Below are 141,747 nucleotides of genomic sequence, written 5' to 3' on the forward strand. Positions count from 1 at the left end.
CAAATCATAAGAAATACTTAAAGAAATTGACAAGCTGAAAACTCACTATTTCAATTAGCTGAATTCGAAATGTTGCTGTAGCTAATTATTATTCAAATAGTTTGTTTTCAGTGTATCAGTTCAGTTTCTTCTTCATTAAGTATATTTTCATTTTTAAAATTATTAATCTTCTGACAAAAGAGCACAGAGCAGACAAGAAGCCGGCTGCATTCGCAGGCAAAACTTACTTCCAAATGGTGTAGGTGACAGCCACAGCCACCCCTAGGAATGATGGGAAGCACAGGAGGGTGATAAAGATGGTGGTCATCTGACTGGCTCTCCAAGGCTTGCTGGGAGCCTGGCAGTTCATCATCAGGCTGGTCTGGGATGGAAAAGGTTAAAGCTGCAGTTTAATAGTCTTCCTTAGGTTTGAATTCTGTAGGCTTTATTTGAACAGAAAGCAAGCCTTGTCCAGTTTCTTTGACTGTACCCTAGCTTGTAAAAATCTGACTGTTGCCAGCTAGTGGTTCACTCAGGGATTTAAATAAGACTGCCATTGCATAGCAGTTTGATCCATTCCTGGTTTTACTATGTTTAATAAGACTTGCCTGAGCTTCTTACCTATACATTTGAGCTAATCAAGCTTACATTAAAACCTGGATTGGGTGAAACCGATATGCAATAGGAGTCTTATTTGTATCCCTGTTCCTGCTTTGAGAAACTAGCAACAACAACAAAATGCATGGCAGTTCACTACATAAGAATGAATGAAAATGCAAAAATCAATCTAATTTACTCACTCTTTTAATGTAAAATAAAAGAACCAGTTTAATAATCTGGAAAGCAGGAAGCAATGGTGAGAAGAGCACTCCTAGCCTGAAGACAAAAGCAAAAGTAAAACATTAAAAGAAAGGGAGAGAGTCTGTATTAAAGGTTTTGTATTATTATTTCATTTTGCTGTAGTCCTCTGGTGAGGTTAAGGTAGTGTCAGCTCCCCGAGCACTGACTAGACCGTGTTGGTGAACAGGCAGTTCAGAAGTCTGATTGACCGTTCTTTACCAGGTGAGAGTCTGTCCGTATATGAGCTCCAGCACGTTCCTGGCGATATCAAACACAGGCTTTCTTTTCCTCTTGAGCACTTTCTGAGAAAACAACCTGGGGGAACAAACAGAGGCATCGACAGTCTCAACCACTGGACTGGCAGTTACAGTTTAGTGCCAGTATGCAACCTGACAGTCTTTTCAAAAGTAAATAAAAACGAACAAACAAATAAACAGAAAACATATACCATATATGCATATGCAAACTTAAAAACCAACCTCAGTCTACTTAGCTATCGGAAGGCAGACTGATATATACACAACGCAAAGCCTGCAGATAATGACTGCTCTATGGTTTAGTACATTTGGAGACTGGATTTCTTTTTATGCACTGGATTTCTTTAGCCTGTTTTGCAAGTGACTGCAGTAATCAAAAAACAACAACACGTCACTCTTTCACCACTTAGCCATTTACTGTTAGCATGGTTTACCCTTCTAGAAAGCTTACAGTGGCACAGCATACCTCCAGACAAACTCCCCGAAGATGGTGTCCAAGACTGTAAAGATGAAATCCATTAGCAAGAAACGGTACAGCTCCTGACCCACGAGGGTCTCCCAGCACTCCAGTCCCCCCTAAGAGAGAACCAAGACATGAAACTGGAAAATAGGCGTCCTCTCCATTACTGGCTTGAGTATAGCATTTCCACTGCTCCCCTCAACACTGTGCAGTTTTTATATCAAATAAAAGAGGGTTTGCACCTATTACAGTTTGCACCTTTAATTCTTAAAACTCTTGTGACACCCTGCTTATTGAAACTGGGGGCAGGAGTAAGAGACACACTGTGTTACACGTTTCCTCTGCAAAGGACGCTCTGCCGAGCGCAGAGAGCTTAATTCCTTAATCAAGTTTTTCAAATGTTAGAAAGAAACTTACAGTAGAGCCATACTGCTGAACCTGTTTTGACAGAGTCACATGACCGCTGATGGTCGTTCCTAGCCAGTGGTGACACAGGACTCCCAGCACAGACATCTTCAGCAGCAAGTTCCTGCAGGCACCAAAAGTGACGCTCATTTCTCTTTTCGGCCAAGCCAAATTCACAAGTAGTTTTGGGAGCTACATGTACATAAAATATAATATCATCATCATCAAAGCCCTGCTAGTTCCCACCTGCAGATGGCGACGTAGGCCTGTGTGCTGGGTGCATCGTACTGTTCCATCCACGCGGCCGCATTGAAGAGGCCCGGCATAAGCAGGTTCACTGTGGACACCACCACGGGCAGGGCCAGCAGGCTCACCTCCACCTGGATCAGGGTCTCGTTACGAGACACCCTCTTGGTCAGGTCCTGCAAAAAGCATGACAACTACTGAAAGGCATGCTTTGTGTGCACATTTCTGGTGACTGTGACCGTCACTGGTGTGCTGCCTGTCTGAAGTTCTTTGCTAATTATAATTTGTATTAATAAATAGCACTGAATAATTAGACCGCTTGACATGCTACAGCATGCTGTGTGGTTAACCAAAGCATACAGTTGCTTTGCAGACACAGATCTTAACAGTGTTAGAAGAAAACAAGTGTAAAAAGAAGGTTTGAAAATGTGCATATAAAGTGTAAAACTATACTTGCATGACATCTCAGTGGCAGGAGATAGCAACTGTAAATCACACTGTAGGTTGGTTCAGTTCAGTACAGAACGAAGCAGAGAGAGAGAGAGAGAGAGAAAGAGACTCATACAGACTCACTTCCAAAAAAAGCCCTCATCTCCAATCCCCCCATAAACAGCCCCTCCTACAAAGTGGGTATTTAAACTAGGACTGTTATGCAAATCTTTCTTTCAAGCATGTGGTAAGTGGAGAATTAAATGAACCTAAAAATGCAGATCGGAGCTCACAGTGCCTCCTCCATGCCCCCTGTACCTTGTGCATGTATGTGGAGAAGTAGTAGATGCCCATGGCACATGCCACGGTGCTCCCCAGAGACATGACCCAAGCCAGCAAGTGCACCGTCATCCTTGCCAGCCTCTGTTGCAGAGTCTGCTGTCCCGATGCCCGAGCCAGCTCAGACAGCAGCTCCTGTGGGAACAGAGGGGTTAAAGAGGGCGGGTCAGTAAAACAGTGTATCTCCCACACACACACACAACCTGGAATCTGGATCTCTCAGGCCCTGAAATGCGAAGCAGCAAAAGCAGTCTTGAGAATTTGAGTAACAGTTAACATTAAAAGCTTGCTCAACAACAAAGTAGTTGCCTGAAAGATGCTTCATGCTTCATGGTCTTGAAGTAAAACACACAGCCATCAACTTGTTGTACAACTAGGCTGGTCTCAGGACTTAATGACAGGAGTTATGAGAAAAGGTTAAAAGTATTACATCTCTTCAGCCTAGAAAAACAGAAGGGAAAGAGGGGAACTGACTGAAGTCTATAAAATCATAAATGACAAATTTAGTACAGAGAGTAGAAAAGGGCAAACATGGAAGCCGAGTTTAGTTTAGAACAGAAGGTAGGAAGCACTTTTTTACACACAGTTACAAATGCATGGAATAGCCTGCCAGGTGAAATAGTAGGATCTAAAACACTGGGAACATTTATAGATTTTTTTTTTTTTTTTTTTTAAAGACCAGATTCTGTATTTTTAAATGACGGGCGAGCCTTGATGGGCTGAATGGCCTTTTCTCATTCCCAAACTTCTTGCACCTGTTCCATTGATCTTTGTTTAGATTAAGCTTCTGAAATCTCCACGTTGAATCCTAAGACTAAGTTCTTAATGCTACTCTCTCCAACATCGAAATACATTTAAACTAAATTACACAAGTACATTACCCCCCCACTATTACAAACCTGTCAGGGTCCAAGCCTTCTGTTTGTTATATTGAGGCGTTCATTATAGCGAAAGGACAATCAAAGTGAACGATAAACCTATGCAGCTGTTAATGAGAGGAGATTGTGAATAAAATAATTACATTGACCTGTTCGTCTCATGCATACAGTATTCTGCCTTTGCTTTATCCTGATCGTTAAAGAATTATAACGCAGTAAAAATCAATCTGACATGAATCGTGCACCAAATCTTAATCCACCGTGCAAGAATCCCAAAATGAGCTTTTATCCCAAATCAACCTGACATGAAAATTTGACATAAAAAGTTAATCAGATCCTCAAGTTTTTTTTTTTTTTTTTTTTTCTTTAATCAATTTTGCTTTGCCGGATGGTTACGACACAGATATGCCTGGTTACTTCTTTTTTCAAACGATCGACATAGTTTCCAGCTTTGTTGCAAGATAAAATCATTTTCGATTCGGAAGCATAGTTACACAGTGCACACTTTTTATTGAGACAAGGTGCGTTATAATAAAGAGCGTTATAGCAAGGGTGTACTGTATTGGAGAAGCACACATGGAATTATAACATGAAACAGTATAAAACTTAAATTGTAGCTTTATAATCCAAGAATCAATCCCATTCACACACAGGCATGTTTCAGTGTTGGGGGGAACCTTTAGAATCAATCCCATTCACACTCAGGCATGTTTCAGTGCTGGGGGGGACCTTTAGAATCAATCCCATTCACACTCAGGCATGTTTCAGTGCTGCGGCGGTACCTTCATCTGTGTGCAGATATTCTCACACTGGCGCTTCACGGAGCTCTTCTTAATTACTTTGAAGTCCCAGGAACAGAACACCTTCATGGCGAGATCCCCGTGAGGGTTGTCAATGCGGTAGCTCTGCCCGAAGGACTTGGACATGCTAGAAAGAAAACACTGGTCAAGTCAGAAATGCAATGCAACACAGCAAGACACTTTCCAAAAAACAATAAGAAGACAGATACCGGTGGGGGTTTTGTTAGAAGAGGTGGTCAAAAAGTCTTGTACTGGACAGAAGGCTAGCAGTACAATGTTATTTATTTGAGAAGTTCTTAGGAACAAAGGGGTCTTCTTTCCTGGCATTTTCACACAGGACCAGAAGTTGTTTTTTTGTTCCAAATATACTCTGAGATTTTTGATTCTATGATGGGGAATTCAGGGATGGAAACAGGACTATGGCAAAGCAGTTTCGCCCATTCCAAGTTTTTAGATTAGCCACATTATAGAGGTAACAAGCTTGCGTGTGTCTTATTCGACTCCTAGTAAAACCAGGAATGGATCAAGCTGTTATGCAATGGGATTCTTATTGCCATCCCTGTTATTGTATGGCTTATGATACTATTATAATGTATACGTCATCTCTCATTGCAAGCAGTTTCTCTTTGTCATGCCACACTCAAGATGACTGGACATTCCTATAGGCCCCCAGTGTTAGGCACAGTGTTAGAATGGTTCAGCCCAGCCCCTGTGCACCTGCAGTAAGTCCCTTACCTGTAGACCAGAAGGATGCAGGTGATGAAGAAGGAGATCACGATGGTAAAGAAGTACGCGAGGGGAATGTTGTAGGGCATGCGGGTGTCCAAGCTGTTCAGACCCACGGCGCACCCAGAGCCATTGCGAGCTGGACCACAGCCGTTCACAGTGGAGTTGATATAGTAACCATAGTACAGAACCGTGTCTGTGAAATAGCCCTGTGAGGAATCCCAGAGTCAGGGAGGTTTTTCACTGGGCAATGTGCCTCGGATCTTTTTAAACATATTTATGGGTATGGCTGTGTCATTGTGGGATATTGCCACTTCTCAGGCTGGTTGAAGAGGAGTGCTGATATCCCACAGAAACACACACAGAGGAGAGAGGGGAGAGGTGTGACTTACAGCCCCGGTGACAGAGGAGAGAGGGAAGAGGCGTGACTTACAGCCCCGGTGACAGAAGAGAGAGGGGAGAGGCGTGACTTACAGCCCCGGTGACAGAGGAGAGAGGGGAGAGGCGTGACTTACAGCCCCGGTGACAGAAGAGAGAGGGGAGAGGCGTGACTTACAGCCCCGGTGAGCAGCTCCAGCCCCTGGAAGGGGAGGCGGTGGGTCTGGCCGCTGGGCGGGTGGGCTACCTGAGGGACTGCGAGGAAGACGACATTGACGAGGAGGAGGAAGACGTTGAAGAGCAGCAGCGTCTTGAGGAAGACGAAGTAGGAGAGGACGCCAGTGCCGAAGCGCCCGCTCACCTTCTTCAGGGCCACGTGCCACAGCTGCAGAGAGTGCAGGAAGGAGAGCAAGCTGTACCTGCCGTTGCGAAAACCCTGTAGCGAGATAGAGAGATATACACTCTGAACCCCAAAACACCACCACAATTCAAAGAGATACACCCTGAACTTCAACACACCACCACAATTCAGACAGATACACCCTGAACTTCAACACACCACCACAATTCAGAGAGATACACCCTGAACTTCAACACACCACCACAATTCAGAGAGATACACCCTGAACCCCAACACACCACCACAATTCAGACAGATACACCCTGAACTTCAACACACCACCACAATTCAGACAATACATCCTGAACTTCAGAGTATACTAACGATGATGAGGTAGTATTTGAGCCAACTGCAGCAGGGTATCTGGTTCCTGGAGTGGGGAACCCCCTTCGAATTGCAGGCATGTCTGTGGGAGAAAATACACAAAGACCTCTTCACAGCAACATACAAGCACTATTCAAGATACACAGATACAAACATGCTGCACAGCAGGAGTACCAAGAATGTAAACATATTCAATCATCACAGATGCTGAATAATCTTGGATTACCTAATGGTACCCTCTGTTGGACAGTCCTAGACTATTGCTAATGAGATTACCTCCACAAGCATGAACTCTGCCCTGCACTGTGAAACAAGGCACTGAAAAGATGCTCTTACCTCAGATTCTTCTTTTCCAGCAGGCTGAGGGGCATGGTTTTCAGCATGCGCCCCCTATCACTCACAGAGAGGTTCTGCAGGTTGTCAAACAGGTGTTGTCTATTTTCTGATAATGCATAAAAGGACATAGATAATATTGGGAAGGAGAACAGGTCATCTGCAGAAATTTACTTATAAAAAGAGTGTGCCTTAGTAAAAGCAGCGAAGTGTAATAAGTGGCAAACCTTGGTAAAACTATGGTAAAATAGTACAAACCATGAAAAAAATCAAGGGGAAACTGCGGTAGCTTTACCTGCTACTTCACCTGGTATACTTCTAACATTGATAGTCCAGTGGTTAATGAAAAGTGCTTAATACCAAGAGATTCGCGGTTCTAATCCTAGCTGAGACACTGTGTGTGACCCTGAGCAAGTCACCTCCTTATGCTTCATCCTTATTGTAAGTGACTCTGCAGCAGTTGCTGATGCATATTTCACAACCTAGTCTCTGTAAGTTGCTTTGGATAAAAGCATCTGCTAAATGACTAATCAATAATAACATACATAAATACTAAAAGAAACTCAGTGAATTAAAGTAAAAGAATGGCTTAGAATTGCAGGCTTGGAGATTCCCTAAAACTAAATTTTTTTTTTTTTTTTTTTTTTTGACAAATATTAATCAATATGTAGTAGAGGCAGTAGGCAATAACAGCATGTCAAAAAAATGATATATTACATAGAGGAAGGGTGAGATTCTGTACTCTCTCTGTCTCCAGGTGTTTCCTGAAGTTATCTTTTCAGATAAAACAATGACATTCAGTTTTGACACTTCCCTTTTCTACTAGATTGTGTAGCAACACACTACTGCAATACTATCTAGCTTCCTATTTAAACAACAAACATGAAAAAGCAAAAGCTACAGTAAAGGCTTCACAAACCAAACTAAACCAAACCAAACCAGATCATAGTCCTGGTGATATTCATTTTTCAGGCGCCAATGTTAAAAAACCAAGTAGTGAGCACTGATTTATTTATTTTTTTTAGAAACACTTGTAAATTCAATGACAAATGTTTGGACTAAGAGTATTTCTCAATGTCTTCAAGAAAGAAAGAAAAAAACACTGTTAACTTTGCACTGGAACAAACGCTCCAAATATCTGTCCCTTAATATTCCTGGTGCACTGACCTTCCTCCCCTGCTGCCTCTGGGTCCGTCTCCACTTGGTGTCCACAGATGCTGGGCCGGGAAGAGTGAGACTGGTCCTGGATGGAGGGCCGGCTTCGTCGCCTTCGCAGTTTCATCGTGCGGTTGTAGTACTGCGAGATGATTGCTCCGCGATTGCGGCCTGGAGACAAGAAAATAAAAACAAACGCCAATCAGCACTGCGGGTGGCATTTCACAGAGCAACATATGTTCACACGGCAACCAAAGGTTTCATATTTTTATTTATTTAACTGGGAGATTTACCCGTAAATATATACATTTGCTAAAAGAAATAAAGGAAAGAAAGCAGCTGAACACATGGCAGATCTGTATGAACGCGGACTCGCTCACCGATGGTGCGGCTCGGCATGGCAGACAACACTCTCAGGGTGACCGGGGAGAAGTTTTCACTCAACAGCGGCTCCTCCTTCTGTCTCTCCTCCCTGTTGCCGCGGCCGTGTAGCGGAGATGCCAGGAAGGCTGGGTTTTCTGAGCGACACAAAGCAGAGCCGGTTAAATACCCAGAACCCTCGGGGGCGTACTGGGAACAAAATAAAAAAGATGTTCTCCAAAAACGTCCTTCAAAAGAAGGTCGCTAAGTTGACATTTATTACACAGGAATTAAATATAAAACTAAACCAGCCCCCTCAATCCTCCCTTCTACCTGTCCCCCTGCCAGCCATGTCTTCCATCTCGAAGACGGCAGACCCACCCTGGCTGTGGCTCTGCTCCTCTATCAGCTCATTGAAGGAGTCGTGGACGATGTTCTCGTCGTATGGAGAGAAGCCCAGGAATCTGTACAGACAGGCAGAGAGGGAGATTCTGACATCTATTTGTCGATTTAATAATGCCAGCAGGGCAATACTTCCATTACAGGCCTTTTTAATATCACTTAGACGGACACACGTGCTGACAGCTGACAGAGGGGGCTTTAACAGGAGCTACCCAATAATCTGGCAAACAAGCATTAAAACAGTGTTGATGGAACAAAATGTGCCACTTTTACAGTGAAACGGTACTAAAATACTGTTCAAGGAATTTATATGCATCCTCTACTGCACTGTAGAAGCATTCTGCTGTATTTGTGAGGGGCCTGTGGAGGTCTAGAATACACTGCAATACATACTGCACGCTACTTTAAATGGCTGCTTTAAAAAACAGAACCTTTATATTTTCAGCAACGCTGCACTTATAATAAGAGACACTGCGACGTTTGGGGAAATAGGCGACACAATTACTACACTTCTCGGATATCGAACAAGGACAGCGTTGAGATCTGCTGGGTCATATGAATAGACAGATTTAGGAAATGGTCTACAAAAGGTGGTCAATATACAAAGCACTGTTATAAATGGCAGGGGAGTGAACTCAGGTCATGCTTACATCCCAGTGAAGGCTGACAGGAAATGAGTCAAGGTATATGTCTCTGTACTGAAGAAAACAATCAAGTGTGCAGGCATGAATAACACTCAGGAGACAAGCTGTCACACTGCTAACTGATGACTGGGAATGTATTACATTGATATAGTTCCATGAAGGGGAATGTTATATAGAGAATAAAGGATCCATGAAGGGGAATGTTATATAGAGAATAAAGGAAAAACTAACAACAGCATATGTGCTAGATCCTGTGCCGAACCCTGATATTGAACTACAATGTTAAACCCTTATTTTTCCTTTTTTTTAAATAATTTTTACAAAAATAATTATTTTACCACACTATGGTGTTTTTGCACTTTGTTTTGTTTGTTTATATGCTTTACCATACCTATCTGTGCTTTACCATGCTTTTACTGTGCTTTATTACAATTTGCTACACTTTTACTATGGAAGACTTCTACAGGGGGTATTAGAAAGACCCTTTACGTTATGTGAAATATAATGAAGCAATAACTGTTACAAAAATGTTTTATATAAAGACATGCATCTACTAGAGATATATTCATACCACAACACACAAAAAAATATGTTATATTTCAGCACTGTAGCTCCTGGCATAGACGATAGAATGATAGAAAGCTGTAAATGCATTTAGCACTGTTAGTTTTGCTACTGCTTTAACTTGTTTGTGCCCTATTTATTTTTCCTCATTAGTTTTGATTAGGCAAGTAAGCTGTGATCTGAACCTTGACCTGAGCACAGAAACGGCAGTTTAAGAAGACATACCTGTGCTTGTTACCTATACATTGGGGCGAATTAAGCTCATATTAAAACCATGAATGGAGTACACTGCTGTGCAATAGTAGTCTTATTTCCGTCTCTGAACTGTGAACTCACTGCTGCACCTCCTCGGCTTCAGGGAGGTCGAGGTGGAAGTTGACGCTCCGGGCCATCTCCGTCATTCTGTTCACCTGTCTGTCTGCCCGCCTTGTTCTGTGCCCTTCGAGTGACCTCGCTGTCTTGCTGGATGGCAGGGGTATCAGAGAGGCAGTTTTACCCAGTCAGCACCCTGCCTCGCTCCTGTCATGTTTCCCGTTACCTGAAAGAAAAATGGTCAGACACTCGCTGGCATTAAAAAAGTGCTGAGTAAGCAGGGGACAATGGGCCCTGAAGAGGTAATTGAGTCAACACTGTTTTCAAGGAGGCACACATACAAATGTTATTATTATTAACAAACGTTAAGAAGAAGAAGAAGAAGAAGAAGAAGAAGAAGTGATTATTTTTTTAAGAAACACGGCAATCCACACGTTTCATTTATTTTGATGTTTGTAAAGTGTTTTTTTGTTGTTAATAAACCACAGGAAACAGGACAATGTTTTCAACAACAGTACAACCTTATCGGACAGATATACGCACCCTGGTATTGTATAGAATACGAATTTTTTGTTTGTTTGTTTTAGCGTTTCCTTTCTCTTCACACTTTCCGTTTGTTTCAGTAAACACTGTACCGTTGAATGGTTGAAGTTATTAATGTAATATCTAAAACTAGCTTGGATCTTTTTGTGATTCCTCCGAGCAGCAAGGGTATAAATATTGGGAGGCATTCAGAAAAAAAAGCAACGAAATGTATGCATTGAAAACGCACTATACATTATTTTTTAAGAAACCACACTTGGAAAAGATGATATGCATGTAATAGTTACTACAAAGAATAAATTGCATTAGTTAAGTTTTTTCTTTTCTTTGAGGAAAAACGTAGGAAGATTGCTTAAGTTATTGCTCTCCTGCCACAGCAGGTAACTTGCACGGTGTACTTTGGAAAATGTAGCTGACCTTTGGCGTTCTGAAGCGCAAAGTTTAATTAGTGACCACAACAATATAGTTATGTACACGATTGATTTTAATATTACTTTGATAACTACAGTATATAAAATCTATTTATTTACTGCTGAAAATGTAAATAATAACACAGGTGTACATCGTCAGAATGTGGTACGCTGTCAATGCTGTGACTACTAGAACAGGACAAAGTGTAGTTCAACCATAAAATCGCATATGTTTTTCAGTTTTAGACAACCCAGTATATTGCATATCAGTTAAAGTCACATAAATTTGCTGATTTGTGAATATATATATATATATATATATATATATATATATATATATATATATATATATATATATATATATATATATATATAAACAATCACTTTCTTTAAGGTCCAAATTCAGTACATGGTTCCCAGTTTAGATGGGCGTTTCCTTGTTTTCCGAGCTCAGATCATTTGCGCTTGCCCAGTGTACCACTTTTTAAATAGCAGGACTACCGCAAAATGACATCACACCGGTTCTTTAAAATTACATTTACACCAAAAAATAAATAAAAGAAAATAATGGAGGCATTGAAATCTGGTTGTGTTCTCTAGTTAATCTAATAAACAGTATCCATTCCCTAGATTAACACATGGAAATAGCCTATGTCTTTCAGCTCCGTCGAATACAGTGAAAGGGGAATATTTGATAAATGAAAACTAATTTTCATTTTAATACCAGTCTAACCTTCACCGTTTCTCCCAAATCTTGTGCGAGCCACGGCATTTTCAATTCTCGAGAATGTATGCAACGTCGTTTCTGACGCTAGCATTTTCTTAAAAAATTATTTTAAAAAAGTTTTACTTCATAACTAAAATAAGTAAAGAAACACACAAAGTGTATGATTTATCCACAAAGAATAAGTACTTTAATAAAAAAAAAAAATTTAGGTGAGTAGGACTAACCACAAATAAAATATCTTTAAAAAAAAAAAAAAATATATATATATATATATATATATATATATATATATATATATATATATATATATATATATATATATATATATAGATAGATAGATAGATAGATAGATAGATAGATAGATATTTTGATCTTTAATATTTGAGCCAGACCTTTTCAAAGAGCAAGCTAATTAAAAACTTAACAGCTCTCAGTCTGTCATAAACAAAAACAGGCTTTCAGTATGACTGTACAAATCTGATAACTGATTAATTTGTTCCATGAAGTCCTTTAGCTTCAGGAAGTATGCAGTCTTATCTTCTACGGTGTTATAATTTAAAAAGAGCACCCTGAATGCATGTGCTGATGTGTCTGGGGGAGAGTCAAACAACTCACAGGAAAGAGAGGCCCACGTTTTGCAGCTGTGCAGTGTACGTCCAAGTCTCTGCTTGCACAGTACAGAGGTCGATACCGTTCCCTTTAATATTCAGCTTGTAGCACCACTGCTACAAAGCAACCTTTAATCCTCTCTGGCACCACAAACAGCTGAAGCCACCTTTAGTAGCATCTGATCTGCTATAATAACCCAAGGATTTAGCACCAGTACCGGGCTGTGTGAGGAAGCTTTGCCTGACCAGCCACTGGTGATATCACAAGTTCTGATGCCCATTCAGATCATGTGAACACTTGCAGTGGACCTCAAATTAGTGGTAGGCAACGCTTCAGCAAGAGACAACCTGTCTTCTATGCACGCAGGACAACTCTTCAGCCAGCAAGCAAATACAATTGTGTAACTGCTGTTACCCATTCCAGTAATAAAGTGAAGCTAGTGTGACAGCTTCAGTGCCCATCGGGCATAAGGCTGACTGGCAGACTCGTCTCATGTGTGTCCAAGCTTGTGTCACCCCACACAGTATCCGATTAACAACCTGAGCAGAGGAACCATGCAGAGAAACACTTACCGTCTGTCGTCTAGAGGCATCCAAACGTACTCCCTTCGCCCTGAGAAGTCACACTCATCAATATATAGAAATGTCAGTAGGATGCTATGTTCATAAATACTGCAGCTTCTGCTTCAGTGAGGAAGCGATGGTGTACTCTTGGTTTCCTGTCATGTGATATGCAGTAACCGGTTTGAATGGTTTAATGCTGCTTTGTTATGAGCCATCACAAGGAGTCGTAAGCTTTCTTTCTTTTTTTTATTTTTGCAAAGTGCTGTGATAGAGAGCTGAGCCATGGAGGAAGAGGGCCAGGACTGTTTAGATTACTCACGTACGGTCTCGAGTAAGTTTGGGTTGAGAATCGTGGGGATTAGGGTGCAGTTTTAAATGTAGATGCTTCCTTCGAGCTCTTCCTTCCTGTAACTCAGCAAGACAAACTAAAAGCCATTATGCTGCATGCTGGTCTGGTTCGATTACCTTAGCATCTCTGATCAGAAGACAACAGACCGTATTCACAAAGCATTAACTCATTAGCTATGTAGAGAATAGTTTTTTTTCAAAGCTTTGTGGCCCAATATATTACGAAGAAATGATCTGACCCACCAAATATTTTATATAAAGCTTTGTGGCCCAATATAAGTTATAAGAAATGATCTGATATATATATATATATTATATATATTATATATATATTATATAATGTTTCAAACTAGATCCCAGGGTGGTTATATATATATATCATATATATTTTCAAAGAAACTCCCACCAAATATATAGGGTGGTATATATATATTATATATCATATTTTTATATAATAATATATAATATATATATATATATAATATATATATATATATATATATAATATATATATATAATATTACCATAAAAAAATGTATCTCCTAGTTTCACTTAAAATTTACGAAAGATTGGTAACCAAAGTAGTAGTAATTCAAACCAGTTGGTGTATTATAACTAGAATTTGCACTATATTCTAGTTGGTCAGGTGCATTTCCAGCTCATTTCATTCTGCTGTTTCCAGATGAGGGTTCAGAGTCCTGTTTCCTGGATCCCTCCTACTGCTACCACCAAACAGAGATCTTCTCTGAGCTGCCCAGCCAAAAAACCCTGAGGAAGAGGCCAGTGCAAGACAGCAGCCCCCGAGTGTCTGGAGAGGGGTCGGAGAGCCACAGGGCAGAGACAGTCAGCGCCAATTCCAGCCGGGATAGGGGCTGGGACCTCCTGAAAGACGACAGGCGCCCACTCCGAAACTACCCGCTCAGCATCGCTGAGAAGAGGCACATGAGGTGAGCGCCCTGCATTCAGAAAGGACTTTTTAAAAGTGGCATTATGAACATTTTGGTATTGTTTGATATCAGCATGGTGCTCACTCAAGATATTTCTCATAAGGGTGAGAACATGATCATTTGTCTCTTTTAATCTTTTACAATTAAATTGCACGTAGAGATCTATTAAATGTCACAGAAAGCAGTGATTGAGAGCACTGACACAGAAAAAACACAAAACTCGCGATGTCATACAGGTGTCTCCGTCTGTCAGGGAGACGCGTCGATCCTGGAGCGGCCAGATCAGCTGGTGGCTGTCATGGAAACAGAGCCAGCTCACCTCCTGGCGCCGTTTCCGCGAAAACCTGGCGAACGCGTTTCAGGACCTGAAGCCATGGAAGGGGCCACTCCGGGAGATTGAGGGTGAGAGACGTTTTTAGCGGGTTTTCCTTTCTAAGAGGTAAACGGTATAAAAGTATAGCATGCATTAGCAACGCTATATCACGATTTATCGTACTATTGTCCTCTAACACACCTTTCACTGCACACAGTAAACTGTATTTATTTTTTTAAAGTTTTACATACACTATGCACAGTAAACTTATGCAACCCATTGTAAGCCGCAATGTTTGTTTGTTTGAATTCTTCTTAGGAAAATTTGGCACTGGAGTGAAGTCGTTCTTCACCTTGCTTCACTGCCTCATCTATCTCAACCTGGTTTCCTGCGTTTTCATTGCTGGTCTTGTTGTGGTGCCTACTGCCCTGCTGAGATCAGAGTTGCTAGATGTGAACGAGACCAGCACCCACAGAACAGGCAAGCGAAACCTGACCTCACAGAAGTGGGCAAAACATATCTGTTAAAATACCCCACTGCAAACTTGTGTAAGGTTGCTGGCCATGCCTAGAGATCTTTATATCAATTAACAGAGAACAAGCTAACCTGTGGTCATTGTTTGCAGGGGAATGCAACAGCAGTGGTATAAGTGATAAGAAACCCTTCTACTCACACATTAAGGATTTCTTTTTGGGATCTGTAAGTATTGCTTTCTTTTTAAATAGAAACAGCATCTTCAAAAGCAGTCGTATAAAACGTGCAGATGTCTTGGTGTATTTCCCACTGTCTCGTTTGTCCCAGGGTTTTATGAAAGACTCCTACCTATTCTATGGGTTTTACCCAGGGGCTGGGTTGTCCCAGCACTCCTATAACATCCCCTTGATGTACCTGCTCTGCTCGGTTGGGATCTTGTTCCTCAGTCTGCTCTGGGTGGTGACAAGGTGAGCACAGACAGGAAAGAACCCTTCTGGTGTCTTTGTGCAAGAAGAGTTGTTTCCAGAATAACCAAATCCTCACAAAACTATGAACCAGAAATAAACAACCCAACATTTAGCTTAGTGGCTTGTAATTAGTCTTTCCAGTGACAATTAGGTGTGAATAGTTTTCAGACCACCTCATTATAGATTATCCCCATGCCATTGTCATGTAAAGTGAGGTACTTCTTTTATGGATAATGGCGGCCTCTGCAGGTGAGTCAAGGTAATAGGAAATAAATGCAATAACTGTAATGCATGTCAGACAACAAATGGTCAAAGACAGCTCACTTTGAGGGTACATTTGAAGTGAATGAGTATGAAGCTTTATCCAGAACCATACTGTGCACTTCCCCTTACCCAAGGTTGGGGAGAGATTACAAGGTGCGGTGGATGCAGGGCCGACAGTACAAGACCCTGCTGAGCTTCAAGATCTTTGCCGGCTGGGATTTCTGCATCCGGGAGACAGAATCGGCCACACTGAAACAGAGCAGAATCAGGAACGACCTCAAGGTGAGGTAGAGTCCTGGGCACAGCAGGTTCCTTGCTTTTACCACTGAAGCATGATGACAGCTGGAGTGCCAGACAGCACCAGAGATGTTATTGTAAAAAAGAACTGCAACGCAACTAGTAAAACAAAGAGCTAGGGCTTCGCGGTCCCTAAACTCCTGGGTTGTTTCGCACTAGTTTTGTTATATTTCCATTTGGATTTTATGTTCACAAAAATTCTGCAGATTGCACCAAAAAGCTTTGGTCAAGAGGAGCCAATGTAGTCCTTGGGGACGATCAAATTCCTTGGACAATTTTAGACCTCCCTCCACCTCATTATATGTTATCATCATGTCGCCTTTACCAGAGACTTGTATCGTTTTATGTTTTCCAATAGACAGAGCCTGCTTCGTATAGAGGTAGACAGCAGCCCGGTTGTTGCTCACTGTGTTCTCTCGTTGGTGTCAGATGGACCTGGATGAGGAGCAGTATCATCAGCGCGTCTCCGAGCGGACGGTGAAGCAGCGGGCTCTGCTCTGCCTTATCAGAGTCGTCCTCAACCTGATTGTGCTCACGCTGCTCGCTGGAGCCTTCTTTGTCATCTACCAAGCCACGCAGGTGTCCCAGAAATACCAGCAGGTAAGTGGGCTCCAGGGGGACTTGGAGGGATCGTTGTAATAATCCACAGTTTGGAGGGATTATTATTAGCTATGCTGATGCTGTCTGCGGATGCTGCAGTCCTTTGTGTCACTCTGTTATTTCTCAGTTCTCGGAGTCCTACAGCTTTCTGATTGAATACCTGCCATCCCTGTCCATCACCCTGATCAACTTCCTGCTGCCCCAGGTGTTCCGCAGGCTGGTCAAGTTTGAGGATTACTTGCTTACCACCCAGATCAACCTGACCCTCTTCAGGTGAGGAGCAACGTTCTCAGCACACTGTTTATTCAGGCATAATATAATACTCTGGATTTATCACAATATAAAGCACACCCATGCATTTAAAAAAAAAAAACTACAGCTGTGTGTATTTGGGGGATCTGTTTCAATGATCTTTTGCAGTCTCTGAGAGCCCTGCTAATGGAAGTTGATAAGGAGGGTTCTTTGATTGTGTTCCACTCATGTAGGTGCGTCTTTCTCAAGCTGTCCAGCCTGGGGATGTTCCTTTTCTCCCTCTATCAGCAGATCTTCTGCTCTGGGAACTTGGAGAATCCCAAATGCAAAACCTGCAGATACAATTGCGATTACCAGGTAAGCCTGCAATTCAGGTAATTTTGGAGCTGTTGCGGGGGGGTGGGCAATTAATGGAGCAAACATGGGGTAGAATTGATTAGGAATCAATGATTTGAATGATTCGGTGCATCCTCCTACTGTCATGAGGACAGTTCTTGTTTGTCTGTTGCAGTGCTGGGAGACGAAGGTGGGGCAGGAGATATACAAACTGTTGCTGTTTGATTTTCTGGCCTGCATCGGGACCACGTTCCTCCTTGACTACCCAAGAAAGTACGGACTCTTATTTTTTTTTGCATCTGTCTGTTTTGTATTGAATACTGGTAACAGTGGCATTGCTAGACCGTCCCGTCACAACAGAGTCCCCAGTGCCTCACCTCATCTTGGGAGAGTGAGTGATGGTTTGAACCCCATTCACATTGCATTGCAAACAGGTAGCATTGCATTGGCTCCCTGGGGTTACCTGGCTCATTTGGCAAAGCAGACAGGTGATCTCTCCACTCCAAACAGTGTTATATCTTCAATCCCTGCCTCCTTTATTCTGTCTCATACCAGGGATTCATTTGACCCGGACCGCACCGGATCTTGTGCAGGTGAAAACTATATAGTTTTAAAATGATGAACCGTATGGTGGGGGGGGGGGAACAATTTTTTTTTTGTTACATAAGTACAATAAAAATAAAAAAACGCTTTCTTGTTCCATTAATTGAATGACAAAAGTATGTGTCTGTCTGTGTGTGTTTCTGGGTTTCTGTGCCTGCGTGTGTCTGTGTATCTGTTTGTGTGTCTGTTTGCATGTGTCTGTGTGTGCGTGTGTTTCTGTGTGTTTGCTGATGTTCTCTGGTGAAGTCTACATGTCTGTGTGCATGTGTTTCTTTGTGTGTGTGTTCATGTTCCCTGGTGATGTCGCTCGCTCTGCAGGGTTCTGGTGGAGAAGTGCTCATGGCGGCTGGTCCAGTTCATTGGAAAGGATCGCTTCATCGTCCCCTTGAACGTGCTGAACATCGTCTATAGCCAGACCCTCACCTGGACAGGCCTGTTCTACTGCCCCCTGCTGCCCCTGCTCAACTGTGTCATGCTGTTCCTCATGTTCTACATCAAGAAGGTAGGGCAGCTCACTGCAGCCTCCCCACCTCCACAGCATGGTGGGTCTGTATGAAACACGCAGATGAAGGCAGGAGCCCAAACTTTCGTCTGCTTGGCGTCTATCGATCTATCGATTAATAGATAAGGGCAGAATCCTTGGATTCTTAAGTGTCCAATGTGCTGCAGTGTAATTTCCTAACCCTGCTGTTCTGATGATCAGGTAACCCCCCTCTTCCCAACCTGTTCCTGCAGTTCAGCCTGTACAACTGCCAGCCAGCCAAGAGAATGTTCCGCTCGTCCAGCTCCTCTGTGTTCTTCCAGTGTGTGCTGCTTTTGGGGCTCCTCCTGGCACTGGTCTCTGTCGGAGTCAGCATCTTCATGTAAGCTCACACAGCAGCTGTCACCCAGTTTACTCAATTATTGCCTGTGCCTTACCACGGCTTCACTATACCTTCCTTTCCTTTCCTACACTTTTACTGGATCTTTTTTTTTTTTTTTTTTTTTTTTGCACCATGTTGTAATTGTCCTTCTAGGAGGGACCGAATGTTGCATTGAGTTGCATTGTTGCATTTTTTTTTATATTTCTGCGTATAATAAGATGCAATTCAATTGTTTTAATTTCCCTCTGTGGCAGAGCAGAGCTCTGCCCTATATAGATTGGCAGGGATGGGGTTAAATTTCCCTCCCTGCCTGGGTTTATTGTGTTCAGGTGGCTGGGGTTGATTGGAGTAATTAACGATCAATCAGCACCCAGCCACCTGACATAAAAGGAGGACTCAGCTTCCCATTAGGGGAGAAGGGAGCTGAGGAAGCAAGCATGTGGTTGTGCTTGCTTTTGTGGTTTTGTGGTTTTTTTTTAATTTTCTAATCCAGTGAAGGCATCACCCAGCCTGGAAACCTTTATTTTTGTAGTTTTTGCTTTTGTGTTTTGTTATTTGTGTTTAAATATCTTTGTTTTCGCCCTTGTGCTCTTTTATTTTGTGTTTATTTTTAATAAAAGTATTATTTTTTTGAACTGCAGTCTGTCACTGGGCCTCTGTCCACTCGCCAGCCTGTCACACCCTCATACTTCTATGTTTCTTTTTCAGTACCTGAACAATTGTCGTTTTGGTGTGTACTTCAACATCCCTCAAGCAAATAAAAATTGGGATTGTTTTTGCTGTTCTATATATTCTAAGGGTTTACTATAGAATATATAGAGTGTGTACTATATGAACAGTGATTGTATCAGACCCTGTGGATCAAGGGCATTTTGTTGTTATATAGCAAATAATATATGGAGTAAGGATTTGTTATATATATATATATATATATATAGAGAGAGAGAGAGAGAGAGAGAGAGAGAGAGAGAGAGAGAGAGAGAGAGAATTTCTATATTTCTAGTAAGCTTTTGCATTCTTCCATTGAGGAAAATACCTAGTGTGTGGTGTGTAGAGATATTAATGCAGCATGTAGACCCTCAATGGAAATACAGCCTCGTACTGTTCTCCTCTCTTTAATTGCGCCTCCAGAAGCTGCTGTTCCCAAGTCTGTGGTCCATTTCAGCGGTATAACCTGAGCTTTGAGGTGGTGGCAGCCTGCATCAACACTCTCCCAGGAGTCGCTCAGAGAGCTCTCTATTATATCCTGTCAGAGGCCTTTGCCATCCCCTTGATCATCTCCGAATGGTACGTTAAACCAGCCAAGTTTAACAGCAAGTGGGGGAGCTGGATAAGCTAGCCCAGGTGGGACACACAACTGTGATAAAGTTTACTCAAACTTCTCATTCCACTCATCAAACGTTTCTAAGCCAGCAGCAGTCTAGAAAGAGTTTCGAGAAAAGGCAAATATGCTGCACACAAATATGGCTTGGATGCGTTTTACAGGCATGCAACAGATATTGTTTTGAATAACAATTTTAAAAAAGCCAATTACAATGCCAATACCAGACACCCATTGACATGTCAATAACACAGTGTTATATTGTACTGTTCTGTACTCTTGCAATTATCTAATCAGTGTTTTCAAAAACACTTGACACCACCATTATTATTATTATTATTATTATTATTATTATTATTATTATATGGAGAAGACACATGTGGCTATTTTTCCAAAGCCTTCACTCCAGTTTTAATTAAATCAAATCTTTTGAAAATAAGAACATTTTAAGTTAAATGAGAAACAGTCAACCTGGGAGTGCATGAGTTATGTTTCTTAGACGTGTGGTTCTACTTTTTAAAATTGAAAGGTGTTTTTCTCCATTTGAAAAAGTAGGAGTAAATTAAAGACTGGAAAATATATGGAACAGTGTTCTGTGCGTTGTTGGTAACTGTCAGTGTTTCTATCCACAGCATTCTGCTGACCTTCTACGTTTCCCTGGTCAGAGCGCACCAAGGCACTATTGAAGAACTGAAAGAGAAGCTGGTCATGGTGAGCATAGTGATGATAGTCATAGTAGCAAGATAGCAGGGGTTTGTGAGCTAAGGGTCTTTAAGTGGCTCATCTGGTAAAGGCATGTAGCGTGCAGACTGAGTCAGATTTGCATGTGGGCAAATTCCACAGTGAGCATCACATTGGCTGTGGAGCTCCTGTGGGTTAGACAGGGAGTCACCTCACCCCACTACAGTGGCTGGCCAAGCCTGGTGATTTTTGGGAACAAGAGGACAGTGATGGGGATATACAGTCAGGAGTACATACCTATTCAAAAATTCAGTCTTGCTGAGAGTCTGAGATCTAAAAAGATTCCAAGGTGCTTTGCTAGAAACAGTTTAATGTTACATGATACAATCTTCATCAATATAGCGCCTTTCGTGACATAGTTAATGGCCAAGTCGCCCCAAGCCACGAGGAACAGAAATTAGAAAAGATAATTGTCAGACCAAGCCCTTGTCTACCTATACCCAAATGCATAACATTTGTGATTCCACCCCCCCACCGCCTCAGGATGTTACTGATAAACGATTCTTGGTGAAGAAGCTCTCAGCTTTGGCCAAAAAGTACAAAGGTGAGCTGGACAGAAACATCTCGACAGACAGCAGTGGAGACGGCCCTTCAAGGGAGGGCCCGGTGGACCCCTGTGGCTTCCGACCTGCAATGAGCCGCCCGGGACACAGCAAGGAGTCTGGGGGGGGGCCCAGAAGTACACCAGCAAGAAGAATAAATGAGAAGATGAACCTTGTGTAGATAATTATAATGGTCAGATTGATGGCCGTAATTATAATATAATACATAGCTGTTTGGCTGTAGCTTTGTCAGGCTGTATAGCCCAGTATTTCAGGAGTAATGTGATGTGTTTATGCTACTTGATGTAATTTAAGCATCATTTACTACTGTGTGTTTCTGTCCTGTTTTTTGGCACTGGTAATAGCATCGCTTAATACCGGTTCCCATTTGTGCCTCTGCTCAGCTGTGCATTTCCTCCTTACTTGTCTTCAAAACCAGCTTCTTTTGTTTCATAGCCTTCAGGGTAAGGCAATGAGGAACAAGTCGAATAACAGAGCAGTGCTGAATGGTTTGGTTTTGCGTGGGGTGTGTCACAATCCCATGTAGAAGCCCAGCAAAGTGGCTTAGATAAGCATGAGAAAGAACAGGGACTATAGATCAAGCATGTGGGTTAACAGTGATGGTAATTAGTATAGGCTGCTGAACACTTCATATAGTAAAACTGGCATGACAACTGCTGTGTTTCAATAAACAATATCATTTACCATGGCTACTTTGTTTTTCTCCTGCTTATTTAGTATGCAGTAAGATTTTTTTTTTTTTTTTAACCACACCTCTTTGTACATTACCATCCTCCCCAGTTTATTTGAACTCACACTGTCATGCTTTTATCATGCTGGACCACAGTAAACTACCCTTAGAGCTACAGGCAAACAGTATGCTCTCTGCGTGTCTCCTTCCAGGTCATCCTGAAGCAGAACTTCTTCTCAAGCTTAGGACCCTGAGCAACTGGATTACCTCATCTCACTTTAGCACTAATTGGGGTCTGCAGAACCAGCCATTGCAGTTTGTATTCCTTCAACATTTGAGTCTATTGATCTAAAAACAGTGGCAAATATAAATACAGTGAAAAGCTGGTTCAGTCTGCGATGCCTTCGACGAGACACACTGCATCAAGAGCGCCGCCCTTCAGGCTGAAGTGAAAGGTACTGCAATGTGCTCTCTCAGCTGATCCCCACTGGAACCTATTAGCAGCAACTGCACTTACGATATGTGTAGATCTCGCTCTCAGAATGTCAACCACAAAGAATTCTAAACGTTTAAGCTGCAATGTAAACACATAAAGCATGTCAATATCGGGGATTCATCTGTTTTTTACTTAGATTTAATGACATGTTTAAAAGTGTCTGGTGGCTTCCTCTGATCATGTGGAGAGTGCACTATCTCTTGCACTCTTTGCATGACAGTTCCAACACAGCAAAGAGTGAGCGAGAAATGCACTCCCAACTTGACTAGAGAGAGCCACCGAACACTTAGAAACATACATGAAGATGTTTCTGTCTGATTTGGAAATGCAGCCCACATATTTTTCACAATGTGATAGTGTGTTGGTCTGAACCTGTTTCACTTCCCTGTCAATATCTTCTGTGTCGTGCATCAACTTCTTGATACCTGATGCCATACAGCAGTTCCTTATCGTAGCGATATAGAATATGGTGTCACAGCTGCCAATGTGGTGTCAATTTAGTGTCTGGATTCAATTTGCTTAGCTGGAAACCTGCATAACTATCAGTTCTAAGCGTCTTTAAACCACTGCTGGAATACGGTAAAGCAATGGTAAGTATTGTAAAGAATAGCGAGGCATGGTACAGGTAAACTATGGTAAATGCATAGTGTATGCGTGGGAGAACTGCACATGTAGGGAACCCCTGACCATACTTAGTCTAAATGTACTGACTGTACATCTGGGCCATAAAAGATTCAAAGCTTGAGTTTCTTATAGTTGTGACAAAAAAGCTACACCTATTCACACAGCAAGACACGTTATACCAATAGAAAGCAGTGGTGCACATGCACCTTCCTAATGAAAGCAGTGGTGCACATGCATCTTCCTAATGAAAGCAGTGGTGCACATGCATCTTCCTAATGAAAGCAGTGGTGCACATGCATCTTCCTAATGAAAGCAGTGGTGCACATGCATCTTCCTAATGAAAGCAGTGGTGCACATGCATCTTCCTAATGAAAGCAGTGGGGCACATGCATCTTCCTAATGAAAGCAGTGGGGCACATGCATCTTCCTAATGAAAGTGCAGTTAGACTACCTTGGTACTGCATTGCAACCTCAGCAACAAAGTTGGCTAGGGGTGCATTCTTGTAAGGCATATTTAAATCTGCTCAGAATATGCGCGTCGAAAAATTGCAACTTTTAGTTTCTGTGGAAGCAATCTGCTCATTTCGCAAAAGAGTTTGCTTTTGCGTTCCTTTGCAAATGGTCGAGAAAGACGTGGTTCATCGTCTGGCGCTGCTCTTTTACGTGAACTGTTTAGCTTATATAAATTACCTCGACAAGAGGTGCCGCTGTGGTTTGTTTGAAGTGGTGTACACTTGGTTGTCAGCTGCTACACCGAGGGCATCTTTATGGTGCGTTTGCACGTCACCGCCAGCTCGTGCCTTGGTCGTGGTCAGCAGTCTGTCGCGTGGTTGGTAGCCTAAGCAAGGATGGTCAAAAACAACTGTAATCAATGTCATTCATTTTTTATTTATTTTTTCAAGGTTGTAATTACGTCTTATTGCACCATATACATGACGGTAATTCCGATTTAGAAGGGGAGCTACTGTAAAAAGTATCTGCTTTATTCTGCTTAGCTTTGTAACATAGCATGTGTACCCTTTCCTTGAGGAATGAGGTTCCAATCTCGATCCAGTTTCCACATCCAGTCATATGATGGTCCTTAGGGAGCGTCTACAATTGCCCGTATTCAATGCAGTGAAAAATGAAAAGACAATATTAAGTTTGGTTTCTTTATTACTGTATTAAACACAGAACAGTATTTTCCTGTCTATCATTTAGTATTTTTAGCATATGAAAAACTAGCGCATAATCATTAAAGATATACATATTATGGTATGCTAATTCCTCGTATATCAATGTATTACTAAAAATCTATTGAATATGTCGTCTTTTTTGTTCGGAGACGGACTTCTCGAAGTCTGAAGTATATATTTCTAGCTGTCACTTTGTTGACGTTGCCTGAAAGTTGTTGTTAAGTCCTGACTTGCCCTTTATAGACGTGATTGGAGTTTTTTTTTTTACTTTAAGGAAACAGGAGGAAAATAAAGTTGTATATTTTGTGAAGCGAGGAGGGACAAGGTTACTGTAGTTAGGTTTCAGTTTGTTAATTTTGGACACTTAAAAATTAAAAATAAAACATGGAGACATACGGCGCTTCAAATGCCGGGGGTGCCTTCGACTTCATACATTTTGCGCAACAGTCGCAAACTATTTCACGGGTTTTGAGTTGGGTGAGTTGACAAAATAGTATGAACTGATACAAAATAACAAAACTACTCTTGAGAAGTACAGTGCACAAATATTAATAGCAACACTTATGAAAGAGCGACTATTTTCTATGACTCATATAAATAACGTCACTGGTATGTTGTCTTTGTATACATAGATAACGTGTAAAATGCTTCTCACACCTATTTCGCAGTTAAGACGTTTTGTTAAAAAAAAAAAAAAAAAAAAAAGGTTAATACTATCTGGTCGTATTTTATTTCAAAGTAGTGAGCATCTGTTATTATTATGGTCCTAAGCAATCATGTTGTTGCTAGAACATGTACTGTATTTTAATTGTCAACATGTAAATACGTCAAACATAACGAGCGTGGAATTGCCATTGGTAACCTGCTTAGGTCACAGGCAAAGAGAACACGTACCGTACAATGACTTGGCGTCTAGTCGTAGATTTTAGTTGTGTGATGCACACAAGTAATTACAAAATTGCCTGTCAGTGGTTTATCAATGTGAAAATTGTTACGCGTATTGTCAGTGACTGGTGCATTTGATATTATTCTCATTAATAATAGCTGGGTGCTGTGTTCTGAAAAGAAAAGCTATCGTGTGATTCCTGTAACAAGGGCGATGGCAGAAACACGTCCTCTCATGCGAATCTCCGCTATCATGGTTTTAATGGCATCTTAAAACATTGTCATGATACACGTTTTAAGTGTGACATCTTTCAAATGTATTGCTTAAAAAAATCCTAGGTACAGTATACAGGTACAGAACGTGCTGTCCCTTCTGTCTCCAGCATGAGGACTGGAGTAATATAAACAGGAGCAGGTGGTATGAAATGGAATACCTGGGCTGCAGCTCAGTCAGTCTTGTGCTTCTGGTGACTGTCTTGCACATGGTGTTATCGGAACCCGAGTTCATGGCTATTCCAAGCAGTGATCCACAACTGGGGGCCAGGCCAACGCTGAACTGGTGTTGCGGCTGGGAAAACGCATACATATTCACATGAATTAAGGGAGTGGGTCAAAATAATGAAGGTTGCATTTATTAGGGTTCCTTATTTATCCTAATTTACAGTGCTTTCTGTAGCTTGCGAATATTGCTTGACAAATCGCATCAAAAACGTTCTCCTCAAGCCCTTGATCCACTACATCAGCTGTCAATTCTGTACTTGGCAATTGATGCTGGTAATGTTTCCTGTCAATAAACAAAAGTAAGTACATGTTTGAACTGAAAGGAAACATTTGGGGATTTTTCAATTATAATTGCAGTACAGTCTCTTCATAGGAAGTGGCTTATTTACCCCTGCAGCCTTCTGACCTATCTTTGTCATCTAAGCAATCAATGGCCATCTTTTAAAGTGCTATTTAAAAAAAAATGCATTTGAAACAGTAAGAGTGAGCCCTTGCTAGAACAAACTACTACATTTTCATCCTTGCAGAACATTTTATATAGGCATACATTCTGTTACCTTAGTTACCCTTGGGTAAACACCAAAGAATAAATATCCATAGCGTCTCCTCCTGCTTGTAACATAACATTCTGTGTGTGTCTTGCATGTGTGTGTGTGTCTGTATAATACACTTTGTCTATTTCATTATCGCACTAACATAATGGAGGGGGGACAAGCAGTAAAACAAATAGTTACTATTCGCTTTGACAGTTGTGTAAAATCAATGCAGTCAAACCCCTAGCAATGGGAGAACCTGATTCCCACATGCTGTAAATTAGACACATTTTAGAATTGTATGCGGAATTGCCACATCCCTGATGAAAGTCAGGGCAATGAATAATAAGACTGGTCGGTCTCAATTTCTAAAACGCAGACCTTCCTTTAGAACAGGTGCTACTTTTTCTCTCATGAGCTGCGGACATTTTTCAGTCTAAGGTGTTCCCTCTTGTGGACTTAAACTCCAAGTACAGCAATAGCAGTGCACATTTACTATTTCACAGATCCCTTTTTAACACTTAACTACATAGATCACAAATTAATGCTTAGTTCTAGTTGTGCAGTTCCACGCTAATGCTCCTTCATTAGCAACAAGTCCTACTTCCTAGTTTTGTTTTTAGTTTTTTGCTTGCATGCTAAAATCTATGTGAAACGCCTATAACAAATGTAACCCAGAACTATACTGCTGAGAATGAAACAGCAGACATGGTGTGACAATCGGGTATGTATTTCTTCTTCAGGTCTTTGCCATCATAGTGTTTGCGTGCATCACGGAGGAGGGCTACATCAACCAACCGAGCAGCTCGGAGCAGCAATGTATCTTCGGCGGGAGTCTGGATGCCTGTCGCTACGGGGTGGGCATTGGCTTGCTGGCCTTCCTCACCGCCACCGCCTTCTTCATCCTCGACATCTACTTCCCACAGATCAGCAACGCCAACAAGAGGAAATACATTGTCATTGCCGACCACGTCTCGTCAGGTACAAGCTCAGAATCCGTCTCCCCTCTAGAGTTTGTGATGACCCCCAGCTTGACTTCGTCATGCCGTGTGACATTTAAGTTCTCAACTTGCAGCGATTGTAAAACCACCCTGGCGTTGGGTCCAGTCTGACCCTCAATTCCATTGTCGGAGAGAACAAGGTATTGCAGTGTGAGGGGTCCTATCAATGTCATGCAGCAGAATGTTCTATTAGAAGTATTGGAGCAGAGCTGAGTGCTGCTAGATAACGTTGTTCTGACTATCTTATCCTGCCTGTGGTTTCAGGTGCATTGTCATTCCTGTGGTTTGTGGGATTCTGCTTTCTGACCAATAAGTGGGTGACGATGGCAAAACCCCCCCTCATTGGATCAGATAGTGCAAGGGCCGTTATTACCTTTAGCTTCTTCTCCATCTTCACCTGGGTAAGAACCAGCCCTCAAACACCCCCTGATTCACCTCCTTACCTGTCATTCTCTTGTACAGTAACGCAAAATGTAAATTTTTCTTTTGACTGCTGCAACTGGATTTTAATCCTGATTCCAAAAGAAAAAAAAGGTAACCTATTTTAGTGTACTCATTAATCTAATGCATAGGAATTGTAAAATTGGTAAAATCCAGGTAAACCACAGTGAGGATTTACAATGTGATATACAGGTTCTAGAGAATTGTATATATATATGTATATATATATATATATATATTCTTAAGTGTGGTTTTTGACCACCAAAAAAAACTGAGGGAAGGGGGGGGGCCTTGACCCCCCCCCCCCCCAACCCCCCGTTTTATCAGGGACTGCTGGCATACTTTGCCCTGAGAAGGTACCGTAAGGGAATGGAGGAGTTTCCCCAGAACTTTACTGACCCAGCCCCCAACACCACAGCCAGCTATGCTGGATACCCTCCAGTTGGCGTCGAGAGCTACCAGCAGCCTCCCTTCGTCGCAAACCCAGAGCCGAGCAGCGAGGGGGGGTACCAGCCTCCAGTCTACTGAGAGGTTTAACACAGAGCCTGGACCAATGACAAAGACTGGGCCTGGCGCCAACAATCTGTCGCTAGGAGGAGTTCATAAAGGCCTGTTTCTGAATTCTTACTGTTTATGGTAGACAGAAGCATTTTTATTTGGAATATGTTAATTTCTCAAACTCAAAAAAGTGTTTGCATAAACAAATCAAGTTTTTTTTATCATTAGGGATTTGAATAATTTTTGCAGTCTTCATTCATATCAAGTCTTATTTCCCTAAAAGCACTACAACACTACAACTATAGTATTAAAACATAACAACCACATTGTGTGATTATATATATTTTTTCTACAGTAGTAAGTGCAGTCTCCAAGAAAATACCGCAGGTGTTTTAAATTAGTTTTAAATTAGTTGAATTGGTTTCACCTATACAGTAATCAGCTTGTTTCTAAACACACTCCAGATCTACAGGTAGTATAAAGCCATCCTATTTGAAATAAAAAATAATTTCAATCCCAAGTTTAAGTAAAATATAATAGAATGGGATGAGCAATAGCTAAATCTATTAAATCGCATCTTTTCAAAATAAAATATGATCATTACATTTTTTATTCCCTGAAGCATCACAAGAGCAGAGAGCATGCAAGATATTGAGAGACCCTTCTCCTTTATGTACTCCTGTCCTATATTATTATTATTATTATTATTATTATTATTATTATTTTACTTGCATGTCAGTACAAAGGTTTGAGAGCAAAGGTCCAGCCCTTTCTTACTGTCTGCGTTGCAACGGCCAGGCCTAGTGAGCTGCAGCGGGTATGTCCGTGCGAGGAGTGGAGAACAGAACTAGCTGTCACATCGAAACCTCTTCTGAGGTCATGGGTGTTCTACCCTGTGGAGTTCTCCCTGGACTCTGTGTCTGGAAGCAGTGTGTGTTCCGTGCAGCAGAAGCAGGGCTGATGGGAGTTTGACCAGCTCTTTAGCCAAGTCGAGTGCTCTGCTTACCTGGGCACAGCATCCAGGGAGAGCCCTGGTCTCTTAACTGTTTTTAAAATCAGGATTGTAAATAAACTCTGTAAATTGTGCTCTTCTCCAAACCCATCTGCCGCTAGTAGCCTTCAAGCATTGATATCACTATAAATACAAAGTTCACGGTGTGGATACAATGTACAATGTACCTTAATACTGCCTTAATACTGCAACGGACGCTTATGCCTGTTCTTGTTTTGATACGCTGTGCATGCGTTTGTGTGTGTATATAAAGGACAAACTTTGATTGCCTCACTATATTTTTTTTAGTTCATATTTTACAGATCTGTGTGGTCTATACAATTAAGAACTTAACTTTTTTTTTAAGAGGACATGATTTAGATAAATTGATTTAAAATATATGAAGAAACTATATATATATATCTATATATATATATTATATATATATATATATATATATAGATATATATAAACAAAGTTATAAAATGTGCCAAAGCATGTTTGATACCCGCTATGTAATTATTTTGTAATGATTACTTCCGGGACTGTGTTAGGGTGTGGTGTTTATCTGTGGTAAAATACCAGATTGGGACTCTGGAAATTCTTCATGTGTCACAAAGGAAATAGCATGCACATCAACCAAATGTAATCTAGATTTAAAACCAAAGATTTTGAACTTCGCTGTATAACACATTAACCCAAAAAGGCAGTGCTGCTTTTTTACTTGACATTGTACTGATTAGACTCTTCTGAATCAGTTTGATTGTAAGCCAGTGTTTCAGGGCTCCACATTGAAAGAAGTTTGGTGTAATAGTTCACTAGTACTGGAAAGCAGTTCATTATGAGTACTGGTGCTTGTAGCTGGTGGAAACGAGATAACATTCACACCTCAATTAGCATAGGTTTTGACTATCTAACCCAAGGTAACATTAGGGGTAGGTTTCACAGATTAATACTAACGGATTACTTTGCCTAAATTAACATCAGGTAGTTCAAGATTAATCAGGTAGTGGTGGGGGTTTGTGAAGCCAGCTGTCATCCAGGATAGGTGCTGAGCAGTATGAAACCTGCAGATTAGAGTACCAGTATTTTCATGATACAGCTTCCTGGAAGAATTGCAACACCACTGTTCCACCTTGGGTCAGGTTTTATTCATTGGCATTATTCACCACTGTCTAATCAAATAAAATGGCATTTTCAAATCAAGTCTTTTGTTTCCATTTTTTTATAATTTATACACACACACATTGTTTAAACAAATAACATTTTTATTTTCAGTATTCTGAAACTCTTGGCAGATCAAGGTTGATGGTAAACACTTATGGCATTTTTGTGAATATGTGCAAAATGACAGTAGTGAGCAGCTCCATCAAGTGAGACCACAGGGTAGTGACTTTATTAGTAGCTGGCATTGCAGAGGTCCAGTCTCTGTCACAGAGATCAATTATATGAATATGCACGCACAACACTCGCTCCATACCGAGTACCTAGTAAGACCTTCACTCAACTGCAGCCCCTACATGACAGCTATGATGAACAATATAAATACTGTGCATCTTCCCTTGGGTATAGAGCTACAACCATGCGCAATGTTAAACTTTACACGGGAACAGCAGGCGGTACGTTCTAGGCTTATAAACGGAACTCTTTCTCCTACCCCACTAGGTACAGGAGCAGCTGTTAGTGTACCAGCTTATTTACCATGTATTGCAGAAATGAACAAAAAAATAAATGCCTTCAGGATGTTTAAATCAAGCTCAGGTAAACACTTGTAAAAGCAGTCCTGTTTTGTGACCAGTAGAATAAATTAGTGATAGTATTATTGCTACATATACAGTACAGACCTTGTGTATTAAGAATATAAACCAACAGCAAGTGCTGTTCCACTCTCACCTAAACCATTAAAAAAAAAAAAAATACAACAGAAAAAAAAAAAAATTTGGACCGACACCAACAAAGCACAGAACAAAAAAAGCACTTGTCAGTGCTCGTGCGTCCTAGCTGTTTTTGTGGGCTGTGGGACCAAGTCCTGGTCACTCGGTGTTGGGGAAATGCGGAGGGTTTCAAAGAGTTTCCTGGGTGCTTTAATGTCCACCTGCTTCCCCGCCATGGTTTGAGGCGGGGTCTCTTCTATTCTTTTGTTGTTTAAGTTCTCTTTGCTGGATGGGAGTGATGCACTGTAGCAGGCTCTGCATACTGCATGGTATTTATCAGTGCCTCCAATCACCTCTACCTGCTCACGGCATTAAAAAGAAAAAAAATATGTAAGATACAGTACAGTATTGCAGCAAAAGATTGTATTATACCAGCAAGTCACACCTCTACCCCCTCCCCTGTGTTTCACTGAGCAGTCTTCATTGTGCTCAATGACAGCAGAGGGTAACTTTTCCAGCAATGTAGATGTAGGGGACATTCTCCAGCAACAGAACAAGCTGCCTAGTGTTTCAAGAGAGACAGAGGGCATATACTGCACACACCTGTGGTGGACAGTCACACCGGCTGGATATTACAAGAGCAGCAGCAATCCTATTCCTTAAAGCTGGCTCACCTCTTTCTCAGCACCGAGCCTCTTTGTGTAGGCAGCCTCTCTGAAACACTCCATGCACACCGCGTTCAGCTTCACCACACTCTCCGCCAGAGGAACCAGGTTCAAAATATTACCAAACGCCTGGAACAGAGATTCACCCAACAGAAAGTAAATCAACATGATAAATCTGATGCCACGGATTTTCCATGTCCCTCTCCCCGGCTTGCTGGTAACTAAACCTTTCAAAACTAGTGCTCTAAAGTCATGCAGGGGAGGCATTGCAGGCCAGCGCAGTCCATTTAAACACAGGGGCAAGCAACATGAAGCGCTTCAAATTAAAATGTACTAATAAAACAAAGAGGGCTATGGGTCTGACTGTGTGCTGTCAGGGGAGCAGCACCTTTCTCTGGAACGTCCCATCCAGGGCAGCTACAATAATGGTTTTGCCTCGGTCGGCCATTTCTTCACAAAACTCCACAGTGTCTGGAAACTAGAAACAAGAGAGCAGAGTACATAATCAGTTGGAATAGTGCTTAGTATACCCACATCCCCAACCCACTGTAGCAACACAAAACAAACACTATTGGAGATTAAGCTAATGCATCATTTCACATAAAAGGTAAGCAATAGGGTTTTCAAAACTATAGCCTAGGTCCGGATATATCTCAATAAAGTAGGTCCAATGAAATAGTTTCAGTTAGGCAGCCTTGCACCTTTTAGAATTGTAATTGCAGAGCTCAGGAGTAAAATGGCAGGCATGAGGAGCCACTTACAAACTGTCCCTCGTCAATCCCGATGACACAGCACAGAAGGGCTTGCTGGTAGACTTCCTTGAGCTGACTGGCAGGCACCGCTTCCATTGTATTTCTGAATGGAAGATATTATAAAAGACATTTTACAGTGAGACACGTCACAAACAGATCTCTACCTAGCACCACCGAGAACAAATATTGAGTACGGATAGGCATATTTTAACGTAATAGTCACTAGTTGGAGAGAGACTAATATACCACACTGAATTCTCACCTGTCGTGCGTGGCAACTCCCTTCTCAGAGTAACGCGTGTCTTTGGCATATTTCACCACCAAACACTGGTACTGTGCCACCTGAAACCTGCGCACACGGCGCATCAACTCAGTGCTGCAAAAAGAGAACAGAACAGCATGCCAGAGGATAAGCAACCAGGCAAGTCTTACAACGGTTCAAGTTATTATTTTAAATTAACTACATCTGATAAGCAGTAAATAAATACAAATCTGCACGATGTGAATTTGCATTGAATGGACAACGTATTGGTATATGAGTGAAAGAATCAGTATAATAACTATACAAACTCGTTATCAGTACGTTTTATTCATAATATAAGCCGTTCCCCGCTGCGTGGTGACTCACTATACAGTTCTGTATTAAGATTAGTTTGTCTTTGGCGCCCACACGTAAGAAAACAATACATCCGTTTTTTTTTTCTTTAAAACAAAAAAAAAAGGACTTACCTTTTTCCTGAGAACATCGGCCCGAATATTACCTGAAATTAAAACGTAAACACGGTTGTCAATACTTTGTTTTATTTGCTATGAAGGTATGATATTTATTTCCCCTTTCGTGCATATTAACAAAAGCCCCGCGTTTTTGCGTCGCATTGCCTGTGACTAAAAACTTAAATCATACAAGTTTTAAAAACCTATTGTGCTTTACTTATTTATTATTTAATAAAAGTGAGTTTAGTACCGATTTGGTTAAACATGTATCTTAATACAGTAAAACTGACAAGATGAAATACAATGCATGCTGTTTTTAAACACATTTCAAAATATTTACGCGTCTAAAAACAACATCAAAGCCTTGAGCAATTAAAGATGTTTAATATATTTGTTTTCCAAAACATTACTTTGTTTTACCTGAATTTGTCCCCGCGTTTTGATTGGAGAGTTGGGCGCAATGTTTGCAATATTCAAGCAGTTCATTTTTGCTCTGTATACGCACCGTACAAACTTAAAACAACAAATATATACTGTCAAATAAATATATTTTTAAAATATTAAAATACACGTATCAAACTAACAAAAAACAGAGAGAAACACACCCAGTCCGGCTGGTATTCCTTTGCAGAAGTGAATCAAATCTCCCGCCGCCGAGCGCTGCAAAGCGCCTGGGAGGGGTTTGGACAGGATACAGCGCTTTGGAATACCGTAGATTCACGCAAATAGGAGTATATTCTTAGCTAGTTTTTGTTTACTTAGTTATTTATATTTTGAGAAAGTGCAAGTCAATATTTTGGCCCATGCGTTAACATTTGATAAATCATAAAGTTATATTATGATAGTAACATAAACTCCGTATGATTATTTTTTTTTAAATATATTTTCTGTTACTGTGTTTCCAAAATTGTGATGCCAATTTGTACGGTTATATGGTATACCAAGGTACTGAATATTCATATTTATTCTGACCAATGGCTTTCACAGTAGGAAGAGATGGTCTATAAAGTCATTTTCCCGCACAATTTTGAAGCAGGAATTGATTATTGTGTAGTCTTTTTTTACGTACACAAATTTAGTTTAGTTTTTTTTTTTCACTGAAGTTTGTAACGGGATATTTTATGGCTTGTTTTTGATACAGTTAAGTTATGCTGCATTTTTAAGCAGTGTGTGCTTAAAATAAGAATTTAACTGGCGTTGACGTTGTGTAGGCTACATTTTATAGGTCGAAGTTTTAAGGTGACCATATGGTTCAGCGAGACAGTTCAGTAGTAAACGCAGTCCTGCTTCTACTACGCCTAGTAATTAGAAAATGCAATTTTTTCTGTTTTCATAGGTTTACTATGACCCTTTCTGGTGTGGGGGTACGCGATAGACTAGATCTTTTGGAGAGAGAGAGGTTTTCTAAAATCTGTTATAAAAGGTCAATTGTTTTTACATTTTTTCACAATAAAATGAAGTGTCATTTGCATGCCTCTAGCAATATTATTGTAGAGGCCTGAAATACATTTTTTCTCAAGTCAAATCTGCAATTTGTACTTTTTTTTTTTTAATGTTTGCAATATTTTACTCTGTTTTCAATATTTTCTTCCAATGTATAACCCTCTCATGTGGTGCATGGCTTGGTTCCCCATAGAGAACAGTATAGTGTTATGTATCAGTGCAGGATAAACAAACACGATTATTATATTCTCACTCTCTTCCTCTTTTGTAAATGGGTGGTTTCTGTAGTTTCACATTCTCATGAGACTCGTTATTTTATTTGTGCACTGCTGTTTGTTTTTCCGATAACGCATAGCTGATAACAGACCCCTCTCCTCAATCCAGCCAGTGGGAAGACAGGACCTGCTGCTAAAAGTTAATTGGCTGAGCTGAATGTCTACAAAGACCTCAGAGTGGAGCTGATCACGTGGTACTCAGCTTTCTGGAAAGCACGGGCTTTGTAGAGGCATGGCAAACTGGAAGGAAATGAAGAAAGAGGTAGAGATTTGTTTGTGTTTTAATGTGTCTGCAGTACAGCTTGCCTGCACAGATCACTTCAAGATATAGGAAATTACTGTATTCCTGTGTGGTGAGATTATAAAGCAGCCAGTGTATGGAGTCACGGCATTGTGCTGTGGGTAAAGACAGGAGGGTGTTTCAGTGGCACTGCAGACAGTTCAAAGCTCAGAGCTGTGGCTCCCCTGTTTGACTTCATGTTGCAAATGAAACATTGACATGAAATCAAAACCTGTAGGGGAATCCATGTATTATTTCTTGAATGACTGTGCTGCTAGGCTGCAGTGAAATGGTGTGTCCACGCTTTGCAGAAGGAGCAAGGTTAGGGTTACTCCATGCTGAAGGTTTGTTAGCTGTGCTGTTCTGTAGTTTAACAGGATGTTTCTTTTCTAGTTATTTGGCTTGTTAACATTTCAGGAGCTTGACAAGCAATACTCCCCCAGCATGTGGTCACATAGGATGGGCAAGGATGAAGTGATAACAGCCCATGTTGCAGCTCTCTCAGAAGGTGTGGTATTATTAGAAAATGGTGACTCTTCTTGTTGTTCACTTATTTGTACAGCCTCACCGGCTTCTCTATAAAACACCCACATACAACGCTACATTATTATTAAACCTGAGCTTGCAGGTAAATTGACAACATTCATCACTGACACCCTCCCATTTCATCAATAGTTGCTGAAGTCAGTGGATGCTGGTTCTAAATTTAACACCATAGTTAAGTTTCTACAGTTCTGTGGTCCAGTATTTTTTTCATCTCTCACAATGCTTGTTGGAGACTAGCGTATTTATACAAAATAAGCAGCCTGCTTTGTGTTATGTCCCAGGTACAAAGAAAGCTGGCAGCGTGGCACAGACCTTGATAAACGTACCATATGGAGAAGGAGAGGGGGAGAAACTGGACATCTACCTGCCTGCCTGTCCACCACAAGGCATGACAATGAGTGTTTGTTATTACAATGACAGCTTCTAATCATGTCAGAGGTGTGCAGTGGATGGGGTTAGGGTACACAGTGGAAGGGGTTAGAGTACACAGTGGATAGGGTTAGGGTATACAGTGGATGGGGTTAGAGTACACAGTGGATGGGGCTGGGGTTAGGGTACACAGTGGATGGGGTTAGGGTACACAGTGGATGGGGTTAGGGTATACAGTGGATCTGGTTTAGGTTAGGGTATACAGTGGATGGGGTTAGGGTTAGGTTACACAGTGGATGGGGCTAGGGTTAGGGTACACAGTGGATGGGGTTAGGGTATATAGTGGGTGGGGTTAGGGTTAGGGTACACAGTGGATGGGGTTAGGGTATACAGTGGGTGGGGTTAGGGTACACAGTGGATCTGGTTTAGGTTAGGGTATACAGTGGATGGGGTTAGGGTTAGGTTACACAGTGGATGGGGCTAGGGTTAGGGTACATAGTGGATGGGGTTAGGGTACACAGTGGATGGGGTTAGGGTATATAGTGGGTGGGGTTAGGGTACACAGTGGATGGGGTTAGGGTATACAGTGGGTGGGGTTAGGGTTAGGTTACACAGTGGATAGGGTTAGGGTATACAGTGGATCTGGTTTAGGTTAGGGTACACAGTGGATGGGGTTAGGGTATACAGTGGATCTGGTTTAGGTTAGGGTACACAGTGGATAGGGTTAGGGTATACAGTGGATCTGGTTTAGGTTAGGGTATACAGTGGATGGGGTTAGGGTATACAGTGGATCTGGTTTAGGTTAGGGTACACTGTGGATGGGGTTAGGGTCAGGTTACACATTGGATGGGGCCACGGTGGTGGTTGGGTGCATTCTACATCAAACCTGGCTTCTTGAGCACCTTGGATCAGAATGACATTTAGATAAACTGGCAGTGAAAAGTTTAACTTCGCAATGATAAGGGGACTGGTGAAAATGGAAGTGAAGCTAACAAAAGGTAGGAAATTAGATTGAAATCTTACCTGCAACACCTTTAATGGAATGTCAATTATGCCCTGTACCAATGTACTTGTATACCTGTGGACTGATCAGGTAGAGAAATATTCATAATGTTCTGTTTAAACTTTTTCCATCTTTGTTTTGCAGATTTAGCTTTAGTTATCTACATCCATGGAGGATACTGGCAGGCTCTCAGGTATTTGTGCGTATTTTCTCATATAAAATATCATAAGTCAACTGCTGTATGTATACAAAAACTCCATGGAACAAGTGAAAATACAAGGTACACAGTCAAAAATAAATTGTGACGCGTGACTCAGGGTCCACGTAATGTTCCTGTACTGTACACACAGTTTATTAGGTTGTTTTTACCACTAATTGTGGTCCCAGTTCAAGAAGCCTTTTCGCTTTGTTTTTTTGTTTTTATTGTGGCAGTAAGGAAGAGTCAGGCTTTATGGTGCCCCCGCTGGTTTCAAGAGGTATTGCTCTAGTAGCAGTTGATTATGACCTAGCACCAAAAGGTAGGTCTTTTTAAAAAAATGATTATCGTTGTTCTCTTTGGCGTCACCTGCAGACAGTGTGTGATTCTTTCACCCTGTCTCTGTCTCTCCAGGTAGCATGGATCTGATCGTTTCTCAGGTCCGGCGTAGTGTGGCCTCAATTGTCCAGCAGTACTCTCACATTAGGTAAGACTTTTAGACGGGGGTGCCATACAGATCATGCTGAGAGCCTTCTGACCAATCACACTGCAGTATTTCCATGCTTTACCAGAGCATAACAGAACAGCACCCTAAATCTGTAAAGGCAAACACAAGACTCAAATGACATCACTTGTGGGTCGTTTCCCCTGCCTGTCTAAGTGCTGTGGGATGTGATGGAAATATTGTCTTCTGTTTCCAGTGGAGTTTATCTGTGTGGCCATTCAGCAGGTGGTCAGTTGGCAGCCATGGTTCTCTCCACAGACTGGTCCCAGTATAAGGTCACTCCCAACATCAAAGGTAAGGCAATAACAGAGTTATGCATGTGACTGTATAGTTTCAAATCATTATCCCCCATTCCCTTATTCTCTCCCTATGATCAGTGCAATTGAGTGGTAAAGCCAGGGCATCACCTTCAGAGCTCGCTGTCATCTGTGTGGCTGTACTGCAGTAACGACTTCTCTTCATTGCAGGTGCGGTCCTTGTTAGTGGTATTTATGATCTCCTGCCAATCATCTCAACCTATGTCAACGACCCCCTTAAGATGACTGAGTAGGTTTTCAATTTCCAAGAGAAACGCATGCACGCCATCTACTGGAAACTCAAGGGCATTAACGACGGGGCTCCTGCCAATGATATCGTTTGTTTTCTGCATTTCATTCATTTTTTGGGGGTGCCCATCACAGTATTTTGATAAATACATTTAAAAACGACAGTCATCCATGGTCCTATTTAGCTGGACCTGCATGCTACGTTTTTAAATCTTATTCACTTTCACATGTGACCTAACCATATTGTCCAGTTTGTTTCAATGACCCAAATGCAGTGACACAAGCTTGTGTTTTGATGGGGCTCATTGGGTTTTTCCACGCTTGTTTGTATTTGCCCATCTGTGTTCTGGAGACTCCCAGGTTCAATCCGCGCTCTTCTGCCCCTCAGGGAGGACGCTGTGCGGAGCAGCCCTCTGCAGCTGGTGCCGACGCTGAAGCGCTGGTCCGCGGGGTGTGAGATTGTGGTGGCTGTAGCCGAGCACGACTCTCCTGAGTTCAGGAGGCAGTCTCGAGAGTACTTCCAGGTACAGCTGTTTACTGCCATCGTAACAGGGAAGGTGGAGGCGGGAATGAGATCAATAAGTGAGCTGCGTACAGTAGATTTATACCATCGGAAACCTTGCTTTGTATCAATGCATTACTGCAGGGGTGGAAATAAGGATGCCATTGCATACCAGTTTCATCAATTCCTGGTTTAACCATAGGAGTCATGCATGAAATATTGAAAAAAACATGGTTTTGGACACATAATAAATATATTTTAATTTTAATGTCTTCTATTTTTTTTTTTTACCATGTGTCCACCATATAAAGACTAGAAGACTATTTTCTCTGCCTCGTTTCTTCATTATAGCTTCCTCTGACTATCTCTGTTGATTTTACAAATGAGTTTCCCTTAACTGTTAATCAGTAGACTACAGGTTTGAAAAATAAATCCAATCTTTGGTGTCCGTGCAATGGATGTTTTTGTTTTTCAGGCTTTGGAATGTGCAGGGCTGAAGGTGAGCTTCGAGGATGTATCGAACACGGATCATTTCAGTGTAATAGAACAACTATCGCATGAAGATTATCATCTCACACAGGTATGCTACCTCTGTTAAGATTCCTGTCCTGTCGCAGTGGTCACCAGCGAGATGCATCTCTGTCTGCCTTCAGGATTTCCTGCAGGATTTCTACTTGGTCCTTGGCAACTTAAGGATGTCTCCAGTTTCAGTGCATGCGTTGTTCATAGGAGTTCACCTGTGCCTTTTCCGACACTGCGAGGTGATTTTAGCTTTTGTAATGTTGGTACCCAAGGGGTGCTCAGAAGTTGTGAAAGTAATGAATAACAGTACTGATATTCAAGTCTTGTTTTTTTTTTTTTTTTTTTTTGCTAATGATCTAAATGATATTCTATTGTTTCTTTTACCAGGTTTTGCTGAAGATGATTAGAAGGGCAAGTGTTTCACACACATAGAACCATGAAAGCCACTTTGAAATGCATAAGACTGACATATTAAATACAAAACAGTACCATCCTGAGTATATATATATATAATATATAATATATTATATATATATATATATATATATATATATATATGAAAGTGTCTTAAAGTTGACCATCTGAATAAATGCTGTGCTTATCTGACTAGCTGTCTGTTCACTTCCGTTAGTCGTCTGAACTTTGTGCTTTTTGTTTGTTTGCTCAAATTTCCCAAATGTAGTCTGAGCTGCACAGAAATCAGCTGCCCCTGTCTGAGCCAGTCCCTCTGTGATCAAAATGACATAATCAGCAACAAACAACCACATTTAACATTTTACTGAAGACACATAGCGGGGTGATGCTTTCAACACAGGCCTTAAAGGAAAACAACACAGATGTGTCATTTTCAGGATCTTTGTTCACCTTCTATACTGCAGTTAAACCCAAATGAATATTCTCAGTAAATCTCTAGAAAATGACGCAAACAAATTGTGGTTTTAGAAGATACAGGGATTACACCAAGCAGGGTCCAATAGGTGATGTCTTTGGGTGCTTTGATTTTAAAAGACATTAAGCCTATTTTATAACAAATGTGCTGCATCCAACTGTTTAGGGAAGACTAAAACTGACCTAACCTGAAGGAAAGCAAAAGCAAACTCCAAATGGCACAGTCATGGTTAGTTTACTTTACTCGTGTTTAATGTATGGTTCTTACCAGGACAAAGTTCCAAAAGGTATGCTGAGGTCTTTATCAGTACTGGTAGCAAACGCAATGTAATATCTCTGTAGGAGACACACGCACGTTACGCAGAATACGTAAGGTGGGCGGTGCCGGGCTGCCGAAGCTGCGAGAAGGAAGTGATCAGAGTGCAGAGGAGGAGATGGCTTCCGCAGCTGGTAATGTGTAATATACCGGCTTTCTGCAGCGTTTGCTTCAAATCGTAAAGCCGGAGCTGCTGGAACAGGAGCCCCACACTGTAAGTACGGGTTTGAATTATTCGTGCTACTAATTCTAATTATTTGGCGCTAGTGTAATGCATAATTATTATGCGTGTAGCCTATGTTGCAGAACGGCTAGTGTGATTTGGTTCCGAAGCCAGTATTTTAATTGATTTAAACAATAAATTATGAACAATCAGCTGGTAGTGCAAACCAGTGCTTTGAGTAAATCAAAACGGGTAAATGGATTGGTCAGATCTCTTTCACAAGTGAAACATATTTTACTTACAGTAATGCGGTGCGAGTTGTGGTCAAAAGCAACAAGCACAGATATATTTGTTTGGAAAGGAGCTTTAATATAACACATGACAGCATTAAAAAAGAAAAACTTTTAAATCTATGTTATAAAATGCACAGGGCGTATGTTGGGGGGAGCTGGTTTCAAAGCATAGTTTACTAAGGGAAATGGGGTTTGCAATACGAGAATTTGCTTTGAATTCGGCAGCTGTGAACATTCTGTCAGCATCAGAATTCCAATGACACACCCAGAGGAATGGACCGAGGAATACCCAGGAAAACTTCATCCTGCGTGTTTTTTTCTTAATGTATTAATTGATCTTGCGTGTGGGTCAATAATGAGTTAGCGGGTTGCTCTATTGATTCCACTGATCAGGAACTCGAATGGTGTGCTTGAGCATGCTGTTCGTCTAAACGTGATTAAACTGTTGGTCATGCTTAGTATAATTAGTCCAGAATAACCAGGCTTGGGTGTGGAATCAGAAACTGACCATTACTGTAAGCATACAAGGCCATATTAGATATCAATCAATCAATCAATCAATCTTTATTTTATATAGCGCCTTTCATAGTGGACCAAAATCACAAAGCGCTTTACAAGATGCAGTAACAAGAAGAAAATCCATAATACATTAAACACAGAGAAATGCTTAATACGTGTTATACAGTAAAAAGCAATGCACAATACATTAAATACCAAGGAAAGTGCATAACGCATGAAATAGGAGTAGCAGCACAGCAGCTAATAGCAGATATCAGGCTTAAAAAGCATGGAAAGGAAGAGAGAACAGGTGGGTCTTGAGAGTTGATTTAAAGCGAGCGACGGTGGGAGCATCACGCACCAAAGCTGGGAGAGAGCTCCAGAGAGTCGGAGCCTTGAAGCTAAATGAGCGCTCTCCAAGTGTGGTGCACTTTTGCTTGGGGATAACAAGGCCACCAGGATGGAAATCAGACTCCTATTGCATAGCAGCTTCACCCATTCCAGGTTTCACTACAAGTTGGATTAGCCACAGCATATATGTAACAAGCTCGGGTGTGTCTTATTAAAGTAGATTAAGGTGCTCGCTCTCCCGTGTTCGTGGCCAGCCTCCGCCCTGTTACACAAGCAGGGGTTGAATGTTTTTGTTGCCTTTGTGCTCCTGTGGCCTAGGAGGGTAATGGCATGGTGAGAGTTCACCTCACTGTGCTCCAGTGAGGCTTGCACTTCAGTCTTGTCAGGTTGACTCTCTCCTCCAGGGTTCAGCAGTATTTATTACCAGTAAGAAGAGATTCTCGGCTGGACAGGGAGGAACACTGAGGTCATCCATTAACCTTTCCTCCTGATCTTCAAGTGGGTTGCAACATTCGAATTGGACATTTTAAATTATGTAGAAAGACGAGGGAGAGTTAAATAAATAAAACCTCTTATCACAAAGTCTTCCTCGGTATTGCTTTTGATATAGTGACATGGAGTCGTGTAGAAGTGTCTTATTCAGTAGAATAAGTCTTTGGATTTCTGAAAACAGATCGAAATAAAACTCATAGTGCGTAGCAGTTTCACCTGTTCCAGGTTTTACCACGAGCTCGCTTAGCTAGAAGCTCAAATGTGTCGTCTTAAACTCGTGGTAAACTGCTATACAATGGGAGTCATTACCAGCACTGGGGGAAAAAAAACAAAGAAAGTTGCAGCCCTGTTTCTGCGCTGCAGATGGGGTCATGCACAGTGAAAACAGTAAACAAGGGGCTATACTGGAGGGAGACAGAGTCAGTAGCGTTGTGACACGCAGCCCCCCAACCCCCTCCTTCGTCTTTGATTGAATAACTGTATTCAAAGACTCTCTGGTGTCAGATAGTGACAGCTAACCAATAGGAGCCAGCATTGCCCAGTGGATGTGGAGTCTCCAGCACTCGCGTCCTAAAGGTCCTAAAAGCAATAGGCATGCTGTTGTTGGTAGTGTTTTTCTGTGCTTTCACTCACAACTTCTTAATTGGACACAAATCTAATCGTTAAAAAAAAAAAAAATTGAAACAGTCCTTTAACCTGGTCGATCTCGGTTACCCCTACAGTAAAGCTTGTGGAAAAATGTATTTTTAATTAAATTTGTATGACCAAAAGTGAGTCAAGCTGCTGCTGATCCTGTGCTGGGAAGCATGCCTGGAGCCAGAGGTCCTGGAAGAAAAAGGAAAGGGTCCAAAGCAGCAGGCTATGGGATAGAAAACGCTAAAGTTTAGAATTGCAGCTTTGTGTGGGACCTTCTCCTCGAAGGGGGCGTCGCCTGTTTGTGTAAGTTCCCTGATTCCACCCCTTTCCTGCCTTGCTGACTGAAGAAAGGAGCAGTGTTCAGTTCAGGTGTGCAGGTGTAAGGTGTGTTGAGTGCCTGGACATTGAACTGTGCAAAGACAAACACACGGCTGGATCTCAAGGCTTTGTCAGGAGTCACAGGCGAGCTCTAACTACAGCCAGCCAGGGAGGGTGGGGGGTGGGATTTTCAAATTGATTTGAGCTGGGGTTTATTTATTTTTCTTTCTGTTTATACAATGAATGGTCATGTCGGTCCTCGACAATAGTTTTAAAATAAATAACTTTGTCAAACAAATGTTCACACTTCTGGCGCATGCTTTCAACTCATTTTTCTCTTGCATTGGCAGATATATTGCTGCTTCACTTATTAATAGGATGAAGGTTTTTTGCTTCTATATTCTTTATCACGCTTATTTAAATTGACAGCTAGTTTAAATGACAAAAAAAATGTTGATTTTAATGGCTGAGGTCTAACTTCTTTAAATGGATCAATAATGTTAAGTAATATTTTATATTGTCTACATTTTCCCCTAACATGTTATTTAATGTCCTAATATGTGCTGCTTGTTCATTATTTAGCATTGTGGGCTAAGTTTTTAAGCTAGTTTCATAAATATTACAGTACCAGTCAAAAGTTTGAGTACACCTGCTTGAAACCAGGTTTTTCATTATTATCTATGCTTTTAACTGTATAAACTTGTCTATAAACACTTAATATTTTCATTATATGATACATGTACTTATATAAGCTGATAATCATAAGTGAATTGCATTCAAATTTTTTTTTTTTTTTTAAGCTATTCACACACACACACCAATCTGGTTAGACCAGCCCCAGGCCTATCTGTTAGTAACAGATGTGCTGTTTACTGACAGTTCCTGCTTTACCCGTTGAACAGACTGCATTCCCAGACCTGTATTTCAGAGTGAAGCCACTCCTGAGCTCCACATCTGCAGCCTGACATTCAGTTAGACCCGGACCTGTGAGCTGTGCAGTGCAGGTACGTACAGCCCAACACAGAGAGGGAGATTCAGAACTTACTTTAATAAAGCATTTGAATTAAATCACTGTGCTGGGCTAGTACACCTGCCCTGGCTGCTTCAGCAGATGAGAGAAAGCTACACACGTGTTACATAACGTAAAGAAGGAATTTCATTCTTTAGTTATGTGACAGTATAAACCCAGATCTGTGAACTTTGTGGCTGTTGTTTAGAGATGTACGAAGTTCCTTCAGCTTTATAAAAACAAACGGTAGGATATGAATTTGTAATGATCTGTATATTCAGTTTCTTTTAGAGTTTCTGTGCGTGTGTGACAGGGTTACCAAGGAGAGTTTGAAATGTGTGTGTCACTGTACTCTTAGAGACTTGTAAAGCAATACATCGGTTATAAATTGATTGTACTTAGATAGGTATTTCTGTATATAGGACCTGTGATGCATTAAGGCAAAGATGTTCCTCCTCTTAACTCGTCTATGTGCAGTTGTTTGGGTTCTGTTATTGTATGGTGTGGTGGCATAGTTTAATGATTTATACTGTACTTGATTAAACATTGTGCTGGGTAAATAAAACATGGAAGTAGTAATGAGTTCCTGTTTGTTGAAATGCTTGCCTGAATCTAACTTGTAGCATTGCTACAAAAGCGTTTAAGTCCTTTTGCTTCATTGTTTCCCCTCCAGATCTCTCCAGTTCTTCAAGCTTGCTGACCCTGATGACCGCTGGCCCCGGCTATGTCACTCCGCAGAGGCACAAGCCCATGAGCCCGTTGCGCATTTCCATCGGTAGCCTTCCCGTCCTCGCCTCCATGACCAACGCCTCGGACCCACGCTTCCGCCTCAAGTGGAGGGCCATCGTGGGGGTGTCCGTGCTGCTCACCCTGCTCCTCCTCCTGCTGCAGCTGCAGCGCTCTGGGGGGGGCGCCAGGTCCCAACCCGACGGCCCCCACAGCGGGCTGATGAGCCGGGTGGCGAGGGAGCGCTACAACGACACGTATCCGCTGAGCCCGGCCGAGCGGACCCCGCAGGGGGTGCGGTACCGCATCGGCGTGATCGCGGACCTCGACACGGATTCCCGCAGCAAGGAGCAGCACACCTGGTTCAGCCTGCTGAAGAAGGGCCACGTGGTGGTGTCGGAGAGCGGGGATGCCCTGACGCTGGAGTGGGACAGCGAGGACACCGTGCTGGAGTCCCACCTGGCTGAGAAGGGCCGCGGCATGGAGCTGTCGGAGCTAATCGCCTTCAACGGGCGGCTGTACAGCGTGGACGATCGCACCGGGGTGGTGTACCGCATCGAGGGCAGCAAGGCCGTGCCCTGGGTCATCCTGCCGGACGGGGATGGCACCGTCTCCAAGGGTCAGTACTCAGGAGTGTGTTTCCGTTATGGTTTTGTAACGAGTCTCCCTCTAGTGGTTGATGGCACCCCCCACTTGGAATCTGATTGGTAAAGCCTCTTGTAACATGGCAGGAATTTGGAGCTTACTTAGGTTAGACATTTCTCAGACACCACTAGCTTAGAGGTTTAACTATGTTATACTATGCTTATAGTAAAGATTGTTCAGGCTTAAAAGTGCAGTAGGCTTTTGGATACTGCATCTGGTTATTTGCACGCATTTATATATTTTTTTTTTTGACCAGGTGACACCAAGTTTTCTGTGTACTCGGGGCGTGGAGTGCATCTGTGCAATATGAAATTTAAAACCGCTAACTGCAAAAAAAAAAAATTAAAGTTGTTAGCATTCTGTGTAATTTGATCATACCGTATATAGTGAGTGGGTCTCCCATTAAGCAATATAAGACGTAGTATAAGTTCCCTGTTTAATGACAGGCGCGGTGTTGTGCTCCCAGGGTTCAAGGCGGAGTGGCTGGCAGTGAAGGATGAGCACCTGTACGTGGGTGGCCTGGGGAAGCAGTGGACCACCACCACTGGGGAGGTGGTGAACGATAACCCCCAGTGGGTGAAGGTGGTGGGTTTCCGGGGCAACGTGGAGCACGAGAGCTGGGTAGCCCAGTACAACGCCCTGCGAGCGGCAGCGGGCATCCAGTCCCCAGGTGAGACTGATTGCGGTGCGATTGTTTAGTTAGCGGTGATCACAGGAAATCGCAGACTGTAAGTTCTTCAAATTACAGTCGAAGTCTGTTTCTTATGACCACCAAACCAAAGGAACAGAGTGCACTTAGAATAGCAAGCTGTTTCTAACAAATAACAAATACTGATGTGCGAGGGAATAAAAGACAAGTGTAATTTTGGGAGCCTAACCCTCTTCTCTCCTTCCAGGCTACCTGATCCACGAGTCTGGAGTCTGGAGCGACACGCTGCAGCGATGGTTCTTCCTGCCACGGCGAGCCAGCTCAGAGCGATACGAAGAGAAGGCCGACGAGCGGCGCGCCACCAACCTGGTCCTGCGGTGCTCGCAGGACTTCCAGGACATCGCGGTGAGCCGCGTGGGAGAGCTCCACCCCACCCACGGCTTCTCCTCCTTCAAGTTTGTCCCCGACACCGACGACCAGATCATCCTGGCGCTCAAGTCCGAGGAGGACGACGGGAAAGTGGCCACCTACATCCTGGCATTCACGCTGGACGGGCGAATCCTGCTGCCCGAGACCAAGATCGGAGACGTCAAGTACGAAGGGCTGGAGTTCATTTAAAGATTCTGCGTGTTTTTTTTTTTTAAAAAGTTTATATAAATGTACATCAAAAAATATTTGTTGTACCCATCCTAAGATTGTTGGAGGGTTTTTCTCAACCATTGCAACTTCAAAGGCCCAACTCTTTTTACAACACTTTGTTACTGTAGAAATTCTTTATTGCATATCTTTTTTTTTTTTTTTTTAAAAACATGGATTTCCATCACCTCGTCGCCAGTTTGGAACCTGCTTGTAATATTGCTGCTGCTTGTGGTTATTTAGATGCTGCTGCAGCTGCTGCTGTTTATTTAATTGCTGAACTGGGACGGCACCTCTGCTTCCTCTCTCTGCAGCCATTGTCTTATCTTGGACACATACCAGAACAGTTGCTCTTAAATGTTTCACTGTCATGTTGGTCACTGATCCACACACTTTCTCCCCATATCGTTTGCACATTTTACCATTGCTTTTTGATAATAACATAATATCGCAGTTTCATTTATGAAGTCCCCTGTGACCAAGCCTCCCAAGCTGCTTTACAGGCTAATGGTAACATGCATTAATGTCCATGGATATATCACACAGATGTTCCATAAATGATTAACATGACTGGGGAGGCAGGAACAGCACAGGTTTATTCAGCAGAGCATGCTGCTTTGAAACAAGCAGTGGGGCTGGTGTGTACGTTCAGTTTGATGGATTATCGTGTGAAATACTGTAGGGCAGTCTCTGTCTGGCACAGTCGCAAGTTACGAAGGTCATTTCCTCACAACTGAAATGAATTTCACTTATCCCCCTTTTAATGAAGTTTTAGCTCCAGCGGGCTCTCCCTTTTTGTTCTTCACCATTGACCTCAGCTGTCTCACGGAAGGGTTAAAACCACAAAACTGTGTGTGACCTGCTCATCTTCAGCGGAAATGGGAGACAAATTGCCTTTATTCTTTATTGAGCAGAATCCCCTGCAATGTTTAGAACACTTGTTCAACGAATTTTAACCCTATCAGAACAAAGTACGTTTTAAGGCTTTATAACTGTTTGAAGAACCCCTCTAAATCAATGCATATAGAAAAACAGAGTTGTGCATTCTCGTGCTGCATCGCCATCTGCTTTCAAATCTGTGTGGGACTCCTGTGTTTCCATGCTTCGAACTGGAGGAAGGGTTAGACCGTCCTTGAAGCACAGTTAAACCCAGTGCTGGCAGTGGATATGTCTTCCATATAACCTCCCCTGGAAGTGTAAAGAACAAGCCCCATCTGTACTGCCAGCTGTCTTCTGTGACTTTTGTTTAAGGTGTATTTGTACAATACAAATACTGAACAGTTTTTTTTTCTTTGTACACTACTTGTATAGACAAAGGTTGCCAATACATATGAGAATTGCTGACATCACATACCACTCGGACATATTTTGAAGAACCAGGGGAAATCGTAGCGAATTCAGATCCACTGTTAGAAATGTATTGATTTGTCCTGTGTTGCAGAATTGGCGAGTTATCTTGCTTGCTAATGCAAGGGGCGACTGTGTGGGCAGATGGGTCAGTGAGTCAGCAGGGAGTGAAACTGCTTGCACAAAGAAGGAATAAAGAAAACATGAAGACAATATGCAGGTTTTTTTGTTTGTTTGTTTTTTAAACACTGCTGAGTTTTGTGGTGCTGCTGTGTTAAAATAAAAAGGTAGCCTCCCAGCCATGTTCAGTACCCCTTAAAGAACAGATGCAGCAAACTTTTTGGATTTGCTGACAAGATGACTTGGGCTTTCGGCTACCTTAATCACCTTGAAGTTGATGAATGATTCACTTTTCAATCAAATGGTGGCTCAGCCTGAAACACCATTAGAAAATAGGTGTTTTTTAAAATATCTGATTCATGAATTAAATAAGTTCACTACAGCAGTGTGTAAAGTTTGATTTCTTAAAATAAGTCAGTCTTCAGGTAATTTCAATCGAGTTTTATTCAGAAACAAAGTGAATCAAATGTGATACAACAGTGATAAAACTCAGATGGTGGTATTTTGAACTGGCATCTGTGTAGATTTCGGTGCTCTCATGGCATCAGAGATATTTGTTTCCGCTAGCAAATGTAATTTTCTTGACCAAATTTGGCCTTATTTCCCTTGCGTGCTGCATGGTGTGAGACAAAACACGTTAACAGTTAACATCTGCGTTCCTTCTTCACTTCACCACAGCCAGCAGAAACCCACATAACAAGAAGTTACACTTAAGAACAACTTGATATGATAGGAGTTTTGCTCACGCATCACAAGGTCGAACAACAAGGCTAGTGATTGTAAACCAGCTTGATTATGTAGCGGATATTTACTGCATGGGTTAGTATATAAATTAATGATAGCATTTCAAATGAAAATATTATCTAACTCTTATCAGGCCATGTAAATAAATTCAATTAAAACACCAAGATTAATATATATCTTCAATATATCCTTTTTCTGTTTATAGTATATAGCTAGTTTAATATTTTAAACAATATTCCCCATTAATTCAGGTACCATATATTAACAGTGCTTTTAACATCCAAAAAATAAAATCAGATAATCAAGAGTAAAATTAATTTTGTTTATTTCAATATTACTAAAGTTCTTTGTGCCAAGAAATTTGATAAACCATCATATAGTTACCAAACTTTCATTTAGAAATAGATTTAAGTGTCATATAACAAAGCTGTTCACTGCTTGTGGGTTCTAAGATTTTAAAAGATGGTTTAAAATATACTATTTCTAAAAGATCACATTTAGCTTTGGTAAAATACTTATAACCAGTACAATATACATTTAAACCTTAATAAATTGTATCATTTATCCTTCAAAATTAAACACAGAAAAATCACACAATGTTCAGAGACGGTGTTTCTCACAAAATGATGACAATTTACATAAAACCTTACAAGTGTTCTTCACTTTGCAATGTGGGGAGTGTACGTGCAAGTTAACAGGAAGTCAAAAGAATTAACAACAGAAGATTGGAACTAAGTGCCACACCCTGGTTCGGTTATAGGGCGTTGCAAGGGATCATCATTATACAGCAGTCCCTGAAAACTGAAGAATTGCACAAAGAGGGGAGGAGCTGCGATAGGGTCGCCAGTTTTGGATGGGGGTGAAACTTACAACAGAAGGGGCCAAAGTTAGGTTTTCCAGTCCTGGTCTTACTTCCAACCCTGTTCTACGTGGTTTAACTTAACCAATTAAATCTCCATCCAGACACTGAAGTAACTCATTTTACCTGTAAAACCTGGAGTGGAGAATCCCCCCAGGACCGTGATTAGACACCCCTGTCTCAGCCTCTACCTAACAGCAAAGCAGATAGTGGAACTATAATGGTAATGCAATGGATCCAGTGGAACTGGAACAATTTTTATAGTGAGGATGCTGAAAGCCATTGAACAAAACTGTAACTTCTGTTTATCATGGAAGCAGGTGCACAGCACTTCAATCCAGGGGGTGCTGCCGCTCCCCCAGCACCCCTAGTTCCAGCACCCCTGAATGGATCTGTATTAAGGATAAATGGTAGCCCAGTTATGTAATCTAAGGGAATGGAGACATGTTCATCTAGTGCAGCTGTTCTATAGCATGGGGAGAATCACTACACAGAGACCTTGAATGGAAATATTTTTTTGTAAAGAAACAAAAGAAATCAAGTTGGGTCTTGTTTCTGCAGAACTGTTCAATAGAAATACCAGGTCATGTGAGTTCCAGGAAAGTGAAACTGATTGAACTGACCAATCACACTCGGAGTTAGCTTGGATTCACAGCACCTGCTCGGTTAACTGGGCTGGCCCTGGCTGTAACAAAGCCAGAAGGGAGTTGTGCGCTGCGCAGGAATACCGAAGCTAAACGCAGGTAAAATTATGACATTTGCTCTCCAAATTCTACTAAATCATCCAAACTGATGGGGTGTTAAAAAAAAAAAAAATCAATTATATATATATAATTAAGAATAATCTTGATTTGAAAAAAAATGATCTAATTTAATCTTGGTTTTAATAATATATTGAATTGATACAATTACTGCATACATCGCATTTGTTTGTTTGTTTATTATTATTATTATTATTATATTATTATTATATTATTATTATTATTATTATTATTATTATTATTATCCAAAAAAACAAGCCCGCAACCCTATTTTTCTATTTTTGGATTATCTTTTATAAGTTTTATATTTATTTACAATCCAGAATTGTTGTTAAATTGTTTGAACCAACTGCTAAATCACAATGGATTGTGATCGCTCATCTTAATGCATTTACAAGGATCACTTTCCGTTCCAGTTTCCTTCACTCATAAACTGAAGTTTTTCATTGCAGTTTAAATAATAATAATAATAATAATAATAATAATAATAATAATAATAATTTTTATTAAGAACTTGAAATTGCCTAAATAAAAACAAAACAATTACTGTGTAACGGCTAAGTGTAACTAATGTCGTTTAAAATATAAATGTGGTTATTTTTTCATCGATCCTGAATTTCTAAGTGTACTCTGTCGAAACTGAAGGGTTTGCGTGTTGCTGTCTGCTTTCATTTGTATTCTGAGAAGTGAAAGCATATTCAGCACGCAGGTGGAAAAGCAGACAGACTAGATGCACTGATGCTGGAACTTACTGTGACAGTGTGAGCCAAGGAACCGATATAACCAGCGCTCCACCCTCTTACAACAGGTATAATTGCCAGTTTGAATTAATATGAACGACTGAGTGAATCTGACAGAAAAATAAACTGCAAGGGATGTGCTAAATACATTTGAGAATAAAACCAGAAAAAAAAAACTGAAGCCTACGCTAAATCATTTACCACAGCTCGACAACGACTATTAACCCCTTAAATACACTGTTACGTATTCAATTATAATACATACATTGGCATGTTCACCGGTTGTTATGACCCTGAAATTGAGCAAAAAAGAAATTAATATTGTTTAGGAACTGCCCCTCTGTAAATCTCCACAGAGAAATTAGCAGCCCACATTTAACCCCTTAAATACAAAGCCAATTATTCCGTTTGGAGCAGATCAAAGGCCGAATAAGAAGTCAAGTTTAGCCTCGTCTTGATGATAACACGCCACACAGCTGCATTCTTTCTCAAAGACCGCTGGATGTGAACGATTGATGTTTCTGAACAGTATTTGCATGTAATACAATGTTGTTGTATATGGTTACTTTAATCATGGGTTTCGTGTAATAGCAGAGAATTAATTTGCCTTGCAAAAAAAATATGATAATCGCACTGTACACTTTTGTGTGCATTCGTGGGCAGTTGATGGAAGTTTTACTTTGCTCGTAAGCGGCGGTTGCGTTTACCTGGTGTTGCTACCAACAAGCGTCTACGTTACTTCAGGGTCGGTGCTTTGCTACATATCTTGACACATCTTATATGCAAACAATGACTACAGCCAATCAGTCCTGGCACTAAAATGGTGTTGCAGGAAATTAATCATTGCATGCTGAGACAAGACAGGAGCACGTGCGTAAAAAAGTGAATCTCCCAAAAGAGTAACATGTTAATCGCAGAAGTTAACAGCGGGTAACAAATGTAAGAGAAAAAGATTCGGTCAGAAAGGTACAGTACTGTAGGTGTTAGCATGTGTCTGTTTAGTTGTCTGGGCTATCACCAGCATTTCTGTTAAATGTTTTTTTTTTTTTTTTTTTAATTCATATTTAATGACAAAAACATTTTAAAAAAGGATGACTCCCCCAGTTCACAAACAAAAGAGTTTCCACTGCAAATATATGGCAGACTTGAGATACCAAAGGGTCACTGTACAACCTGAATGCTCTTTTACTGCAGTAAAGTGTGAAAGCATGGCGGGTAGGAAGTGTATGGTCAGAATTGACTATAGCTTTACGCTTCAAGTGTTCAGAAGTCAATTCTACATCCTCGAATCAGCCCAGCACCTAGCATGTTAGAGGAGGTGGGTTTTTTTGTTTGTTTTTTTATTATTTTTTGCAGGTTGTGTCTTCCTCTTTTATTACAGGATAAATAAAGTTCCTCTTTTGCACACGTGTGAAGATGGCAGTCTGGACTCTTGGAACCGCTGTGCTTCTGCTGGCAGTGAACCTGAGTGCAGGTGTGTGCATGGGGGGGGTAAGCACAGGTTACGTTCCACAGGATGTGGGGTTCCAATTCAAAAGAGGTGTAGCCTAATAATTTGTGCCAGCAGCAAAGCTGACTCTCCTTCGATAGGAGGTGGGGTTATACGATTCTGCTGCGTCCTTTAGCAGAAGTTAAAATGTTTCATGTCTGGTTTTATCAGACAGGCTTGTGGTTTTTGAATAGAAGTGAGGAAACAGCCGTTGAAGCAGTAAGATAGAAACAGAGATGAGACACAAGGTTATCAGTTCATCTTGGTCTTATTTAAACAGCGTGGGTGTAAAATGCGTGCGTGCAGAGCTGCATGGTTCACAGCTTTGGGCTAGTTAAGCAGGAGTTTGACAAGCTTTACATTCAACACAGGAAAATCACCCAATGTTTAGAGACACACTTCCAATGATTTCTCACTCCTTTACCATTCAAATGGGCACACAAGCAAGGGTTGCTTCAAGGAAAAGGAACAAACGGCTGATGAAACATTAAGAGCTTGTGCAATTTAACTGGAACACATAACAGGGGGTGTGTTTATCAGAAAAAGCCTAAATTGCAATTACACAAGTTATATACATTTTTTTTTTTTGTCATTTTCTCTTGTATAATCAACCCTGCCAATAAGTACTACTTGAAGGCAGTAGGAGTGGGAGTCTTTGAACTCCCCAAGTACATGTGGTGGTAATGTATGGAGACCTCATGTGCAGTGATTCTCGTGCAGCGTGGACGAACGGCAATGTGAGGCTGGTTGGGGGACAGACCCCGTACGAGGGACGCGTGGAGGTTTACTACAGTGGAGAGTGGGGGACAGTCTGCGATGACAACTGGGATCTTGCAGACGCACATGTGGTGTGCCGCTCACTGGGGCTTCAGAATGCAAGCGAGGCCGTCGTGGGAGGGAAGTTTGGTGCAGGTACAGTACGCGCATTATTAAATCAGGATTGCTGTTGAATTTTACAGCACATAGGTGTAACAGTGATGTCACACATTGTCTTAACCAATTTGAAATTGTTGGTCTGATTTGATTATGAGACCTTTCCTATATATCACTTAAAATAATAGTTTTAATACAAAGCCCAGGTAGAGAACAAATGCAGGATACATAGTGAATGCAAGAGATCCCTTACAAAAAAATGTAACATTTTTGTAGTTCTGCAAATTGAATACCCATAATAATTATGCACTACATCTGCATTGTAAATTACTGCATGACAACATGACTAAGAACTCCATACAGAATGTTCTAACTATACTGCAATTCATTGCTGTAATACTGCAGTTTGTTTTTGTAAGCAATAACTGTGCAGGACGGGTATGGTATACATATTGTTGGTTGCAAACCTGTGCCTAGATCACGCTGTTCATGCATCAGAATCTGGAATCCTGGAGGGACCTGGCAGGCAGGGATAAATGCTGTGCTCCTGTTTTGTATGGACAGGCTCAGGCCGCATCATGCTGGATGACGTCTCCTGTCAGGGGACGGAATCTTCATTGGCCCAGTGCAGATCCAAAGGCTGGCACGTCAACGACTGCAAACACGAGGAGGACGCTGGGGTCAAGTGCCAACCAAGTAATGTCTTTCCAATGCTTTCCAGGGCTTTGTAGAGTAGAAGCCAGCAGACACTTACACAACACTGCCCATTGTTGAACTCCTCCAGTGTAACAGTGGAGGCTAGGCACATACTCTAAAGCAAACTTTAGCTAAAGTGGAGTTACTCAACATCCAATACCAAAAACATTCCAAACACTTGAATTAGCATCAAAGAATGAAATGAATGTCATGCAGGAGTGGGGACTCCACTTGAAAAGCTGGTGAAAGCGCATCCTTTAAAGGTAGACTGTGCAAAAAAAACCAAACATATATTTCATTGTCATTGTGGGTTTTCAGGCTTTGTCTTACTGGAGCACTTCCTCACATGGTAGAGCTCAATTTCCCAAAGGTTTATTAATATGTAATATGCACACAGACAAGCATGTCTCAAGAGTACATTTCCTTTATAACCTTAGACCCTAACAAGCCAAGATTGCTAGTCACATTCAAGATCACACTAAAAAGCATCATAAAAACACTGGCTCTGACCAAAGCCCTAACTGATGGCGCCCAGGAAATCTTAAATATATAATTAGATGCATCCTTTCTCCTGCTCCAGGGATGATGCTGGATAACACAATGACGTACACACTGGACAGGAGCGCGGAGTTCTCTGAGGTGCTGGGGGATTTGTATGAAAGCCAGCGGGACTGTGACTTCAACATCACCGTGGTGTCCGCTGGGGAGCCGGAGAGCGCGGAACACGTCTGCACACACAGACTCATCCTGTCCCTCAACGCTGAGACCGCCTTCCTCAACCTCACCCTCCTCAACAGCTTCACCTTGGAGGTGGTGAAGGAGTGCCGACCCTTTGTCACCGACTTCCTCAAGTACGGGTTCTCCCCGTTTTTATTTGTTATTGCCTTTTTGTTTTTGCTTTGGTTTAATTTACCCAGACAGTTCCCACTGAGGGAAAGCCTCCTATATGCACAATAGCTGCATTAAAAAATACCTCCACAGTAACTATCCATTGAGATTAGCAACAGTAGCAATAAAGGTCAGGCTCATCTAATAAAGGGTCGTGGGTCTCTTTGAATTAGATGAAAGTAATTCTGTTACACGCTGAGTATTTCCTTTTAACACTAGAACCGCCACGGGTATTCTCATACCTAAAACCCCCACAGGCAGCCATTGTGACGGTTACATTTTAAACAGCATCAATATTAAAATGAGAGACAAACTATCGGATACAACTCAAAAGCTTTATTAAAGCACATCGTAACAAACACCTGCATAGCCAAAACGCCTTATTAAAATGAACAATTAAACATAAAAGGGTTTATTTTCTAACTTGCCAGTATAAAGCACTACTTCAAAAAATGAAAAACTATCATAAAATAAACAATTCAAAAGGAACTACTGTGTAGACAGGTATATGTACCAGACCTAGGACAAATATAGTTTGTAAACACCAACTATTTCAAATATTAATTGAAAATATATATATTTTTTTGCAGAAAGCAAATACTATTTGAAACTATTTAAATATATGTAAGTTGTATATATACAACTATTACCATATCGTTAATGAATAGTCAAAAACTAAAACCTAATTATTATCCTAAATGTATAATTAGGTACCAAGTCTTGCAATTACCACATGGTGGTTGAGGAGGATTTCTAATGAGGAAAATGCTCAACATTTTGAATTCAATAACTTCAAAACAGGCCATTAAACCAGAGGTTACATATATTGCATTGTTTTCAAATATTTTCCCACTGAAATAAAATATCAAAATATCTCAATTAATTGATCAAGTTAAATCTAATTGAAACAGAGCAGTTTCAGAACAGTAATTGAGTGGTTAACAAGGACAAGGCTTAACCTGCAGGATAATAATTAGGCTGCTGTATGTTCCAGTTACATATTTATGAAGAGTTTTGTACTTCAATGAATTTCAACTCATATTTAAATATTTCCAAATAATAGTTACTTTTTGCAATCTGTATTTAATTATTTTCAAATAGTTACTTTTCACAAACCATATTTATAACTGGATTTATCCCAGATCTGATATGTACATACAAAACTGTAAAAATGAAAGTATTTTTTAATTTAAAATGAAAGAAACATGTTTTCTCTTGTGTGTGTCACTCGGTGCAGCACGGAAACCAGGTTGAGCTGCAGCACTCTGCTGCTTTGTAGTTTTCTGATCGAAATGTTTCTGCTGAAGCGCTGTGGCTTCAAGATGAAATCTCTCCTACTGATATTTTCCCTGGTGCATTCCTTGTACAAAATGAAGGAATTAATGGCTGCCAGGTCCAGTAGAGATAACAACAGGCTTGTATATAAAAATAAAATATTGTCCTGATGAAGATCTAACCGTTAATCTTGGGTTGATCTTTCTGCCCTGCACCTTGAAAGATTTTGGATGTGTGTATGTTTTCTCTTTGTTTTATTTTCAAAATAAAAACATGCATTGTTTGCATGCAAAAGACGGCATGCAACAAATATGCACAAGACGGCTTTGGCAGTTCTAGTTGGGCGGGATTATAACTTCCTTGTTTTCATGATTTGCCGTCAGGGTATTTAATACATGTATTTAGGAAAAGTCATAAACGGACAACTGCATAACTTTCAGACACGCAGAGTAATTTAAACATGAAAACCTCAAACCGTCAAAATGACTGTCGTGGCGGTACTAGTGTTAAAACCATCTGAAAAGACAGCTGAGAATGACTTTTGTTTTTCCTCACCAGGTACCTGTACACCAAACAAATAGACATCACCTTATCTTCGGCTCAGTGCATCCACAAACTTGCATCCGATTACAACGTGAAGGCTCTGCAGGAGTACGCCGGCCAGCTTTTCTCCTTGCTACTCCCCCAGGACCCCTCCTTCGAGAGCCAGGTCTCCCTGTACAACTATGCCCTCAGCACTGAGGACCCCCTGCTGAAGGAGACCTGTCTGCAGTACCTGGCGTGGAACTGTGAGGCCTTTGCCAACTCCTCAGCATGGTCCACGCTGCGGGCAGATGTGCTGGGGGCACTGATCTCCCGCTCCGACCTGGTGATCCCTGACGAGATCTTCCTCCTGCAAGCCCTCGAGAGATGGATCCTGGTGAAGTGGAAGAACGCTAACAGCAGTAACGGCAGTACCAACCTCCAGGTGGAGAGGGAGCTGTTGGGAGGGATCCGCTTCCCCATGATAAGTCCTGAGCAGCTTTATGACATCCAGTTCAACTCCTCCGTCTACCTGAGCCAGCCTGCACTCTACCAGGCCAAAATCCTTCAGGGGCTCCAGTTCCACACTGTATCCTATCAGAAGCTCAAGCTTCACATTGATGAGTTCACAGAAGATTACAGCCCGAGGATTTATACCTCACCCACATGGAGCTACACCTATACAGTCACCACAAACAATTACCAATACCAGTACAATAACAGGTACTACGGAAACGGTCAGAGTGGTTCATTTCAAACCCCAAAGCACCCAAGTATACTCTTCCAATCCCAGATGCTATACTGGTCTGTCGCTGTCTACATGTCCAGGGAGAGCTGCTGGAACAGAGGCTACAGCTGTGATTACAGCTCCTACCCTGTCGCCGTGCTCAGTGGCCAGTCTTCTGATGCGTCCATCCACTACAACAACAAGGTCCTCCTGATCTGCAATGACGCCTACGTCTCTCAAGTCCAAGAATTCAAAAACAATGTGGCGCTGCTGTCTTCCAACGACACTTTCCTGCAGTCCTTCCCCTGCCTGTCCAAATACTCCACTTTCAAGTTCATAGTACGTCCCCAGTACAACTTCTACAACTGAGGGTCACCCTCCTCCACGGAGACTCATGCTTGCAGAGCCAGTAGTAGTTACAGTAGACACTCCTTTAACTGGGGTTTAGTTTCGCTGGGTAAGGTTTGTTAAGAGTGTATGATTAAGAATGTTATCATGCCGATTTTATGCCAAAATTAGCCCCATTGAAACTATAAGGAAATGAGACAGTTCATCTTGCATTCCTATTGTTCATATATTGTAATCCTATATTATAGTGTCCTATTATCTTGATTCTCTCAGATTAGGACTCTGGTTTTAAGGGGTTAAAGTTGTGTAAAAAATCGTAATTGTTTTTGTACAAGGATTGCTGTGTGCTATGGATGTGCATTTGGAACTAGAATGTTTATCTATGTTGATTGAAATGATTTCCAAGCATGTTTCTGCAAGTGGCTCGTGTGCACTGTAATCAGAGCTGTGTGGCACCTTCATCCTGACCAACATAATAAACTGCTGATTTAGTTATAAACCTCTGAGTGTTTTTTTGTTTCTGTGTTTGTGCATTGCTAATCAAATTGGCTAGCACTCCAGGGAATGCATAGTGGTAAGTTAACCCTGAGCATCACCATTGCATTGCAAGGATGGGAAAGCACCAAAATGGGTACACAATTGTTTGGTATTCAGTAGATCATATGATGTTCTTATGCATTTTGAATAAAGAAAGGTATGTTATTTTATTTTTAATAGTGTTGGACTATGGCAGTGCTCATCACAGAGATGAATCGTTTCAACAAGCAAGTCTCAACTAAGCATGCAGTGTAGAATGATGTGGTGCTCCCTGTTGCTGTTGGAATAGCGTACAATTGTCACTTGCAATTTGTCCATCAGTATGTAATGACACTCAATGCATAGTGTTTTGTTCTTCATCGCTATTTGCGTTGTATACAACACTAGCCAGTAATAATATCGCGTATCAGTCAATTACTCGACACACCCAAGCAGTGACGCCAGTCACCCAGCTCATTTTTTTAAAGTTTATAATAAAAATATAGAAATGTTATCATAGACATCTAATAAAGTTCGGTGTGGTGTGCTAGTTGGCGTTTTACTGCTTAAAGGGATCTCTGACGTATCATTTTCATACACCAGAGGGCGCTGTTTATTAATTGAAACTCATTGCGGTCATGGTAAATACACAGCATCGGGACTCGTATGTATGTTGCAGGTGTTACAGGCTAATTCTGAGGTGAGTTCTGTTTTAGGCTAATCCTCACCCTGTCTGGCCAATTCTCACCCCAGTACACTGTAGCATAATCCTTTTCATTGTACGATAACTAAGCTAATCAGCAGTAGGACATATATTTGTGAATGTACTGTGAAAGATACGGGAAAAAAAATGCAGACAAAATAAGTAACCTTTATTGAACAATTATATATATATATATATATATATATATATATATATATATATATATATATATATATATATATATATATATACACACACACACACACACACACACACACACACACACACATACACACACTACTTTTTTATTAAGCTAAAATCTCACAACCCTGGGGGTGAGAATTTGCCTGGCAGGGAGAGGATTAGACACGGGTCGAGGATTAGCTTGTAACACCTGTTTGATATTTCTAATGTTTGTAGCTAAAACGTCAAGCCAGCTCGTCCTTTGAACAGACCTGAGGCAAGGACACACGCACACACTGAAAACAGTCCCTCAGTCAGCGAGCAACGGCAGAGTGTATTGACAGGAAAACGTCAGGATAAATGACCATCCCTGTCAGTAAAAATGTTTCTCCCGTAGCCTATAGCAATGCCACCCGACCCGACCCGCTCGGCTGACCGCATGATGAGTGACAAGCTCGGATACTCAAGGTCAAGCCTCGGAGCGTTTCTCAAGGCAACGGCACTTACAACCTCCTTTCTTGTGTGTGTGCTGGCTTTGGTTATTTTAAGTGTATTTAACACTTTAACACATGTTGAACGATAAGGGGCACAGTGAAACAGTAGCACAAAAAGTTACATTAAAATACTATTTAAAAACCATAAAGGTGCTTTAATCACTCGAATAAAATGATTCCATCCTTCCGTCCATATCTAAAGTAAAGGGTTTCTCTGAACAACCTGCGGGCCCTCTTAAATGGTAATCGCTTACATCTGAAAAAGGGAGAGGGGCTGGGTTCTCTTCTCTTCATCCCGACACCTGATTCTGGGGTGGCTCGCTAAGGCTTGGGGCTTTGGAGGTGGGAACGGGACGCCAAAAAAAAAAAAAAGTGTCAGCAGAACAGAAAAAAAAGGATTTGAGTAAGCTGGAAACGAGTTCAAATGAGAACAGGCAGACCTGCATTCCGCAAGCGTTTGCCGGATGCCAAGCCCAATCGGAACGGAGGGCAGAATGTTGGCGAGTCTTTCGAGCGCTGCCTGCGCTATTACAATTGCGAATCACAAGGCTGGCTACCCAGGGGTGGGCAATATTGCCTTCCAAGGCAGACTCTAGCCTGGGACACCTTTGTCTTTCGTTTGTTTTTAATTATTTTTCTTTCAGTCGGATTTACAAAAGACAGTTGAAGTAAACTATGATATAATTATCATGTAATAGCGAGTAAGAGAGAAGGGAAATATGCAGTATAACTGTATTGCGCTTGATGCATCGGAATATGGGGTGCATTGTGCCCTGAAGCCTGTGTAACAATGAAGTGCTTCCCCACCTCACTTCCCCCGCAGGTAGCCTGTTTTCAGAAGCTGGAATAGTCAGTAAGCATAGCAAGTAATTGTAACGGGCAGTGTTGTGTGATACACTGCCGTTACGGATTATCTCCTGTCCCCCATCAGTGAGATGAGATGAGGTTAAAAGCTCTATAAACACGAAGCCCAGGTCTTCTGCATTGTGGTTAACACTCTCACTTGCAGTTCACCGGGTCGCCAGTTGGCGCCCACGCCTCCGCACTGTTACATAAAAGTTTAGATGATGTATACTTTTAAGTGATGGTTATGTGACAGATCTGAATACCAATACAGTACTGTGAGCTCTGCTGATGACTGTTTCAGGTCTTTATGACATGCATTGACATGTGATGGAATATTGAGTCAGATATTAGTAAAGGCTGGAAATAAACTGATTGTATTGTTAATGTATGTATGGAAACAGCATTGGATCCCTTAGTTGCTAAGCAGCAATATCCCTTATAAAATTATGATGGCATGGGTACACAGGGCAGGCTGGGCGTCAAGCAGATGGAAGGTGGAATAACATTGTGGGATTATCATTACACACCCTGACAGTGCTGCGTGTCTCAAAAGAACTGCCTCTAGAATACTTTCTACTGACCACACTAGCAAAAGCCAGCTGAGAGCAGCCAGGCAAAATGTTAGCTTAATGACTTGAAGGTTCCTTTCAAAAACACAAATCTATCCTCTTTATGAGTTGAAGGAAGGAAATGCTTTGAAGGGGTACAAGCCTTTCCTCCCTTAGAAACAGTTTTATACCAACGAGATGTTGCTTTAAAGTGACCCCTTACCTGAAAAATGAACCAGGCCAGTCATATGATTTTCATTCAGAAAACAATTCCAAATCATTGCCAGTACAGGGACTGATTAGAGCTAAGTGAAACATCTGTTCTACCCTATACTATATAGGTGAATCTGCATTAATTGACGGATTCAAGGATTTTCCTACACATCTGGCAAAATGGTGATCCTCAATGGATTCTTCAGACGTGACAGAAGGCCAGCCCAATACTAAACAGTGCAGTGTATGTGTTGAGCTTCACAATGCCTTACCAGCTACAGTCCCAACAATAACAGATTGTATTCCAACTGGACTGTTCGCTTCAGGATAACAGATATATCTATCTAAAGAGCTGGTGGCCAAGCAACCCTTGTTTTTATTCACCACTAGACTGTGTAGACCTGGGCCTGCGATCAAACCCACAACCTCCCAGTCAATATGGAATCACTGCCATTGTGTCATTCTTCTGGTCAGTGGGGTCATTCTAGAACTCCCGTGCAGCGATGCAGGCTGGAAGTTGCTGGACATTGTGTTCCAGACCGGCTAGGACACTCGAAAAGGAGCAACTGCAATGAGAAGTATGTTATCGACTCATCTGGAGCCAAATCCTTCGGGAACATCCATGCTTCCTTCCCTAAACCTTTAACTTAACCCTAACCTTAAAGTCACTATCAGATTGACTAACTGTAATTCAATCCCCCGGCTACATGGCTGAAATAGTCTTCTCTAAAAAGTGGTGTTGACTAGTAGTAAATACATGGTTTGATTGGGTTTGACTGCTTCAGACAGTGTGGTGTGCACATCTGGACTGAATGCCTTGTGCCCCAGTTCTGTAATCAGAATTGCAGCCCCACTGACCCTACAAAACCTATCAGCAAAGCAGGCAATCTACATAGTGGGTTTAAAAACTGGATTATCCCAGTTTCAACATCTGGGACAAACCTGCGGATTAACAGTTTGCTAAAACCGTTTGCATAAATACAGTCCTCGTTTCCATGTGTGTCTTACCAGTCCAAAATGCAAGAATAATGCAACTTAATATCAGATTTATTCAATATTCATGTAACCTAATCTTCCCATACTGATCACTGCATTGCTATCTATTTGCTGATGTTCCATCTGCTACCAAATCAAAATGACATTATAAACCAGCCCATGTGTGTCTGCTCTATAAAAAAAATAATAAAGTCGTTTTCGTAAATGCATCTGCTTTCTTGCGTCGTTTGAATTCGTGTACTGTCATTCCAAATATATACTTGCTCATATCTAGGCATCTGAGAGACTGGAGTTGAAAGCAATGGAGCTGCGGGTGTCTGACATAACAAAGTAGCCTTCGAATCCATGAAACTGGAACAAGTACCTGTCACTCCAAGGGTTAAAGTCTTTGGGTGAAATTCATGACTCTGTCAGCATCACTTAAAATAAGAACATGAGAAGTATTAGGGACAAGAGGATGCCATACAGCCCATCAATACACTTCTATGGTCCCAGCCTGGTTCTGGTAAACCACAGGGCCCAGGAAGTGGTCTGTTACCAGTAATATCAACTGTGACACATACTGAATCCCAGTGACTATGTTTCTAATGCTAAAATAAGGTAAGGAAAAATTATTGGTTTAGGAAAAGAGCAGTGTATTTCGAACTGTAGGTGTAATGTACACCCCTGACTGTGACGGAATCTTAAACACAAAGCAAGCTGAATAATAGAAAGAGAGTCGAAATATGAACTAACGAACTCAGCAGAGGGCTGAGGGCTGGTTCTAAACCCTAGTGACGTAAAGGAGGGGCTGCGTAAACATAAAGTATTTTCCAGTTTTTTCTTCTTTTTGTAAGATAATTGTTTCTTTGTAAATGGACTCTTTGCTCCTGCCCTGTAGAAATTAATGAGTCTCCAAGCTGAAATGAAACAGTTCAGTTTTTTTGAGGGGGGGAGGAATGCCAGAGGCTGAGAAATTCAAACAAGGGAGGAAACTCAGTTTTTTGGGGGGGAGAGGAAATGCCTAAAGAATATAATCACTCTGTTTTATTTAAGAAAAACTAATTAGAGCCGCTGTTGTCCAGAATTGAAGCCAGACCGAATCCTGTACGCTGGATAATTTGGTGATAATCATCTCATTTGCTGCTCTGCTCCGTGGTGTCGGGTCTCAGTAGCTCTGCATGCAGAAGAATGAGCACCAGGATCCCAGCTCGGTCTGTGACTCACAGTGTGTGACATTGGGGCTCGTCTGCATTCGTGAGTTAAGAGATTTTAACCTCACGTCACCAACAGGGGGCAGTGCATCACACAAGCACTACAATGTACACAGGTAAAGACAATGGATCTCCTCATTTCACTTGGCCCTCCATGACACACAACTTTAATGCACCAGCTAAAAGATCAGGACTGGGGGATCTGTGTGTATTCTATCCTCTGAAGGCGATGCACATTCCTGGCAATGCATATTTACACATACCTGCATGCTATGATGGGAGACCATGGCGATCATCCTTTTCTTGATGCTACAGCCGGAGGAAATCCAGGATTACCACCACAGTGCTGGGAAACTGAACGGGAACACAAACAGCATGACAGAGAGTATGAGATGAGAGATTCTGGAGTTCCTTTTATCAGTGCTACAAACTAAAGCCCCCATCTGCAACTCTGATATGGTTTAAATTCGGAAGAAAATTGAGCATGATCCTGGGACACTCAGTCAAGGGGTTTTAAAAAAAAATATATGATGAAAAAATGTAAAAAGAATGCATCTGAATGTCATTTGAAAGCAACACAGCCCCTTCAAACCCATTGAAACCACCAGAGCTATACCAATCACAGAAAGACATCTGTTCCACTGCTCTGCTTACTACTACAGTAATACCTAGCGTGGGTCGAATATGGCTAATTATCTTGCAAAACAAATAGATTCGTGTGCAGTAAGAATGTATGTGTGTGAAAATATATACGCCCGCGTGTATCTCAGCTAAAAAAAATAACTGAGAGGTGATCTAGGCTCCATTCCTGACGGGGGGCGGAGCTCCAGGAAACGGGCAGCCATAAAAAATGAGGCTGATCTCAGCGAAAAGAAGAAAACAGAGCCATAGAAGGCAGTGGTAGGAGGAAGCCTGAGAGAGAGAGAGAGAGAGAGAGAGAGAGAGAGAGAGAGAGAGAGAGAGAGAGAGAGACAGATAACTCACTAGACTCCGTTCGGGTGGGTTTCTGAATCGAATTTTCTTGAAAGGAAAGCGCACGCATCCCCACTTATACGCGCTCTCAACTGCTGCGCGGCTCTATAGCAACGTGGGTCATCGCGTTCTTATTGTCCAGGCTATTTCACAGGGCGGCTGTTCAGTGAGTTAATTGTTTTACGCGTTTTTGAAAGAAAAGAAAAAAAGAATAAAAGCAAGGAGACAAAATGAGTTGTCCAGTTAGCTGTTGCTTTGCCACGCTCATCTTGCTTCTGCTGTGGCGGGTGGAACAGATCGCCGAAGCTTGTAGTTGCGCCCCAATCCATCCACAACAGGCTTTTTGCAATGCAGATGTAGGTAAGAAAAAACTTGTTTTCATTGGGGTGTATTTTTTTCTGCACATTACGTTCTTCTTTGATTATTGTATTAATTGCATTGTATCGCATTGCAAATGCAGTGTCTGCGTTTTAAAAGGGAGTTGACAATTCTCAAAATAAAAAAAAAATAACACAAACCAGATTTTGACCTTTTACAGCTGAAATCTTGTCTCTGCTCTATGCAGTTCATGTCACAAGTCTCTAGTTAAAAGATTGCCGTTTGATTTCTCTATTTAATTGAATCGAAGAAAACAGAACATTTTGATCAGGGGAAAAAAACTTGCTGAATTAGAACAGCTGAGATGTGCACGCTAAAAGTTTTTTTTTTAATTCTTATTATTATTAAGATTCCGAAATAAGAACTAGTTACACTTTGTAAGGCTAATTAAAAATTAATCTACAAATGACAAGTGTGTGTAATTCTTTACCACAAATGACACTGTTGCAATCTAGCTATACAATGTAGCCGACTGGGTAAAACACTTTCTGGACTCAAGGACTATATCTGTTGTAAACAAATTTATGTGTAGCCTGCTTCCAGCCAACGTCTCCTGACAGTCACCCAGTCACCGAGAACGACGCTGTTCATTTTCTGTAATTGACAGCAATATATACATTCCATAAATCTTTTTATAACATTACATGTAGATTACAGAAATTACAGTGCCATATGTCCGGCCTATAGGTTTTACACTCAACCCCTCCCAGTCAAGTGTTTGGATATTGTTTTGTGTTGTTTGTTTTAAATGTAGCCTTCCCGATATTTTCACAATATTATCAAAACGGAAGCGGAGGCGGTAACCTTTCGTTATTAAAACTGTAACGCTTTAGGCAAACTTTGCTGTGGGTCTAATTGCAACTTGAGAGAGAGAGAGAGAGAGAGAGAGAGAGAGAGAGAGAGAGAGAGAGAGAGAGAGAGAGAGAGAGAGAAGCAGCAGACTAGCTCTATAGGCGACGTCTTTGAAATATCTAAAGAGTGGCCAGTGATGCTGTTACAGCTAATAAGCTCGGTAGTAAAGCGTATTTACTTCTTTAAGAATGACTTTGCATTGCTTTTCTACACAGAGCAGGGAAACTGTGCAGCAGGTGTTATCACGCGCCACACTGAGGTGAAAAGCCGGTGTGAGCAAGCAAGATGTTTGCAAGACTTTCAAAATGTGGAATAAGGGGTAGGGTGAACAGGCAGGGAAGTGTACCTGTATCAAGAATACACTTGATTCACAGGTGAGCTCTCTCTACGGGTTTAGCGTGTGTGTGTGTGGCTGAAACACTCCTCAAGCATGCTTTGTATATCTGAGGTTGTACAGATGATTAGGGCTCCATATCATTTCTTGCAGTGTTTGTGTGCATCCTGAACTCGTTGATGAAATATTCAAGTGTTTTTTTTTTTTTTTTTTTTTTAATTTATTTTATTTTTATTTTATAGTATATAAGAACACATGAAGATTTTTTTTTCTTCCTGTATAGTTCAGAGCCTAATAATACGCAGCACCAGTGCTTTGGGTTTAATTTGACATTTCTCGGCAGTGAGTATGCATATTGGCATAGCCAGTCTCTTAGTTTTCCAGAAACATGCCCCCACCCTCCTCCCTCCCCCCTTAAGCATGTGCGCTGGTATGCCGGTGCTTGGAGGCTAATTATCAGATGTTTATGTGGCAAGAAGTGGCTGGTATGCTGTTAATTACAGGCAAAGTGATTGGAAAAGCACAGAGCCCTGGAAGTGAAGAGGCTGCCAACAGGGATGTTAGGATGCGTCCCACTGGGGCTTCCCTGCCCAGTTCAGATCCACTGCGACGGGAACTGTGCTCGCCAGATGTTGATCCAGATGCAGTCACAGCTGGAACAAGGCAGTGGCCTATTCTACTATATACCTTGGTGTGGGTGGTTTTGGGGTTTGAAAGAAATGCACATCACGACTAATGGGGGTTTGGATGAAAAGGAAGGACAGGCATTGCAGACTGGTTTCTGTTTCTTACCAGTGCTGCCTGTGCTTCGAGAGCAGTCATCACTGAGTTCAGGGCTCCCAATCTTAATTAAACTTACAGATTCCATGATTTGAGACTTCGTAATGAGAATGCAACATTTCTCTCAGGTCTGTAACTAATGCTGGGGGATTGGAAATGCGAAATGCATTGTGCTGAATGTTGCTTCTGATCCCAGTAAACAAGCTGTATCATCGCAATGCGATGATCCAGGTAAAATAATTGAAACAATAAAATAAAATAAAAGATTCTTGGGCTAAAGATTCACAAGATATCTTGGCAAAACATTTTTTTTTCCCCCCAAGAATGAAGAATATTTAACACTTCACGAAACACAAAAGAGTTCTCAAAGCACTAATTTGACTTTGTTTTCAAAGTGATTGTTTGAGAACAGTCTAACATTTTGCAGTCAGTAATGGCCGCGCCTTGGACAACCTGTAGCCGTTCCTAATTGGAGCTGATATATTATGAATTCTCTGTTGGGGAAATTCTGCCACAAAAATATACAATAGATAGTGGGTTGACCTTCATTTGGGGACTCCTTTTGTGTTCTCTTTTGGGATGATTCTGTTCATGTCCTGAAGTTTTTGTTTTATTTGAGTCATTCCTCAACAATGAGCAACAATTTAATATGCTTTAGTCAATGGCGCCGTGATCAAGTAGGCGAAACAGTTCAGTGGTTGATGTGTCACCTTCTCTGTTGCAGTCTAGGTCACTGGAGAGGGTCAAGAACTGTTTTTTGTTCGCCCTTGTGAGGCTTTTAAATTACTCTTCTCTGCGTGCTGAAGCATCACAATGTGCCTTACAAAATCCAGTGAAATCCAGCAGATGATGCCTTAGACAAAGCAGCTGTGTTTCACTTGGCAGTCCTAATTTTCCTGACTTGTTTAAAAAAAAATTAAAAAAAGGAAGAAGAAAACCTGTATCCTAAGAAAGGGCATGCCAGAAGTGCCAGGCTCAAGCATTACTAATGACTTGACACTCTTGAATTGGAGTGTGTGCGCATCTGGACTGTACCTTTCCTGGCTTTTCTATTATGCAGCAAAGCCAGTGCTTCTGTGAGTCTGCTCCCTGCCTGCCAGGGAATGTGTTGCTGTGTGCAGTCCTGGGCTCCCACTTCAGTGTGAGCTCATTTCCTGCTCTGAAGTTTGCAGGCAGTGCCACGAAAGACACTTTGCTGTCCAAGTCTCCGAGCAGATAGCGGGAACGCTCTGTCCTGGTGGAACAGGCTTAAGAAAGGGAAACCGCTCATGTTAACCCTTGCAATGCAAATACAAAGCCCAGCTCCTTCATTTATGCTATCTGTAGCTTATAACTTATCACTGATCACAGAGTTAGAGGGTGCTACTGCTGTTACTAATTGCTCTTCATTTAAAATAAAATTACTGTTTTGTGGAACTGACATTGACTATTATCTGAAGACTGGCTGATTACTGGTGTGTTTTTAGGTCATCCTTATTAGCCAACCAGAAAGCAGGATTTGTGTCTGGAGCGGAATCTTTGGAATTGGCATTTGAATGTTGGTAATGCTGGGGAAGTCTGCACTGGCGCGCATTTACTGATATTGCTATTGCACATTGCTAAGCTAAAGTTTAAATAAAAAGGGAGATGAGTTCCTTGTACTGTAGGGGGAAATGCATTGTAGATACATCCGATTGCTAAAAGTGCTTTGATGCTTTGATACCTACAGATATAGAGACTTCCGAACCACATTGTATTTATTGCCATTTGATTGGAAGGCACTTTGGTGAACTGTGTAGCATCGCAGCTCTCTCTGTACTGAAGGGCACGTGGAAACACCCAGGAGTGGGAACAACATAATATCTTATGTGTGTTTGGTATGCAGGGATGGAAGTAAGACTCCCATTGCATAGCAGTTTGATCCATTCCTGGTTTTACTATGCGTTTTAATAAGACGTGCCTGGGTTTGTTACTTATACACTGTGGCTAATCAAGCGTGTGTTAAAATGTGGAATGGGTGAAACTGCTTTGCAATAGGAGTCATAGTGCCTTGTGAGATAAAGTACATCTTAGTGAAACACAAGGCCCAGATGAAAGAGTTACCTGGACCGTTTGTTAGTGTTTTGTTTCTGCAGATTTGCATAGTGTAGAGACTTAGTCACACATTGACCACAGACCTGCCCTGTGATGGCTAGCAGCCTCTCTGCCACTTTGTAATGGTGAGACCTCCAGCACCTGACTCTCACACAGTTTCCCAGTCTTAAGTTTGTGGCTATAGCAGTTAACTTTCTCACAGCTGATTTATCTGTGATGGTGCAACAGTGGCTTTTTTTTTAGATTATGTTTGTTAGAAGTTTAGAGTTTATATGCTAACCATGTGTTTTAATGTTTAGTGTCTTGTTTTTGAGCCTAGCTAGTTGTGTGTTTGCCATTGTGTGTACAGTGTATTTGTTGTGCATAACAATATAACACAAAGAAAAGACCCTATATTTGGAGGCCTTCTTAATAATGAGTTTTCTGATCTGGTTCTTTGTTAAAATTGAAATATCTTTGGCTGTTAAATGGAATCCAGTGCTCTTAAGTGCCTCAGTTCAACCTTGGTAGCTGACGCACAGTTGTCCCTCCATACTGACTAGCCTTATGCTGTTCCCAACCCTGGTCGCAGACTCTTTTCCTTGAGCCCTGGGGTTGACTGTGGGAAATGGCATTGAGAGGCCCCACACTGAATTTTGATAAAGATTGCACTCCAAAATACCCCACGAGTAAGGGATTTAGATAACGTCTGTGTCTCTTCCAATGCTCTGAAGTCTTTGAAATGCATGGGGCATGTGCAGGAGACTGTGAGTAATTACAGCCCGCACAAGTGACAGTTCTGTTTCTGAGACTGGAAGAATACGGGCAAACGTTGTTGGCTAAATCAACCTGAACAGAAAAAAAGTGTACAGTATTAGCATCTATTGGTCTTACACATGCATGCAGTTTGCCAGCTGTGAGTCAGATGCACATGAAGGAGTTGACTTGGAGGCTTCTGCTCATTCAAGATGCTCCGGTGCTCTGTGGCCGTCTCCCTGTCTGGTTTGGAGGGAGTCGCCCTTGTGTTTCTCATGATCTTGCAGTTGTTCTTGTAGCTTGAAAAAGTACATCATGTACAGGGATGTGGGAGTGGCAAATACAGTTCATATCCAATTCTCCAAACTGGGGGAAAACTAAAACTTTATTTAGGAATTATTGAGGCACAGTTCCGGGATTTTCTTCTGATCAGAGGGCCTTGCATTTTGGCATCTCCAGGAATCGCTGTTCCATTCTGGGAAGTCTGTGTTTTGGGTGATCGTTGGTTCAATGCTTACAATGTAAAAAAAGAAGCTTGACCAGACCAAATAAACAGTTGGCTTGTATTGCAAGGAGACCATCTTTGGGTATAAACATAAGCCACAAATGCAAAGCTTAAGTTCTGTGGCTTTGTGAAGATATCTTGGTCACTTATCCTGTTTACTGTTTATTCCTGACCTCCTAACTGCAGTAGATTAAAATGGACATACTAAAACCTGGAATGGGTAAAATTGCTATGCAATAAGAGTCTTATTTCTCTTCCTTATTGCAACTGATTTAATGTGAAAACATGCATGGTTCTCATGTTTGTTGCTGAGCGTTGCTAGACTTGAAAGTTGTAGAACATTGCTGATCAGATCAGTAAAATGTATGTGTTTTTTTTTTTTAATTCCTTAATTACTTGATTGATAATTGTTTTCTTATAATTGGCTATGCAAACAATGGGGCATATTGTTCTTTAAGCCAAAAACAAAAGGACATGTGCTGAGCCACGTTGTCAGTGCATCAGGTCCTAGCTTAGGTTCGGTTATAATGCGCTTAGACTGTGAGTTCTGAGGCTTAAAGGGGATGAGATTTCGTCAGCTCTGCTGGGAAGAGACGGACAGGACTGGAGTGTAAACTGTGAAATGATTGAATGTGTCGGGTTGTTAGCTCCTCGAGAGATTGGATTCAATCCCACATTCTGGCTTTTCCGCTCCACAGCAGGAAGATAAATCAAATCTCTAAATGAAAAAATGCAGAGCGCTGCAGAAAAGTTCTTACTGCCCCTTCTGATTGTAGATGACTTGTAGGAACTACCAAAAGTTCAGCTTTCACTGATCTCAGGGTGCCAATACATTGAATAAAGTAATGGTTGAATACCCGCTACAAGCAACGACCGAGAACTGATCGCAGCTTAAAATACAACATTCAAAGAAACAAACCAAGCTGCATTTTCTATCGAAACTGAACGGCGGTCATTAAAGGGTAAATATAATGTTACCAAATCTCAAGTCCTCTTTCCCAGCTGCTTTTGTAACTGCCAATGTTGAAACATGGCTTATTTGATGGGGACACGTCTGTGCAATGGGGCAAGACTTGCAAAACAGGCCCATTGCTCCAGCTTGGTCTTCCGGGGAGGTCTGCACTTGAACGGGAATCAAACGCGATAAACCCATTCCAGACAGCACACTTTCAAATGGCTTTCCCTTTAACAGAATGCAATGGTCTTTAAAGGGGATGAGATTTCCTCACCTCTGCTGGGAACGGAGTGTGAACTGTTAAACCGGTGCTCGTAGCGTCTACCTTGATGAGAGATTTTCCTGTGTTTCTAGAACCCGGATGCTGTGTTGTCTTTGTTCTGCTGGCTGGGTTCATTACCCGATGCTATCAGAATTGCGCAGCATGCTGCGTTTAGTCTGGGCTGTACAGTCAAAACAATCATGCTGATGAATCCCAAGCAGTCTGGCAGCTGTTGCTGGAGCACGGGACCCTGGTCTGTGCCAGCGCTGAGCTTGCTGTACCCTGGTGAGGGTAATCGAGGGCAGGGGGGGAGGATGTTTCCATACAGATTCCATTAGCGATGTTAAAATTAGATTCTGTGGTAGATCATTTTACTTGTATGATGCTGATTGTTACGCAGAATCGATGAAAGGTGTGTTTGTGTTATAAAGCAGACCAGGAGCCACATTTGTCACGAGAGTTAATATAACCTGCACCGTTCCACATGATATAGAGAAAAATCCTACTGTATTGCATCCTTGTGTGAATGTAAAAGCCTAATCCCCCTAAAATCGCAAAACGCAAGGATGGAAATAAGACTCCCATTGCAAACTCCTGGTTTCTCTATGAGTTTTAGATGACATACCTGAGCTTGTTACCTATAAAGGCTGTTCATGCTTGTATTAAAACCTGGAATGGGTGAAACTCCTATGCAATAGGAGTCTTATTTCCAGCCAGGAAATATTCATTTTAACTAGGTGGACAATAAAATTGAGAAGATCTTGATCTGTGCATCAGCTGTGTAGATTTTTATTTGTCTAAGCAACTGTATGTCAGGTTGAAGGAGGTATAACTGGAGTTTAGCTGCACTGTGCTGTACTCCCTCATCCCTCAATCTGAACCCACCTGCTGGGTACATCTACTCGGTCCCTGGGCAGTCAAGGCCAGATCAAAGTCGCCTGTAAGGCAGCTGGTCTCCTTCCTACAAATTGTCTGGTGCTTCACAGGGCTGATCTATGAAGGCAGCACAGCTGTACAGTTTAAACAAATCCTGATTCATCCACACACTGATGCAGTGCTTTTACTCACAGTGTTTATACATAGTTCAGATCTTTTTATTTTATTTTATTTTTTTAAAGTAGTCGTCACCAATGTTTTTTTACCCCGGTTTTCTCCCCAGTTTGGAATGCCCAATTATTATTTTTATGGTGTGATGGTTGTACTACCTCCCACTTTTAGCTAAACATATTTGCCATGTAATTTAATCTGGATTCCAACCCAGACTTTTACAGCTTTCTAATATTCCACTAAAATGTAGCTTTCGCATTGGATCAGAACATCATAATGGTAAGCACAAGACCTTTCGATGTTCAAGCAACATTGAAGACATGTAGGAAAGATGTTACCACCAGTTGGAGTGCTTTATATTTAAGAATGCGTTCAAGCATCCCATACAGTGTACTTTTCAGGGATTGGAGTGCAGATGTCCTAATAGGCTGAACTTCCTTTAATATTTTTTTAAGTTCTAACCATGGCTTTAACCACTAGATCATGTTGCATGTCGTCATTGCTTTAGACTGGGAATATTTGCCACAGGCTTTATTATATTTCTTTCAGTGCCAGCGTGGTGTCTGTTTTGTTCTGAAGCAGCAGCAAATGGCAGTCGTGTTCTTAATGGGATGTTTTGCTCAAAGTGTAAGCGATGTCCTGGGCTGCAGGAGCCAGCGTGTTCTCCTGGGTAGGAGGCTTCATCTTTCCAGGAGGCTCGGGAGGACCGCTGGGATAGCGCACTCCTGATTTTGAAAAGATGCTAATAGGATCCTGCCACCTTTTCTAAAGCGTGTTATTTTATTCGTTTGATTTCCATCCCGATGGTAACTGAAATTTAGAAAGAGGGGTGTAAGATAATTGACGCCTGCTCATATGAAACTTGACATTCTCTGCAAGTCGATCTGTAAAAGGAGTTTGAGCAAGAAAGGGAATAAGTTTAGCTTACTGGGTTTTTTAACCATTTGCAAATTCAGGGGTGGAAAGAAGACTCCCTGTTGCATTGCAGGTTCACACTTTCCGGGTTTTACTACAAGCTTGTTTGACTACAGTATACAGGTAGCAAGCTCAGGTGTGTCGTATTAAATTCCTAGTAAAACCAGGAATGGATCAAACTGCTGTGCAATGGGAGTCCATCCCTCAAATCAGCAGTGAGTTTTACAGAGAACCTGCAGCAACCAAGCAGGCAAACGTTTCGGCCAGTGCCTCCTTCACTGCGTTCCCCTTGTAAACAAATGTGATCCAACTGCATCTGCTTCTGATACTTCTTCCACAACACAATCTGCACGTGCACCCGATACCTCTTGCACAACACAATAGACCATGCTGTGGAGGGATTACAGGAGCTCTGTGTGCCAGTGCAGCAGGCTGGTAATCCTCGCTGCACACTCATTACGCAAGTTGAAATTGAAGATTGCGCTCATTGGAAACAGGGATAATCTGAAGTGCCCGCCGTCTACCTACAGACAGAACAGAACTCCCCAAACAGGCAGAATCATGTTTTTCAATGGATTTTAAAATCTGTTTTTTGCATCTTTACAAGCACTGTTATATATATATTTCGTGGATGCTTGTTACTGTAGTCCTGTTTTGCATTTCGAGTGTCACTCCGTGATTGTGTTTGTTGGTTCACGCCAGCTTTCCACCCACCATTTTTTATTTAACTTTTTATAGGTTGTTTTGCGTTCTTCCATTCTGATGGGGTTTGTCTGGAGAAATCTTTACTTTTCTTATTGTGTGTTATTGTGAAGATTCGGTTAAAACCAGCAGCCTCTGCTCCTCACAAACACACTTCAAACACTGCCCGCATTTTAGTGCTTTTGGATACAACAGTGCTTTGATTCTGTGTGACCTCATTGCTTGACGTTTTGCTTTAGGACACAATGCTGGTCTGAAGGTAGCTCCTGAGTGCTCTGCAGCCCTTACCAGCAGTCACGAGGGTGTCCTATTAAAAATTGGCCTCCCGCTGCTGCATGTTAAAATGATTCATTTGGTCTCCTATGCCAGTCATGTGCTTTTTAGCTTTGCCTTCAGTTTATTGGACTGACGTCCTGTGCAGTTCTTGTCTCCTTGTTCTAAACACAATGTACTGTTGAGTTCCTCTACTGAGCATCTGGAAAAATAGAATTGAAATGGAATGCGTTTCTGGAAGATCTCTAACCCTTTGGCTCCAGTACCATCTCTGTGGTGCTGTAGATTTCTGGTGACATATTCAAAGCTGAGGGACTGGGAGTTAGTGTCGTCTGGTGATTTTAGAGCTGATGGCACTAGAAGCCAGTATGGCCTAATGTTTAGAACCCATGACAAGGTGACAGTGTGGCTTAGTGGTTAGAGCTGAGGGGCTGGGTGGCAGTGTGGTCTAGTGGGCTATTTCCAGGCACCACTTCCATAGGACTGAGACGCAGCATGCCAGAGGTGCCATTGAAGAAAGTAAAAACCTTTCAGACTGGAATGTGTTCAGCAAAAGCTATGATTTAAAAAGATTACCGCTTTGTGTATAAACACACAATGCTGAGATGACTCAGTTATTTCAAATGGTAGTCTATAATTGGCGTATCATGTAGACTGCACACAGAACTGGAACACTACTCCTGTAAGGGGCTCCTTTTACCACACTGAATGGAGATTTGAAATTGTTAATGACACTGGGAAGTCAAGTCCTGCATATATTCTCTCTTTAAAAACCTGCTGTACTAAACTTTGTTTAGCACTGCAACTCAGCCCAGAACCATAAAGCACTGCTGGCAAACAAAGGAGGGGAAAGAAATTGTACAAGCACCATCTGACCTAGATAAACAGTGGCCGTGAAGATGCAGGCTGCTGTTACTGAGGGAGGCTGACTTCAGGGGCTGCAGTAATTGCCTGCGTTCACAGACAAGCATCCCTGCAGCTGCCTCGCTGTGTCTGACTGCTATAGGCATGGAAATAAGACTCCTGTTGCATAGCAGATTAACCCATTCCAGGTTTTACTACGAGCTTGATTCGCCACAGTGTATAGATAACAAGCTTCAGTGTGTTCTAGTAAGCTCAGTGTAAAACCAGGAATGGATTAAACAGCTATGCAGTGGGAGTCTTATTTCCATCCCTGCTGCTGGTCTCTGTACAGTCTCTTTGTGCTGTTTGTGTTCACTGAAGATTTTGTAACAGACTTATATTTTGCACTGATGTGCACAAACGTTAATAAACACGCTTTGATTATACAATGTATATTTGATTTGATAACTGCCTTCCAATAGTCTTTTTTTTATGTCCTGGGCCTGAAAGAAAAGTCATGTTTTGAATTTTATACACTCCCTTTTCTAAATGCTTTTAGCGCTTGTCCTTGTGCCAAATGCTGAAACAATCCCGAGTCAGTTTGTCAGACATTCCCACAAAGGGTTTTAGAGGATCATTTAGTCTCAATGCTGTGTGCTGTGATTGAGAAAAGGGATGAGACTGAATCTTTTAAAATGCAAAGTCTTTAAAAACTCCTTTTTCTCACAACTGCCAGTATAGTGTGTGGGGTGTTGTCAAGTTTTCTTATTTTAAACTAAATCCATGTTCACATATCATCTGTTTTTTTTCATTGAATGTCATCTGCTCCTGATTTAGTCCTTTTTAGTTTTTTTTTTTTTTTTTTTTTTTTTTATGTGCCTCAGATTTTAAATTGGAAGCAGCAGCAGCAGCAGAAGCAGCTGAATGTGGAAAAAAAACATTGCCTCCAGCATTCCATCTGTAAATCTAGACTCCTGTAACTTGCTGTGGTGCCACTGGGCTTTTATAATGTTGTCGTGTGAGCCTGAAGCCTAGGAAACAGCACCCTCCTATGAGTCAAGCATTTCCATCTTCCATATGTCCCCATATAAATACTAGACACTATTCATGTCACTTGACTTGAATTTCAAGAAAGCCAAACAAATGTAGAATGTGTTGGATTGTTGCAACTCCTCGCACAAATTTGATTATCCTGGGCAAACAGACAAACCTTAAAGTGGAGCCCTGCTATGGGTACAAAGCAACAGAACATGGCCTTGTACTTCTCGGCTTCAGTGAGACTGTGTTAAGTGGTAGGCTGATTTTTATTTTATGTTTTCTTTTGCTCCCGTGATCCTGAGTAATCAGCAGTGATTGACTGGCTCGGCTGTAATCTGGGATGCATAAAAACACTCTCCAGCTGTTTCTGGCAGCGGTGGAAAGCTTACTTTAGTCTGCTGCCAGCCCTTCCCCAAACCTCCCTGATTTTCAGGCTTTCTGAAATAAAATAAAAAAAGACAATTTTAAAAAAGTTCCAGCGAACTGCAGTGCGTCGGCCTTGGAGAATCTACACGTCAGCTGCTCTGATGGTAATTTCATTCCAACAAAATATGAAGTCCTTATTCGCATCAAAGCACGCTGCTGTTTCAGTCAAATGTATTTATTTAACCAGGATAGAGCCCTTGAGACATACATCTCATTTACAACAGGATCCTGGCAAGAAATAACAATATAAAATCAATGGCAAATCATTCAAACAGGACAAAAACACTTAAAACGATCATAAAAGCAGTGATCCAGAATAAAAGCATAGTGGAAAACCATTCAAATGTACGTGATCCCGGTCATAGTCAGCATTTGCGTGCAACTCTGGTCAGATTTCAAGTAATGTTTAATAATTGTGAAGAGGCTGTTTTTATATATGAAGATAATCAATTCAAAAGATGGCCCGCATTCCTGGTGACTGTACTGTGGGTTGGGGAGATGTGTGCCAGCCTTGTGCAAATACAAGGAAGTGACACAAGCATTGCATTTCGTGCCTCCTGTTATCCCAGGGGAATAGCACCTGTACAGTACACTATTACAGTAACTTGCTCAAAGTGCTGCAGCAAGGGTCTTTGACTGCTCCAGCATGTCACACTAGTCTTTAGATCGTTGCATTGGTTTCGCAATGGATTGTCTGGACTTGAACCTTCTTGCCTCACAAATCTGCTTATTCCCCATGCCCCTCTTTTTATTTGTGAGCTATTCATTTGAGCTCATTTTACGTTTTAAGAAATGGAAATAAGACTCCTATTTGCATCGCAGTTTCACCCATTCCAGGTTTTAATGCATGGTTGTTTGGCCACAGTGTATAGGTAACAAGCACAGGTGTGTCTTATTAAACTTGTAGCAAAACCAGGAATGGATCAAACTGCTTATTGCCTTCCCTGGTTTTAATTGCTACCCTTGAGTCTTAGTACTTGCACAATTTACTATATATCATGCAGCACAATGATTTAGCTGTTTTGTTCTTCAGTGCTAAAATTGACGGTGTAGTTTCTTGAAGATTGCTTTAAAAAAGGGTGCAGAGATCACAGGGTTACCAGATCGGGTTCTTACCCAGACTGGCTTGTTCTGGTTCTTCTGTGTTTGACCTTGCATTGATCTTTATTATTATAATTTTTTTTCAGTTATCAGGGCGAAGGTGGTTGGAGGAAAAGAAGTGGATTCTGGGAACGACATCTATGGCAATCCTATCAAGAGGATCCAGTATGAGATTAAGCAGCTCAAGGTACGTCAGGAAGCCACCAATCAGAACTGGGCTGATCTGTCTCTCCACCAATCACAACTGTCCAATGGGGTTGAGGGGGGTGGAGTAAATGGATCATCAATAATCAGATCAAGATCCATTGTCTCATAAGAGTAAAAAGGAACCATTAACCCTGTAATGCCCTTCTCTGCACAGATGTTTAAAGGCCCTGATAAACTCATCATGGCGGTGTTCACAGCCCCTTCGTCCGCAGTGTGTGGAGTGACTCTGGAGACCAACGGCAAGAAGGAGTACCTGATATCAGGTAGAGTGACAGAGCAGCACCGCGTTAAGACAAGCGTACACTGGATGTGCGAAGTCTCCCTCCTTACACGTGCATGCAGGCATATAATTTAACATCGAACATACAGTTTGTACTGGAAATACATTGAAATGCAGATCCACGTCATCCATGAACAAATTCTTTAAATGCTATTTACCTGGGAAAAGGTTGGGAACCAGTTTGAGTCCAGGCTATTCTATTGCTGACTGTAGACGGGAGCTCCCAGGGGCAGTTGGGAAGCGCTGGTTTAAATGGGCAGCATGTATCGTATGGTTCCAGTTGCCTCAATATGACGATCCTAGAAAGTGCTTTAAATGCACTGTTCCTGACTATCATCTATCAGCTTTCATTTTACCCCAGCTCTTGGGTTTCATTATCTACAGTTTTTACTCCAAAACAACTTTCAATTACAGTGTGTGTTTGTTTAAAATAATATGAGTAACAACTTTAAAAACAGTTGTCTGTTGTCTCTTGTTGCTCAAATTGGCTAGGCTTGTAATTTCTTGGGCTGTCTTCCCAGTACAGTATCATCACGCATGAATTAGAGGGGGGTTGGGAGGGGTAGACTCTAGAAAGAGATATCTCTCTGTACTCGTGAGAGACGGGGTTAGGGTTCTCAGGAGGTTCGGGCCCTTCCTGGCTCTGGGCTCTGACTCTCTGTGTGTTTGTGTGCTGTGCAGGCAAGGCTGAGGGTGATGAGAAGATGCATGTGACCCTCTGTGACTTCATCATCCCCTGGGACTCCCTGAGCGCCACCCAGAAGAAGAGCTTGAATCAGCGCTACCAGATGGGCTGCGAGTGCAGGGTAAGGTCCTTGGAAAATCACTGCTGTGCCCTGCATGACCTGAATAAACAAGCCTTCAAAACCGGCTAATCTCCCATCTCCCACAGCTACCTTTTAAATCTTAAAGAATCTCGAAACATCTTCAAAGAATGAAGAATGACCTCTGGAACGCACTCAGAAGATTGGTTGAGTCCCTTTGACCTGTTACACTCCCCGGCGTTGTGATGTTGGTCAGCATTGAGGCCGGACAATAAACTCTCTCTATTTTTCCCACAATGATTTCTGAGATGTGATTTCTAATGTTTTGTAAAGCGAGCTGCTTTCTTCCACCCCACAGATCTCCCGCTGTCCGTCCATCCCCTGCACGATCACAGCCCCGGATGAGTGCTTGTGGACAGACTGGGTGACGGAGAAGAGCATCAACGGGCGCCAGGCCAAGCACTACGCCTGCATCAAGAGGAACGATGGCTCCTGCGCATGGTACCGCGGTGTGGCCCCGCCCAAGAAGGAGTTCCTGGATATCGAGGACCCCTAGACCGACTCCTCCCCCTGCCAGCTAGCCATTAGAAATGCCTGCACAAAAATAAATGAAACTAAAATAATGATAATATTAAATAATGATAATAATGAAATGTATATAAACTGGTCTGGTGTTGACATTGTTACCCTGTGAAAGGTTGCTGCAGGAAGCTACAGCAACCTGTGAGGGACAATCCTGTGAGGAGAGCACTTTTAGCCCCAAAAGCGCTTGGATTTTAAATTTATAATAATGACTATGACAAATGTACATTTTTTTTGTTTTGTTTTTGTAAAACTACCAAAAAATGAATTTGGGTTTTAGCCAGTCAGAAGTGAGCTTTGAAAACTCTGTAGAGGTCAAATCTCACTGAATATCCTGTAGCTCTTGCCCGTGCAGTTTAAACCAATCAGATTAATGGAGAGGCGGGACTTCCCAGAATATTCCTGCACAGGTTTCTAGAAAAGAAAGGAATCGCGTGGTTTTGAGACAGAATGACATGACACCATATTTTGTTTATTATTCTATTTTGTTTTCCTTTTTATCCATGATTAAGCCCCCATCATACACTGGGGATTTATCTTTATACCAGAGCAATAACACGTTTCCGCATGAATTTTCTTGCGGTACAGATGTATAGAGCACCATATTCAACTAGAAATTTTGTTAATGTGGTATAAACGTGTTAGCGACTTTCCACCAAAACCAAAAGCTGAAAATGGATTTGTATAATAAAATAAAAACGTATCAATTGCCAACAAGCATCTGGATTGACAGACCCCGATTTTAGCACGCGTGTTGGACTGTCTCCCACAAGGTAACATTATGTAGTCGAAGGTTAGTGCTGTGAGACCAGGTGTCTGTCAATTCAGTGTGAGATTTGACCTATATTTTTTGTTTTAATTCCAAGCGGTTTCTAATGTCCCACATGACCAGTCTATGCGATTTCGATATAGCAATCGAACCTGCTTGCTGTTAAACATCATATACTCTTCCCTCTTTACCTCACTGCCTCCTCCCTGTGTGCTGTATCCTTGTCTGCTGTACAGTTCATATGCATATAGACTTTTTTTTTTTTTTTTTTTTAATCTTGGTTAGATCTAGATTTGCACTTTTCGCAGAGCTGCTGCAAAAGGACCCTTTGGTCAACAAACAGGGAGGGTTGAATCCTCTCTTTTTGTTTTGTAATAGTGTTTGTATCCTTTTACATTTAAAAATTGAGCTATTTTTCAATTGCTTTTCTGTTAAGAAATTGTGTGGTAGCGCTTTATTTGAATTGGAAACTGTGTAGCGCTCATAACTGTGTGCACAATCCTTCAGAATGAATGATGCAAAAGTATTAGAATTGAAAGTTCAGCATCTCTGATGCATTTCTGTGATTCGTTGCCATCAACATTTATTTGTAAATCTTGATCTCCAGTGTGGTGTTTTTCTGATCTGTGTTCTGGATCCTTGCCTACCTGGTGTGCTCATTCTCAAAGTGATTATGAAGGATTGTGATGTAGTTTTCCAGTGTTATGTAGCCTTTATGAAAAGGTTCTGATTGCTAGTGTCCAATTGGACAAAAGCGTTACCAACTGTGTTTATTTTGTACTTTTAAATGCTATGTTACGTACTATATAGCTTTATTTTCTTCCAGTAGTGCATTCTGAATTAGGTCAGAGCTCTAGGTCACCATCGCAGTCTTTTCTTTTTTTTTTTTTTTTGGTTCAAGCTCCGAGACAGGATGTGAAACCAACCCGAAATAACAAAGGACATGGAACGTCTCTGCAAAGCAAGACTAGGCAGGACAAACTTGTATTCCAAGTAACGGTCAGCCCTTCCCGGCCACAGTTGCTGTCACTGTATGAAATGTTGTTGTTAATTTCAAGGTTTGTTTAGTTGAATTCCATTGTTGACAGTCTGTCGGAGTGAGGGGGTCTGTCAGAATGGACAGCCGACTTGCTACAGCCACAGAATTCCAGGGTTTATTCTCTGAACCTAATTTTAAACAGTTTGGTCGGGGTGATATTAATGCCGTGCTTCCTTGTACAATAAAAAACAAAACCAAAAGGTAATAGACTCTGGAATGGTTCTGTAAATATCGGGAGTTTCTCTGTCCATTGAGGTGGTGACCCTGACTCTGCTTTGTTACAGAGTTCTTTTTTTTTTTTAATTAATAATTATAGCTAATTAAAAACACTGTGATTGGGGAATTTCATGTGTGGCCTTTTTTTTTATTACTTTACAATCCACAACCCATAATAATAATAAAATAATAATAATAATAATAATAATAATAATAATAATAATCCAGAAAGTATTATAACTTGACTGGATGTACTTTAATGTAACTTGTGTGAAATGGAAAGTTGCTGAATATCCTGCCCTGTCTGTTGTAATTTCATTTAGATGGGGTAAGGCGTTCACTGTTGATGTGTGGTTTGAATTATCTTCATCACATCCTGTGTATAGAATTTACAGGACCCTTGTTATTATTATTATATTATTGTAATCTGCTAGGTAGTGCCCCACCCACCCAGCACGCATACTGAACAAAACCTTTAAAAACAACACTTGCATTGTGAAATAAGAGAGATCTCACGAATGGTGGTAATGCCTAGTTATTGCATGGTTACTACATGTGCAACTACAAAGAATTGGCCTGTACCGGGCCAGCAAATGTTGTACACGGAGCAATTTCCATGGAATTGCACAGTAGTTACCAGTGGTAATTCACCTGTTATTACAGTGCAACTACACAAGTGTTATTGACCTGTATTCTTAAGTTCTACCCTCATGTACTATCCCCTCTAGTCTCTAGGGGGCACTATTATTCTGGCACATATGAGGGGGTTCTTGAAACCTGTAATTCTAATCGGCCTGTTTGTTCAGTTTTAACAGTTAAAAGACATACACATGGTAATTAAACATTCTGGCAAGTGAATGCGGTATACCTCCAGCTGCTTTGATAGTGTTTTAAAGATGTTTCTGCCCTGTACAAAACACAGTTTTGCTTTTGAAATGAGTAAACATTTAAAAATAAATAAATAAAAAGAAAAAAGGTTTTACATTTATGTTTTTTGTTTTGTTTTGTTTTTAACGTTTGTAATCTTTGCATTACAATTATTAAATATTACCTAAAACGCTAACATAATTTAACGCTTTGGGTGAGTTTTTTTTTTCTTTTTTTTTTCTTTTTTTTTTTTTTTACAATTTCTTTTTTGTTGTATTTTTGTTTTAATTTTATTTTTGCTGAAAAGTCTGAGACTTCTTGTGCTGGGAACACGTGGAAGTTGATGTGTAATGAAAACCAGACTGTGCATGTCTTTGATGCTTTATATATTTCATATGTGGACATTCAGTCAATGGATAAAATATACATATATTATCAATAAAGGGTTAGAATAACCTCCAGTTGGTCCCCTGTCTATTTTATTATTCACATAGCACCTGCATGGTTGAGAGGACTAATAAATAAATATAAACTGAGCAACTTTGTTTATTTAGGGCGAAAACCGGAATTGGGCTTGTTTTTATTGGGAGTCGCTTTAATTTGAAGACAGTAGTGGGTTTTGTTGTAATAGGTGACGTGACTTCAACAGTTAATAGTTATAGGGGTGGTTTTGGTGATTGAATGGTGTCAGTGTATATGCACGTCTGTACAAACACCCCCACCCCTCTCCCTCTGAAATGGGTTGGGCTTGTTTTTCCGCTATTATTATTATTATTATTATTATTATTATTATTATTATTATTATTATTATTTTACTTTATTAGCGCTAAGTTTCGAGAAAAAGAAATGGGTAGACTTTTAAAAATAATGTTTTGGACAACAGTAAACTGCTGATAACACCTGTCTTGTGAAATATGAATGATCTTATATCTTCCGGGTATTCTGCTTAGAATATTTTGCCAACAGTTCTGTTTCTGCTTTCAGCAATATTAGAAGTGTGAGTACACTACTGGGTTGCTATAAAAATAAAAAATAAATTAAAAATGAACTTTTCATGGACTACACGTGTTTCCTTTATCAATGAAAGCAGGAAGTCCAGCAACGGAAGCAACATTTTAATAAATAATTTTAATCAGTGGACAAAAACCCCTCTCAGCCATTACCGTACATGCATGAATCATATGCTGTTGACAATGCGGTGCAACACTGCTCCCTTCTGGTTTAGAGTATGCACTGCAAATCAAATTCAAACCCGACGGTCCCTAAAAGGCTGACTGAGTATTGGAGGATGCTGAGTATTGGAGGATGCTGAGTATTGGAGGATGCTGGTAAGTTCAGGTGAGCGCAGAGACAGTGCTATCTTAAAGGTATAGATTGTATATTTATAATAATTATTTAAACTTAAAAGTTATTGTTTGTATACAGAATGCTGGAGTTATGCATACGTTTTAAGAACTGGGCAGTTTTTTCTTCTTAAAGATTAAAACCATTTAAAAACGTATATAAATAACTGTTACAGAATTTGTTAAACGATGCTGTGTGTTTTTCTGCCAGCTGACGGCGCTGTAGGAGGTTGGACGTTGTGTTTAAAACACAAGTCATTCGTGGCATTAAAATGCTGGCTGGGCCCAGGGATCAAATCAGTCGGTTTCTGCTGTTTGGCAATAAATAGATTTCTGCATCACGGGGTTTCAATGCTGCATCTGGCACTTTGTCTGAGCGCTATATATATATATATATATATATATATATATATATATATATATATATATATATATATGTGTGCATTTGTATTTTTTAGGGGAAGTCACAGAGACTGCATTACGAAGACACCAATGAATGATAAGTGTAAAATATTAATAAAACTAGAGCTGCGTGACAAATACTCTCTAGTGTAATAAACGGTTATTTGCTTTATTGCGTCGCTGTGTCTTTAAGCAAGCTGTGCCCTTCACCTCGAAGCGAGACTTGCCACACGTGTTCTGGGTACACGTGGTCGGGAGTTTCGCTGCGGATCTGTGCAGCTCCTCCTGGCTGCAGTGAGAGGAGGGAGAGAGAGGGGGCGCTGTGTGCGTGCGTGTGCGTGTGCGTGTGCGTGTGCGGAAAGCGTATCTAGTTGAAAGTGAAGATTGTTCACTGGAGAATGAGAAAGCGCTCACACAGGTAAGAATGAAAACCCGTACGAGTGTCAATTGACATTAACTCTCGTTTACTTTTATTTAATGTTTTTAAATCACGGACACAAAATATGACGGTATTATAATTAGTCACTAAGCTTTGTTTAACCCATGTTTTAAGGCTCATAGAGTCATTTCTTTTGGGAAGACTCTGTCCATAGTTTAAAAGGACACAAGGCCTGTCAGGTGTCAGCAGGTGGCTGAAAAGATTAGTTTTTGTAGGACAGAATAATAAACAGGTTCTGTGCGCAGATTTTAAAGCTGCAGTTTTCCACACTCCAGTTGATCAGTACAGCTCCCATGTTATTTTGTGATTTGCTCATTCACAAATTTGATAACTGGGAATTTGCTCTGCAAGGAAGGACCTTCCCTTAGGTTACTTCCCTAAATATTCACCCCAGCTTCATCTACGGGTCTCAATCCAGTTGTCCGCTATATACAAATATACAAAAGAATATGTTTTCATGTTTGAATTGAAAACTGTATAAGCGTAACTAATACGCACAAAGGTATTTGATCTGAAAAAAAGCTTCATTTTGTCATAACCTTTTTTTTTTTTTTTAAACCGGTTATTCAGTTGAAATTGCTGACCTGGGCAGTGAACTAGATCTTGATTTATCGCAAATTATTTTTATTCCGACGGTACACGTAACGCTAATATAAGACTGTCAGCAAAAAAAAAATCTGTCTCATTTACCATCTCTGCGCAGGTGATTTAAAGGTCAATTTCAGCCAACTGAAATTCATACAGGACAGATTTTAAAGTAAGCCATACATAGCAGCAGATCAGAAGTGCAGTGTTGTTTTACCCAGATTCTTAAGTACTGGTCCAACCACAAATTAAGTGTTTGATTTAAGTATGCGTTGCTTTCCTGTGCACATAAGACCACATTTACAGAAAGCCTCGGAGACTTTAAACTTCGTCATCACAACTGAAGGTGAGGTGGTCTCTGCACAGCAAAGCACTTTGACGTCTCCAGCGGGTGGTTCCATCTACATGCGGTGTTGCCAGTTCTTGGAAGGCTAGACATGCCTCTGGCATAGGAGGCGGTGTGGTCCAGTGGTTAAAGAAAAGGGCTTGTAGCCAGGAGGCTCACTGGCTGTGTGACCTGAGCAAGCCACTTAACCTGTGAGACGCTGTTGGAAGTGACTTCAGCTGATGCACAGTTCACACACCCTAGTCTCTGTGTGCATTTATTAATGAATTTATTTGATATAGTGATATTGTATTTAATTTGGATACGAACTCAATATTCTACGTATTTATTTTACGATATTTGTTTATTTAAAATAAATAATAAATAACAACAACAACAAAAGGTTCCATTTATTGCATCGTTCTACCAGGCTGTTCGATCTGTTCACTCGTTTGTGATTTTAGAATCGTTATCATTCATTTTGAGATTTTTCCACAGGGGTTTTATGATTGACTTGAATCTGGTGGCTGGCTGTACATTTTGGAAACAACGTAAATGTAAAAATCAGTTGTGCTAAGACACTGTAACTGACCCTGCCTCACAGTGAAAGCGAAGAGTTGTTTTTGTGACCTTTGGTCTTGCTCTCAGCTGTAACCTGAGTTGTAAACACAAGCAATTTTAAAATGGACTCCTTGTGAAAGTTGCCTCAAGAACCTCCTCCCGGTGTCGCTGATTAGTCGCATTCACCGTGATTGATCTCAGACGTCATCATGGGACTAGCTTTCTGATTGGCCTAACGGGTAGCCAGTCACCGCTGCCCCGCCTCCCCATATTGCAGCATGGAGGGTAGAATGTGAAAAAAATATCGCTACTGTGAAGCGAGTAAGGAGGGCGATCTTCTGAATTACAAAGACTCAGACGCGTAAAAGATCACAATTAAAGGTAAACACGGTTAACATATTTCAAGAATTACCCGATCTGTGTATTGTAGGAGGCTGTCATTTTGTTAAACGTGTATGTTTGTATTACATATTTGTTCGTGGCCGTGTCCACACACGGGTGGGGGGAAGAATTCAGAACGAGAGTGAGCAGATAATATACATACTTTACTTTCTTATACAGTCAAGGAATTCATGCAAAACCGCGTTTGATCTTATCCACATGTTATAACTGGTTGCGAGTGTGTGTCGTTAACCGATCTGTGTTTGCATTTAACATTGTCAGTGTCTTATTCGTAATTGTGGTGGAGAGGGAAATGTACATTCCCCTGCATTACAGCAGCAGCATGGTGGGTTATTAATAGAGTAAGCGACAGTAGGACTAGCTCAGTAAGGCGCTTTTTAAACGTTCTTCTGTTGCTGTACAGACTTTAGTTTTGTACACGAAATAACAAATGCAGCACCTGTCCATCTATAAAATGTAAATCCGTGTGCTAGTCTAGGAAAGAGAAATTTTAAAAATCGTACCCCTCTATCCACGTTGTAACGTGGGGCTCGGGGCGGATGCACTACTGTAAGCGAGCAAGAAGGATTTCCGCTCATGTTCCCACCATGATCTAAACTGAACAGTTTACGTGGTAAATAAATCTGTTTTTACTGAAGTTCACAAATTATACTCGCAATTGCAAAAAAAAAAAAAAAAAAAAAAAAACAAAATCAAAATCAAACAACAACCCCCCCCCCCCCCCCCCCCTTCAGGTCACAATTAAAATAAAATACAAATAATAAAAAAAAAAAAAAACAGCAGCAACTTTGGCACGTTTTTTTTAAATGCTGAGACAAACACTGTAATTTGACTCCTGCGAGTCCAGACTGTCCTGTACTTACTGAATTTTTCATTTATATTTGGTATACACAATTACACAGCAGCAATACAAAACAGCTTAAAAACTTGATGCTATCCCAACCCCCTTACCCGTAAATTCCTGTGACTCGAGCAAACGGAATTTGCTGGGTTTCACAAGTATAGTTGAACTGGTATAAACTACAGCACTTAACAAGTGTTATAAAATAGCTTATCTCTTGTTTTTGTTTTTGGGGTTTATTCATTTTTTTAAAGCAGGGAACCTATAAATATGTGCAATAAAATACGTTGTACCAGATCAGACTTTTTGCTTTGCAGGGTCTTAAAACTGCTGAACGTTTCAGATTAAGTGCAGTAGAGTATTCTGATTTGAGCCTGGAGGTACAAAAAAAAAAATAGCACAGACAGTGGTCTAGATATAAAATCTAATATTTCTTGATTCGTGTTGCCATGCATGAAGTCAACATGAAATTCTGCTCTTGCTCTCTCTCTGTAACCAAGCTGTTCACAAATAGAACTTGTTTTCTGATAACAGCTGCTGTGATTCAGAGGAAAGGAATACAGTGCTAGGAAACCGAATACTTAAGTAAAAACAAGGAGAGAAAGCAATGTTTACATGACTTTTATTCCTGAAGTTACACACCCACGATTGCTCTGATGTTGAAGGGGTTATGACACATTGCAGTTCCATTTCTACTTTCTGTCCATTCAAAATGTATAATCATTATTATTAAATTTATTATAAAGCTGAGGCAGATTGTTAACCTTGTGGCCCCCATGTGTGGCATTCAAGTAAATGTTAGTATAGGCATGTAAATTGTATACTGTGAGCAGAAGCATTTGCACTGCAGGTACAGTAAGATGAATGAAGTTACAAAGTAGACACTGGAGAGGTATCTGCGTGTACAATGTATCTCCTCTCTCACAGGGGTGCATATTCTCTTGCGAAAGGGATATAGTTCAACCGAGGTGCCTGTGTGTACATGTGCATGTCACACTTTCATTTTCACACATCCTATTTTTCGTTCAGGGACTGGCAACTCTGCCCCTTTCAGAACACTTATGTGTTCCAACCATGTTCTTAATTATTTAGTTGAACCAATTAAGCCTCTAGTCAGACCTCTGAGTAGTTTTGTTATACCTTTTAGGTGTAAAACAGCACTCCAGAAGATGCTTATCTATGATCTAGTTATTCATAGTCGAATAATCCAACCCAGAAAAACAAAGGAATTCCTCAAAATACAGACTTTTTTGTTAAATCTTTCAACAGTATATGGTAGCTGACTTAAGTCATCCTAGACTTATAATGAAGGGGCAATGCATACGCTACATGGGCAGTTACTGTCCTGTTGCACGAACAAGCTGTTTGTTGTGTCCTGGAACCAAGGACGTTGATGCATTAATTTTTCAGCATGCACATATACATATTGCTGATGCAGCTTTTACACGCCTGCAAATAATTTATAAATGTAATGCTTAAAATAATGTGTCATCACCACTACAGTCAGTGACTTATTACCATGTCATGTTTAGCAATGTTTCAGAAAATGTTGTACCATTTTAGATGACTGCAGAGGTGTTCACCAGAGTCTTTTGCAAGCTATATGTTCAGTTCAGCTACCTTTGTAAGACGGTGAAACCACTGAACAAGTTCTCTTACAAATGGCCAATGAGTCTCACAGCTGACATGCTGCAGCTTCACACAACACAGTAAATCCTTATAAAAGAAAAGGTAGTGTATGAAAAGAATGCCCATTTAATGAAACACTATAAAATGCCTAGCTTGAGACCTCAGTATTGGGCTGTTTTTGATTGCAAATACCTGAAGCCTTGCTGCCTCTGGTAAGTAATCTATACTTGTAACCAAGTGCAGTATCTGGGGCATTGTTGGAAGAAAAACATGGGATCAGGCAGGAATCTTCTTGTGCCAGATGTTTTATTTTTTTTCTTCCCCACTGGTAATATTTGCACATTCCCATTTGGGATTTTGATAGGGATATGCTTTTGGTAAATAAGCAGATAACATTTTCTGCATCGCAAAGACTTAACTACAAAGTAAAAAAAAAAAAAAAAAAAAAAAACACACCAAAGTATATATTGAAATGTTTATATTTTAAATGCACTCTTCAATCAAACAATGGTTAAAGTTGTCAGTGGAGATGGAACTATATACATAGTCAACACATTTTCAGATGGTATGTTTTTTAGAATAGTTTGTTTCTTAAAGGTTCATTTAACAAAAAAAAGGGAACCTATTCCATTTGTTTTTTTGTTTTTGTTTATAAGTAACTTTGCCCCAAATGATACAGTTATTTAAATAATAAATAAGACAAACATGACCCACTCTACAACGCGAATGCACAATGGCTACAGGAAAGCAAAAGCGAGTTGTGCTTACAATTGAAAAAACTTAGAAATGCTTTCACTTGTGGAAAAGGGTGTTACCAGGGATATTGCGCAAATGTAGCATAAGATGCGGAGACTGTAAGATCTGGTCCTCCCACCCTTGCTTATGTGCAGATTCTCCTGGTTATCATCACCCTGTTTTGTTGTCTGATTTAGGGATCGCGAGCATGTTTCAACGCTATAGCAAAGCATTTTAGAAATCGATTGTACTAGTCTACAATAAAAAAAAAAAAACTTATCCCCCCCCCCCAAAAAAAAAGATGACTTGCGGTCAAACATCAGACCTCCTGTACCATTATTTCATGAAGATAAAAGATAGAAAGATTATTTATGGCAGTGCCTGTCTCTCAGAATAATAAAAAAAGTCAAGATACAGTAGTGTTTAACTGGCTGTGAACGCTTATAGAAAACCTGCCCTCTCCACAGCCTTTGTGTTTTGTCACTGCTGTCTCTGTGATTACTCAGAGGGCTTTGTTATTCTTAGTACTGCACATTGTCACGTGAAGGTTGTCTTACCCTTGTGTGTTTAATCCATGTGCTGCTGCTCCTTTGCAGAGCTTGATGGGTAACCCTATTCATGCGCCCCTCTTTTACTGTAGTGTTCCAGTGAGGCATTGGCTGAGTGATGGTACAGGGCAAGGGATTGGCAGTAGAAGCTGAATGTTTTGCTCCCCATGAGCTGGTTTGACCTGGCATCTCATTTTGTCCTGTGGGTGCTGACAGGGATAGCTTTTTTCCTTGCACGTTTATTCCCGGAACTAAAAACTTGGCAAAAATTGGCAAACATATAATAGTGGCCCAGCACAAGGCATATCAGATAGACTAGGGTCTGCCATGCCTCAGCAGGAGCTTGCACCTTCTGGACAGCAATTTAGTGCTTCTGAAACGCCAGAAACAAACAGCCCCGTGCACTGAGCAGGAGTGCAGTGCCCCACGATTGTTTGCTTCCGCCAGCTGTGAAGCCTTTGTTCCTTAATTAGTGTTGCAGTCAGAAAACTGAAGCAGACGGCTGCCTGTACATCATGTGCACAAAATGGCATGTTACAGGGCATGGTTACAGGGCTAACAATGTTCTGGGGGGTGAGGACAAAAAAACAAGCGACCTTTATGAGCATCTCAACAGGGTCTGAAACAGTCTGCCTCATGAGTGAAGATAGAGCTTCTGAGATGAGTTGGGCATCTGCCCTCTCCACAGACTGCATGCGCAAAAACTGCACCAGCCCTTTCTGGCAGAATCATGCATATACTATCTCCTCTTCTATCTAGCCTCACTATCGGTTGAACCACCTGACATCACTGACAGGAACTTTGCACCTTTTTATTCTGTCTTTCAGCTCCCTCAGCAATGTAGCGCATAAGTACTCTTGCTTGTTTGTCATTCCTGTAAGTACTTCCTAGATTTATCCTGTTCAGCTCATCAACCCAATATTATAAAAAAATAAAAATTAAAAATAATTTCTATTGTTACACTTTCTGACTGAGGATCTGCTAAGCATTAACATACTATGTTTTTTCAAGCTTTATACAAGCTTTTTTTTTTTTTTATTGTACATTTCACAGGCGAGTTGCAGGAATAAAAACAAGAATTCACGGAAAGGTCATCAAATAATGTAGGTTTAGCTACATAATATACACAAGAGCTTTTAAATAGTGCACCAAAGCCAGTAATATAAAGACTGTTGCTTTTGACTGCTGGCAAGTTTTAAATGTTAGAGTACAAAACTTAGTTAAAGGTCCTTTTTTATTTATTTTTTTATAATAAGAATACTATAAGATGCAGAGTTTCACACTGTGTAACGAAACTGATTCCTATTTCTCTGTGCGCATCTGCCGTAAATGTGTGTGTGTGTGTGTGTGTGTGTGTGTGTGTGTGTGTGTGTATATATATATATATATATATATAGAGAGAGAGAGAGAGAGAGAGAGAGAGAGAGAGAGAGAGAGAGAGAGAGAGAGAGAGAGAGAGAGAGAGAGAGAGAGAGAGAGAGAGAGAGAGAGAGAGAGAGGTGTTTCTGAGTAGCCTACAGAGCACTGCCTCTTTAAACATAAAAACAAACAAAAAAAAAGTTGAAAGATCAAATCACACAGGCAGCAAGTGTCCAAGAAACTGGGCATCACAAAGATCAGAAACAGATAAACCTCTCGTTTTATCTGCAGTTTGCAGGAAATAAGAAAGATGTTCAAAGGCAATCTAAAGCATTCTGTTTAGCAGTGTTTATTTTTAGAGAGAGCTAGTATTTATTTTCAACAGACGACTTGGGTACACTAGCTATGTTTGTATGAAAAAAGTTTCAAGAAATGTCATTAATATTTTTTGAAGATACAAGCCGACTTTTTTGTTTAAAAAAATTAACAAACGCTATGTGACGATCACAACCGAGAGGTTACAGTAACATATGATCTGTTCATTTACATGCTCGCTCAGCAACAAAATACAAATCTCGTTCACTGACATATAGCTACATGTAAATGCTGTGGGCATACACAACCAAACAATAGACACTCACATATTTGTATTTTCAGTGCATGGCATACTGCATTTTAAAGGAAATAAAGGCAGTGTCTAACCATGTGTTTTTACATAATTTACAAGATTTCACTGACTTTTGTTCAAATTCACGATTTTCGTGACCTCTGTGACGAAATCATATCTTTAGTCATCATAAATACCAAATAAGAGTATTTTTATTTAATGTGGTTGCATTATAGTTTACTATCGTGTGACTCCCTTTTTCATAGCTTGTACCACACAAAACAACAGAACATATTGGACATACTATCCTATAAAAAAAAATCTTGTAGCATAATAATAATAATAATAATAATAATATGTTGGACCTGGGGCACTTCGTAATGTGCAATGTGTTTAAAACAGCAGTCGCTTTATTAGAATGAAGACTTCACTTCCAGTGATGTTAAAATGCTCAAGTTGAGTGCATTTGTTCAGCAATTGATACCCATGTGTTCTCCTTTTTCGTCTGATCTTTATTCAGCTCTAGCGACTGCATATACGCAGGGATAAACACTGAGCAGCTTCTCCACAAACAACCGCTCATCCATTTTGGTGTTGTAATAACCATAGCAATGAGGTCAGTGACGAGGTCAAAGTTCAGTTGATTTGAACTGTCAGCGACTGCAGTTTGAGCAGGGCGATTGCCGATAGAAAGTATAAACTGCACAGCGACACGACAGCGATGATCAGCAGTCGAACGATGTTATGTGAACAAAAACGTACTAAACGTATAGTTTAATAATTTTATGATTGCTAGACATTTAATATTTCAGTATTATTTATCATCTGTATTTTGGGAGCTAATTCCAGGCCAGGATGCCCATTCTTTTGGTTCTGTATTCTTTACAATTATTGTCAGTGTAAATGAGAAGGCACGTTTTGGCGATCAATCCCGAACAGTGACTTTACTGTGCTGTGTGTTTGTAATAAATGGCTTTGCCTCTGCTGTGTTGCAGTGATGCACGATGCCCATAGTGGACAAACTGAAAGAGGCTCTGAAGCCGGGTCGGAAGGACTCTGCTGACGACGGCGATCTCAACAAGCTCCTCGCGTCCTCCGCAAAGAAAGTGCTGCTGCAGAAGATCGAGTTTGAGCCTGCCAGCAAAGGCTTCTCCTACCAGCTGGAGGCACTCAAGAGCAAGTATGTGATCCTCAACCCCAAATCTGAGGGAGCGACGGGACAGAGGCCCACAGAAGTGATCCAGATCAAAAAACAAGGTGTGTACCGCACAATGCCAGGGTCGGGAGCGGTTGTTCGGTATCTGTGGCCATGTTGGTGGCTGTTATTGTGCCTTGTATATGCAATTAGTAGTGACTCGGCAACGGTGCAGCAAACCCAGAGCTACAATGTCAGATGGGAACGCAGCTTACAGGCAAGCCTGTAGGCACCCGGCCAGTCTATAGGGGTCGCTGGTGTGCGGTGAGCAGAGAACACCCTGGTCGACCTAAGCCCTCCATCACGGTGGCGGCGCTCAGCTAATTGTGCGCCGCCCCCTGGGAACTCCAATCCACAGTCGGCAGTGGAATAGCCTGGACTCGAACTGGCGACCTCCAGGCTGTAGAGCGCATCCTGTACTCCACATGAGCGCATTTACCAGATGCACCACTCGGGAGCCCGAATGTACCTTTTCAGCATACCGTGTGATGGTATTTTAATTTGCAGTAGACATGTTTATGGGTGAAGATCTCACATTGCCTGTGGGTGATAAATGTTTCCCTCTGTGCAGGTTGTGCACTGTGAACCAGAGTGCTGTTTCCCTGGAATATCTCCAAAGATGTAGGTTAGCAACTGGCCAAAGTCCAGTCTTGTTAGTGTCACGACTCATATATGTCTAGTTCTCTTAATGGTTTAATTTCTTTGCTTGTCTGCAGTCTCGGAGAATGCGAGTTGGGGGCACAGCGATGGCATTCCTGCCCCTCACAAGATGCTGTTCCCGGGGAACAGGCTGTCCATGAAGTGGGAGCGAGTTTATCGGGTTGGAGCTGGCCTCCACAACCTGGGCAACACCTGCTTCCTCAGCTCCACTGTGCAGTGTCTTACCTACACCCCACCGCTAGCCAACTACCTCCTGTCCAAGGAGCACAGCAGATCATGTAAGCCACACTACCTCGTCTCTTCTCTACTTCTCTCTTGAATCTTGCTTTCAGTCTTCCTGGATAACTATGTGAACGGATTAGTGCATGTGATCCCGATTTAGTAGGAGAATTTCCTTAATAATGAGAGGGGGTTAAGATTAAAAAATGAATCGCAAGCTTTGAGAAAAACTTGCCTTTGTCATTTGAGAAGTTTTTAATGGAGAAGTTTTTTTTCTAATTATTAATTCGCTTTTTATGTTTTAAACTGCAGATACATAGCTGCCTTATTCCAATTATAGTCTAACACAATTCAGTAACAGCAGCAACTGAGAAAGCGTTGCTTACTACATGTCTCGCTTTTTAAAGCCTAGCTGCTTTTTTGTGCAGTACAGTCTAACGGCACCTATGTCTTTATTTCAGGTCACCAGTCTGGGTTTTGTATGATGTGCATTATGCAAAATCACTTAATCCAGGCTTTCGCCAACACTGGCAATGCCATCAAACCAGTCTCCTTCATCAGAGACCTGAAAAGTAAGTGATGGTTTATCTTGTATAGGAATGAAATACTGTCATTTCAAAGATGGAAACAGATATTGTATAATAATATAAGAATCCATGCCTGAGCTGTTTTTTTGCTATCTTTTCAATATCAGTAAATAGATACACGTGTACAGTCATCAGTATCAGTGTGTAGGACTTGCTTTAGCCTCCTAAATTCACTGCACCCTCTGGATTGCAATTTGCAGTCTGCTGCATTGGCCTCACATGATCCCCCTGCCCTTGTTGCATTACGGAGCTGGCTGCTGCTTTTACTGTGGCATAAAATTGGATGGTCATCAAAATTTAAATACAAATAGAACAAAAACAGACGCTTTCCCATTGTGGAATGGCTGTAGAGCCCTCTGCTGCCATATGCACTGGTTTTGTAAGTAGTGATGTAACATGGACTGGTAAATGCACCACAGATTGTTTGTTGCAGACATTACATTGTGATGGATTGGGTTTACAAATTGATGAGGTCTTCATTTTTTTTTCACTTTAATAGTAACTGTGCAGTCGTGACTGAAATGTATTGGTCAGGCATTAGGTAGCAGAAGAACACTAACTTGTTGATTTTAGTATTCTGTAACATTCTCAGTGGTACAGCTCAAGGTGTTCTGTTTTTATTTATTTTTGTTTGTTTTGAGGTCAGATGCCTCCACCAGATTTTGTTGTAGGTTGCTTTTGTAAAATATATATATATTTTTTTAATTTTCTTTAAGAAATTGCCAGACATTTCCGCTTCGGGAGTCAGGAGGATGCACATGAATTCCTGCGCTACACCATTGATGCTATGCAGAAAGCCTGCCTTAACGGGTACACCAAGTAAGTGACAAACTTTGTTCATTTGAAAGTAGTTCCTGAATTACTCCAAACTTGCTTCATTTTATGTGGAAAATGATGTTGTTTTTCAAAGTACCAGAAACTGTATCCACATACTTAGTTTTCTTCCCTTTTGTTATTTTACAATTTCAGGTTAGATAGACAAACGCAGGCCACCACTTTGGTCCATCAGATATTTGGAGGTTACCTCAGGTCAAGAGGTAAGCCCTGTGTAATCATCAACAATACATCCTGATATTACTTTTATTGCATGTTCATTTCCAGTGAGAATATTGAGTAAGAGGGAGATGGAAATTATCTTTATTTTTGTCTTTTCTTTGATCTCCCCCCTAGTCAAGTGTTCGGTTTGTAAAAGTGTGTCGGATACCTATGACCCTTATCTGGACGTAGCGGTTGAGATCCGGGTAAGTGAGGCATTAGTGCTTGCAGATTCGGTTGCTAAAAGGACAGCGAGACCTGAACTGCTAGCTGGTAAATTGAAAACACCCTGAAGCAAAGAGGAATGAGCACTCTGCCTCAGAGACCTGCTCTACCTTTTCTGTAGCCAGGTAATCGCCTTGGAAAAATTTATACGCAGTAATTCACCACATACTTAGTAAATGCATACTTTTCATATTTTATCATGACGATCTAAAGGTTGTGACGTGCATTTGTGCTTATATGTGACCTCTGGTAATTGATTCATTTGCCTGTGGAAATTCTATTGTTGCAGCTACAATTTGGTGTCGTGCGTGTTGATTTAGTTATGGTTATAGATGCTGTAAAACCTTAAGCCAGCCTTTTAGATTTAAAGAGCCGTTTTGTCTGTTTGCAGCAAGCTCCAAACATTGTCCGAGCTCTCGAGCTGTTTGTGAAGCCAGATGTCCTGATTGGAGAGAACGCCTATATGTGTGCAAAGTGAGTTCTGTGCAAAACTTTGAGAACATCCAGACAGTTCTGTGTTTGCTTACGCTTGCCACACAAGGCATTGCTAGAAAAAAAAAAAAAAACTGTTTGCCACTGCTGGGCTTCATTGCAACAACAAAATCCTTATTTTTTGGAGAGATCCCTGACCAGGGTTGGGCATCTCTCCCTGTGCAAGATGCCTGTGAACTTTATTTATTTACTTATTTTTAATACAGAATATCCTGATTTAAGTGTTTAAAAGGTTTCTAAGAATGATTTGTGTAATGATTGAGAATGCATGTTACCAATGGCAATAGCTTGTTGTAACTTGTGTTTTTTTTTTTTTTTTAATCTGTGGAACATCGATTCAATTCTGACAGCTATGGCTAACGTGTATTCTGTGTTTGTGTAGTAGGCAGGTCTGTGTAGCGTAGGGATGTTTAGAAACAAAAAAAAGTGCATTCTCAATTTGTTTATTTTTTGTGTCCCTTTTCTCCTCAGATGCAAGAAAAAAGTGCCAGCGTCGAAGCGGTTTACAGTTCATCGGCCGTCCAGCGTCTTGACCTTGTCTCTCAAGAGGTTTGCGAACTTCAGCGGGGGCAAGATCACCAAGGTAAACGAGATGCAGTACCGTTTTGATTAGCCTATTTTAATGAACAAAGCACGTAAGGGTCATTCTAGCTCAAGTGGACACAATTCTGGGAGGTCATCCTTCCATTAGGGGTTTATACCTGAACCAGATGCGATTGAGGAAATGGGGCCAGTGCAGGTGTGCATGCAAGTGAAGAGCTGTGTAAATGATGCAGCCCCACATGGTGAGGCGGTGGTGAACATGGCAATTGTGGGCTGTGACCTAGACGAATACCATTATCATTTAAACCCAGGTTTCAAGAGCTTTCCACCCAGAAATGCACATAAAATATTGATATGGTGATATTGATAGGGGGAGTAAGCCCCCTTGGTCCTCTCCACCTGGAATGACCCATAAGGCAGTGTACAGTAGATGATTAAAATGTCCTTTAAATACAGATGGACACACATTTTAATTGTCTTACTGCGGTTTAAAAATACATGGTAGCCTTTGGTTAGCTTTTTGATGTTAACCGTCACAGGGATGATTTATTAGACCCGTTTCTGTTTCCTCAGGATGTTGGTTACCCTGAATTCTTGAATATCCGCCCATACATGTCCCAGAGCTCCGGGGATCCTGTTATGTATGGACTGTACGCTGTTCTGGTGCATTCTGGGTACAGCTGCCATGCTGGTCACTACTACTGCTATGTTAAGGTGAGAAATAAGCAAGCTCTTAAAGTGGCTGAGCTCAGGTATCCAAAATAGGCTCTTGTTATTAGGTGTCCAGCAACTTCTTTGCATGCTCTATTTGTGTTGATTTTTGGGGGATAATAGTTAATCGCCCAAACACGGCATGCTCAGCTCTCATGCGGTGGCCTGGTTTTTGTGCTTAACAGGTTGTGAGATTTTTATTTATTTATTTAAATAATTCAAAGCCTTAAGTTTCTGCATTGAAGCATACAGCATTCTAAGGCGCTGTGTTACTGCCATTTAGAGATACTTAGCTGAAGGTAGCAAACGATAAAGCTGCTGATTATTCCTCCTGCAGGCCAGCAGTGGACAGTGGTACCAAATGAATGATTCAGTGGTGCATGCCAGCAATATCAAAGTTGTCCTCAACCAGCAGGCTTACGTTCTGTTTTATCTAAGGTAAGGGTGTATACAAAAATTTGGTTTGTTTTTATTTCTGGTGACTTTATTTATCAGCATAGTGAGACGTTAAGATGTCTTCATATTTGGTACTCCCTTTTTTTTTATTTCTATAAAGAATCCCAGATTCAAAGAAGAGCTTGGATGGTCTTGGGTCTAAGCAGGGCTCAGTCCAATCTGGTAGGAACTGCATGACACCAGAACTAGCAAAGAAATCCACTCTTAATGGAACTCTTTCTTCACCGCAAGTAGGGAAGGTAAGACCATGCAACATGTTAGAAACATACATAAAATCGTTAAGCTGCATTTTTACTCTGGTTTTATTCTGGGATTTATTATAAATGTACTATAGTGTCTACTATATACAGTTGATGATATAGGAGTGTGCTGTCTCTGATTTTATAATTGTTTCTGATATTAAAATCTTGCTATGACTGTAGGCTGTTAACTGCTTTAAAAAAAAAAAAAAAAAAAAAAAAAAAAATCAACTTTATTGCTTGTAACAAAGTTGTAATGTAATTTCTGTTTCAGTGTAGCTGGATTGAGCCTGCCTTTATGTTGGTCAAGAATGTGGCACTGTGGATTCAGCTGACCCTAGTTAGTCAGCTGGACTGTACCTGTAGTAACATAACCCCCCCAGGTACAAGACAACCTAAATAGTCATCAGCGGCTGAAGTCCTTTCATAAAAATGAGTTTTTTTTTAAACCGGACCAATGTTATTCATGACTAAAGATACAGATGAACCTGTTTTTATAGCACCTCGCTTAATATCATGTTCTGTTCATTATCACGATTTTTCCAAAAACACTCGCCGTGCACCAGCGGTTCTTTGAGAAATTACCTCTCTTAATATCATCTCACAAACCCGCTAATTGGCACGATTTGGGCAGCCTGTGAAATGTTGCGTGGCTGGGCTTTACTAAGTAACCACGTGATAAAATGAATTTCCAACACAGCTAATAATCAATAATCAACTTGGCTGATAAACTGACATTTTGTGCAGCCTGTCAAATGCTGCGTCTTAACGGGATGCAGTCCAATTACAAAGCACCAACTTCACCACATTCTTCTTTTTTAACATAGTTTGTCTTATTCACAAAAAACCCACAAAGTGCACCACCTAACTGATGGCTCTCATCAGTCGACAATTAGTGACGTAAACTGTTTTATTCCAGTTAATGACACAAAATATATTTGTCCTGTAATAAACGATATGCATTTGTTTAAATGTACAGTATTAAAACACTGCTCTTTAAGTCAGTTAGTTTTTTTTTTTTTTCTCGCACTCATAGTGTGCTGTCATAGGCAACTGTGAAACCCGGTTTATATCATGACCCGCTTTATGTCACGAATTATGTTTATAAATCACGATTATAAAGTGGGTTCATCTGTATATATATTTCCAATTGTTTTGTTTGTTTTTTTTCTCAGAAACTGGAGTCCCCGCAGTTGAGGAAGGTCCAGGCTGCTGATGGGGTTGGTATTCCAGTCCCTCGTAACGGCACCAGCCAGTCTCCGAAGTTCTCACAGGGCTCTCAGTCCCCCAGGACCCCCTCCAAGCCCTCCAACACCCCTGCTGTGTTCGCAGAGCCAATAAAAAAGGTGAAGAAGCTATCACCGCCACTTCAGGCACGGGGCAGTCACGGGACGGTTGTCAATGTTACCGGTGGAGGCAGGCCTGAGAGCGACAAACGATACGGGTCTGAGAGCCGGGGCCTGGCCGTGTCTACCTCAGTGAAATCACTGTCAGAGGCAACTGCAGAGGGGCAGGATCAGAAGGTAAAGGCTTTTTTCCTCGTTTATGCTATCGTGTGTTCCAAGACCTCTGGTTAAGGTTGTGGCAGCCGCTGCTTCTGCTGCTGTGACATCTTTAGGTAGAGAGATGAATAAATGCATTAAAGGAACATGTAAGAGACAAACTTGCCAAGTCATGCCTGATTTCTTTTTGTGTCTCTTTGTTTTGAGTGTTTGTGGAATTCGCTGCATAGCTTTTATCAACTTCTAGTTAATAAATTTAGTCTGAGTCCTTGTCAGTCTTAAAATTGAAGTTGGATGCACTGCGTAAATAATTGCAGAAACTGCCAGACATTTATGGGAGATACTCTTTTTACAATTAGATGAGATGTGAATTGCAGGATTTGGACCCTGGTGAATCCCACCTCAAGGAGATGGTGAACTCTCATAGCATTCACAACGGAGACAACCCAACAAGGAGCTGTTTAAACGGATTTCAGTCTCTCAGTCGAGGGACACCAACCCACGCTGCCACCAGCGGCAAGGCAGCTGATGCGAGAGCTACAGAGGAGCAGAAGATGGTGAAGTTAAAACCCCAGGCCCTGATGAACATCTCCGAACCCACCAGCACCATGTCACCCCCGCCTGCCAAGAGGCTGGCACTCTCAGCTAAGAAGGTGAGAGTACACTCTTGCAGCAGCGCCCTGGCTATCAAGTCTAGCTGTCCAGTACCCAAGGCAGACTGAAAGATAGAGCCTCTTGAGATAAACAGTCTGTAGCCACAGTCCCTGAAAACAGGACTACAAAACCTGTTAAAACTTGCTGTTATCTGGAAGGCTTTCAGGGTACTTGAGGGCCAGAGTTGAGAACCACGAGTGTCATTCATAATAAATTAGGTTTTTATTTTTGCATTGAACTGCGCATAACTTTTTATTTATTTTTTTACACCTTAAATATAAAAATAAACTAACACTTCAGAAACCACAAAAAGGCTTGTAGTATATTATTTTCAGTTGGGTTTAATTTGATGTTCTATAAGCTGTAAACTTGCTGAATTACACTAGTTCAGCCCGGTTTAATTGAATGTTCTGTGCCACTGTTGTCTTTTTAACTGACTCTAACAACCGCCTGTCCTATCTTTTTGTTCAGTGAGAGTTGTTTTTGTATTTCTTAGCCTGCTTTTTCTGTCCTTTCTTTTTAATCATTTCTGATTGTTCTCTACCATACCCTTTTCTGTTTGTTTTTTCTTTTATTTATTTGTTTCCTTTTGTCTTTATTTTATTTTATTTATTTATTTCACATTCATGGATGCGGTTTTTTTTAGACCACCAAGTTTTTATTTATGTCAATAACTGCAGGCGGGCAGCTCCCTCCAGACACAGAGCAGCAGTGAGCCTCTGTTCCCTCCACGCCATCCTTCCAGCTACCCCCCTCATCCAGTGAAACACCAACAACTCACGTCTTCATCGCCAGCACACAAAAACAGGTATTTAGTCCTGTAAGACACTCCTAGAACACTCGTCTCCTGAGACAAGAACTTCTGAGCTGCTGAGAATTCTGGTAGTTCTTCCTTTGCCGTCTCATAAGTTGTCTTGGCATAGTACTGTTTTATTTTGATTCTACTACTGCTACAAGGTCACCCAACTATACATGGTACAGTGCCAAGGCAGCGATTTTATTGAGGGGTTCTGGGTGCACTTATTTATTTGTGGCGTCAGAGCCCTGAAGTATTTGGCCTACTAAAGCTGGTTCACATTACCTATTTGGGGAGGGAGGGAATGAATCCTTCATTAGATGCGCTATTGTTGTGAGTTGTGTTTATCAGGGCTAGGTATCTTTGCCCTGCTAATTTGATCCTGTACTTTGATCCTGGCTATTTGTGTGATCTAGTATGTTTATGTAGAAAAAACCCTCCTGGGACTCCCATTTATACAGGTGTCCTGTTTGTCCTACTTGTATGTGTATAAAGGATAGATCTGCAACATAATATCAGTTAGCCTTTTTTCTGTTAGGGATTTATAATGGAGAATGATTGCTTTAAGAGGCTATGTATAAACCTAAAAACCACATTAAAATCACACAGGCCTTCAATTTCCAAAGAGTTAATTGTTTTCATCCTGTTATGTGTTTTATGTTAATCTCTATTTTTTTCTGCTTTGACCCTTTTTTACCATTTGTTAACTACTGCAGCAAAAACTTCCCCAGAAAGGAAAATCTTTCTTTTTTTTTTCTGGGATAGAAGTAAGCATGGCAAGTGATCTTGGCAGAAACAATAAACAACATTATAGTATATGTCTGGTTCATTAGTGTGTACAGTACTCCTGAGATATGCTGTTGGTTTTTAGTTTTGTGTGGTGTTAACATGTTCCTCTTGTCTTGGCAGGGTTCTCTCATCCCATCCTCCCAAATTGCTGACTCCATCTAAATTAGGATTAGGCTCCGCATGTAGTAATAGTAGAAACCCGAAGAAAATGTCTGAATCTGATTCACTGAACTCACAGCGGACCTCTTGCTTCCACCTCAATGGATTTGCTGCCACAGCTATGGTGCTCCTCTGCCCGCCTGGCCCTGACTCCAAGGCACCAGTCGAACCTGGGATCGGTTCTGAAAGACTTCCTGCTGGTACCGTGGAGCCTGAGTCCAGCCTTAACCACAAAAGAAAAAAGAAGAAACATAAACGCAAATCAGAGGGAGTGGGAGAGGAGTGCCCACCGCCAGAGCCTGAGGTATCTGCAGAGGCCGGCTGCGAGGAAGCGACTGAGGTCCCTCACAAAGACAAGAAGAAAAATAAGAAAAAGAGGAAGTGGAGGGACGAGGAGTCGGGGGAAACGGACCCTCCCAGGAGAAGCGTGCACACTCGCCTGGAGGAGAAGGCAGAGGACTGGAGTCTCACTGGGGCCTGGAGCATCACCGCGTCTACCCAGCACTGTGAGAAAGGTGAGCCCGAACACACGGCCAGACAGGGCGACGCTTCAGGAGAATCTGCCTCGCACAGTCCTGGAGGAGAAGAGGAAACGGCAGTGCGAGTCAAAAAGAAGAAAAAGAAGCAAAGGGAGAAACGCAGAGAGACACCTGTAGAAGAAGCGGTTCCAGAGCCTGTGTTGGAAAGGTGCAGTTTAATTCCTTTGATCATGTGCTGTTTTCTGTAATGGATGTTTTTAGGGAAATAAAATGCATGCAAAATTACGTTCTCATGCCCATGTGTTTTTTGTTTTTGTTTTTTTTTAATCTGGCAAGGGTAGATTCACATGCACCTTCAGGTTTTATGAATTTTTACCTAATGTGGCTTTCCCATTCGTGTCCCTCACTAGCTCAACACTGGAGGAACAACAACCAGCAATGAACACGGTTGAACTGACAGAATCAAAAAAGAAGAAAAAACACAAAAAAGAAAGGGAGGACAAAAACAAGGAGAGGAGGAAGAGGAGTGTGAGTGACGAGGAAGATGCTGATTTCAATCCCATTCCAGCGAAGCACACCATTAACGGGGAAAGAGACAGAGAAGCCAAACGAGGTACAGTGGTGGCTTCCGACACCCTTTAGTTATGTGTGTTGGACATAAATATACATTTTTAAATCCAGCTATGCAAAGGTGCTACTTTGTTTCCCTCATAGCTATGCATGGCCAGGATTTGAAACTTTTATAACTTATTAAACTGAGTTTAAACAGGAAATCTTAAGGTTTGCAAGCTGCTGTTGTGTGTCTATCTGTCTGTTTGTTTGTTTTTATTTTTTTTCCTTCAAATTCAAGGTTTCTTAGAGACAGATCACATGTTCCTTACACTAGATTTAAATGAACTGCAGCTGTACCTTATTTCTCTCCACTGCAATACAAACTAAAACCTGGCATTATCCAGACATGCCATGCAGATACTGGAAACCAGGTGTTCTCGTTAAAGCAAGATCATTTCCTCCAAAAGAAAATAGCAAAAACCACAGCAAGCATAGCATTTGTGAAAATGGCTTTCACAGTACCATCCGGTAGCTTAAAATCTGGACATGCGCAGGAACGATATATTTCAATGCCTGGTTTGTTTTTCCCCACAGCTGCAGTGTTCGTTTGGGACAGCCAGGTTCAGGATGGTTATAAACGTACAGTGAACGCTCCCATGTCGGAGAACTCTTGCCCGGCTCCAAAGCCTTCCAGTCTTGCCTGGGATGGCACAAAAGGGTCCAGTGTGGTGGATGAGCTGCTTAAACACTCCATGGATAAGGCATATGGAACAGAAGGTAGTTCTGATTAACATATAAGGCTGTTTCGAAACTGCAGTTGGGTCTGGTACAGTTGTGTGTGTCTTTCCTCTCTCAGTACAGGCACACAGTCAGTTTAGAAGTAAACCTGCAGGGCAAACTCTCACTTGCAGAGAGTAGTGGGTGTGTGGAATGGGTTGCCAAGCCTTGTTGTTGCTGCTGATTTCATTGTGATCCTTTCAAGAGCCGTCACATGCTTTTCTGTGATCAGTTAGGGTTTTTTTTTCTTTTTTCTTAATGAACAGCATCAGTTGGTTAAGTGTACTTTGTGACTTCTCTCCCTCATGCAATAGACAGGGTGTCTGTAAAATCAATACTTACTGCACTTATTGTGGAAGATTATTACTGTTTTTAGTCATCTTCCTAATTTTCATTTATTTTCTTCCTGTTCTAGTCCTGACTTGGGAGGGGGCTGTCTCTGCTGTCAGCCGGGATGCTATTGAGGATGCCAGATTTGCCAAAAACGACACTGTGATTGATGAATGGGACGAGGATTTTGACACAGGAAAGGTGAGAGATGCCATACTACCGGCCTTTTATTGTCCAGTCTTCATTTTGTGGTGTTAGTTGTTGTCTAAAATGTGCTCTACCCTCCTTTTTTAATATTCACAACACCTGCAACACAAGTGCCGCTAGTGAAAATAGCTGGTTAAATAAAATACATAAAGGCAGCTAGTTTTTATTTTATTCTTTTTTTTGTGTGTGTGTGTTTTGGTTCATCAGGTTAAGAAAGTTAAATTTAAAAAGGAGAAAAAGAGAAACTTCAACGTCTTCCAGAAAATGCAGACCCATCGTAATTTCTGGTCGGCCACCCATCCAGGGAAGTTCTCCAGCCTGGGCTACCGATACTGAGCTGGGAGGTTCGGGTGAGTACAGAAATAAATCCTCACAGTCATGGTACCTTTACCCTTTCCCTTTTGGTAGCCTTCCCTTTACGGCAGTAATAAAGTCGTGCTGAGGCGTCTCGTGTTCCAGGAAATAATACTGGATTGTAGTAAGAGTTTATTATTCCCCTGAAATTAAATGTTGTTTTGCTGCATGCATTGCAGTGATGGATTCTGATAGTTGTTTGTTTGGGTCCTTACAGGTAAAACATTTACATTTTAGGAGTATGGAATAATGAAGGGATCATACAGGGATTCGGCAACAGGCAGCTGTAGAAGAGTTTGAGTCTCCTCCGTGCGATGCAGTAATGTGAAAATTAAACATCGTCGTCATTATCCTGCTCCTTGTCTAATGCTGTCTGGAGGCCTGAAGCTTCACTGAACCAAAGGAAGGCTGGAAGCCATAAGAGGACCGTACTGAACTGTAACTCGCTGAGTGGCCTCTGGCATGACTGTGAAACAGTGTGTACAGACTGCTAGGTGCAGGGCTATTTTTGACTCTGGCTCTGTTTAGTAGGATGTATACCAAGTACAAAACCACTTCTTTATTATTCTATCTTTATATTGAAGAATATATGGACACAGTAGTGGTTCAGTGGTAAAGCCGTAATGTTTTAGTGGCTTGCATTAAATAACTATAATTATAAATGTAAATACTTGGTTTTCGTAGTCCAATTTGTACTTAATATGTATACAACTTTATAGAGGATGTGGGTGTTGTCAGTTTAGTTGCCCATTTAAAAAACGAACACAGTATTAGTGAATACTGAAAATCTAGTATAGTCGTTGGTATTGAGAGGGGTAGTCCCCTCAATATCAATCTCACTCCGTCTCTCCTTCTCTCTACCTGCTATTGTAGAAAGAGATAAAGCAGCATTGTGTTTTTCGAAGGACTAACGTTTAGACAGAGGTGCAATACAACATAATGTTCAGAAGGCACAATAAAGGTGTTCTGAGGAGACGAGCAGTGGGGGAGCTTATTATCCCTCCAGTAAATGAATTAATCAAAACAGTGTGTTTTAAAAGGACAACAATGCCTTCTACACAAGTAACAAGTACACTGTGTTTCTTCAAACTCAAGGGGGGTTCACCTACTTGAATATATTGCTGGCAGGAATACACACACAGTTTATAAACGCAAAAATAGTTCCTGAAAGAGAAAAAAAAAAAAGAAGGGGATTCAGCATGCATAAACCCAAATGTAGAATAGCTGCAGGTCTGTTTGTATCAAATAGAATGGGTTGCTCTGGAGACTGCTGAAATGTGACTGTAATTTATTTTGATACACGCACCAGGGTTACCTAATATTCCGTAGGCTGGCTGGCAGTAGAAGTGGCATACATTTCCCAGAGTTCCACCTGTTTTAAAAGCTGTGGCTATCCACTATCTACCCTTTTCAGTGGTATTCAGTAATAACAGAAATAAACCCCTGAAACCGGTTTCATTTTAATAACCAGATTTCTGTTTACCAGTAACATTAATATGAGATTTCAATATCAAATATGAGATATGTGGTGTTTTTTAAAGTTGTGAATAGACCGGAGTAGATAGATAAAATATGCATATCTGATGGCCGTGGTCTGAAATACAAACGTAGTACAGTACAATCCAGTTCGAGACTTGAGTGCAATATGCAGTGGGCACTGCCGAGTGTATCAGTGTGACTCCCTTTCCCCTTCCCCTACTGCCACTAGAGTGGTCCTGGGTTGCAGAGCTGAGGCTAAGCACACAGCTGGCCATAATGTCACACAGCGTGTGAATCCTCTTTTATAGCTCTACATACAGTGTGTTTTTAAAATGGCGTGATTTTTGTGACCGCATTGTGCTTTTCCTTTTTTATTGTGGTATCTCGCCAAGATCTACCTCCGCTGCTTCTGGTTTTTGCAGTTCAAGCCTCTTGATTTATTTAGTGAATTGCTCTTTGGGCTTTGGGCATGGCCAGGTTGAAGGTGTCAAGGGCAGCTTCATTTTTTTCACATTTTGCTCCTTTTCCCTCTCTCTTTGAGAACTCTGCTGCTGTATAAACATATCGATTTCGATTTTTGTCTAATTTAAAAAAAGCAAAGCAAAAAACAGTTAAATTAAAAGGAAGTAGCCTTTGCAGTACTTAACTCTTTGCTCCTTTCAAACTGCCCACACCCAGAACATACCTGTGATTTGTATTCTGCTGTACAAAGTGCTGTATGTGCTCTGCAGTTTGACATCCCAGCAGTTATCTTCATGGTGCAGTTTGGCCCTATTCATCCACTGCTGGTATATAGTGAGATCCTGTTTTAAGGAAGTGTGTGTGTGTGTGTATATATAAAATGTGTGTGTCTCCACCTCTACTTTCTATGCAAATTCAGTGTCTGACCATCAAACAGGTTACCCCTAAAGCAGCGGGCACCTCAGGAAAACGCTTCATTGTTGATTTTACTCTTTTCGTCTCTTCATATGCTTCCAGAAATTCTGTTTTGTACCTGTAAAGAAAAAAGGATGAGTGGGGTCATATACTGTGTCCTTTAGATCTCTTACTCTTCCCTATATGTAAACATACAAATAAATAAATATATATATATAATACTGTCTGATGTTTCAGATTTATATTTTAAGAAAGATTGAGGTACTACGTAAACAATGGTATCAAAATGCTTTGGTAGTATTGGATATGTACAGTACACTTTGTGCTTCCAGTGTAACCAGAACTCTATTATATATATATATATATATATATATATATATATATATATATATTATATATATATATATATATAAAACACAATATATATATACACAAAAAAAACATGTTGTAGTTGTTGGATTGTAAAACTTTAGTGTTTAGAATTTATCCGCAATTTGATTTGTCAAGAAATGCAATATGTTATATAATAATCATAATATGGTTACTGTAGTGAATACAGTAAAATGGGATTGAGAGTACTGTACTATAGAGTTTATGAATGTTTCATGTGGAAATCTCTGAATGTATTAAGATTCTGATGTGTGTGTGTGTATATATATATTTTAACAGACGCTTCTGGTTTAAAAGTCCTATACAGTATATCGTATTTGCATTTACGGTTCTGTATTTTGCACCATGTTTTCTGACCAAGGGGTGACCTTTAGAAACTCCAAAATAGGGAGGGGGTGCAATAAAGTTGTCAATTTTCTGAAGTGTTTTTTTTTTTTTTTTTTTTTTTTTTTTTTCTGGAGGTCTGACTTTGTTCCTTGGTGGATTTCACTGTTTCACCAGAGTTAGATCCTTCCAAATCACTGGCACAAAATTCCACTGCAGCATCATGTCTACAGGGGAAGAAAGTGTTTAGCTACAGTACAGAGGAACCTACAGTTCAGTGCTATTGAAGTAAGTTGGCCCCTGTAACCATAAATGCCTAAAAAGCTTCACCCAGCCCTAGCCTTGTATCCATGCACCAAGCTCAAGAACCTGTTTCACCTTGGCACACTACTGAGTATGGTCAATTCAGAGATGCCTCTCTTTAAAATTGCAATACTTGTCTTTGTTAAGAGAATGATCCGACAGGCAGAACGCTTTGTCCTGTGCCGCACAGTGTGTTCCTCACTATCTATTAGTCAGCTCTGCGTGTTCCTCAGGGACTCCATTGAAAAGCTAAAGACATCACCAGCTGCGGACATCAATACAAGTCAACGTTTGCGTCGCTGCCGATTTTTTTGCGGTTAAGTCAGCAGAGTTCACGTCCCTCTTCCTTGTATCTTGGCAGGAGTCCCTGTGAACAAGGTGATATTCTATCGACTGCTGTCTTGTTTCATAATGCTGAGTCTTGCTGAGAAACGGAGATACCGACCAGAAGCAGCGGTTACTTTAAATACTGACATCTCACTGTGCTGTTACTTCTTACCAAGCATCGGTCAGTTCCCTTGCCACTGCTATGAACTGACCATCTCCTTCACTTTTATAAGTCGCTGCAATAATGTAGCTTTAAAATTGACTGCTGGAGGGAAAGTTCTTAAGAGTAGCATTTCATGTCTAGAAGCTTGGGTTCAAGTGGAACCGCAGCATCACAAGTGAAATATGTTGAGTGGATCAGTAGCTATCTTTTCATGAACAGCATTGTACACCACATCCCCATGCTTTGCTATAGCCAGTGCAATTATGCCCTGACCATGTGCACTAAACCTCCCCCCCCCCCAAAAAAAAAATCATTAAGGTACGAAACGACTCTGGTAAAAGCATAGAATGCATCCAGTTTGTCACATGTAATATCTGGTGCCACCTTGTGGTTGACTGCAGGTAATGCACTATAATACAAGTAGTTGCGATAAGACAAGCAGATGGAAGATATAACAAGGAGACTGGGAGCAAGTTAAAATTACCAAAGAAAAAAAAAACTTTCATAATTATAGCCGTATTAAATATTTTACTTTTCGCAGGAGTGCTATAGAATATTCTATCTTTATTGCCTGCCTGGATTAGGTCACGTGTCTGTAGCTTCTAAACTCGATGTGACGTTAGGAGGAACGAGCGCCCCTAGCGAGCACAGGCTGAAGTTTTCGGGGTAAAGAGAGGAGGGGAAAGAGAGAGCGGATAAGGAGCGCAGCAGAGGGAGAAATAGAGAGAGGGGGAGGCAAGGACCAAGGTAGAAGAAGAAGTCTGCTGCTATCCAGTCACAGGAAGGGGAGAGGACACAAAAAACGACGGCAGCATGGAAGAAGACAGCTACGGTCTGTATAACGCCTTAATAACAGCAGCCTACAGTACATACCGTTTATAATAATTCATAAAAAAAAAAACATTGCTGCATTTCGAGTTTAATAATAATAATAATAATAAAAAACACAGTCAATTAGTAGACTTTAATTATGTGCGTGTTATTTGCATTGTCATGGGAGCGGGATGCTTTTTGCTAATGATAGGAAAGTGTGTTGTTAAGAGGGCGGACTGGGGCGATGCAACTGACTGTGTGTATATGCTGCCTGTAGTCTAGCACACCAGTATTGCCAGCTGCCACGCTGGTGGGATATGGTCCAGGGATTCAGACCATGTGTCTTACCAACAATTTGCATCCGTTTGAGTGCAAAGTAAGGCAGAGAAAGACGCGTGGACAGTGTGTGGTGTTTTATAAGTAAGGTGGTGGCTACACTGCGATCCCCCCTCGCTTTATTCACCGCTATGGTGTAGACAGTTGTTGCACATTTGTAAGACTCGAGAGAACTTCGATGGATGCTCCGTCAAGTGTTCTTGCCGTGTCGCGAGTGGCTGAGAAGCAGCGAAAGGAGGGGGGCAAGGAGCTGGCAACCGCCTGGCACAACTAGCAGAACAATACGCTTTTGGAGAGGTGTGAGCTGGTGGCTGGTTTTCTTTTTTTTTTTTTTTTTTTTTTTTTTCCTCTTCGGAAGGAAATCCTGTGTTTCTTGACAGTTTGCGGATACGCCATTCTCTTTTGTTTTTGCTGACAACTGGCGAAAACAAATTCACATCAAACTTGTTTTTTTTTTTTTATTCATGCCAGTCATTCAGCCAGTATCTTCCCAGAAATAACTCATATTAATGCGAGTCAGGACGCAATGCACGCTTTACTGTGCTGCACCGTGTAGCTGAACCATATTGACTGACATAGAAAATGTTCCTAGTTCTCTCTCGGTTCGTTATTATCTTTAGTATTACTAGTTTGATTCTATTTCCTATTTGTATTCTATTTTCATTTGTGAAGCTCACTGCAGTGGTCTGTCGGTAGTCTAACCATGTGACCAACAGCTCAGGAACCAGGATGCAGCAGCTAATCTCATTGTACGGTATTTTATCGCTTGCATGTTATTCAAAGTGAAGAAACAAAAGAGGGGTGAGCATAACTCTGTTAATGAAGTTAGTAAGAGGTAAGAAAACGGATGTTTATCTGACACAACAATTGTCTGTTATTGCAAAAGAACAAGAAAAAAGGAAAAAGCTTTAATTAAGGGCTCTTAGGTTCACTTCAAGTAATTTCTGATAAGAAAACATGACTTGGTGTTTAAAGGAGGAAGCACACCTGTTAATAGCGCAAAATTTTAAACAACCAAGAGAGAAATAGAATTAATAGTCTCCTAAGCGCTCTTGAGTTATGCTTGCAGTTTTGTTTAAATTACTAAGACTGGTGGAATGTTTTAAGGATGTGTATGCAGTGTTTGGTAAGGCTGTATCAAACTGTATAACAGTTACTATGGATACAGTAGCTTTCTGGTTACTGTATTCATAACACAGCAGCTTGTCCAGAATCCCGCCCCTGTGATGTCGTTTCTCAGTATGAACCCTGCTTTCAGAACACAGTCATCAGATGCCGATGATGTCATGATCAGTCCCTGCAGCAGTGGGACAGCTGCTCATATTACCAGCAGGACAGGCCCAGGGACATTCCCTAGGGATTTGCAAGAACAGAGCATCATTAAATCTATACAGTACACTCATTCCAGCAAAAAAAAAAAAAAAAGGGATGGGTAGGGTGTTGTCCAATGGCCATGCTCTACTGACCACTGTCTTGAAGGTTATGTGTGTGTGTGTGTGTGTGTGTGTGTATATATATATATATATATATATATATATATATATATATATATATATATATATATATATATATATGTAGTATGGTGTTGTAATTAAATACAGGGTGTCACACAATGCGTTTGATTTACTAAGATTTTACTTCAGTGCAAAGGCTTCTCAACCATTGAAAAAGCTTTCTTTTTTTTTCTCACTTGGCAAGAGTGGAGCAAAGGGTTAGTGGAGCTGGCTGAACATCCTCACTTTACACTAGGAAGAGTTGCGTTTAAAAGGCTTAGTATGATGTGGAGATCGAGAGACAGAGATAAACATCACATTATCCAAAGAGTATCCACTCAACTTCCCAGGGGGGCACAAACAAATCAATAGCTGCAATGCAATTCAAGAAGAGGTTGCTAATGTACTGTACCTATCAATCCACAGTGTGTCTAATTTACAGCCCTCCTGTGCTGTGTAAATAGTAAAGAAATGGTCCCTATATACACTACAGTGGTGTTTATATTGTATGATCCCTTACTCTTTACACCACTGATATTAAAACAGCCCATTATAGGTATGACCCTGTCCTTAATCTTTCATTATTAAAGCTTTTTACTGGGGAACTCTAAACCCTAACATTGCCCCTTTGCTACTAACAGTTTTTACCAAGGCAAGACCGAGGTAGTTGCGGACTGATTTACGGCTGTAGTGCTGTAACCCAGGACAGACGTGCTTTATGATCAGCAGTGGTGTGAATAGTTTTTCTTTCCACCATGTAATATGCATGTGTCTGTCCTACACTGTGCAGTGCATGCCTGTATAGAATGGGTATATAGTGTATCTTGCAGCTGATTTGTGGAGCTCTTGTAAACCTGTGCAGTAATGAGGACAGAACAAGGCTCCAGCCTGCACAGGAACAGCAGGTCAATACACAGTGGAGGAAAGGAACTCCTCAATAATCTAATCATGGACACCAGGGACCAACGAGGTCATTCATACCACACTGCTGTGCACTTCAGAGAGGAAAGAACTAGGCGGGTATGAACAATAGGGCTCCAAACCTCCGAGAGTGAGAGACAGGGAGGAAGGTACCGATATCCCATAAACACACGCCCGTCCGAGAGCCTTGATGTCTTAGTTGACGCCCGGTGTTTAAAAAGCAGGACACGTTTGTATATCCTTGAGTCTTTCTCGTTCGTTCTAAATGCTTGACTTGATATGCACTCCTCGACATTTTGCTGTTTTCTCAGGCACTGTCTCTACAAAACTGTTTGTGCTTCATGAATCCACATAATTTAATAGACAGGGAAAGCTGTGCACGCTAGCTTCAATTATGTTCTTCATGTTTTTGTTTTTTTAACATTTAGTATATACCTACCTGCATGAGAACTTCTGGGTGTGAATTTCAATTTTCGGTCGGTGATGTGTGAAAATGTTAGACCACTTTGTGGCTGGTTTTTTATTTATTTATTTATTTATTTTATTTTACTAGGAAATCAGATTGAGATTAAAACCTCTTTTGCAAGTGAGACCTAGGCAAGAAAGGTAGCAGCAGTACAATAAAACATATTAGAATACAAAAATACAAATAGAAAAATAAAATACTTTTAAAACACAGACAAGTCATACTCAATGCAGTAGACAATCAGTTATGGCTATGTGCTCCTTTTCTCTTACTATTTCAAATTAATTGCATGTGTGGCTTATTAAACAATCACTCATTGCATGTTTTGACAGTTTCCCCAAGAGTTTCAGTTCCAGTGGTTTGGTTTCATGTGCACAACAGATCAGAACAACAGAAGCAATGGGGTGTTCTCATACATTTGCACTCCACTGTATTAGTGTCTGAATCTAAGCTGACCTTCCAAAGCGACCACGTGTTTTGGTGTCTGCAGGTGAGAACTTTCCGCCACCACTTTGGTTTCAAAGCTAAAACCGAGGTTCAAGCCCTTGCGGTGTTTCTGTCTGCATTTAATACTGGAAAGTGGAGTTCCATTTCTTTTTGTATTGTGTTGTACAAACAACTATACTCAGTACATTATAATGTAATGGATAGCAGTTGAAATGGACCTTCACTTCCCCTACCTATGCCTGGGGACTGGAAGATAAGCGCTCTGTGTTTTCAGTCACACTATCATACTGCATCAAAAGCGAGAGGACTACATGGGTGCAGTGTGGGAGTGAGAAGGGAGGAGGAGAGTGTGGGGGTGCTTGGAACAGCTTCAAATGTCAAAGCAAATATCTTTGCTTTTTAAGGCAAACATTTCCCATGCCGCATTCAGTCACTGAAGTACGTCTCAAACGCTTGCTTTTCAAACGCTGTGAGCGGTACAGAAAAGAAAGCTATCCAGTGAGTGAATGGTTTTTAACATTAGCAGCAATCGAAATAAATAGCTTAAGAATACATGGGAGCCCTTGAATTCGGTTACCATGGGCTACATTATATAGCTTTGGAACTTTGTAAATGGTGATATAAGGGGGCTTCGTGGCAGATGGCTGTGAATCGCCTACACATCGTTTAATGCATCATGCCTGCATTCCATACTCACAAAAGAGGATATTAAAATATATATGTTTTATATATTGTCCCAGATTCCCAGATTGACGAGGACCGTCCCCAACTGTCCCACTGTCCAAACATTTCTCCTTCTATTTTAAAAAAAGGTCTCAGTTTTCTGTGCCTCCAGATAGATTATGTTACTTATGTAATCAGATTAAAATTTGGTTTCAGAATCACATTTTTCATATTCAGTTGAATGCAAAAAAGTATGTTTATAACACGTAGTTAAGCGTGGCCATGAATTGGAAAGGGAAGGTGTAGTGCTGTCACTGCAGCATACTGGACAAAACCAGAACTTCAGTAATACAGCCATCGCAGACAGTAAAGTTTAAATGCAGTTCCTGCTATGGTGTTGTTTGCACTGATACTGGAGACAGGTTTTACTCATGGGGTGGGTACTGGCTGTCCTAGAAGCAGCAGAGGTAACACTGTAGATGATTAACAGACTTGGTGCTGCTGAAGCCGGAACTTCAGGTGAACTGTGGTTGCTGTGGTGAAGTCTTCTTAAGCGTGGGCGTACTGTTTTTCACTTTAAAAACAAAGCAACGTGCCAGACTCCTATGCAGCCAAAAGCAATACAGTCCAGTTTGCATTTATATAGCGCTCTTTATGCAGAGGACCCCAGGGCACTTACAATAAAAACTCGATACAAAAAAAGCCATTGGCCAATCAATATAACGCAAACAAATGTGTTTCTCAATTTGATTTAAAATCCTCGCCTGATTTTAGATGACTTCTAGGAACTACTAAAAGTTCATCATTCACTGATCGCAAGATGCGACTAAGAGCATAAAGAACTAGCAGTTACTGTAGTAAGCAGAGTTTTTAAATCAGCCCTAATGATATAGGGCTAAACCACAGACTAGGACTGGTTAACTGGTCTGCAGCTCTGAGTGGAGTATATTAGATCTCCTTACTGATCACCACCCAAGACAAAGATCTCTTTTTAAATCACGTGTTGGGTGCTGCAACGCCTTAGTTATCTCTAAATCTGCAGGGGCGGCTATTTGTAGTAACTTCAGAGTGAAGAACTCCAGTGCAAATGAGAAGATGCACGAAATGAATCTGAAAAATCCCCACTCTCGAATGACGGGCAAGCTGTGCAAAAAAACAAAAGAAAGTGTGGCAACAATCGCTTCCTCTCTGTGTTATTGTTTTCCTCTTTTCGACCAGGATTTTTGCTGAATTACTTGGCTGTTTTAAAAGATAATTTCAACAGATCGCTTAACCCTTGCAGCGGCGTCAGTGCTGAGCCCTGCAGTATCACACAGACTCATCGCTGCTCATTTACTTTGGGTTGCCCTAGACAGCTCCCCAAGTCTCTGGAATTTCAGAGGTTCGTTCATGCTGTATGTTACTTGTGTCCATTCTGATCTCTCCCCTGACTCTCCCTTCTGAAACGTGCCTCTACAGTGACATCTAGTGTGCATCAATATATTGCATTTACCATGTGTGTGCACTTGATTAGCAGAGGGAATCAGAGGGATCCAGCCTGGATTACATAAGGAACTCGGTGGATAGTGCAATACAAACAAGTGGTGACTTAGTAAATGGTATACTTATATGCTTGTATACAGCGAGAGGTATGCTTTCTTTCATTGTCTCGTAACTGCTTCCTGTCAAAACATATTTCTATCTCTTGTGTGTAATAAATAAATAACCAGCCTACTGCTGGATTCCTCCTCCCTGCTTATCTATTCCCCAGCTGAGACACTTCACCCAGCCCGGGGCAGGACAGCTACTCCAGAGACATGTTCTTTCAAGAGCTTCTTAAAGAAAATAAAAGAGAATAATGCCAATCCTCTGAATTAGGCAAACACATTCTTTATCAACGTCTTTTCAGTGGCTTTAATAGAAGAGAAACGAAACCAGCTACCTGAGAGAAAGCAAGCCCTCTGCAGCAGGGAAAGGGTGAACAGCATCCCCACATCCTGCTGTGAAGAAAAAACACCTCCACACTCTACAGACTGACAGATATACCGGCACAAAGACTGGCTCAGAATGCACAGCGCAGAACGGGTAGAACAGTCACACTCACTTGGTCCAGTAATCAATATTGTGTGCTTGTTTAATAATGGTGTACTGTGGTATTTGAAGTGATAAATAATAATAATAATATTAGTAATAAATAATGGTAACATTAATTGTAATACAGTCTAATAATAATAGTAAGATTTATGATAGATAGTTATACTATTCTGTATATGAAACACATAAAATAACAACCTTAGTATGTAGTAAAATACTCTAATTATAAAAGATTAGTTAACGAACCACTCCCCAACAAATGCACCCTGTGACCCTGTGCATGGAGGGATAGGCAGTGAAATCCTGTTTAATGCAGAAACCCGTTGAGACAGCGAGGCTGACAGACAGATCTTATTGTTATTGTTTAATGCTGGTGTCTTCGTGGGGCCTCGTACTGTGTTTGCACTGATCTTGTCTTCCTGTTACATTCTACACTGTGAACACGAAAACTGACTAGAATTTTCAAGAACCTCGAAACTTTTATCATAGGCTGCTAGCCTCCTGTAGACCTAACGGGGTGCACATTTTTACATCTATCACAAAATACATATTTGATACCCTCCGTGCGTGCCTGTGCTCTGGTTTAAATATGAATTGATGGCACTGTACTGACGGCTGAACAGTTGCCTCCCTGCCTGCCTGCCTGCCTGCCTGCCTCCCTGCCTGCCTGCCTGCCTGCCTGCCTGCCTCCCTGCCTGCCTGCCTGCCTGCCTGCCTCCCTGCCTGCCTGCCTGCCTGCCTCCCTGCCTCCCTGCCTGCCTGCCTCCCTGCCTGCCTGCCTGCCTGCCTGCCTCCCTGCCTGCCTCCCTGCCTGCCTGCCTGCCTGTCTGCCTGAGCTGAGGTGGGAGAGAGTGCAGGAGCGTGTCTCTGCTCAGTGCCAGCCTGGGCAGAACCAGAGCAGAGACGGCTGCCATGTCACACTGTTTGTTCCACAGTTGTGTTGGCGACACATCCGGTAGTTCTGCTGGTGCAATAAGCCAGTGACACATCTGAGGGGATTTGGATGAAAGCGGCCTTCGCTGTTTAGGGTCCGGTGTAGCTGCACTGTTTTCTTTTGCTATACTGGTGAAACCCATGGTAATGTAAGTGCCACATACTGTAATTCATAATAAATCCTGATTGACAATCATAAGAACAACAGCTACAGACTTTGTAACACAGGCTGCATATAGAAACAACAGCTATTTTGACCAGCTAGCCTGTGAACAAACAGGTATGTTATACGTTGGCACTGTAAAAGAAGTTCTGTATTTAAATGGAAGGGATCTCAGATGTCTGATCTCAACTCTTACACATTTGGTTTCGAGAGTTATTATAGCAAACGTTTAGTGCTGTGCTAATGGTAAACAGGTTCTGATAGGAATCTGCAGTTTCGCAATCAGCCTGTTACCGATCCACAGTTCGCATCTGAAGAGGATTTGTTTTTATACCCGTAATAAAAAGATGGTTTCTGTAACTCGCTACAGTACAGTGGCACACAGAACCATGTCCTCATAGCTGTAAGAATTCTGGCAGCTTTCACATTGTTGCCATGGAGACACGTTCAGATGAACAGATGAAGGCTGGAGTGAAGTGCTTTTTCAGGGACAGCTGTGGTTTCATGGCAAGTCAAATCACATGACTTGCATCTCCCACAACTATCTGGTTCAGTCACGTCCTCTTTATGCAATGAAAAGAGCTTTAGGAACTACTTCTACCACAAACTGCATCTTTAAGAAGCTAAAAACGCTGATGAAGACGACAGCAACAGACAGTGGATCGACTAGGACTGTGGACACAAACACAAACGAAGCTGGAGAAAGGCACTTTGTGGAAACTTGTTGAAATTATCAGAAGTTTGGTATACAAATAAAATGTGAATTTGTATAATAAGCCCCTCTGTACATATCAGCCCCCCTCCCCTCTCTCCTACTCATCATCAATCGTCACAGGATCAACCCACCTCCCTGCTATTACATCATCAGTCCCACCCCAATGAGACAGAGAGAGAGAGACAGAGTAAGAGTCAGAACACACCTGTAGACTGGCCAGTCGCCTGCAGGCTTGCCTGTAAGCCGCCCAGAGCTGCGTTGTCCTCCGACGCTGTAGCTCTGAGGTGGCTGTAAGAGTTAGGCACACAGAGCAGTCACGTTGAACCTCAATGTGATGCTACAGTTGCAGAGGTGACAAACCACACCACGGACCCCCAGCAAGTACAGAGAGACACAGGCTTGCAGTGGACAAGGAGCGATTCCAACAGAACAGCCCAATGCTTTACCAGCTTATACTATTGTGAAATCGTTTGGAAGGCATGTTCCGTTGCAGCTGCCCCTCGTGGTAGACCAATCACATTTCCATTGTAGTGCCACAGTCTTGGGAAGTGTAATAGCTTTAGCGGGGCAACAACGACTCATTTATCTTAACTAAAAGTACTTTTTTAAACACCTTTAAGATACAACGGTAGCTGCATTGAACTGACCCCAATCAATCTGCCAACACAGCTGTCACTCATTGACCTCCATTGTAAAGCAACCAAGAAAAGGAAATCACCCCAGCTAACATATGGGCCTCCCAAATCCATTATTAACACTTTTTGCATTGTGTTTATTATTATTATTATTATTATTATTATTATTATTATTATGATGATGATTAATTGGGCTAATGCAGGCTGTATCTTGAGAACCGCTTGATAAAACCTTACTGGGGGGTTTGCTGAAGCCAGTTGTTCCACAGCTCTATTCCCAGCTGGTTCGTTTCTTCCAGTTACAGCCTGTTTGTTTATGTGACAGACTGTGTTTTCAGTGGAGACTGTCAAGCGCTGAGAAGCTAGTAAAAATTGAACTCTTGCTGTCCCCCAGATCTCTCTGTGAGCGTTCACGGGGCCCGAGGCACAGTGAGGCTCCCTCTCTCTCACCTCCCTCACTCTCTCAACCACCTTCCTCCTCTAACGGATAGAAACATGGAATCTTGACGCACAAAACCTCAGGCATGGGCCTACCATTTCAGATTTTAGGAATCGAAGTTATGTGATTTGCTTTACCTGGAATTGAATTTTGAACACAATTTAACCTAAACTGTTGGGTATTGGACTGTCTGAATAACTGTGTGAGCCTCTGTAAGCTTCTCTTGTGCTGTGGTGTGATCTCAGTCACATAGACACTACAGTACACCCAACAAGGGGAGCAAGCAAGCAAGCAATTAAGGAATATCTAGTTGAGTGAAGCATTTAATGAACAGCAGCCACTTTCTCAAGCTCTGTATTCCTACCGAAGACTTATGTTACTGGCCCCCTCCGCTGAAGTATCTTCGCTGATGTTCTGGGAGATTTCCAGGGCCAGGTTACAAGTTGACGCTGGTATTTGAACAGTTCCTGGCAGTCCCAATCTGTCTTTTTTTATATAGAAATGCTTGCTTTTTTCCTCTCTGGTTTATGTGTTGTGACTGTTTCAAAACGCTGTGAGAATAGACACTGGAACCACTCCTCTGCACAAATAACTGCGTCCACAATGTCATAATAGCGTTTATATACAGAGGGTTTATAGCAGTGAACTTGCCTTGCAGACTATAAGTGTGTGCTTGTGCCATATGTGTGTATCTAGCATGTCACTGCCTCCTTCCACAGAAGGCTCCGTGTTCACATGATCACATGCAAAAAAGCATGAAAGAAAATACTGTAATATGGAAAATTAACTGAGAAAACAGTAATGACTCAGAAACTGTTCAGTTTTTTTTTCTCACTTACAGGTCAGATGACTGTTGGGTGTTTTTTAATATTCACATGAAATGCCTTAAAAAACGTGACGTGAAACCCCTCAGACTTCGCAGAAGCATGGTCAGCAGTTTTTCAAGGCTGATAAGGAAATGTTGCAACTGTGCTTGTTTTGTTATGTCAACACAGGCTTGGCAGGGCCGTTCTGTTTGGACAGAGCAGCTGTGACCGTCACAGCCTAAAACTGTCTTTGAAATAATAAGGCAAAATAAACCACACCATTAAAACAGATTCAGTTGAATCTATTTAATCTGCATGGGTATTTAAAAACTGTAGCCTTTATACATTTGCGCTACATCAGTATAAAAACGGCATACTTCATTTCAGAGACCTGTAACACTACAGAGACTCTGTAGCGTCCGGGAAATATATTGAAGGGGAGTTAGAGCACTGTTGTTGAACAGAGAACAGAGCTGCTCTGACTGATTGATAACAAAAAGCATTATTGCATGTGTGCGTGCGTGCGTGTGTGTGTGTGTTAGTGCGTGCGTGTGTGCTTGCGTGTGTGTGTGTTAGTGTGTGTTAGTGCGTGCGTGCGTGTGTGTGTGTGTGTTTACTGTGTCTGCAGGTCTGTGTGGGTTGGAAAGAGGTTCTGTGTATCTCTCATGCTGATCTGATGCCTTTGAAAATCTCAAGGGTAGAATTTCACTTCTGCTTGCACAGGTGCGCACAGTTCAGAATAGGAATTTATTGAATGTGTTTTTGCTTGGAGAGAGCTTTCTAAACACCACCGCTGAGATGGGAGCAATCTCACACATAACTGGGAATACCTGCAACATGCACGTCAGGCTCATACTTTGCATGGGTCCACAAGCGAGTGTGTGTGTGTGTGTGTGTGTGTGTGTGTGTGTGTGTGTGTGTGTGTGTGTGTGTGTGTGTGTGTGTGTGTGTGTGTGTGTGTGTGTGTGTGTGTGTGTGTGTGTGTGTGTGTGTGTGTGTGTGGCTGTTCGTGTGTGTGTTTGCGGATTCTTAGAAGAGAAAAAAACCTACACATTCTCACAGTACACTTTCATTTATGTAACACAGTTGCTATGCAACCACACGCGCTTGAAACATTACATAAAAGCTTAATAAGGTGAAAATGAAGGAGTGCTGTGCTGCAATAAAAAAAGGAAACCTGTGAGGAGAGGAGGGCACGGGGGCCTTAAAAAGTAATTAGCCAGCAGCAACCAATTAGAGGTGGGATATCAGGGCTCTCTCCTCCCTCTGTCTCCTCGCTGAGGAGGGCTGGAGAGGGGAGAGCGTGGGCTCCCAGCCTCTGACTGTGAAGAGGCTGCTGGCAGTCAAAGCAGCGTTTGTGAGTAATCCAGAGAGGGACACTGTGCATTGGCAGCAGCTGATCTGAAAGGCAGCAGAGCACATCCGATACTCGTTTTCAACTGAAATAACTAGGGTCGGGGGTTTGGGTTAGGATTAAAAACTTCCACATCGAAATGGTTTAACGCCTTGCCATGGTTCCAGTAGTTACTGAAGCGGGTGGGGTTTTTTCGTGTAAGAAGGTCTCAGCTGAGCGAGTTGCTGTTTGAAATTCTCATCGTGCGTGGTTCTGTTCACTCACGCGAAACACTCAATCTGCCTGTGTCTACGGAAGGGAAGTAGTCCTCCAGTTACATTTGTTGACCTGCTGCCTGGGCTGGCCAACACAAATCTAGTCTTGAAAATGAGGGAAGTGTGTTCTGAAAGAGAAGGGAAACAGCATATAACAATATAACCGTGCTATTACAAACTGAGTTATTACAAACAGACGCAGTGAGACAATTATTTAAAGCCTTTCCGTGTTAAACCGCCCCCTGGAGGCTGGCACTATGAGCTCATTGTGAGTTTCCCTGTCCCAGGACTGTCCTGCCTTGTACTCCTGGAAGTATTGGGACCCTCTATATGTTCCCCCAGAGCAGTCGAGATCACATACCCTGAAACAGCAGTGAACCATTAGCACTGGAAACCATCAAGAGGGAGTGTGAGCATGTGTGTGCGTGCGTGCGTGCGTGCGTGCGTTTGTGTCATTGTGCATGCATGCGTACGTGTGTGTGTGTGTGTATGTGTCAGTGTGCGTGCGTGTGTGTGTAGAAGAGGGGGTGGTGGTTGGTTTATAATCTGTTAGGTCTGTAACAGTATCTCACCATTACTGTCAAAGCAACAGGAGAGAGAGAGAGAGAGAGAGAGAGAGAGAGAGAGAGAGAGAGAGAGAGAGAGAGAGAGAGGGAAGCAGAGAGGGAGAGAGAAGGATCTTTGTTACTAGTGCAGTCAGTTGTGAGTGTGAGGCTGGCAGGAGGAGAGAGATAGCTTGAATAGCAGAAGAGAAGTGGAATTATCCAGGGGGCTGGATTAGGAGAGAAGCAGCAGCAGCAGAAGAGGAGGCACCGATACAAGTAAATGGACTGGAAGGTGGACAGGGTTGTTTGATTGGCTGTGCCAGGAAGAGGAGGCTATCTAAAGAAGTTCCCCTTTCTTCAATTTGAACCTCGAGAAAGGATCTATCGTTTTTCTCTTCTGTCTTTTTTTTTTTCTTTTTGGAGCGGGGTTTTCCAACATGGGGACAGTTAGTAACCTCTGTGCCTCCAGCTTCCAGGCTTTTCTGTGTCCGAGCCTCCATGCCAAACCAGGTGGGTGCCGGCCAGTTTATTTGTCTAATATTTGTTTGGTGTCTGCACTGTTATCTTGCAATTTGGGGTCAAGAAACCTCCGAGGCTGTCTGCTCGCGGCTGCTGACGAGCGCTCAGGTTCCCTCGTTCACTCAGGAGAGGTCCAGATATAGTGGCTGGCTTGGTGATGATCCTGTGGCGTTTGAGTGTGGCACTGGTGAGTGTCAGGGGGTGTGGAGCTTGTGATTGCCTGATTGTAACTACTATTAGCAGCCTTCAGTTCCAAAGTGAACTGAAATAAGCGTACTTTGTGTCTGCATTGAAAACCCCATGGTACTCTTTCAGGAGGATTTGGGGTGTAAACCAGTCGGTCCCAATTAATCCTCTGCACCTTCAAATCAAATGAAATCAAATCAGATAATCACTGAAAATGTAACTCTGTGGAGCTTTCCTGTTGTAGGCTGTATGTGCAGATATACTGGATCTAAAGCACTGGACTTCTCTTTAACATACTAGCACAGTTACAATGGTGTGTGTATAGAGTGTATGTCAGGATCCTCAAACACTGAGCACAGGTGGCTCTATCTGCTTGATCCAGTAGGGGTCACTGTCGAGGTACGCAAAGATATTTAGATCTCCTGGAATGCATTAATCCACTGGGATAATGTCCAAATGTTCTTCAAAATAGGAATTCTGGTACCTTGAGCTCTGTACTGTGTTACCGGTGTACAGAAAAATTCTGTTTATTTCTTGGCAGTCTGTGATATCTAGTGAGACAGAACCTATTCTTATACAGTCACAGTGGGGCTTACTAAGGACTTGCACTCTATACACTACAGTATAGAAAAAAACCTGTAGCACTTGATCTGACAGCCCTGCTCTCTTACTTTTCATCCTCAAAACCTCCCTGCACGGGCACTTGCACTCAATTAATACGCTTCACAATTTGTCCATTGAGAGTGAGGAGCAAGCTCTGTATTAACTCCCAGGTGCTGGGCGAGATTATGCACTTACGCACTGACCGCTGAGTGGGAAACTTTGATGTGGAGAGAGTTAGATAAACAGCGCTGTGTTCATTAATTGAGAGAGAGAGAGAGAGAGAGAGAGAGAGAGAGAGAGAGAGAGAGAGAGAGAGAGAGAGAGAGAGAGAGAGAGAGAGTGAGTGAGTGAGAGAGCAGCTGGGGTTTGTACAGATTGAGGGTAAATACAAGCAGCTCAATGGCATTGATCACTCACCACGGCGGTAGACAACTTGCACTAAAAAATATGTGAGATGCGGACAGACAGGCAGACAGGTCTCTCCAAATACAGCCAGATTACACACGCTTAATTATTCACGCCAAGTTTCCCATGGTAACACAAAATGGCTCAACCACTTACTTCCATAAATGCTGTTCTAGGCATCTGTGTTTTCAGCTTATATTAGAAAAGGATACATTTTTACTCATTACAGTGGTAGTGGATTCTTTCTGTGTGGGGAAAGTACTGTAGTTAACCCATTATTGCCTGTAACAGAACCATAATGGAAAGGGTTAACTAGATGTTGCATTAACTAACTGTGATGCTGTCTTTGGTAGTAGAGCAGTAGCAGCAGCATGGATGTGGTTGTGTAGCAGCTCTATCTTAGCAGGACGTTTTTTGTAGATACATGAGCAGCTTCAGCGTTTGAGTTCATCCTGAGTGCAGTGTCTGTTCAAAAAGAACAACACCAATAAAAACAGACACAATTAGATAAAGCATCGGAACACAACCACTCTCACAGACAGACACACTTGAACAGACCCCCCCTCCCCCTGGTTAAATACATTAGCTGGACTATTTATATAGACGAGAGCACACGAGAAAGCAGATCCTTATTAATACTGCAGCTCTAATCCTGAGGCCTGACCCTGTAGATCACTTTGGCTTTATACTTTGCAAAAAAAAAAAAAAAAAACATCAGGCAATGCTCTTAAAATATTAGCATGCTCATCCATGACTTGACATGCTCAGTAATAAATCTGCTAATGTCAAACGTTTTCAAGCATCTTCATGCCTGCCCGTGCATTACAATGCTACAGTAACAGTATATCACACTAAATGTCACAAAGATGAATCTCATACTCTGTACAGCATGTCTGCACTCTACTGCCCTAGCACAGCAGTACAAAATGCCGTAAAAGAAAAAAACTTGTATTGCAACTTGATTTGGTTGAATAATTATTGTTAATTATCAAGCCCTAGAGCCTGCCTGTTTACTGGAAGCAATGAGACATTCAAATTAGTGTTCACAATTCTTTGGGATTTGACAAGACCCATTTCTGGGCTGGTATTGAAATGTGCGTCCTGAACGATTTCTGCTCATGCCTTTCTTGTTCCTAACACTGTGCCAGCTCTGAGTGGTATAAGTAAAATCAGTGTGGCAGTGAACGTGTAATCAACACTGGTGACAGCGCGATGAAGTGCCAGGATGGAGCCGTGATCTATCACAATGAGTGCAGCACATTTAATCCTGATATGCGGGAGGTCACTTGACAACAGAGGCGGATTGAAGTTAGATACTGTACAGTCAAGTAACTGCACTAATGAAGAGAGTAAGCAGTTAATTTTCTGGATAATTGAAGAAATGCATGTTCTAATGGAATCAGTTAGTTCTCCTGTTAATTCCCAATCTGGTTAATAGACTTCCTGGCTTTCGATATTTTTGTATTGCAATTAATACAGCCCTTTGTGTACCTCGGTTATGAACATGAAACATCTCTAGCACAGTGCATGTTGAATGTGCAGAAGATGGGAGGAACAGCGACAAAGCTGTTGACCGAATTCGGTGCGTTAGCTTATTATTCATGTGGCTGTCACACTTAGAGCTAGGCTGCTAAGTGTGATGGCTTGTGATATTGAAATGAACAAGTCATTTTGGATTTGAATCAAGGGCACAAGAGGGTTAAGAAGCAGTTTTAATTCATGCTTCCTGTCATCTGCAATCTGACTGTCTACCTGTTGATCCTCAGCATAGTGAATGCCCTTTCTCAATCTGTCCCTCAGCATGGATTCTCATCTTCATTTCTACTGATGATCTGCTGTTTTGCTCGGCCTTGTCTGTCTGTTGATCAGTGTGTTGGTTTGTTCTTTCTTTCTTTCTTTCTTTCTTTCTTTCTTTCTTTCTTTCTTGTAACACTTGTTATAATGCTACACTGTCACTAACACATCGTTAAAATGTTATTTATCAGTAATGCCCACTTAAATTAAAATAAAGAGCAAGGTGACTGGAATGGCCTTTAGCTGTAGATTGTCAGTGAACTTCAGAATTACATTTCAGTTCTTTTTTGCTCTTTTGAAAACCGGCTTGATTCTTTGCAGTATTTACAAATAATAGCATAATGTTTCTCAGCCGTTCTTGTAATTTATTTTTTTTAAATTATATTTTTCTTGGTAACGGAAGCCTACTTAACATTGCCGCAGGTCTAAATATTTAATTACATAGACCGCAGATGACTGATGTACTTTCAAATCTGTTTTCTTACCTCGTGTTATTAGCTCTAGCAGCCGTGTCACACATATGCACGCTTCTTTTTGCAGAAGATCTTTTTCAGGGTGTGTAGATTTCTTAAAACTGCGCTACCTAACCATTTCCTGTTCTGTAGGTCACACTGTATGATTACAGTTCTACCAACAGAGTAAAATAATCAGAGATCTTCAGCACAAGAACATTTATCCCAGTGACAATGTTTCTAGTTTTAATAAAGGTTAGGATAAGGATTTTAACCTCTACAATATTTGTTAAAAGATATAAAAATAAAGAATGTGTTAAGACTTTTTTTTCACTTTGGATTTTTGCTAAGTCAGTCTTTTAAAGCTGGATACTGCACATGATGCACAAGAGCTAAGGCAGATTTCCCTTAAAGAAGTGAATGGTACTGCTGCAGGCCCAGAGGAATTGCACAACGAAAACACAAGCAGGTTCAGTTGTAATAGCGGTGGGAGTAGCAAGGAAATTATCTCACTGGAGGAAAACAATAGCTCTTGTTAAAGTCTTTGCTCTTCCCTCGAAAATGAATTTTGCCTTCAGATTCATTTGTGAAGAGCTTCTCTTCATCGACTCTGCCTGTTCATAATTCCATTGAAGTCTTCAGATCCGTGGCAAATCAGATTAAGGCTGCACTACAGATATACAGTTTCTGTATAGTTGTTTTTTTTTTTTAATTAAAATACCAGTTATTTGGAAATGCACTGTACAAACACTGGCATTCCAACTGTGAGATTATTTTCTTTTACAGTAAATGATAAATCTGTAATGCTGTTATCAAAAGCCGGAACAAAATAGGCAAGCATGTGAAGATTTCCCAGTTGAGCCCAGAGTTTGCTAGTAACTTAGAACAGGTTGTGCATCTCTGTCAAGTTCAAGTCAGGTCTAAGAAGTTACAAAAAGCAGCAGGGTCCTGACTGGCAAATAAAACAAACAACAGACGATGTGCCTCAGCTGGGCTGTCCTGCAGGCGAATTATTTCTAAATGAACAAATACCCCATGTTCCTTAAGAGTTCCAGTTGGTTGTTTTTAAATAGCGTTTAATCAGGATTGGCCAAGGAAACAAATTACCCAGGCAGGAGGGAAGTCACAAGCACTATATTATACATTACCTGGCTGTACAAACATTGAGCCAAGTACTATGGTTGGATGGGAGCAGTGTTCAGATGGCTAGCAGCAGTATGTGTCTGACTCTGTAAACAGATTCCACACCTCTTTTCCTTATTTAGCTAATATTAGCTCTAGCCCATCTTCCCTATAAGGCTGTATGTTCTTGTACTGCCTTGAATGGCCCTCTGTGTTAACTACCCCCACCACCAGCACTATCTTGGTGTCTATATATATTCTTGCATTGTTTAACTTTTGTTGCAATCTACTTAATAGCAGACATTATTGACAGCCTGGTTTATTGAATGCACCCTCCAGTTATTATTTGGGGGTGCTCATGTATGTAATTAAAATCTGAGTGCCCTGTCAATGAGCAGAATTATTAGCTCGAGTGCTGGCAACACAACGGATTTGGTATAGCATTGTAATACTGCACTGGCAGTTTAGGGCCAATGGTCAAGAAGCACAAGGGGGCAGCAACAAGGGTATGAGCCATTGATAGAATTGCACCATAAGACAAAACAATAGCATCACAGTGGCATAAACAATACACGTTGGTAACGCATTGCATTACAGTTCCATATATGTACTGTGTTGTAGTCTGCTAGCAATTCTGCAATAATCTGCTATTAAGTATTATGCGGTTATCCCAATGGTACTTTTCAAAATTGTCTGCAAAGTTTGGTCACAGACATGATCCGTCATCATGATACAACTACTTTGCATCGTGTATTATGCATGACATCAGATCAGCATCAGATCTATGTATATTGGTCACTAACCATGTCTATTTGCTAGCTGTGTATGACGTCGGTTTCTCTATAGTTATAAGAAGAGAGTGGGCTACTGTAGTGCTCTGCAATTTTGTTCTCTAATTTCCAGCATCCTCTGTGCTCTTTGTGCCTTTGCTACAAGGTTATTGTTCAATGTTTCTCAAGTACTTTTCTGCCTGCTTCATATTCCATTCAATTCACCTCCTCTGCAGCAAATCTCATTATAACTCACACACAACCTGCCTCCCCAACGCTGCCACAAGCGCTATTTTTTAGTGTGTCGCAGAGCAGGTGACAAACATCTGTGCAAACTTTTCTTACAGTGTACAGGGAGGGAGCGAGTCTGCATTGCGAACCCGCAGGAAAAAGAGTAACAAATAAATGAAATTGCGTGACTCAAATCTCGAGAATAGTGTAAGGACAGGGGAAAAACCTGCCCTAACTGCAAAATTAGCACCAACAAAGACAATGAAAATACTGTAAGATCCACAGCTTTTTAAATAGAGTATCCAATCAAGGCTAGCTCTGTAACCATGTGCAGTAGCCCCTGGCTGTGTCGGGGTGGTGTGTGAGTTCATTAAAGAATGCTTTGAAAATATGGCCCTAGATGTCATGCTGGACCACCAGGATATACTTCAATGGGTTTTTTTTTTTCTGGTTCCATTTTTGTAATAAATAATAATAATAAAAACAGTACATGTGGGAGATTCAGCCTGAGCACCGACTGCAGGCTGGTTAAGTAGCACTTTTGAGAAAATGAGCAAGTCTTGTAGTTCTGTGCAGAAAAGTGCTGAGACAAGACGGTGGACACATTACTGTTGCTATTTTGAGGCTTGTTTTTACGGTTATGTCTTAGATATTTTGTGAAGGTGTCATGATTTCATGCTGCACTCATTAGGGATGTTGTAAAGCTGGAAAGTTAGCTCCAGGGACTAGTCATTGATTGTTAACAAGCAGCCTGACGCCTGATTTATAGCGTTTAACTGAGTGTGCTACCCCATTAACTGATGCTCCGCTGAGTGGAAAGGGAGGTTTAACCCACAGTGTGCAGTGCTTTACTCGCAGTTCAGAAGTGAAACTGCTGTCCTACTTGTTTGGAAGAGTTCACTGCAGTAGGAAAACAAATCTCTTGAATCTGATTTAGGAATATGAAGATTTAACCGATGATGCAGAGCTGCTGTAGTTAACATAAATACTGCAATAATAATAATTGAGAAAAAAGGCTGTCAGCGCAGAGCAGCTATTTTTAAATTCTAGTTCTATTCATCTCTGATTCATCTGCAGTACAGTTTGTGTTTTCTGTTGGGTTTATCTGTGTATCTCTGGCATTTGGAGAATAGGAATGGGTTTCTTTCCCTCGCCTGCTCTGTTGCTGTTGTTTATGAAGGACAAGCTGTTTAGCTGCATGATTAAGCACTCCTGAGGCTGCGTTGTGGTGGCCTGCAAGGGCGTTTTCAGATCTCAATTACTGGCCTTTGCAAAGGAAAGAGCATCCATTTGTCTCTGACTTCTTGCATCTCTGAGCCTTTGGCCAGAAAACAAGACAAAGCTGCTGCCTCGCAAATTGAATAAGGCTGCCTCACCCGGCCTCTGCCACAGCTGCTCCCAGAGAGACAGGGTGGGCAGGAGGGCTCTTCTCAAACACAGCAAGGCATTGCTTTAAGGCTACATCAATATAAACAACACCAATTCTTTACTTTCCCGATCTGAACCTATTGACAGTAAAGTCACAGTTATATATTAGAGCCAGCCCAGTTTAACGAATGAAGGAAGTGCAGCTTACCAGAGAACAGTTATAATGGGGCTGACACAGCCTTTACTGACCAGGAGTTAAACTGCAGGGCATTCAGATGACTAGCTGTGCAGGTGTGTTGCAGGTTCCTAGGGCTCTGTCAAGATTGAGCGAGTGTGTGGGAGCTGGGTGATTCAGCCTGTTAACTCACTGCCTTTCATGTATTTCAAGTGTAGCAAGTTTGGTGGTCTCAACACTGGTCCACATCATAAAACCCCCCAGTTCAGCACAAGCGTCATTCTCTGCTTGGGAGATGTGCCAGTGACTGACCGGCAGGGAGTGTGCAGGTCAGGTCAGGGCTGAGCGATTGAGGTGCACTGGCTTGCTGAGCTGTGCCTGTCTGTACCCATGACTATGTACCCTTGGACATCCACATCATTCATATGAGCTGTGAAGAAGGCACTTGCTGAGGCGTTTGTCTGCTTGATTTCCTGTCCTTCTAGTTTCACCTCTGATAACCACTACAGAGCATTACAATCCATCAATACAAGTTCAGAGAGGCGATCAATTAAGCAGAGCTGAAGCTTTGTGACAGCTCAGCAGAAAGCCTGTCCAGTCAGCCTTCTGACAGCTTAGTGACCCCACACAAAGGCAGGCAGATGCTTCCATCCCAGCAGCTACAGCCTCCTTCTGCAACCGGGCTGCGAGGAAGTGTGACTCAAAGCTTCCGAAGCACATGGAAAGTGAATCAGAGGGACGCTATTTTTTAATGGTGTTGAGGCGATAGGAATCTGCCTGGCACTAAGAGGGTCAGGAGTGGGCGGGTATTTGATTGGCTCAACAAATCTCCCCCACTCAACTCTTGGTAGACATCACAAAGTGCAGGAAAGGGTTTTTTTTTCATTTTGTTAACTGAAAATGGATTGAAGGGAACATTGTCAATGTAGGTACTCTGATTATCAGATTACTAAAACAGCCCTGTGTCTGGACTTTTAAATGATGTTTGTCAGGGACTTGTTGCTGTGCTGTACAGGTTAGGTGCTGCATCACGTTGGTGGATGCCTTTTTGTTTTACACTGAAAAACAGTTTGTCTTCAAGAGTAGCCTGGAAGTGAGAGATAGCATGCTAATCCATACAAATGTTTACCATGACAGATGTGCACCATTTCTCCATATATTATACATTATGCATTTGCCATCATTTCCTTTAGCATACATGATAATTAGCTTGAGCTATGGTCTTTCAGGCCATCAACTGTGATCATGGTGAGCCTGAGTCTATATGGTTAACCCTTATTAGACCATGTGTGTTCTGACTGCCGTGATCAGACCATGGAGTTTCAGAACATGACAAGCATTATGCAATCAATAACCGTGATACAAACATGGGATGTTACCATGGCTTACCAAATGTCAGGATGTGTTAAAGTGGCAGATGGATAGTTCGGAGTGGAGCTCCTTACTGTGTACTGCACTGCCTCTGTTTCCAAAGAGAGGGACACAAGAACCATAAGTCACAAGTTTGCCTCTTAGAAGTCTATGTGTTTGTGTCTGTTGGAAGTGAATCAGGGCTGCACTGTGGTTAGTGGTAAATGTTTAATCAAAGGCAGCCCACCCACCCACCCTCCCCCCTTCACACAACATTAAACGTTGCCTTTCTTCCCTTTTGCGTCACTGCGGGAAAGGTTAGAAGTTTAATTGATCCCTCGAGTGCAGAAAACACACACAGCCCCCCCCCCCCCCAAGGTAAACGGGTTCAAAGAGCACACTCTATGTTGAGCTGGGCAGACAACGATAATGGAGACACATTGCCGGGCTGAGGGAGACAGTATACCACTGAGTCACTCAATCATCAACATCTGCAGGCACTCTGCTTTCCTTCTGTTACCTGCACACCAGGAGTCTTGCTTCTTCTGCCGAGTGACCCTGCCGCAATTACAAATGATGGCCACCGGGTGGCACTCTGTGCACTACTGTAGGTGCTATGTATTGGAGGGGTGGGTATTGGGTCTGAGGATCTGTATTGCAATATATTGCAATGCTGTAGGCAATATCGCAGTATATTGCGATACATATTGGAATTCAACACCAAATGGTGCTGATGTTGTTTTTTCGCTAGCAGAGTATTAGAATGTAATTTGACTAATTAAACTCTAATATGAAATGCCCAGTTTTTGTTGGATCCTCTGAAGTAAGTGTATGTGCAAAATAGAAAACCAGTTCTGGTTTGAAAGCTATTTAAAATTCTCTAAAAATATTGATTTTAAATGCCATTTTAAAATCTTTATTATAATAATAGATTTATTTTCATTTTATATTAAACTTGTTTTTCAAAAGTGCATCCTACTACTGTGGTCATAAACACGGGTTTAAAGTTGCTGTATATATCAGTCAGAGACCTGGGGTTTGGAATAAATGACTGACCTTGCTTTTAATATATATATATATATATATCTATCTATATATATATATATATATATATATATATATATATATATATATATATATATATATATATATATATATATATATATATATTACAAAAGCATAAATAAGTGCTACACATTTATTTAATGAGATCAAATGTGGTAGGTCCAGGGAAAAAAAGATATTCCGAATATAATGTAAAATTACATTGTCCAGAACTGCCTTTTGTTAGTCGAGATAGACTGTAGTTTAGATAGTCTTTAAAAATACATGTAAAAACAGTTAAAACTGCACTGATACAGTTCTTAAATTGGTGACGAATCATAATTCCAGAAAAAAGACAGGGGGAGGATATGATATACTATACAGAGCATCGTGGTGATTGAAGACAGGGGAGGATGTGATATACTATACAGGGCATCGTGGTGATTGAAGACAGGGGGAGGATGTGATATACTATACAGGGCATCATGGTGATTGAAGACAGGGGGAGGATGTGATATAATATGCAGGGCATTGTGGTGATTGAAGACAGGGGGAGGATGTGATATAATATACAGGGCATCATGGTGATTGAAGACAGGGGGAGGATGTGATATAATATACAGGGCATCATGGTGATTGAAGACGGGGAGGGTGTGATTTACTATACAGGGCATCGTGGTGATTGAAGACAGGGGGAGGATGTGATATAATATACAGGGCATCGTGGTGATTGAAGACGGGGAGGATTTGATATAATATACAGGGCATCGTGGTGATTGAAGACAGGGGGAGGATGTGATATACTATACAGGGCATCGTGGTGATTGAAGACAGGGGGAGGATGTGATATACTATACAGGGCATCGTGGTGATTGAAGACAGGGGGAGGATGTGATACACTATACAGGGCATCGTGGTGATTGAAGACAGGGGGAGGATGTGATACACTATACAGGGCATCGTGGTGATTGAAGACAGGGGGAGGATGTGATACACTATACAGGGCATCGTGGTGATTGAAGACAGGGGGAGGATGTGATACACTATACAGGGCATCGTGGTGATTGAAGACAGGGGGAGGATGTGATACACTATACAGGGCATCGTGGTGATTGAAGCTCTGCGCTGGAGATTATCTCATAATTGAAAGTGATAGAAAACAAATATGCATGATAAAAATAGCCAAAAAATAACCAAAACACCAAAGACAACATTACTCACCAGATGCTTTCAAAACAAGCCAAATTTGGCTGGAAAACCACCAATCTGGCAGCCCTGATCTAGGGGGAGTTGCCCAAAAGTGGCATGCGAGACGCTTGCATTACCTGTTAGATGTTCAATGTACAAATAAAACGTGTAATTTGTTTTAGAAAAATCAATATTGTAATTGGCGTTCCAGTACTTTTAAGATGTAGGACTACACCCCTGTATGTAAGGTTGGTGGTACTGCCAGCATATTTGACTTCAGCCTTGCATAAACAACATACCGCAATGCTTGATGCAATCCAGCCATCCTTTTTAGATTTTTTTTTTATTAGGAAGTGATTCCACACATGTGACTTTGCTCTGCAGAACTAAAGCAGCTCAAAACCTCCTTGTGCTTCTGCCATATCATTGTTTGTGTTAGCACTGCTTGCTTTATGAGTTCTCATGGGAAGTGATTACTCTCGCGATAATAGCAGACATTTTCCAGTAGACGTTTCCCTGAATACATGGTTATTCTGTTGCCTGAAGAATATCGCACTATACTGGTATATCGTATTATCCCACCCCCCTAGCGTATTGCAAACCTCTAAACACTCAGGCTGTAGTGCCCTCACACTTCTATCCATTTTTCTCATCAATACGAGGCCAGGTTCTTAGAATCTCACTATGAATTCTTACTATGAATTACTAATAACATGAAATGGCTAAAAGCAAAACTCTGTCTATTATAGATGTCTCACTTTGTACATCCTGTGCTGTATTTTCTGCACAGTGTAGGCACAGATTCTGGTTTAATTACTGCACTGTGTTGACCATGAATGTTTTATGATCAGTGTAACAGTGACATGGTGTTGGGCTGTATTACCATGAAACTAGTTTTAACCAAGGAAAAAACATGCTTTACAACGCTTCAGACACAATACAGTATAATAAAATAGGGGTCAAAATCATTTCTTACATCAGGCAACTGGGATTGTTATGAATAAATCATTTTAATGAAAGCTTAAATTATTGATGGAAGCAATAGGCTTAGTACACCAAAGTAATGAAGTTAATTAGTAAGCGTTTGCATGCGAGTCCTTTGGTTATTATTTGTTAAAGCGGACCTTAATTAATTTAACAATTCTGGGAGTTGGTGGGGGGCACTCAAAAGACTGACGCAGGCCACGCATGGCCAGGGCACCTCTTTGAAAAAGTCTGCCTTGGTCAATTTGCACAGGAGTGCTGTGCAGTGCATTTAAAGTGTTTTATTCCGGTCAACTGAAGTCTTTAAAGCTACTGCAGAGCCATGATAGAAAAATGAAATCACAGCCAGAAATAGTTCCTAGGTTATGAAATTGTATCTGGTTAAGAAGAAGTGGTACACTGCACTCCAGTCACAGATCCACAAGCAGTGTATTTTAATGAAGTGACTTTTCATTAAAAAACAGATGATGTACGGACTTGGCTCCAGACCCACTAAGAATAATTTGATAGAGAACTCCTCTTGTTGTTAATGTTGATTTGGGCCCATTGGCGCATTGCGTGACAAGAAGGTCTTGCAGAGCCGAACACCTGCTGCAGAGGCTCTGATGTCAGGGAAACCACAGCGGTTGGTTTTGGTTGAGGCTCACTCACCAGGTGCTCTTGAGAGAGCTGTGATCTTTATTCATAGTGCAGTCACGAAACACCCAGGGGTTTCACCCCAGAACCTCGGCCCAATTCACAGAACAGTTCAAATGCTGTCCTTCATGGTTTATACACAGGCTTTACTTAAGGACGTTTCGGACAAAAACCCTTCTTCAGCTGATAAGAGGCAGGCTTGGCATGCTTAATGACCCGCACTGTAATCCCTGCCAGTCTCCTTTTGAGTTTAAGTCTTCTTGCTTAATTAGTGAAGGATTACAAAAAAGGGAATTTTATAGGATTTGAAATGCATTAGCGAGATGACGTGGGTGTCATACAGGAGATGCACTGTCCTCTTTCCAAGTCTCAGTCTGATCGGATTAGTGTTCCATCCTTCTGTTGTGCTTAGGCATTTCCTGGTATGACAAGGGATTGGGACATGTTTAAATACAGCAATGGGTTTTGTGTACGCTGCTGCAGTGGTACAGGTTTTGTTAAATATAAATTAATAGTCATTTTACAGATTCAACGTGCTTTTCCTCTTTTATATCAACATTTTCCATAGAGTGGAGATTTGTTCTCTACATGCATTCATTTTTAACTGTTACACGTTGCTGTGCTTTCGGGACAGAAATAAACATTGCGGTTAATCGGGTCGGTCTAGTAATTATTAATATCACTGCTGCACTGCTTAAACAGATGTGTTTCAGCACATGCAAACGGCATGTAGGTTTCTAGACAGGAAGGGTTTAACCAGACAGCGTATTCGCTCTGAATCACTTCTAACGACATTTACAAGAGAAAAAAAAAATCACAAGAGCAGAAGTGGTAGAATTTGGTTGTTTCAGATTAGCAGGGTGTGCACCGTACCATTTAAAGAAGGCTGTTTCGATATATTAAATACTGTTTGATATCCGGCCATGAAACTGTTGTTGCTCAAGAGACATTTCAGGCATACTGAGGTTCCAGTTAAACATTGTTAAACATTGTTATCAGAAACTTTTATTTTATTTTTTTTTGTCTTGACGTTCAGTGTTCCAGCTGTACTTTAAATACCCAGACTAAACTCTAGAGGGCAGTCACGATTACAGACTTAGAGTACGGTAGTTTTTAGCGTTTTCGGTTTTTATATTTAAAAAAAAAAAAAATCCGGTGATTTTTCGTTGTTTATTTTACATACAATAGAATGAAATCGGTTTTTAAAAAAAAGTTTTTAATTGAAACAACGGTAAAAAACGGTTGGAAAAAAATCTCAGTATACACACACTTTACATGTGGAATATGATGTGTAGCAGTCTGTTTATTAATGTCCCTTGCATGTATGATGAAGCAGAGTCTGTGCAAGTCGAAGCCACGTTGTCCTGGGTAGCTGGTACTTTGCGAACGTTTGTGCAATCGCTGTGCTGACGGAAATAGTATCTACTAGGTATGGACATATCATCAGCACAAAAACAAGCCAGGTTTATTCGCCTTTAAATCATAAAAAAGACAGAATTTGGTGGTGCAAACCATCGGGAGACGCGTCAAAAAAATCACACGAAAAATTCCATCACTGCGTTCCATATAACTTAAGTTTACCAACTAAAGCATCACCATTTTCTGTCAAATATTTACGATTAAGATTGTCAGCGTTAGGCAGTGTTTTAGCTGATGGACAGACAGTTCTGTCGGATGAAGTTAGCGATACATACCTCTCTGTAAACAGCGGCTGTCCAGCAAAGCACAGCGCTCTGACAAACTCGCACACATTCTGCGCTCTCTTTCATTAAAGCGTGCCTAAAAGCAGCATAGATGGATTGCTTGTCTCTCAGTTCATTTATTGTTTTATTTTAAGTCGCTTATTTTTCAGTATGTTCTTTTACTGTCAGCGCGAACATGTACCTCAATGCAGCAGTATGTGCAACGAATCCTCTGCCTCACCTGACCCACCTCTGCTATTTTTGCTTTTTGTATACTTCAAAACATTTTTTTTTATATTCATAAACTGATTTACGTTTTCAACCCATTCCTCATCCACTACAAATATAACATATTTCAACTTAGTTTTTGATCAAGCTTGTAGTTACTAGGCACAGCAATTGCCACAATAATCGGGTGATAATGTGAAGTGACGGAGAACCAGGTAAGTTTAAACGTTATTTGATCCTCTGACGTCTAAACGTCTACTGTATCCTAGGACACCAGTGTAGGTCTTCTTATTAGAATGTCAGTCAAAGTAAAACAGCATTTTAATCAAAATATTGTGTATTTCCTAGAGAATAGCACAGGGAAAATATTGAATAACAGACATCGGGTATAAATCAGGAAAACCGACTTCCAGTTGAAAAATAAAAATATAAGGTAAAGCAAACTGCAGATCCTTTGCTGCATGCAGATTTATTTATTTATTTATTTTTGCTTCAGGTAAGTCTGATTTTTAAGTAATGGGTTTATTCAGAAATGCTAACTTTCTGTAACAATTAAATAACACCATGGGCCAGATTTGCTTCGATTTTCTGCCATTGCAAAGCTTGCATTGCAAACACTAAATGCCAGTGCCCATGCCATTGCTTTATATGACTATTTATATTATATATGTGAATGTTTTTCTGCAGTACACAAGCCTTTCTAACCCTTGACATGCTCTCTGATACCAGTGATCTGTTAAATGTGTCAAGAGCAATGTAAACAGGAGTGATGAAATCGACCAGGCGATTCAACGCTCCTTGAACCTTAAGCTGAGGGAACACAAAGCCACTTTTTCAGGAACAGCGGCTTGAAACCTGGTTCTAGGAGACCGGGAGACCTAGTGTGAGGCAAATCTGCTCTATCAAACCCCAAGTCTCCCCTGGTGTGCCGTGCAGTGACCTGGAACCTAGTCCCGTGAAACCAAGTTCCAAACCACAAAGCAGCTTCCTGTTCACTCAGCTTTAGAGGTGCTTCCTGTGCCAGTTGTCTGTCAGGTTTCCATGGTTACTAAACCAAAGCCCCCAATCACACAGCTAATTAAGCACATCTCTATTAGATACAAAGAGGGTTTGCCAGAGCCCCTCCACTCCCAGTACAGAGTGATTCAGAACTAATAAATATTAAACAACACACTGTATCTCCACACCGAAGCAGATTTGACATCATTGCTGTGCCTCCTCTAATCCCTGTATCTGTGGAAATACAGCTTTCGGGTGATTAGCATTCTCATCCTAGGTTTATTATGCTGAACTGGTATTACAGAGGTGCAGTTAATCACAGCATGCTGTCGCTCTCCCTGTTTAGTTTGGAAGGAGTGCATGTAAGGGTCTGGATAAGTCTCTTTGATGTAATTGAACTGCTGTTAATCTGCACTATAACTACCAATAGAGTATGGCGCTCAGCCCAATTGCGATTTCTTCAGATATGAAATGCGGTCCTGTAAGGTTCAATTTAGCATTGAAACTGGATTCAAAATGCATGTCAGAGAATCGAAATATGCACATTATCACGTTAAATGAATCAATTTGTAACACATGAAGAAAAAGGATGCTATATATATATCATTGCTAAATGATGCTTCTTGCAAAATATTTTAAATATGTATATACATGAATTGATAAGAATTCATAAAGACTACATAAATAATGCATTATGAATTCAAAAACATGACTGTGGTATTAAAAACTAAATTTTAGCTGTACTGTGATGCAGTAGTAACTCTCGTAACACCTTTACTGCAGTTATTTTCAACACATTTACCCACCAGTACCTCCGTATCAGGAATCATTTCAAACGATTCCAGTATAAAAGCATTTTAGATTGTTATTTGCTCTGGACAGACAACCTTGTCAAAAGTGGGTAAAGATGAAGGAATAAATGTGGGCTATGACTGTGCTTATCACCATTGAACCTAAGAAATGGTATCAGTTTGCAGCTGTTGCTAAAGCACCTTCGAGAACCATCTAGATGGCGACGTTGAGCACGTCATTAAGCAGAACCATGTTGCAACAAAATGGACCTAGCTGATTGCCCCTGCATTAAAGTACTCTGCATTGCAAAACAGCAAAAGTGCATTTAAGGTGCACATCCATTTGAAGCCGCAGACTCTCTTGCTTGCCAAGGACGTCAGTGCTGTCTCGGTCTGTAATTATGGCTAGAGCAATCTGCTGTGGCCCACTCCTCTTGTTAAAGTGCATCTGTCTGCGGAGATGTGACATAAAGGATCCTCAATTACTGAGTGACTCAGCGGTTAATTCAGAAGCTGCATTCTCTATCGCTAGTGAATTGCTAGCATAACGCCCGTCACTAGGCAAGGTATATAGAGTCATAGAGTCTCTCTGGGTCTTGGCTCATTCTTCCTTCACATATCCTTCTATGCTGCTATGATCCACATGAGTTGGTATATTAGTATGTGTGGGGGAGAGAGTGAAGATTATTCACTGATCCTTAAATACTGCTCCGTAATCTTACATCTGTGACTCTCACTGTATAAAAACAAAGGAATTGAAAGTGCTACTGTGCAAGACTAATAAGAAAGTAATGTGTACTGTAAGTAAGAGTCCTGAAATATTTTCTACTTCATTTTCTCTTAAATTACTATAAGATTAAAAGATTTTTGTAGGCGCCTTACCCCTAAGTACAAACTAATCCTATTTGGAAGTATAGTATGCCATAGGAATGTTTTATGTAGTTGGACATAGACAGACACACTGTGGTGATCCTTTAAAGCAGTTGACCCTTTTGTTCCAGCACTGGTCTTTGTTGCAACCCTGTTCTAAATAGTTTAATTCAACCAATTAAATGTGCAACCAGACCCTGAAGTAGTTAATTGTCTCATTTTACCTGTTAAACCTGGAGTGGAATGTCCCAACAGGAGTGGGATTGGACACCGCTGTTTTAAAAGTTTATCATGGTAAATGTAGGCAGTGATTTTCAAGTTTCCTATGCTTTTCCCCTTGGTTGCATGCAGTATGTAAGTTACAGTGTCGTGGTTCGCCGTGTCTTCGCTGTGTTTTATTACACTTTGCTCTGCTTTTACCAAGGTGTACTGCAATCACTATTTAAAAGGAGAACCATGTATTGACTCTAGTATAGATTAGTGTGTGTGTGTGTGTGCTTCATTTTGTTTGTACATTTGTGTTGCCTCGTTGTTGTGTCCGAGCGCAGGCTGGTGTTTGTAGTCCTGCAGCTCTCTTGGTTCTCGTTAGGGTTGTGTCAGTTCTGTGGCTTCATCTCAAAGCCAGTCTTTGCACGGTACTCAGGTCATGGTGTTTCTGATGAGGGAATGCACTTACTGAACGCTAATCGGGAAATGTTTTTAAAGTGGAGGTGGAGACCTTGAGGATGCAAACACCCACAACGGTCAAGTGCTGGTGTACACGAGCACAGTGCTGGAGCACTAGAATAATACCATGAGCACAGTGCAAATCACAGCAAAGGTTTGAAACAGAGCAAACTGAGAAATCGTTTCCATTCTCAACTGCTCTGGTGAATGAGTGGGTGTCTAACGTCAAGGAGGTCATGCATAGAATGCAGTTTGTACATTGATGCAAATGCGATATACTGAAAAATCATAAAGTCAGAAAAAAATAAATAAAAAAAATCACTCTGGGGGCCTGACTGCAATCAAAGGAAAAAAAAACTAAAAAGTCTCAGTGCAATAAAATGGGGACCGCCTGTAATATTAACTCCAATGTACAGCAATGGCCAAAGGTTTTGCATCACCTAGGATTTTAGAATTGAGACATAATTAATAATATATATATATATATATATATATATATATATATATATATATATATATATATATATATATATATTCTATATAAAATTAGTTCATTTTACATATTATCATATGTCATGTAAAAATTACAATGTAAAACTTTACAGTTTTAACAAGTCAAACAGTCCAACAACAAGTCATATACCTTTTGATGTGTTTCGCACATTAGAGGCGTTGAAGTAAGGTGGTTCAGTTGGTGATTCGTTGAATTCAGTGACGTAACACAACATTATTCAGCAGGTTTCATTCGACTTTATGAAGCAAAATTAGTTCATTTTATACAAAACCTTTGGGCATAGCTGTATAGTAGCTGCAGTTTGGCCCCACAGTAACTGCAATTGTAAAGGCAGTTTGAGACCACCAATAATAACATTCTCACTGCAGTTTTTATTGCTGTGACTTGCACCCTAAATTCCCACAGTTTTACATGGACTGAC

General features: G+C 41.3%; 9 protein-coding genes across 18 annotated transcripts in view; 7 read left to right on the forward strand and 2 right to left on the reverse strand.

Moving 5' to 3' along the window:
* The window catches only part of LOC121295290 (transmembrane channel-like protein 6), a 16,907-nt gene extending 3,703 nt beyond the window's left edge, over nt 1-13,204 (reverse strand). The window contains exons 1-17 of one of the 3 annotated variants that reach the window (XM_041219753.1): nt 13,093-13,203; nt 10,256-10,457; nt 8,643-8,773; nt 8,330-8,467; nt 7,962-8,120; nt 6,798-6,903; nt 6,462-6,543; nt 5,916-6,173; nt 5,369-5,568; nt 4,616-4,760; nt 2,935-3,090; nt 2,188-2,363; nt 1,954-2,065; nt 1,543-1,652; nt 1,039-1,134; nt 780-855; nt 228-361 (exon numbers count right to left, since the gene is read on the reverse strand). In XM_041219753.1, the coding sequence (XP_041075687.1) occupies nt 228-361; nt 780-855; nt 1,039-1,134; nt 1,543-1,652; nt 1,954-2,065; nt 2,188-2,363; nt 2,935-3,090; nt 4,616-4,760; nt 5,369-5,568; nt 5,916-6,173; nt 6,462-6,543; nt 6,798-6,903; nt 7,962-8,120; nt 8,330-8,467; nt 8,643-8,773; nt 10,256-10,320 (2,144 nt within the window). In that variant the 5' untranslated portion in view covers nt 10,321-10,457; nt 13,093-13,203. Of the gene's footprint in view, nt 1-227; nt 362-779; nt 856-1,038; nt 1,135-1,542; nt 1,653-1,953; nt 2,066-2,187; nt 2,364-2,934; nt 3,091-4,615; nt 4,761-5,368; nt 5,569-5,915; nt 6,174-6,461; nt 6,544-6,797; nt 6,904-7,961; nt 8,121-8,329; nt 8,468-8,642; nt 8,774-10,255; nt 10,458-13,092 lie in introns of all 3 variants that reach the window. The other 2 variants (XM_041219754.1, XM_041219755.1) reach the window with 2 other exon arrangements.
* A 68-nt stretch (nt 13,205-13,272) lies between these two features.
* On the forward strand, nt 13,273-22,155 carry tmc8 (transmembrane channel-like 8). The gene is made up of 16 exons (XM_041219756.1): nt 13,273-13,414; nt 14,114-14,378; nt 14,632-14,780; nt 15,010-15,171; nt 15,317-15,390; nt 15,493-15,632; nt 16,031-16,178; nt 16,623-16,793; nt 16,921-17,066; nt 17,279-17,402; nt 17,557-17,654; nt 18,303-18,486; nt 18,720-18,847; nt 19,979-20,134; nt 20,801-20,879; nt 21,393-22,155. The coding sequence occupies exons 1-16, from the start codon at nt 13,366-13,368 to the stop codon at nt 21,630-21,632; spliced, it is 2,313 nt and encodes a 770-aa protein (XP_041075690.1). The 5' UTR covers nt 13,273-13,365; the 3' UTR covers nt 21,633-22,155.
* Nucleotides 22,156-24,648: 2,493 nt separating this feature from the next.
* On the forward strand, nt 24,649-29,693 carry syngr2b (synaptogyrin 2b). Its single transcript, XM_041219762.1, has 4 exons — nt 24,649-24,914; nt 27,100-27,337; nt 27,622-27,758; nt 28,126-29,693. Exons 1-4 carry the CDS (start codon nt 24,822-24,824, stop codon nt 28,324-28,326), a joined length of 669 nt encoding a protein of 222 aa, XP_041075696.1. The 5' UTR covers nt 24,649-24,821; the 3' UTR covers nt 28,327-29,693.
* An 854-nt stretch (nt 29,694-30,547) lies between these two features.
* Nucleotides 30,548-33,914, reverse strand: LOC121295293 (thymidine kinase, cytosolic-like). Its single transcript, XM_041219761.1, has 7 exons — nt 33,713-33,914; nt 33,308-33,339; nt 32,841-32,954; nt 32,588-32,681; nt 32,215-32,304; nt 31,836-31,955; nt 30,548-31,520 (listed from the first exon to the last, which is right to left on the reverse strand). Exons 1-7 carry the CDS (start codon nt 33,776-33,778, stop codon nt 31,269-31,271), a joined length of 768 nt encoding a protein of 255 aa, XP_041075695.1. The 5' UTR covers nt 33,779-33,914; the 3' UTR covers nt 30,548-31,268.
* A 1,191-nt stretch (nt 33,915-35,105) lies between these two features.
* Nucleotides 35,106-39,979, forward strand: afmid (arylformamidase). The gene is made up of 11 exons (XM_041220710.1): nt 35,106-35,272; nt 35,708-35,798; nt 36,118-36,222; nt 37,353-37,401; nt 37,641-37,726; nt 37,819-37,891; nt 38,106-38,203; nt 38,377-38,455; nt 38,843-38,978; nt 39,432-39,536; nt 39,866-39,979. The coding sequence occupies exons 1-11, from the start codon at nt 35,243-35,245 to the stop codon at nt 39,908-39,910; spliced, it is 897 nt and encodes a 298-aa protein (XP_041076644.1). The 5' UTR covers nt 35,106-35,242; the 3' UTR covers nt 39,911-39,979.
* Nucleotides 39,980-40,757: 778 nt separating this feature from the next.
* cant1b (calcium activated nucleotidase 1b) lies at nt 40,758-48,658 on the forward strand. 6 transcript variants are annotated; one of them, XM_041220569.1, is made up of 5 exons: nt 40,758-40,896; nt 44,313-44,437; nt 45,116-45,787; nt 46,280-46,483; nt 46,710-48,658. In XM_041220569.1, the coding sequence occupies exons 3-5, from the start codon at nt 45,148-45,150 to the stop codon at nt 47,078-47,080; spliced, it is 1,215 nt and encodes a 404-aa protein (XP_041076503.1). In that variant the 5' UTR covers nt 40,758-40,896; nt 44,313-44,437; nt 45,116-45,147; the 3' UTR covers nt 47,081-48,658. The 6 variants fall into 6 exon arrangements, with proteins under 6 accessions (XP_041076503.1, XP_041076501.1, XP_041076506.1 ...); XM_041220567.1 differs by having other exon boundaries at nt 44,336-44,437; XM_041220572.1 differs by having other exon boundaries at nt 44,349-44,437.
* Nucleotides 48,659-50,813: 2,155 nt separating this feature from the next.
* On the forward strand, nt 50,814-58,986 carry LOC121295648 (galectin-3-binding protein-like). Of its 2 annotated transcripts, XM_041220576.1 has the most exons (7): nt 50,896-50,911; nt 51,617-51,737; nt 53,051-53,143; nt 53,879-54,070; nt 54,596-54,727; nt 55,308-55,578; nt 57,449-58,986. In XM_041220576.1, exons 3-7 carry the CDS (start codon nt 53,086-53,088, stop codon nt 58,506-58,508), a joined length of 1,713 nt encoding a protein of 570 aa, XP_041076510.1. In that variant the 5' UTR covers nt 50,896-50,911; nt 51,617-51,737; nt 53,051-53,085; the 3' UTR covers nt 58,509-58,986. The 2 variants fall into 2 exon arrangements, with proteins under 2 accessions (XP_041076509.1, XP_041076510.1); XM_041220575.1 differs by lacking the exon at nt 51,617-51,737 and having other exon boundaries at nt 50,814-50,911.
* Nucleotides 58,987-65,068: 6,082 nt separating this feature from the next.
* On the forward strand, nt 65,069-82,354 carry LOC121295504 (metalloproteinase inhibitor 2-like). The gene is made up of 5 exons (XM_041220195.1): nt 65,069-65,511; nt 78,457-78,557; nt 78,732-78,840; nt 79,539-79,663; nt 79,980-82,354. The coding sequence occupies exons 1-5, from the start codon at nt 65,382-65,384 to the stop codon at nt 80,175-80,177; spliced, it is 663 nt and encodes a 220-aa protein (XP_041076129.1). The 5' UTR covers nt 65,069-65,381; the 3' UTR covers nt 80,178-82,354.
* Nucleotides 82,355-87,023: 4,669 nt separating this feature from the next.
* Nucleotides 87,024-108,523, forward strand: LOC121295423 (ubiquitin carboxyl-terminal hydrolase 36-like). 2 transcript variants are annotated; one of them, XM_041220005.1, is made up of 21 exons: nt 87,024-87,130; nt 93,866-94,127; nt 94,782-95,003; nt 95,406-95,516; nt 96,248-96,350; nt 96,501-96,568; nt 96,702-96,772; nt 97,183-97,265; nt 97,755-97,866; nt 98,400-98,540; nt 98,875-98,975; nt 99,094-99,232; nt 100,408-100,755; nt 101,094-101,387; nt 102,069-102,196; nt 103,094-103,819; nt 104,022-104,224; nt 104,758-104,940; nt 105,356-105,471; nt 105,685-105,827; nt 106,049-108,523. In XM_041220005.1, the coding sequence occupies exons 2-20, from the start codon at nt 93,875-93,877 to the stop codon at nt 105,811-105,813; spliced, it is 3,531 nt and encodes a 1,176-aa protein (XP_041075939.1). In that variant the 5' UTR covers nt 87,024-87,130; nt 93,866-93,874; the 3' UTR covers nt 105,814-105,827; nt 106,049-108,523. The 2 variants fall into 2 exon arrangements, with proteins under 2 accessions (XP_041075939.1, XP_041075940.1); XM_041220006.1 differs by having other exon boundaries at nt 101,112-101,387.
* Nucleotides 108,524-141,747: the final 33,224 nt, after the last annotated feature.

Source organism: Polyodon spathula, chromosome 20, assembly GCF_017654505.1.
Source record: "Polyodon spathula isolate WHYD16114869_AA chromosome 20, ASM1765450v1, whole genome shotgun sequence".
Taxonomy (NCBI): Eukaryota; Metazoa; Chordata; class Actinopteri; order Acipenseriformes; family Polyodontidae; genus Polyodon; species Polyodon spathula.

Excerpts from the sequence above, each read along its gene's own strand:
- LOC121295423 (XM_041220005.1), top strand. The coding sequence starts at position 93,875 with ATGCCCATAGTGGACAAACTGAAAGAGGCTCTGAAGCCGGGTCGGAAG. Across the intron at positions 95,517-96,247 it reads CTTCATCAGAGACCTGAAAA|AAATTGCCAGACATTTCCGC; the intron begins GTAAGTGATGGT and ends ATTTTCTTTAAG. Across the intron at positions 105,472-105,684 it reads AGGATTTTGACACAGGAAAG|GTTAAGAAAGTTAAATTTAA; the intron begins GTGAGAGATGCC and ends TTGGTTCATCAG.
- LOC121295504 (XM_041220195.1), top strand. The coding sequence starts at position 65,382 with ATGAGTTGTCCAGTTAGCTGTTGCTTTGCCACGCTCATCTTGCTTCTG. Across the intron at positions 65,512-78,456 it reads TTTTTGCAATGCAGATGTAG|TTATCAGGGCGAAGGTGGTT; the intron begins GTAAGAAAAAAC and ends ATTTTTTTTCAG. Across the intron at positions 78,558-78,731 it reads ATGAGATTAAGCAGCTCAAG|ATGTTTAAAGGCCCTGATAA; the intron begins GTACGTCAGGAA and ends TTCTCTGCACAG.
- syngr2b (XM_041219762.1), top strand. The coding sequence starts at position 24,822 with ATGGAGACATACGGCGCTTCAAATGCCGGGGGTGCCTTCGACTTCATA. Across the intron at positions 24,915-27,099 it reads TTTCACGGGTTTTGAGTTGG|GTCTTTGCCATCATAGTGTT; the intron begins GTGAGTTGACAA and ends TTTCTTCTTCAG. Across the intron at positions 27,759-28,125 it reads TCTTCTCCATCTTCACCTGG|GGACTGCTGGCATACTTTGC; the intron begins GTAAGAACCAGC and ends CCGTTTTATCAG.
- cant1b (XM_041220569.1), top strand. The coding sequence starts at position 45,148 with ATGACCGCTGGCCCCGGCTATGTCACTCCGCAGAGGCACAAGCCCATG. Across the intron at positions 45,788-46,279 it reads GGATGGCACCGTCTCCAAGG|GGTTCAAGGCGGAGTGGCTG; the intron begins GTCAGTACTCAG and ends TTGTGCTCCCAG. Across the intron at positions 46,484-46,709 it reads AGCGGGCATCCAGTCCCCAG|GCTACCTGATCCACGAGTCT; the intron begins GTGAGACTGATT and ends CTCTCCTTCCAG.
- LOC121295293 (XM_041219761.1), bottom strand. The coding sequence starts at position 33,778 with ATGAACTGCTTGAATATTGCAAACATTGCGCCCAACTCTCCAATCAAA. Across the intron at positions 32,955-33,307 it reads CCGATGTTCTCAGGAAAAAG|CACTGAGTTGATGCGCCGTG; the intron begins GTAAGTCCTTTT and ends CTCTTTTTGCAG. Across the intron at positions 32,305-32,587 it reads GGATTGACGAGGGACAGTTT|TTTCCAGACACTGTGGAGTT; the intron begins GTAAGTGGCTCC and ends TCTTGTTTCTAG.
- tmc8 (XM_041219756.1), top strand. The coding sequence starts at position 13,366 with ATGGAGGAAGAGGGCCAGGACTGTTTAGATTACTCACGTACGGTCTCG. Across the intron at positions 17,067-17,278 it reads ATCAACCTGACCCTCTTCAG|GTGCGTCTTTCTCAAGCTGT; the intron begins GTGAGGAGCAAC and ends CCACTCATGTAG. Across the intron at positions 20,880-21,392 it reads TGAAAGAGAAGCTGGTCATG|GATGTTACTGATAAACGATT; the intron begins GTGAGCATAGTG and ends CCACCGCCTCAG.
- afmid (XM_041220710.1), top strand. The coding sequence starts at position 35,243 with ATGGCAAACTGGAAGGAAATGAAGAAAGAG. Across the intron at positions 35,799-36,117 it reads TGTTGCAGCTCTCTCAGAAG|GTACAAAGAAAGCTGGCAGC; the intron begins GTGTGGTATTAT and ends GTTATGTCCCAG. Across the intron at positions 38,456-38,842 it reads GACCCCCTTAAGATGACTGA|GGAGGACGCTGTGCGGAGCA; the intron begins GTAGGTTTTCAA and ends TCTGCCCCTCAG.
- LOC121295648 (XM_041220575.1), top strand. The coding sequence starts at position 53,086 with ATGGCAGTCTGGACTCTTGGAACCGCTGTGCTTCTGCTGGCAGTGAAC. Across the intron at positions 53,144-53,878 it reads GGCAGTGAACCTGAGTGCAG|CGTGGACGAACGGCAATGTG; the intron begins GTGTGTGCATGG and ends ATTCTCGTGCAG. Across the intron at positions 54,071-54,595 it reads GGGAGGGAAGTTTGGTGCAG|GCTCAGGCCGCATCATGCTG; the intron begins GTACAGTACGCG and ends TTGTATGGACAG.